Below are 143,721 nucleotides of genomic sequence, written 5' to 3'. Positions count from 1 at the left end.
AGTCTACGCAGCCTTCAATATAATCAAACACATGAGGGGATACATAATTAGCAAGCATTCGTAACTTATTAGAAACATTCTCACCACACTCCTCAAGGAAGTTGCTGAAGGTACGATACCAGTGTTTCCATACCTTAGCAGCTGTAAGTGAATTCGGGTCCAGGTCGAGACGGGCGGGTCTGAGTAGTTTCTCCATGATGGATCGAATACTTGTCTGAGTTCCCTTCTACGGTTCGAGTCGTAGCTGGCTGTTCCCGAAATCACCCAAAGCGTGGAGTCGATATCAAGTTGATTAAATTGAAGTAATAAAACTCACTACGCATTTGGTTTGAGTATAAAGCAAGGCTTTAATCAACTTGTTTTAGAACATGGAGGTCTAGTTGTACTTCACTAGTTCCTGTTTTACAAAGTGTCCCTGGGCAAGCTGGGCCCACGCCCAAGTATTTATACTCCTTGGACGGCGCCACCAGCTGGCCGTCCAGTGTTATTTCACGAGTAGTTTCTTTATGATGATGAGATTTATAACACTATCTCTGTAACATACTCCAGCCCTACAAACCTCCCTATCTATGTAATCTTCTCCAGCCCTACAATCACTCCCTATCTCTGTAATCTTCTCCAGCCCTACAACCCGCCCTATCTCTGTAATCTTCCCCAGCCCTATAACCCTCCCTATCTCTGTAACCTCCTCCAGCCCTACACCCCTCCCTATTTCTGTAATCTTCTCCAGCCCTACAACCCTCCCTATCTCTGTAACCTCCTCCAGCCCCTACAACCCTCCCTATCTCTGTAATCCTCTCCAGCCCTACAACCCTCCCTATTTCTGCAATCTTCTCCAGCCCTACAACCCTCCCTATCTCTGTCACCTCCTCCAGCCCTACAACCCTCCCTATCTCTGTAACCTTCTCCAGCCCTACACCCCTCCCTATCTCTGTAATCTTCTCCAGCCCTACAACCCTCCCTATCTCTGTCACCTCCTCCAGCCCTACAACCCTCCCTATCTCTGTAACCTTCTCCAGCCCTACACCCCTCCCTATCTCTGTAACCTTCTCCAGCCCTACACCCCTCCCTATCTCTGTAACCTTCTCCAGCCCTACACCCCTCCCTATGTCTGCAATCTTCTCCAGCCCTACAACCCTCCCTATCTCTGTAATCTTCTCCAGCCCTACAACCCTCCCTATCGCTGCAATCTTCTCCAGCCCTACAACCCTCCCTATCGCTGTAATCTTCTCCAGCCCTACAACCCTCCCTATCTCTGTAATCTTCTCCAGCCCTACAACCCTCCCTATCTCTGTAATCTTCTCCAGCCCTACAACCCTCCCTATCTCTGTAACCTTCTCCAGCCCTACAACCCTCCCTATCTCTGTAATCTTCTCCAGCCCTACAACCCTCCCTATCGCTGCAATCTTCTCCAGCCCTACAACCCTCCCTATCGCTGCAATCTTCTCCAGCTGTACAACCCTCCCTATCTCTGTAACCTACTCCAGCCCTACAAAGCCCAGAGTTCTCTGCACTCCTCCAATTCTGGCCTCTTGAGCATCCCCGATTTTCATCGCTCCACCATTGGCGTCCGTGCCTTCAGTTCACAAAAAAAATAGAGCATGTGGAATTGGAGGCAACTTATTGGATACTAAGGGAATCGAGGGATATGGGGATAGTGCGGGAAGGTGGAGTTGAGGTCGAAGATCAGCCCTGATCTTATTGAATGGCGGAGCAGGCTCAAAGAGCCAAATGGCTGACTCCTGCTCCTATTTCTTACGTTCTTATGTTTTATGCTCTTGTTGGCTTGATAGAGAATTGGTTATGAGGTAGGAGGCAGAGTAAGGATAATGGGAATGTACTCAAACTGGCAGGATGTGACCAGTGGTGTCCCCCAGGGATCTGTAAATGACTTGGATGAAGTAATAGAAAGCCGTATATCTAAGTTTGCTGACGACACTAAATGTAAACAGTGTAAACTGGAGCAGAAAGTTGCAGAGACATTGACAGATTAAGTGAGTGGGCCAAACTGGCAGATGGAGTTCAATGCAGGACAGTATGAGGCCATCCACTTTGGGCCAAAGAGAGACAGATCAGACTATTTTCTAAATGGCGAGAAGCTAGGAACTGTGGAGGAGCAGAGAGACTTAGGAGTCCAGTACAGAAATCACTAAAAGCTAGTGGGCAGGTACAAAAAATAGTTAAAAAGGCTGATGGAATGTTGTGCTTTATCTCAGGAGTTGGAATACAATGGGATGGGAGTTATGTTACAGCTGTAACAAGGTCACACAGTACTGCCCCCCGATTATCAAAATCCACGACAAGGCCCTGGGCAACGTGGACCACTTTCCATATCTCGGGAGCCTACTGTCAACAAGGGCAGACGTCGATGACAAAGTCCAACACCGCCTTCAGTGTGCTAGTGCAGCCTTCGGTCACCTGAGGAAGAGAGTGTTTGAAGACCAGGACCTCAAACCTGGCACTAAGCTCATGGTCTACAGGGCAGCAGTGATATCTGCCCTGCTGCATGCCTCAGAGACATGGACCATGTGCAGCAGGCATCTCAAAGAACTGGAGAGGTACCACCAACGCTGCCCCCGCAAGATCCTGCAAATCCACTGGCAGGATAGGCGCACCAACGTCAGTGTTCTTGCTCAGGCCAACATCCCCAGCATCGAAGCTTTGACCACGCTCGATCAGCTCCGATGGATGGGTCACATCATCCGCATGCCCGATGCGAGACTCCCAAAACAAGTGCTCTACTCGGAGCTCCGGCACGGCAAGAGAGCCCCAGGTGCGCAGAGGAAACGCTTCAAGGACACCCTCAAAGCCTCCTTGAAAAAGTGCAACATCCCCACCGACACCTGGGAATCCCTGGCCCAAGACCGTACAAAGTGGAGGAGAAGCATCCGGGAAGGCGCCGAACACCTCGAGTCTCTTCGCCGGGAGCAAGCGGAAGCCAAGCGCAGGCAGCGCAAGGAGCGCACGTCAACCCAAGCACCCCACCCACCCGCCCCTTCAACCACCGTCTGCCCCGCCTGTGACAGAGACTGTAGGTCCCGCATTGGACTCATCAGTCACCTGAGAACTCATTCTTAATGTGGAAGCAAGTCATCCTCGGTTCCGAGGGACTGCCTAAGAAGCACAGAGCCCTGGTTGGACCCCATCTGGACACTGCATTCAGTTCTGGGCATCACACCTCATCAAGGATAGGTTAGCCCTGGAGAGGGTACAGCACAGATTCACCAGAACGATGCCGAGTCTAAAAGGATTAAATTATGATATGTTGTATAGACTAGGCTTGTATTCCTTTGAATATAGATTAAGGGGTGATCCAATTTGAGGTGTTTAAGATGATTTGATCGGGTAGAGAGAGAGAAACTATTTCCTCTGGTGAGGGGAGTCCAGAACAAGGGGGCATAAACTTAAAATTAGAGCCAGGCCGCTCAGGGGTGATGTCAGGGAGCACTTCTTCACACCAAAGGGTAGTGGAAACCTGGAACTCTCTCCCCCAAAAAGCAAATGTAAGAAGTCACACAACACCAGGTTATAGTCCAACAGTTTTATTTGAAATCACAAGCTTTCGGAGCGCTGCTCCTTCGTCAGGTGAAGTGGAGAGATGCATAAAGACACAGATTATATAGTCAGAGAATAATGCCAGATGATTACAGGTAAAATTGAAGTTGAACTTGAAGTTCTCAGCCGAGGGCTCAATTTCTGCCCCACCACCAAAATGGACCCCATCGGTCTCGCGGCAGACACAGAGGAATTCATCAGGAGAATGAGGCTCCGGGAATTCTTCCACAAATCCCAAGATGTCAGCAGCGAACCCAATGAGACAACCAATGATCCGGTACAGCAGACAGAGGGATCCGCAGTGCAGCAACTGAAGAAGAAAGAGTCAAATTGGACCCCTCCGGAGGGTCGCTGCCCTAAGTATGCTCAAGCTGTCAGGAGATGCATCAACACCAGATTCATCAGCCGCACTCACAAGACAGTCCAGAATGTCACCCGAGCACAACGCAACACCATCCACGCTCTCAAGACCAACCGCAACATCGTCATCAAACCAGTAGACAAAGGAGGAGCCATCGTCATACAGAACAGAACAGACTATTGCAAAGAAGCATACCGACAACTGGACAACCAGGAACACTACAGACAGTTACCCGCAGATCCGACCAAAGAACACACCCGCCAACTAAACAGACTGATCAAGACCTTCGATCCAGACCTTCAGAGCATCCTACGCGCTCTCATCCCACGTACTCCCCGCGTGGGAGACTTCTACTGCCTCCCAAAGATACACAAAGCCAACACACCCGGACATCCTATCGTATCAGGCAACGGAACCCTGTGTGAGAACCTTTCTGGATACGTCGAGGGCATCCTGAAACCCATCGTACAGGGAACCCCCAGCTTCTGTCGCGACACTACAGACTTCTTACAGAAACTCAGCACCCATGGACCAGTTGAACCAGGAACACTCCTTGCCACGATGGACGTCTCAGCACTCTACACCAGTATCCCCCACGATGACGGCATCGCTGCGACAGCCTCAGTACTCAACACCAACAAGAGCCAATCTCCAGACGCCATCCTACAACTCATCCGCTTCATCCTTGACCACAATGTCTTCACCTTCGACAACCAGTTCTTTACCCAAACACACGGAACAGCCATGGGGACCAAATTCGCACCCCAATATACCAACATCTTCATGCACAAGTTCGAGCAAGACTTCTTCGCTGCACAGGACCTCCAACCAATGCTATACACCAGATACATCGACGACATTTTCTTCCTATGGACCCACAATGAAGAATCATTGAAAAGACTACACGATAACATCAACAAGTTCCATCCCACCATCAAACTCACCATGGACTACTCCTCAGAATCGGTTTCATTCTTGGACACATGAATCTCCATCAAAGACGGACACCTCAGCACTTCACTCTACCGCAAGCCCACGGACAACCTCAGGATGCTCCACTTCTCCAGCTTCCACCCTAACCACGTTAAAGAAGCCATCCCCTATGGACAAGCCCTGCGAATACACAGGACCTGCTCAGACGAGGAGGAACGCGATGGACACCTACAGACGCTGAAAGACGCCCTCGTAAGAACGGGATATGACGCTCGACTCGTCGATCGACAGTTCCGACGGGCCACAGCAAAAAATCGCATAGACCTCCTCAGAAAACAAACATGGGACACAACCAACAGAGTACCCTTCATCGTCCAGTACTTCCCCGGAGCAGAGAAACTACGCCATGTTCTTCGCAGCCTTCAACATGTCATTGATGACGATGAACACCTCGCTAAGGCCATCCCCACACCTCCACTACTCGCCTTCAAACAGCCGCCTAACCTCAAACAGACCATCGTTCGCAGCAAATTACCCAGCTTTCAGGAGAACAGCGACCACGACACCACACAACCCTGCCACGGCAACCTCCGCAAGACATGCCAGATAATCAACACAGATACCATCATCACACGTGAGGACACCACCCACCAGGTACATGATACATACTCATGTGACTCGGCCAACATTGTCTACCTCATACGTTGCAGGAAAGGATGCCCCGGAGCATGGTACATCGGCGAGACCATGCAGACACTGCGACAACGGATGAACGGGCACCGCACAACAATCGCCAGGCAGGAGTGTTCCCTCCCAGCCGGGGAACACTTCAGCAGTCAAGGACATTCAGCCTCCGATCTTCGGGTAAGCATTCTCCAATGCGGCCTTCGAGACACACGACAAAGCAAAATCGTAGAGCAGAAACTGATAGCCAAGTTCCACACTCATGAGGACGGCCTCAACCAGGATCTTGGGTTCATGTCACACTACATGTAACCCCACCTGACGTAGGGTCATCCAGACTCGAGTTGTCGTTGGCTTGTTCTCTCTACACAGATGCGGCCGGACTTGCTGTGATTTCCAGCAAAGAAAATGTTTTTTGTCTGTTTTTTGTTTTTCATACAGACCCCAGCATCTGCAACATTTGACCCCTTGTGACCCCACCTCATTGTTCTTTGATGTAATGTTTTCCTGACTGACCTGTTTGGACACCATTTACACCTTTGATTGCTGTGATTATCTCTCTGCCGAGGTGTGATAAATGGCAGTTAGAAAGATTACCTGTAATCATCTGGCATTATTCTCTGGCTATATAAGCTGTGTCTATATGCATCTCTCCACTTCACCTGATGAAGGAGCAGCGCTCCGAAAGCTTGTGATTTCAAATAGAACTGTTGGACTATAACCTGGTGTTGTGTGACTTCTTACATTTGTCCACCCCAGTCCAACACCGGCATCTCCACACCCCAAAAAGCAGTTGAGGCTGGAGGGTCAATTGAAAATGTCAAAACTGAGATTGTTAGGTTTTTGTTGGGTAAGGGTATTAAGGATATGGAACCAAGGCGGGTAGATGGAGTTAAGACACAGATCAGCCATGATCTCATTGAATAGCGGAACAGGCTCGAGGGGCTGAGTGGCCTCCTGTTCCTATGTTCCTGTGTCTAGGCCCCAGGCTCTGGAATTCCCTCCCTAAACCTTTCCGCCTCTCCACCTCCCTCGCCTCCTTTAAGTCGCTCCTTAAAATCTATCTCTCTGACCAATTTCTTGGTCACCTGTCCGAATATTTCTTTACCTGGCAAATTTTGCCTGATAAACGCCCCAGTGAAGTGCCTTGGGACATTTTTACTACGTTGAAGGCGCTATGTAAATGCAAGTTGTTGCTGCTGCTCCTCAAACATCCATTTTTTCGGGGTGGGGGGGGCGGGGGTGGAGCGCCCACGGGTTGTGAATCCCACTGCGCCAAAGCCACGGGTAGCCTTCTGCTCCTCAGCCTTGGCGAGGAAGGTGGCAGTTCCTCGCCCACTCCCCTCCCGGCTCCCTCCTGCTCCGTGAACCCTCCCCCCAGGGAGACGGTGGCCCTCGGCGGTCTATGGTAAAGTGGGGAAGGGGAGAGTTATGGGGGGGTGGGTGGGAGGAGGGGAACAGCGAGAGAAAAACAAAAACAAAACAGGAAATCCAAAGTTCTCTGAAGAAGTGCGCGGTTCTCCGAGGGCCCTGGCCCCTGGGGGCCTATTTCAACCTTTCACCCCCCCCCCCTCACACAGTTCCCATCCTGTATAAACAACACTCGGTGTTCCCACTGCTCTTTCCCAGGCCAGCTCCCAGCTGATAAGACGAGCTGTTTATGTATTTACAGGGAGACCTTGTACTTGTCTCGCGGGACAGCTAACTCGGAGCAATGTCACAGTGTACGTCCTGTGCCTGTACTGTACAAACTCGGCGCAGCACACACTCGCCCCGGGGGAGTCTAGCAGCATTGGCCTCCAAGAGCTGTAAACTCACTTTACTTTCCCATTGATGCACAGTGGAATCCGGTCCCTTTATTACTTTACAAAAAGAAAATACTGCAGATGCTGGAAATCTGAAATAAAAACAGACAATGCTGGAAATACTCAGCAGGTCAGGCAGCATCTGTGAAGAGAGAGAGAAACAGAGCTAATGTTTCAGGTCGATGACCTTTCGTCAGAACTGGAAAAAAGCAGGAAATGGAACAGATTTTTAAGCAAGTTTAGGGGCTGGGAAAGGGGGGAGGGGATGAAAAAACAAAATCTACACTTCATCTCGAGCCATCCTTTGTTTCTTAACCTGTCCCATTACCATCTCCTCTCGCCTTGAATATCTCTTAATGCCTCTTTACCTCTCCTGCCTTCTATCCTATCACAGACCTTCCCTTTTGTTCTTTCGTCCCCTCCCCCATTTCCCAGCCCCTGCACTTGCTTAAAAATCTGTTCCATTGCCTGCTTTTTTCCAGTTCTGACGAAGGGTCATCGACCTGAAACGTTAACTCTGTTTCTCTCTCCACGGACTCTGCCTGACCTGCTGAGTATCTCCAGCATTTTCTGCCCTTTATTCTTTACTTTTTTGGCCATGTTTCTCGGTCTGGGCGGGGGTTAGGGGTCACCTCCTCTTCAAGTAGCCGGTGTCAGCATCCCACCCTCAGGCCGGCTGCAGAGTACCCTCCTCCCTGCAACTGCCTTTCCAGGCCGCCTCCCGGACCGAGATCTCCATTCGGTGCAGGATTAAAATTACATCGAGCCTACAGCACAGAAACAGGCCACTGGGCCCAACAGGTCTATGCCGGTGTTTATGCTCCACATGAGCCTCCTCGCACCCCTCTTCATGTCACCCTCTCAACATAATCTTCTATTCCTTTCTCCCTCGTGTTTATCCAGCTTCCCCTTAAATGCATCTATGTTATTCGTCTCAACCACTCCCTGTGATAGCGAGCTCCACATTCTCACCACTCTCTGATGTTTCTCCGGAATTCCCTATTGGATTTATTAGTGACTATTATATATTGATGGCCCCTAGTTTTGGTCTCCCCCACAAGTGGAAACATCTTCTCTGCGTCTACTCTATCAAACACTTTCATAATCTTAAATACCTCTATCAGGTCACCCCTCGGCCTCCTCTTTTCCAGAGAATAGAGCCCCAGCCCATTCAGTATTTCCTGAAACGTATATCCTCTCAGTTCTGGTATCAACCTTGTGAATCTTGTTTGCATCTTCTCCAGTACCTCTATATTCTTTTTTGTAACATGGAGACCAGAACTGTGCACTGTGGTCTAACCAAGGTCAAACCCGAAACGTCAACTCAAATTTCTCTCCACGGATGTTGCCTGACTTGCTGAGTTTTTCCAGCATTTTCTGTTGTTATTAAGGTTTTATACAAGTTTAACATAACTTCAATGCTTTTCAAATCTATCCCTCTAGAAATGAACCCCAGAGCTTAGTTTGATTTATTTGTATGGCCTTATTAACCTGCATCGCTACCCCTAGATCTCTTTGCTCCTCTACCCCATTTAGACTCTTAGGGCAGGATTTTCATTGGGCTGTGGAGGCGGAATTGGAGGTGTGTGGGGGGTTAAAATCTCGAAATCGGGGGGCACGAACCCATCCCGCCCCCAACCCGCCTCCATGCCAGTTTCAAAGGAGGTGGGTACCCGACCTGCACTGGGACCCGCCTCCCCGAGGCGGGAAGGGGATTAGTGCCGATTAACTGCCTGTTAACCGGTAGTTAACAGGCAGTTTTTAGCCTAATCCCTATTTTTATTGCTGAAGTGTGGGATTCCCGACGGCTCCAAACCACGCCAAGTTAGCGGGGCGGACCGTCGGGCTGAAGGACTTGGAGGGTTCGAGATGTCCGGTGTTCAGGTGAGTGATGGGTGCATGAGTGCAGAGGTAAGTGTGTTTGATGTGTGTAAAGTGTTTAAAGAAGTTTTACTTACATTTACTTACCTTTACAGCCTTCCTTCCTTCAGGTCTCGGGAGTCCCTCATCTCACCGGCACAGAAAGCAGAATGGCCGCGAGCTGTCAAAAGTTGCAGCATTCAGCTTTCTGTTCTGGAGAGATCTCTAAATCAGCCTGAGAGGAAGGAATTAACTTGGAGTACAGATTGTCAGTGTTTGACAGCTTCAACGAGCTGTGAAACGTTGATATTTCATCTGTCAAAAGCTCTTGACAGATGAAATGTCAATCTGTGACGTCACCTGTTGCCGGGTGGCCCTTAATTGGCTGCTGAGCCCGCTGGGCGGGCTCAACAAGGTCAATCAAGTGAAAATCGTGTGGGTTGGCCACAACTCGATGGAGGCGGGACTACAACCCCGAAAGTTGTAGGCCCGCCTCCATCACGCCTCCAGTATCAAAATCCCACCCTTATTATCCAAGTAGTAGGCGGCCTCCAATGGGAATGGTAATGGGGATTTTGACCAGCCCAAGCAGAACCCTTACAGCCTCACACAGAAGAGACTTGCATCTCATCTGGATGGATTTTAACCCAGGTCGCAGAGGTGAAAGTCCATGGAATCTCTATAGACGAGTCTCATTGGGCTGTGACACTATCTCCCAACACAGGCTCATAACTATCTCACAGCCAGAAACCTAACTACAGGATTATTGCTGATGAGGAAGGTCATTCGGCCCATCTTAATGCATCCATCTAGCAAGGTCCTGAACTCCCCCACTGTAGCATCCAATTGTTTCTTAAATGATTCCAGGGTATTTGCCTTCACTATATCTGGAAGTTTATGCCACATGTTGATCGCTGGGTGAAGAAAAAAATCCTGATATCTGTCCTTAAGTTATCCACGGTGACAGCCAGTAGCACTCTGAATCAGAAGGTCGTGGGTTCAAGCCCCCACTCCGAGAGACTTTGAGCACAAAAATCTAGGCTGACACTCCCGGCGCAGTATTGAGGGAGTGCCGCGCTGTCAGAAGTTGCCATCTTTGGGACGAGACGTTAAAACCGAGAGCCCCATCTGCCCTCTCAGGTGGAGATAAGATGCATGGCACTATCTCGAAGAAGAACAGGGGAGTTCTCCCTGGCAAAGTTTATCCCTCAATCAGCATCATTAAAACAGGTGATCTGGCCATTGTCGCATTGCTGTTTGTGGGAGCTTGCTGTGCGCATATTGGCTGCTGCGTTTTCTAGAAATGGGCTGGAAAATAAAATAAAACCGGAAGATGCTGGAAACACTCGGCAGGTGCTGCAGCGAGGACGGGCAGGACCAACCGCTTCAGGCCAACGATCCTTTGAATCTGAGCAGAGTGTTATGCTCCAACTATCAACAATAACAACTTCTGTTTATACAGTCACAATAGTAACGGGCTGACACACCTTACAGGAGATCAATGCAGGAGGGAGGGGAAACAGCTATGTAGCCATCGAGGGAGATGTTGGGGATGCTCTTGAGGCAGAGGGGTTCGGGGAGGCTGCACGTAGGGGCACCACCATTCCCGGCCAGAATGGAGATGATTGGGTAACTCCCCCCCGTCAATCACGCCTGGAACCCGCGCTGCTGTAAGTGACTGGGACTGGTTTTACGCACGTCATTTGTGTGATACAACCGATACTGCACTTTACTGGAGAAATCACCCTGCTTTTACCGGGAGAAGTTGCTGTAGTTTCGGCCATGAGTACTGTTTGCTGTAGTTCATTGAGAGTCTTTTTTTAAATAGACTCTGTAGACTGTTTGCTGTAGTGCGCCGTTTAAAATATAACTCAGTTTGCTGAGTGAATAGACCTTGTTTGAGTCCTGCTGTAAGTCCCGCCCTGCCTCCCACTCATTGGCTGACACAGTAGTGTCAATAGACACTCTGGTTGTGGGAGAGAGTTCCAGAGGGAGGAGCTGTCGGCTAAAGGCTCCGCCTCCAGTGGTGAGGTGGGCGGAGGGAGGCGCCGCCCAGTTTGGTGAACCTCTCTGTTAAAAGGAGAGAAAACTGCCCTTCTACTGCATGGAATAATTCCAGTAATAATGGGCTCAGACTTCTTTATCTATTTCTCTGTTCCGTTGAGAAAGTTTTATTAGTTTAAGCTGTGAGTGTCGATGATGGGCATTCCGACACTGGAGGCAAAGCAGAGACATGAGGCTGATCTGATCCCCAGTGTTGGGGAAAGACTGGAGAGACTGGGGCTATTCAACCTTGGAAGGAGGTGACTGCAAGATGATCTTATAGCGGGTAGTAAACATCAAGATCGCCTTCTTCCATCTCTGTAACATCGCCCATCTCCGCCCCCCTGCCTCAGCCCATCAGCAGCTGAAACCCTTACCCATGCCTTTGTTACCTCCAGACCCGACTATTCCAAAGCTCTCCTGGCCGGCCCCCCATCTTCCACTCTACATAAACTCGAGCTCATCCAAAACTGCTGCCCCGTGTCCTAACTCGCACCAAGTCCCGTTCACCCATCACCCCTGTGCTGGCGGAACTACATTGGCTCCCGGTCCAGCAACGCCTCAATTTTAAAATTCTCATCCTTGTCTACAAATCCTTCCATGACATCACCTCGTCCCCAAATCCCCCATTTACTGGGCTCTCCCCCAATTCCCCCATTTACTGGGGCTCTCCCAATTCCCCCATTTACTGGGCTCCCTCCCAATTCCCCATTTACTGGGGCTCTCCCCCAATTCCCCCATTTACTGGGGCTCTCCCCCAATTCCCCCATTTACTGGGGCTCTCTCCCAATTCCCCCATTTACTGGGCCCTCGCCCAAATCCCCCATTTACTGGGGCTCTCTCCCAATTCCCCCATTTACTGGGCTCTCCCCCAATTCTCCCATTTACGGGGGCCCTCCCCCAATTCCCCCATTTACTGGGGCTCTCCCCCAATTCCCCCATTTACTGGGGCTCTCCCCCAATTCCCCCATTTACTGGGGCTCTCCCCCAATTCCCCCATTTACTGGGGCTCTCCTCCAATTCCCCATTTACTGGGCTCTCTCCAATTCCCCCATTTACTGAGCTCTCCCCCAATTCCCCCATTTACTGGGGCACCCCCCAATTCCCCCATTTACTGGGCTCTCCCCCAATTCCCCCATTTACTGGGGCTCTCTCTCCCAATTCCCCCATTTACTGGGGCCCTCCCCCAATTCCCCCATTTACTGGGGCCCTCCCCCAATTCCCCCATTTACTGGGGCTCTCCCTCAATTCCCCCATTTACTGGGGCTCTCCCCTAATTCCCCCATTTACTGGGGCTCTCCCCCAATTCCCCCATTTACTGGGGCCCTCCCCCAATTCCCCCATTTACTGGGGCTCTCCCTCAATTCCCCCATTTACTGGGGCTCTCTCCCAATTCCCCCATTTACTGGGCTCTCTCGCGATTCCCCCATTTACTGGGGCTCTCCCCCAGTTCCCCCATTTACTGGGCTCACTCCCGATTCCCCCATTTACTGGGCTCTCCCCCAATTCCCCCATTTACTGGGGCTCTCCCTCAATTCCCCCATTTACTGGGCTCTCCCCCAATTCCCCCATTTACTGGGGCTCTCCCTCAATTCCCCCATTTACTGGGGCTCTCCCTCAATTCCCCCATTTACTGGGGCTCTCTCCCAATTCCCCCATTTACTGGGCTCTCTCGCGATTCCCCCATTTACTGGGGCTCTCCCCCAGTTCCCCCATTTACTGGGCTCACTCCCGATTCCCCCATTTACTGGGCTCTCCCCCAATTCCCCCATTTACTGGGGCTCTCCCCCAATTCCCCCATTTACTGGGGCCCTCCCCCAATTCCCCCATTTACTGGGGCTCTCCCCCAATTCCCCCATTTACTGGGGCCCTCCCCCAATTCCCCCATTTACTGGGGCTCTCCCCCAATTCCCCCATTTACTGGGGCTCTCTCCCAATTCCCCCATTTACTGGGCTCGCTCCAGATTCCCCCATTTACTGGGGCTCTCCCCCAGTTCCCCCATTTACTGGGCTCTCCCCAATTCCCCCATTTACTGGTGCTCTCCCCCAATACCCCCATTTACTGGGCTCTCTCCCAATTCCCCCATTTACTGGGCTCTCCCCCAATTCCCCCATTTACTGGGCTCTCCCCCAATTCCCCAATTTACTGGGCTCTCCCCCAATTCCCCCATTTACTGGGCTCTCCCCCAATTCCCCCATTTACTGGGCTCTCCCCCAATTCCCCCATTTACTGGGGCTCTCCCCCAATTCCCCCATTTACTGGGGCTCTCCCCCAATTCCCCCATTTACTGGGCTCTCCCCCAAGTCCCCCATTTACTGGGGCTCTGCCCCAATTCCCCCATTTACTGGGGCTCTCTCCCAATTCCCCATTTACTGGGGCTCTGCCCCAATTCCCCCATTTACTGGGGCTCTCTGCCAATTCCCCCATTTACTGGGGCTCTCCCCCAATTCCCCCATTTACTGGGCTCTCCCCCAATTCTCCCATTTACTGGGCTCTCCCCCAATTCCCCCATTTACTGGGGCTCTCTCCCAATTCGCCCATTTACTGGGCTCTCCCCCAATTCCCCCATTTACTGGGGCTCTCCCCCAATTCCCTCATTTACTGGGCTCTTCCCCAATTCCCCCATTTACTGGGGCTCTCTCCCAATTCCCCCATTTACTGGGCTCTCCCCCAATTCCCCCATTTACTGGGGCTCTCCCCCAACTCCCCCATTTACTGGGCTCTCCCCCATTTCCCCCATTTACTAGGGCTCTCCCCCAATTCCCCATTTACTGGGGCTCTCCCCGAATTTCCCCATTTACTGGGGCTCTCCCCCAGTCCCCCATTTACTGGGCTCTCCCCCAATTCCCCCATTTACTGGGGCTCTCCCCCAGTTCCCCCATTTACTGGGCTCTCCCCCAATTCCCCCATTTACTGGGGCTCTCCCCCAATTCCCTCATTTACTGGGCTCTTCCCCAATTCCCCCATTTACTGGGCTCTCCACCAATTACCCCATTTACTGGGGCTCTCCCCCAATTCCCCCATTTACAGGGCTCTCCCCAAATTTCCCCATTTACTGGGCTCTCCCCCAATTCCCCCATTTACTGGGCTCTCCCCCAATTCCCCCATTTACTGGGGCTCTACCCCAATTCCCCCATTTACTGGGGCTCTCTCCCAATTCCCCCATTTACTGGGCTCTCCCCCAATTCCCCCATTTACTGGGTTCTCCCCCAATTCCCCCATTTACTGGGCTCTCCCCCAATACCCCCATTTACTGGGCTCTCCCCCAATTCCCCCATTTACTGGGGCTCTCCCCCAATTCCCCATTTACTGGGGCTCTCCCCCAATTTCCCCATTTACTGGAGCTCTCCCCCAGTTCCCCCATTTACTGGGCCCTCCCCCAATTCCCCCATTTACTGGGGCTCTCCCCCAGTTCCCCCCTTTACTGGGCTCTCCCCCAATTCCCCCATTTACTGGGGCTCTCCCCCAATTCCCTCATTTACTGGGCTCTCTCCCAATTCCCCCATTTACTGGGCTCTCTCCCAATTACCCCATTTACTGGGGCTCTCCCCCAATTCCCCCATTTACTGGGCTCTCCCCAAATTTCCCCATCTACTGTGCTCTCCCCCAATTCCCCCATTTACTGGGCTCTCCCCCAATTCCCCCATTTACTGGCGCTCTCTCCCAATTCCCCCATTTACTGGGCTCTCCCCCAATTCCCCCATTTACTTTGCTCTCCCCCAGTTCCCCCATTTACTGGGCTCTCTCGCGATTCCCCCATTTACTGGGGCTCTCCCCCAGTTCCCCCATTTACTGGGCTCACTCCCGATTCCCCCATTTACTGGGCTCACTCCCGATTCCCCCATTTACTGGGCTCTCCCCCAATTCCCCCATTTACTGGGGCTCTCCCCCAATTCCCCCATTTACTGGGGCCCTCCCCCAATTCCCCCATTTACTGGGGCTCTCCCCCAATTCCCCCATTTACTGGGGCCCTCCCCCAATTCCCCCATTTACTGGGGCTCTCCCCCAATTCCCCCATTTACTGGGGCTCTCTCCCAATTCCCCCATTTACTGGGCTCGCTCCAGATTCCCCCATTTACTGGGGCTCTCCCCCAGTTCCCCCATTTACTGGGGCTCTCCCCCAGTTCCCCCATTTACTGGGCTCTCTCCAATTCCCCCATTTACTGGTGCTCTCCCCCAATACCCCCATTTACTGGGCTCTCTCCCAATTCCCCCATTTACTGGGCTCTCCCCCAATTCCCCCATTTACTGGGCTCTCCCCCAATTCCCCAATTTACTGCGCTCTCCCCCAATTCCCCCATTTACTGGGCTCTCCCCCAATTCCCCCATTTACTGGGCTCTCCCCCAATTCCCCCATTTACTGGGGCTCTCCCCCAATTCCCCCATTTACTGGGGCTCTCCCCCAATTCCCCCATTTACTGGGCTCTCCCCCAAGTCCCCCATTTACTGGGGCTCTGCCCCAATTCCCCCATTTACTGGGGCTCTATCCCAATTCCCCATTTACTGGGGCTCTGCCCCAATTCCCCCATTTACTGGGGCTCTCTGCCAATTCCCCCATTTACTGGGGCTCTCCCCCAATTCCCCCATTTACTGGGCTCTCCCCCAATTCTCCCATTTACTGGGCTCTCCCCCAATTCCCCCATTTACTGGGGCTCTCTCCCAATTCACCCATTTACTGGGCTCTCCCCCAATTCCCCCATTTACTGGGGCTCTCCCCCAATTCCCTCATTTACTGGGCTCTTCCCCAATTCCCCCATTTACTGGGGCTCTCTCCCAATTCCCCCATTTACTGGGCTCTCCCCCAATTCCCCCATTTACTGGGGCTCTCCCCCAACTCCCCCATTTACTGGGCTCTCCCCCATTTCCCCCATTTACTAGGGCTCTCCCCCAATTCCCCATTTACTGGGGCTCTCCCCGAATTTCCCCATTTACTGGGGCTCTCCCCCAGTCCCCCATTTACTGGGCTCTCCCCCAATTCCCCCATTTACTGGGGCTCTCCCCCAGTTCCCCCATTTACTGGGCTCTCCCCCAATTCCCCCATTTACTGGGGCTCTCCCCCAATTCCCTCATTTACTGGGCTCTTCCCCAATTCCCCCATTTACTGGGCTCTCCGCCAATTACCCCATTTACTGGGGCTCTCCCCCAATTCCCCCATTTACTGGGCTCTCCCCAAATTTCCCCATTTACTGGGCTCTCCCCCAATTCCCCCATTTACTGGGCTCTCCCCAAATTCCCCCATTTACTGGGGCTCTACCCCAATTCCCCCATTTACTGGGGCTCTCTCCCAATTCCCCCATTTACTGGGCTCTCCCCCAATTCCCCCATTTACTGGGCTCTCCCCCAATACCCCCATTTACTGGGCTCTCCCCCAATTCCCCCATTTACTGGGGCTCTCCCCCAATTCCCCATTTACTGGGGCTCTCCCCCAATTTCCCCATTTACTGGAGCTCTCCCCCAGTTCCCCCATTTACTGGGCCCTCCCCCAATTCCCCCATTTACTGGGGCTCTCCCCCAGTTCCCCCCTTTACTGGGCTCTCCCCCAATTCCCCCATTTACTGGGGCTCTCCCCCAATTCCCTCATTTACTGGGCTCTCCCCCAATTCCCCCATTTACTGGGCTCTCTCCCAATTACCCCATTTACTGGGGCTCTCCCCCAATTCCCCCATTTACTGGGCTCTCCCCAAATTTCCCCATTTACTGTGCTCTCCCCCAATTCCCCCATTTACTGGGCTCTCCCCCAATTCCCCCATTTACTGGCGCTCTCTCCCAATTCCCCCATTTACTGGGCTCTCCCCCAATTCCCCCATTTACTGTGCTCTCCCCCAGTTCCCCCATTTACTTGGCTCTCCCCCAATTCCCCCATTTACTGGGTCTCTCCCCCAATTCCCCCATTTACTGGGGCTCTCCCCCAATTCCCCCATTTACTGGGCTCTCTCCCAATTCCCCCATTTACTGGGGCTCTCCCCCAATTCCCCCATTTACTGGGCTCTCCCCCAATTCCCCATTTACTGGGCTCTCCCCCAATTCTCCCATTTATTGGGCTCTCTCCCAATTACCCCATTTACTGGGCTCTCCCCCAATTCCCCCATTTACTGGGTCTCTCCCAATTCCCCCATTTACTGGAGCTCTCTCCCAATTCCCCCATTTACTGGGGCTCTCTCCCAATTCCCCCATTTACTGGGCTCTCTCCTAATTCCCCCATTTACTGGGGCTCTCCCCCAATTCCCCCATTTACTGGGGCTCTCTCCCAATTCCCCCATTTACTGGGGCTCTCTCCCAATTCCCCCATTTATTGGGCTCTCTCCTAATTCCCCCATTTACTGGGGCTCTCTCCCAATTCCCCCATTTACTGGGGCTCTCTCCCAATTCCCCCATTTACTGGTGCTCTCTCGCAATTCCCCCATTTACTGGGCTCTCCCCCAATTCCCCCATTTACTGGGGCTCTCCCCCAATTCCCCCATTTACTGGGGCTCTCCCCCAATTCCCCCATTTACTGGGGCTCTCCCCAAATTCCCCCACTTACTGGGGCTCTCCCCCAATTCCCCCATTTACTGGGCTCTCCCCCAATTCCCCCATTTACTGGGGCTCTCCCCCAATTCCCCCATTTACTGGGGCTCTCTCCCAATTCCCCCATTTACTGGGGCTCTCGCCCAATTCCCCCATTTACTGGGCTCTCCCCCAATTCCCCCATTTACAGGGGCTCTCCCCCAATTCCCCCATTTACTGGGACTCTCCCCCAATTCCCCCATTTACTGGGGCTCTCTCCCTATTCCCCCATTTACTGGGGCTCTCCCCCAATTCCCCCATTTACTGGGCTCTCCCCCAATTCCCCCATTTACTGGGGCTCTCCCCCAATTCCCCCATTTACTGGGCTCTCCCCCAATTCCCCCATTTACTGGGGCTCTCCCCCAATTCCCCCATTTGCTGGGGCTCTCTCCCAATTCCCCCATTTACTGGGGCTCTCCTCCAATTCCCCCATTTACTGGGGCTCTCCCCCAATTCCCCCATTTACTGGGACTCTCCCCCAATTCCCCCATTTACTGGGGCTCTCTCCCAATTCCCCCATTTACTGGGGCTCTCCCTCAATTCCTCCATTTACTGGGCTCTCCCCCAATTCCCCCATTTACTGGGGCTCTCCCCCAATTCCCCCATTTACTGGGGCTCTCCCCCAATTCCCCCATTTACTGGGGCTCTCTCCCAATTCCCCCATTTACTGGGGCTCTCCCCCAATTCCCCCATTTACTGGGGCTCTCCCTCAATTCCCCCATTTACTGGGACTCTCCCCCAATTCCCCCATTTACTGGGCTCTCCCCCAATTCCCCCATTTACTGGGGCTCTCCCCCAATTCCCCCATTTACTGGGGCTCTCACCCAATTCCCCCATTTACTGGGGCTCTCCCCCAATTCCCCCATTTACTGGGGCTCTCTCCCAATTCCCCCATTTACTGGGGCTCTCTCCCAATTCCCCCATTTACTGGGGCTCTCCCCCTATTCCCCCATTTACTGGGCTCTCTCCCAATTCCCCCATTTACTGGGGCTCTCCCCCAATTCCCCCATTTACTGGGCTCTCCCCCAATTCCCCCATTTACTGGTGCTCTCTCCCAATTCCCCCATTTACTGGGGCTCTCCCCCAATTCCCCCATTTACTGGGGCTCTCCCCCAATTCCCCCATTTACTGGGGCTCTCTCCCAATTCCCCCATTTACTGGGGCTCTCCCCCAATTCCCCCATTTACTGGGCTCTGTCCCAATTCCCCCATTTCCTGGGGCTCTCCCCCAGTTCCCCCATTTACTGGGGCTCTCCCCAATTCCCCCATTTACTGGGCTCTCTCCTAATTCTCCCATTTACTGGGGCTCTCTCCCAATTCCCCAATTGTTGATTTGGCCTTTGGAAGAACTCCCCCTGCAGCTGTCTCAGGTCACTGCAGCAGTTCCTTGTGGGGCGGCGAGCGTGTCACACGCACCTTTGTTCAGGTCAGCTGAATAATGTAGAGAATCGGGTTTCCATCGCATATCAGGTTGCAGGGGAAGCCCCAGACCTGGCGAAATAAAAAGCAAGCAGGGAAAAGATTTATCTTTGAAGGAGCCAGGACAGGTTGAGAAGGCATCGCTGGCAAGGACGGCATTTCCTGCCCATCGCTAGTTGCCCCGAGAAGGTGGCGGTGGGACACCTTCTCCTTGAACCGCTGGAAATGTTGATTTGAGAGAACTGTGGGCAGTTGTTGGTGTGGGACTGGAGTCACGCATAGGCCCAGTCCGGGTAAGGATGGCCGGGATCCATCCCTAAAGGACCAGTTGGGTTTTTATGACAATCCAACAGCTACATGGACACTTTTACTGCAACCACCTTTTTACTTCTCGGGGGAGAAATTGGGTGAGTAGCGCCACCTGTTAGCGCCTAAAGAGGCAGGCAGTGGCTGTAGCGCCACTGGCTGCGCCTCCCGCGATATTGAGTTGGGGCGATAATGGTGGCATTAGCCTTTTGCGCTGCGTCGCCACCGATGATGTCATCGGTGTTCGCAGCGCCCCATTCGCGCCCCGTTCACGATATTTGGTTGCGAACGCCGCAGTTGCGCCGTTCGCTACCCACGCCCGGTTCACGGGGCCTTGCTGTGCCGGCAGTGGCGCAAGTTAAGGTGGAGGGGCGGGGTGACCACCTTTTTCGGCAGCCGCTTGCCAGCACCTCCGTCCCCGGCCTCCTGATGCCCCCCCCCCCCCCCCGCGCGGCATTGCCGGCTGTTTCCCGAGTGCCCGGCACTTCTCCTCGGTGCCGGGCTCTTTTGCCGGCATTCGCGATCGGGGATTGCGCTGGTGCAGGCCCCTCCCCCTTAACAACGGGAGGAAGGCCTGCAGTACTGCAGCGCGCAGTGCCGCAGCGTGTGGCGCTGCGGCACGTTGCGCTGCGATATTCAATTTCAGCGCCCTAAGAGGGACTAGGAGCGCCTCGAGCCTCGCCCCGTCTCCCTCTAGGGGCAATGAAACTGAATATCGGACGATTGCTGAAGACTCGAACGCTGCGCTAAATCCTGCGCTCAGGCGAACTTGGCACCAGTTTGGCGCCTCAACCCAATTTCTAGGCCCTAGTGTTTTAAAAACTGAACTCGGATTCTCAAACTGCCATGGTGGGATTTGAACTTCCGTTCCTCTAGATTACTAGTCCAGCAACATAACCATACCCTGGCTACTATTCTATGATTTGAAACGGTTAATATTGAAGGGAATTTAAGCCTATTTTCTTGTCTGATGGTGTTCGAATGGCCGTTCATCCAGCCTCTGCTCTCGTTGTCACTTTTCAATAGGGTCCTTGTCCTCGCTCCAAGGCACAGTGTTGCTTTGTACTGTCTGCTGATAGACTGCTTGTAATTATTAAAGGTTCGTATCTGCATTACCACATCTCAGAGACACCCCAGAGCATTCCGCACGCACAGAATGAAAGGGGCTGTGTCTATCCAGCTAAAACCACGTTGCACACCAGCTCCTGACCAACGCAATAGGATATGTGTTAAATCTGTGAGTTGTTCAAGTAATTAATACTCCAGACTTAATCAGTAACAATAAAACAGGTCTTTACTGGTTGGAGGTAGGGACTATACGTAGGTCTTTACTTCATGCCCACAGGCGGGAACTGAGGGGAGATCAGTACCCACAGTACTATTTATACCCCTATGGCCAGGAGTGGTACTGCGTATCACTACGCCCAACAAGTAGTGCAGTCCTGTCCATAGGTTCAAAGTAGCACACATATTACATACACAACATTCCTCCCTTCCTAGCTTTACAGTCATCTCCCCATTTAACATAACGTAATAACATATATACATATATAACTTCAGGTTTACATAACAGAATAACATAGATACATAGATAACTTCATGTCAAAACAGATCACAGATTCAGTCTCTGCGGAAAACAGTTCACAGATTCAATCTCTGTGGTGGAGTCGGTTCACGTTGCTGGAGTGACTCATTCAATAGTCCTTCCATGGATTTAACAGTTTGAACTTCCGAACTGAATTGGCTCCGTTCGGAGGGACCACGTGTGTGATCTGGTAGAGGTGATAATGGTTCAGATGGGTCATCTTCTGTTTTTACTTTTCCTTTTCTGCTTCTTGGAGACTCTCTGGGCTCCATTGTCAGCTGCCACAGCTGCCAGCTGCATGCGCAGTTCCTCCTTCTCTTCCTCCTGTTTCCGTCGTAGAGCCAGCTTCTCCCGATGTTCCGTAGACTTTTGGTGCTCCTCCATGATTTCTGCACTTTGGGAGTCGAAGTTACAAGCTGGGCAGGACAGGACATCGTAATATTCGGTGTCGTCCACCAGGTCATAGTAATATTCGGTGTCGTCCTGAGCTAGACCAGTGAGAGGGTCGTCTATTTCCTCCATACCCAGCTGGACGTTAGCCAGCTCTTGTTCCAAATCCAGACATCTTTCCTGAAGAGACTTCTTCATGTGTACCTCTGCATCCAGCTTTTTCTGGGCTTTCAGCAAGTCGTTTACTAGTGACCTCATTTGTGATTTTAATACTTCAACTTCCTTTGGAGATTGATTGATCGGACTATGCAATCCCTCTACCGGAGCAGCTGTTTCAGCGGTCTGTTGTTCTACGTTGACGTGAGTCAGCGTACTTTTGGCATCCAAGGGCTGCTCTGTTGCAGTCATCTCAGTCTGTGTTGCCACCTCAGCTCTTCCAATAACCTTTGAGAGCTCCGAACCCCTTTCGTTTGAATATTGAAGTTCGTGTTCAAGTTTTTCCCATTTCAGAGTCCTGTCCTTCAGCATATGCAGGAGTTGGCTGACCGTTAACTCCTCTGACATCAGACGTTTTGTGTGCTCCTGTTCCATTTTCTCCATCAGCTGCTTCTGTTGTCTTTCCAGATTCTCCAACTCTATATCAAAGAACTCTTTCGTTGCATTCAACTCTTGCTCACAACGGCGAAGCATTTGTTCTAATTGCTGTTGTAGTTTGAAATGGAGTTGAGTTCGAGCCCGGTGTCCCTCAGAAATGGGCACATCAGTAGACTTGCCAGACTCAGAATCCACAGTTAAACTATGTTGTTGTTGCTCAGTGGAATTCTGTGCTGAAACTTTGTCTTTTGCACCTGAGTTGGGCTTACCATCATCCGTTCCAGAGTCTGGGCCGACTATCTTCACCGAGTTCTCACTCGTTATTGTTTGTAGGAAATGCCAGTCCATATTCATTTTCCTAATCCACTCCCGTCCTAGTAGTGGAGGACCTCCTTCAGATATCACATATAAGTCCATTATTTGACTGTCTTCGCCCTTGTGGACCACTGCAACCTCTATTTTCCCGATGGGGTACACTCTTTGCCCCGTGTATGTTTCCAATATAATCCCCGTATCCTGTAGGGGAATATGTTGGAATAACTTTCCGTAATCTTTCTTATTTATGACCGTCAATGCCGATCCAGTGTCCAATTCCAGTTTTACTTGGACTCCTTCTATCTGAAGAGTGACCCAAATTGTCTGGAGGTCTGCACCCTTACCAGCGTTGAGTACTCTTAAGCTAGCCAGTTCATTACTGCTAGCATCTGAATCGGACTCCTGTTCGGTCACCTTGTGTACCTTTGCGTATTTTCCTTGCGGTGACTTCTTGTTGCTGGTCTTCTTCGCTGACCTGCATACTCTAGCTATATGTCCAAGCCTACCACAAGTTCTACATTCTTGGTTTTTAAACCAACACTGGTTCTGATCATGCGTTGTCTTTCCACAACGATAACATTTGCCAGAACTCACACCCAATTTGTGTGCACTGAGCTCCGGTGACCGTAGCTGCATTACTGCCGTGCCTCTCGCTGCGGCTTCGTGTGCTGCTGCCATAGTGACCGCCTTCTCAAGTGTCAGCTCATTCTCCTCGAGCAGTCGCTTTTGTGTATCCTGTTTAAATAAACCACACACAAATTTGTCTCGAAGTGCCTCTGTCAGTCCCGTTCCAAACTGGCAATATTTCGCTAATTTACGCAATTCCAGCAAATAATCAGCATTGCTTTCATGCTGTAGCTGCCTTCTGTCGTAAAATTTAAATCGTTCCGCTAGCATCAGCGGCGTGGGGTTTAGATGATCTTTCAGGACAGTAACAATCTCATCGAACGTCTTATCCGCCAGTTCATCTGGTGATAACAGGTGTTTCAATTGCCCGTATGTCTTCGCACCCATTAAATTTAATAATGTTAGAGCTTTATCTTGGTCACGAATTTTATTGGCCTTACAATAATTTTTTACTCTTTCAACATATATGGCCCAATCTTCGAGGTCACTATCAAAGGTGCTAATATTCCCGTGTTTAGGCATTGTAGATTTGCAATTTCTCAGATTTTTTTTTTTTTTTTTACTGCTATCCAAGATGGCGGCTTCCCGCTCTTGCCGTCGTCCTCCGCCCACAAAATGGCGGTTTTCCCGCACTTGGCGGTCTTCACCCGTCCCCCAACGCCGTCTCCCTTCAGCCCCCGAGTGCGGCCCTTATCTTCGCCGCGATCGCCCGAGTGCGGCCCTTATCAGCGGATGCGATCGCTGGATCGCGAAGCGGCTCTCGGCTCTTATCAGGAGATGCGATCGCTCCGTTGAAACGCCTCCCGCTCGAAGCGGCTCTCGCGCCCTATTCCTCCAGCTCCCCCAGCCCCGTTCGTGCGGCCAACGCGGTCGACTGCCTGTCGCGTCGCTGCCCGGCTCAGACAACGGCTTACCCACCACCAAGCTGGAGAAGAAGCTGACGGTCGCCGATGGAGGCTCCGAGGTCAGGATGTCTTCCAGTGGGGTGGAGAGGGTGGAAACCTCTCTGCAACGTCCTGGCTGTGGACGAAGCTGCCGTGGAGTGACTGCCGTAGGGTCCGAATCATCCTCGTCGCCAGTGTTAAATCTGTGAGTTGTTCAAGTAATTAATACTCCAGACTTAATCAGTAACAATAAAACAGGTCTTTACTGGTTGGAGGTAGGGACTATACGTAGGTCTTTACTTCATGCCCACAGGCGGGAACTGAGGGGAGATCAGTACCCACAGTACTATTTATACCCCTATGGCCAGGAGTGGTACTGCGTATCACTACGCCCAACAAGTAGTGCAGTCCTGTCCATAGGTTCAAAGTAGCACACATATTACATACACAACAATATGAATGCCCAGTTAATCTGTTTTAGTGATGTTGGTTGAGGGCCAAGTATTGGCCCAGGACCCCGGGGCGAGAACTCCCCTGCTCTTTGAATAGTTGCCGTGGAGACAGTGGTGTTCCCCAAGGGTCAGTGCTGGGGCCACTGTGTTTTTTTGATATATATATAAATAACCTGGATATTGGAATACAGAGTAGAATTTCTAAATTTGCTGATGACGCCAAACTTGGGGGGGGTGGTGGCAAACAGTGAGGATGATACCAATTGACTGCAACAGGACATAGAAAGGCTAGCAGAATGGGCAGACAAGTGGCAGATGGAATTTAATACAGAGAAGTGTGAGGTGATGTATTTTGGCAGAAGGAACAGGGAGAGGCAATATACACTTAATGGCACAGTTTTAAAGAGTGTGCAGGGACAGAGGGACCTGGGAGTTAACATGCATAGGTCCCTGAAGGTGGCAGGACATATTGAGAGAGTGGTTAGCAAAGCATATGGGATCTTGGGCTTCATAAATAGAGGTATTGAGTACAAAAGTACAGAAGTTATGCTGAAACTTTATAAAGCGCTGGTGTAAGGGGTTTTCGATCACTGAGGTCTCTCTCTCTCTCGCTCTAGAGGCCTCTCTCTCTTGCACAGTAATTTACCGAGTGGTTCAACCCACTCGCCCCTTAGGTTCTATACACTGGACTTTGAGGCAGGAACTACAATGCAGAGAATACTCTATAGACCAGGTTTAATGAAACAAAATGAAATTTTATTGCATGAAGGAAAAATTGAATTTAAGCCAATAAGGTACATGGGAGGGAAAAACAAATCATAATACAGTACTAACCAACATATCTACAGGCATATTACGCTTTACAAGGTTCATCATGAAATAGGGAAGCACACGGAACATCGAGGGACAACAACTCATTGTTAATTATTCCCTAAAATGCCCACCCCCTAAACCTAGCTAGATTAGATTATGAGGGGCCAGAAACATGCTCACCAGTCCCAGTTAGAAAACAGAGGTTTTGAAGTCTGCGTTTTGGTCCTCTCAGGCGTCCTGTCTTCACGTGGTCAGCGGAACACAGCGGGCTGCGACACACTCTTCTCTCCCTCGAGGTGATGGACTCGGACAGGCTGGATGTTAGCGGGCCTGGACATCGGTGTGGAGAGAGGCCAACTGTTTGACCATTTTCATATAGGTTTCTTCTTGTCTCGTCAACGTCCCGGGGTTGGTCAATGATCTCCCGACAGTTACCCCGGGGCTGGATGCTGACTTGATCTCCCCTCTCGAACCTCTCCGAACTCAAATCTCGATCCTCCGTCGTCTCCACTCGAACTCTGCACCAATGAAGCTGATGCTCCTCAATGGCTACCGAAAACCCGATGGTCTCCGATCCCAATTCTCTCTCCGGACTCTCAACGCTACCCCAGGACTCCAATCCGAATTCCTTCTTCTACCTCCTCAACGCTACCCCAGGACTCCAGTTATACTTTTCCGTGACGGCCCTTATCTCCCGCCAAATCAAGGTTAGTCTTTGTTTAACTTTTGGCGGGCTTGTAGCACAGCGGGGTAGTCTTTGTTTTTAAAGTATCTTCGGGATGGCCGGTAACTGCCATCTCTGGTCTGGAATGACCTTGTATTGTCTTTAATGTCCCTCTTCGAACTTGAATCTGTTCCCCTTTGTCTGGGTAAACATTTAGATGACCTTTATCTACAGGCCGATCTGATCGGATCTGCATCCAATCTGTATGTATGGGGCTCTGTCTGGTTTCATTTTCTCTGAAACTGCCTTCCAGAACTTACTGTGGGCTGAATCCACAAAAGCTGTCTGGGGACTGCAGGAACCATTTTAAAATGTCCCAAAAGCTGGTCACGGGGTCTGGCGGCCATTTTATGTGTCCCTTTTTCTGGGCTTCTTTTAAAACAGTCTTTAAAATTAAGGCCTTTTCTGCCAATAGACCCTTATGGGACAATGTTCAATTTTGCGAATTCTACACTGGTTAGGCCACAACTGGAGTATTGCTTCCAGTTCTGGTCACCACACTTTAGGAAGGATGTGAAGGCCCTTGAGAGGGTGCAGAGGAGATTTACCAGAATGGTTCCGGGGATGGGGGATCTTAGTTACAAGGACAGGTTGGAGAAGCTGGATTTTTTTTCATTAGAACAAAGGAGGTTGAGGGGTGATTTGATTGAGGTGTACAAGATATGACAGGTTTGGATAGGCTAGATGGGGAAAGTCTGTTCCCACTAGTTGATGGTACAAGGACTAGGGGACACAGATTTAAGGTTTTGGGCAAGAGATACAGGGGAGATGTGAGGAAAACCTTTTTTACACAGTGAATGGTGATGACCTGGAACTCGCTGCCGACGGAAGTGGTGGAAGTGGAGACACTCAATGTTTTCAAGGGGAGACTGGATAGGCACTGGAGGGAAATAAACTTGAGGGCTACGGGGATAGAGCGGGGGAATGGGACTGACTGGATTGCTCCACAGAGAGCCGGCACGGACTCGATGGGCCGAATGGCCTCCTTCTGTGCCGTTATGACTCTATGAGTATGACCCACCCGGACAGGCAGAGGCAACAAGACCATTCCTGAGGAAATCCAACTTTGGTTTAAAGTCCTGTGGGTTCTGAAGCCCCCTCCCCCCCCCAGTCTGTTTTGGGGGCTTTCCCCCATTGCCCCAGGGATCCAGCACTCAGACGAGGGAGCTGGCAGGACCACTGTTGGCCAGCAGAAGGCGAGTGCATAGCTCGCTTGGATTCCCTGGTGGCAAATCTCGGGTTCTGCAGCAATAGGAGTGAACCTGAGGAAGAGGAGCGATAGGCTCCCGGGAGGAAGGGGGGCGGACCCTCTCGGGGAAGGGCGGGTACCCTAATGTTTGTGGATTCAAGAAACTCGCAGTGAAATATTAAATCCTAATCCCAGTGAGTATAAAGGTCTGCCAGCACTGGGAGTGCAGATATATATCCATGAAACAAAACGCTGGAAATACTCAGCAGGTCAGGCAGCATCTGTGGAGCGAGAAACAGAGTCAATGTTTCAGCTCGATGGCCCTTCGTCAGAACTGGAAAAAGTTGGAGATGTAAACAGGTTTTTAAACAAGTGTAACCAGGTAAAAGAGACAAATGGAAATCCCGTCAGAGAGAAGAGCAGAACTTCTTCCAGGTGAGCATTCCAGAGTATTTCCAGCATTTTCTGTTTTTATCTCAGGCTTCCAGCATCTGCAGTATTTTGCTTGAATATATCCATGAACCATCTGCGGAAGAGCTTGCAGTTGTTTGGCGCCTTGCAAGGCCTCAGGGCTTCCCAAAGTGCCTTGCAGCCAATGAATTACTTCGGAAGGGCAGTTGCCGTTGAGAGGTGGGCAACAGGGCAGCCAAATGGAGCACAGCAAGATCCCAAAAGCAGCAAATGAGGTGAATGCCCAGATAATCTGCTGCGGGTTGGGAGAGGAATGTTGACCAGGGCGCTGGGGAGAACTCTCCGGCTTTTTGGACAGCGCTGTGGGATCAGGAAGACGGAGCCTCAGCTTAACATCTCATCTGAAGGACGGCACCTCCGACACTGCAGCACTCCCTGGATACCCTTCGCCCCTGCAGCAACTTCCGGTTCAATGTCTCTTTAAATGGAGGGAGGGGAAATGCCTCCTTATCCTTCAGAATAAATTTATTGGAACAGAAAGCTACTATTGAATCTGCTTCCTTTCAGACAGCGCGTTCCAGATCACAACAACTCGCTGTGGAAAAAGATTTATCCTCATCTCCTGTCTAGTTACATCCTTCCTAAAGTGTGGTGCCCAGAATTGGAACCAATACTCCAGGGCATACTCCTGTAAAATATAAAATACATATGAAATATATAATAATGTAGAATACTCCTTCTTGTTTCTTGACTTCTGGCTGTCTTTGTCTCATTATGCGCACAGCAAGCTCCCACAAACAGCAATGAAATGAATGACCACGTCATCTGTTTTAATGATAGTAGAGGGATAAATATTGGCCAGAACATGGGGGGACAACTTACCTGGCTCTTCTTCGAAATAGTGCCGAGGGATCTTTTACATCCACTTTGGGGGGGGCGGCCTCAGTTTAACGTTGATGTAAGAAAACTCACTAAGCTCTTGGTTGAGTATAAAACAAGGCTCTAATCAACTGTTTCTCAACCATGAGATTCTAGTTACATCACTAGTTCCTGGTTACAAAAACGTCCTGAGCAAGCTGGGCCCACGCCCGAGTATTTATACTCCTTGGACGGCGCCTCCAGCTGGCCGCCCAGTGTTATTTCATGAGTCATTTCTTCATGAATGATAAGATTCACGACAAACGTCTCATCTAAAAGACGGCACCTCTGACAGTGCAGCACTCCCTCAGCGCTGCACTGGGAGTGTCAGCCTGGATTATGTGCTCAAGTCTCCAGAGTGGGGGACTTGAACCCACGACCTTCTGACTCAGAGGTGAGAGAGTGCTGCCCACTGAGCCATGGCAGCCTCAGGCAGGTGCTGATGGCGCCAACGCGAAGCACAAACTATTTTGACGGTCGGGTCCCCATTGAATCTCATGGGATGAGCTGCCCGTGTTCGCTGATTTGGAGGGCGGGAGATCCAGCCAGGCCCGATGCCCATTAAAAGTGTGCTTGGATCTTTTAAATGGAGAGATGTCTCTTAATTTGTCACTTACTTCTCTCGCAAATTTGCGAGCTTTGTAAGTGAGAGACGGCTCCTGCCATAACAGCATTATTTAGTGTTGCTGGAGGCCCTGGTGGAGTGGGTGAGGACCCAGGGACAAGTCCGCTACCCCCTCAGATAGCCAATGGGTGCCAAGGAAAGAGCTGCATGAGGCCCAGATGGAGATAGCTGACAATGTGAATGAAAAAATCACGGTCCCCAGGACAGGGATGCAGTGCCGGAAGAAGCTCAACGACCTTACCAGAACAGCAAAGGTAAGAATGATGTCTTGCTGTTTTCTCAGGATTATGTTTTGCCACAGTGCACTTCCCCCCCCCGCACCCCGCCCCCCAACTAGTAAAGAAGAAAGAAAGAACTTGCATTTATATAGTACCTTTCATGAAAGAATATTACTGCAACAATACTAAGTGTTAGCAAATAATAAAATTTTAAGAACATAAGAATAGGAACATAAGAATTAGGAACAGGAGTAGGTCATACGGCCTCTTGCGCCTGCTCCGCCATTCAATAAGATCATGGCTGATCATCGACCTCAACTTCACTTTCCCGCCCGATCTCCATATCCCTTGATTCCCCTAGAGTCCAAAAATCTATCTATCTCAGCCTTGAATATACTCAACAATTCAACTTCCTCAGCCCTCTGGGGCAGAGAATTCCAAAGATTCACAACCCTCTGAGTGAAGAAATTCCTCCTCCTCGCTGTCTTAAATGGCCGACCCCTTATCCTGGGACTATGCCCCCCTAGTTCTAGACTCTCCAGCCAGGGGAAACAACCTCTCAGCATCTACCCTGTCAATCCCACTCAGAATCTTGTATGTTACAATGAGATCACCTCTCATTCTTCGAAACTCCAGAGAGTATCGGCCCAATCTACACAATCTCTCATCATTGGACAGCCCTCTCATCCCAGGAATCAATCTAGTGAACCTTCGTTGCACCGCCTCCAAGGCAAGTATATCCTTCCTTAGATAAGGAGACCCAAACTGTGCCCAGTACTCCAGGTGCGGTCCCACCAAGGCCCTGTACAATTGTAGTAAGACTTCCTTACTCTTATACTCCAACCCCTTGCAATAAAGGCCAACATGCCATTTGCCTTCCTAATTGCTTGCTGTACCTGCATGCTAGCTTTCTGTGTTTCCTGTACGAGGATACCTAAATCTCTCTGAACACCAACATTTAATAGTTCCTCACCATTTAAAAAATATTCTGTTTTTCCATTCTTTTCTACCAAAGTGAATAACCTCACATTTCCCCACATTATACTCCATCTGCCACCTTACTGCCCACTCACTCAGTCTATCTATATCCCTTTGCAGGCTCTTTGCGTCCTCCTCACAGCTTACTGTCCCAACTAGCTTTGTATCGTCAGCAAACTTGGCTACATTACACTCGGTTCCTTCATCTAAGTCTTTAATATAGATTGTAAATAGCTGAGTCCCAAACACTGATCCCTGCGGCACCCCAGGGGACTTTGATTCAGAACCTGGCTCCAAATGGGAATAATGGTACAGTTTTTTCCAGTAGAAAGGTTAAATTGTAGTTCCTCAATGTTCATGTTCCTACAAACCTTAACCGTTGAGTGACAGAGCCTTTGCTGTGGTCGATAATCCCGAGGGTATTATGCTGATGAATAGGGCAGTGTTGTGGTTAATGTGGTCCCTAATCCCAGGGCAGTGTTGCTGTTAATGTGGTCCCTAATCCCAGGGCAGTGTTGCTGTTAATATGGTCCCTAATCCCAGGGCAGTGTTGCGGTTAATGTGGTCCCTATCCCGGGGCAGTTTTGCTGTTAATATGGTCCCTAATCCCAGGGCAGTGTTGCTGTTAATATGGTCCCTAATCCCAGGGCAGTGTTGCTGTTAATATGGTCCCTAATCCCAGGGCAGTGTTGCGGATAATGTGGTCCCTAATCCCAGGGCAGTGTTGCTGTTAATGTGGTCCCTAATCCCAGGGCAGTGTTGCAGATAATGTGGTCCCTAATCCCAGGGCAGTGTTGCTGTTAATATGGTCCCTAATCCCAGGGCAGTGTTGCTGTTAATATGGTCCCTAATCCCAGGGCAGTGTTGCTGTTAATATGGTCCCTAATCCCAGGGCAGTGTTGCTGTTAATATGGTCCCTAATCCCAGGGCAGTGTTGCTGTTAATGTGGTCCCTAATCCCAGGGCAGTGTTGCTGTTAATATGGTCCCTAATCCCAGGGCAGTGCTACAGCCCCTAACCTTGGGACGAGACGATGATTCTATACCATGCTGGTGCTGATAGTAAGGCTCCTGTTGAAATGACAGCCAGGACTGATCAATGAGCACATCCACATTGCTACAACAAATATTAGTTTCATTTTTTTTGACTTGATAAAGATCCACAGGAAACGTTTTCACTTCCTGTCCCTGTTGATTTGATCAACGTGAGGGAGTGATGATGTGGAGCGAGTAAAACGTTTGTGCATACATTGGGTGCCATCACAGTGCAGGAGTTGGAGCGTCCAGAGAAAGGTCGACATCATGAGAGCCAGCTGTGGCTTGACATATCTGGGTAAAAATTATTTTTGAAATATTTTTCCAATTATCTCTCCTCTCCTCCCCTCTCCTCCCCTCCTCTCCTCTCCTCCTCATCCTCTCCCCTCCATTTCCCTCCTCTCCTCTCACCTCGCCTCCCCTCTCCCCTCCTCTCCTCTCCACCCCGCCCTTCCCTTCACCTCCTCCCCTTCCCCCTCCCCTCCTCTCCACCCCTTCCATCCCTTCACCTCTTCTCCTCTCACCTCCCTCCTCTCCTCTCCACCCCTCCTCTCTTCCACTCCTCTCTTCTCACCTCCCCTCCTCCTCTCCTCCCCTCCCATTCCATCCCTTCACCTCCTCTCCTCTCCCCCTCCTCTCCTCTCCTCCTCATCCTCTCCTCTCCCCTCCATTTCCCTCCTCTCCTCTCACCTCCCCATCTCCTCTCCTCTCCTCCCCTCCCTTCCCTTCACCTCCTCTCCGCTCCCCTCATCTCTCCTGCCATCCTCTGGTGCTTTGCTCAACTGCCTATCAAGGAGGAGACTAGAAAGTGAATGTTGCAGGGTATTTAACCATGCAAATCCTCTCCTCATCCAGTGTTCACCTGGAATCACTGAATATTGATCTGGAACAGGAACCGTGGTTGATTTTTCTCCTCCCTGGCTCAGGGGCAATTGAAACCAAATGCTGTGCTCCATCATTATTCATTGGAGACTGCTTTGTGGGGCGAGTAGGACACAGGGCAGAGCCTTCACCCACTAGGACTCCGACACTGTCCCATCAAACACTCCCAGGGCAGGTACAGCACAGGTTAGATACAGAGTAAAGCTCCCTCTACACTGTCCCATCAAACACTCCCAGGGCAGGTACAGCACGGGTTAGATACAGAGTAAAGCTCCCTCTACACTGTCCCATCAAACACTCCCAGGGCAGGTACAGCATGGGTTAGATACAGAGTAAAGCTCCCTCTACACTGTCCAATCAAACACTCCCAGGGCAGGTACAGCACGGGTTAGATACAGAGTAAAGCTCCCTCTACACTGTCCCCATCAAACACTCCCAGGGCAGGTACAGCATGGGTTAGATACAGAGTAAAGCTCCCTCTACACTGTCCCATCAAACACTCCCAGGGCAGGTACAGCACGGGTTAGATACAGAGTAAAGCTCCCTCTACACTGTCCCCATCAAACACTCCCAGGGCAGATATAGCATGGGTTAGATACAGAGTAAAGCTCCCTCTACACTGTCCCATCAAACACTCCCAGGGCAGGTACAGCAGGGATTAGATACAGAGTAAAGCTCCTTCTACACTGACACATCCACCACTCCCAGACTAGTAAATGTTGGTATTCAGGGGGATTTGGGCGTGCTTGTACACGAATGACAGAAAGTTAACATGCGGGTACAGCAAGCAATTAGGAAAGCAAATGGCATGTTGACCTTTATTGCAAGGGGGTTGGAGTATAACAGTAAGGAAGTCTTGCTGTAATTATACAGGGCCTTGGTGAGACCACTCCTGGAGTACTGTGCACAATTTTGGTCTCCTTATCTAAGGAAGGATATACTTGCCTTGGAGACGGTGCAACGAAGGTTCACTAGATTGATTCCTGGGATGAGAGGGCTGTCCTATGATGAGAGATTGTGTAGAATGGGCCGATACTCTCTGGAGTTTAGAAGAATGAGAGGTGATCTCATTGAAACATATCAAATTCTTAGGGGGGAAAATTCGGTTGCTTTGTACCTTCCGTTAGTGCCCTAAGAGGGTGCTTATGGGGCGCAAGGCAACTAGCGCCCGGGCACAGCGCCGCGAACACCTCCCATGAAATTCAGCGGGAGGTTAGTGGCAGTGGTAACCGTTAGCGCCCCGCAGCGCCGCGCCGCCGGCAATGACATCATCACCATGCGCAGCGCCCCGCTCGCATCACGGCCGCGATCTTCGATAGCGCCCCCTGACTTACCGCTGGACGCTATGTTCGACGGGGTTGGGGGGCCTACCTGCGGCCGGGGCGGCGCTAATTAAAGGGAAGGTGCCGGGCGGCCATTTTTGTCGCTGGCCGCCTGCCAGCACCTGCCTCCTCTACCGCCCCCGGCCTCCTCTGATGTCCCCCCAGCGGGCTCTTTTGCCGGCACTCCGATCCCCGGTGGCCCAGCTGGGCCCCGGGTCACGCTGCGCAAGGCCCCTTCCCTTTAATAAGGGGAGGAAGGCCTGCAGTACCGCGGCATGTAGCACCGCAAAATTCCCTCGCAGCGCCCCAAGAGGGAGGCGGTGCGCTCCCAGTAGCACCCTGCTTCCGTCTTGGGGCGCTACCGATGGATTTCGGCCACGGGGGCGCTAAAAGTAGCGCCCCGGCGAAGTTAGCGCCCCAAAGGGGGCGCGACTCAATTTTGCCCCCTTAGAGTGCTTGACAGGGTAGTTGCGAAGAGACTGTTTCCCTGGGCTGGAGAGTCTAGAATTCGGGGTCACAGTCTCAGGATAAGGGGTTGACCATTTAGGACTGAGCAAGTGAAGAAATTTTTCCTTATACTAGTCCAAAGAGGAGAGATAAAAACACTTCGCGTTCCCACCACTCAACCCAAAGCAGCAGAGCCGGGTAAGTGAATTTTTATCAATCCATCAACTCGGTTGAGTGCTACATCCAATTACAAAATAAAGTAAAAATCTAAATACAGCAAAAAGCACAAACTACAGCAAATTGAATCCCTCAAAAATAAAGATATCTTTGTCCATTTAAGGAAGTAGAAAATGCAAACAATTACACAAGTAGAACGAATTTTTTTTATATGGGTAGAAATGAGAAATACCGAGAGGCAGAAAACGTTAGTGGGAGTGGTATATAGACCTCCAAACAGTAATGTGGAGGTTGGGGATGGCATTAAAAGGGAAATTAGAGAAGCGTGCAATAAGGGCACGGCAGTCATCATGGGTGACTTTAATCTACATATAGATTGGGCTAACCAAATTAGTAACAATACTGTGGAGGAGGAATTCCTGGAGTGTTTATGGGATGGTTTCCTGGACCAATATGCCGAGGAACCAACCAGAGATCAGGCCATCTTAGACTGGGTATTATGTAATGAGAAAGGATTAATTAGCAATCTTGTTGTACGAGGCCCCTTGGGTCGGAGTGATCATAATATGATCGAATTCTTCATTAAGATGGAGAATGAAGTCGTTGACTCAGAGACTACGGTCCTGAATTTAAATAAAGGAAACTACGATGGTCTGAGGTGCGAGTTGGGTAGGATTGATTGGGGAATGTCACTCAAAGGGTTAACGGTGGATAGGCAATGGCAAACATTCAAAGACCGCATGGATGAACTACAGAATTTGTTCATCCCAGTTTGGCATAAAAATAAAGCAAAAAAGGTGACTCAACTGTGGCTAACGAGGGAAATTAGGGATAGCATAAGATCCAAGGAGAGGACATATAAATTGGCCAGAAAAAGCAGTAATCCAGAGGATTGGGAGCAGTTTAGGATTCAACAAAGGAGGACAAAGGGATTAATTAAGAAAGGGAAAATAGAATATGAGAGTAAGCTAGCAGGGAACATAAAAACTGACTGTAAAAGCTTTTATAGATATGTGAAGAGAAAAAGATTGGTGAAGTCAAGCGTAGGTCCCTTGCAGTCAGAATCAGGGGAATTTATAATGGGGAACAAAGAAATGGTAGACCAATTAAATACATGTTTTGGTTCTGTCTTCACAAAGGAGGACACAAATAACCTCCCAGAGATGTCGGGGAACATAGGGTCTGATGAGATGGAGGAACTGAAAGAAATCAGTATTTGTAGGGAAATGGTGTTAGGGAAATTGATGGGATTGAAGGCCGATAAATCCCCAGGGCCTGATAATCTACATTCTAGGGTGCTTAAGGAAGTGGCCCTAGAAATAGTAGATGCATTGCTGATCATCTTCCACCATTCGATGGAATCTGGAACAGTACCCATGGATTGGAGGGTAGCTAATGTTACCCCACTATTCAAAAAAGGTGGTAGAGAGAAAACGGGGAACTACAGACCAGTAAGCCTGACATCGGTAGTGGGGAAAATGCTAGAGTCCATTATAAAAGATGTAATAGCTGAGCACTTGGAAAACAGTGACAGGATCGGACAAAGTCAACATGGATTTACAAAAGGTAAATCGTGCTTGACTAATCTACTGGAATTTTTTGAGGATGTAACTGGTAAAATAGATAAGGGAGAACCAGTGGATGTGGTGTATTTTGACTTTCAGAAGGCTTTCGATAAGGTCCCACATAAGAGATTAGCATGTAAAGTTAAGGCACATGGGATTGGGGGCAAGGTATTGACTTGGATAGAGAACTGGTTGGCAGATAGAAAGCAAAGAGTTGGAATAAACGGGTCTTTTTCTGAGTGGCAGGCAGTGACTAGTGGGGTACCGCAGGGATCGGTCCTTGGACCCCAGCTATTCACAATATATATTAATGATCTAGACAAGGGAACTAGATGTAATATCTCCAAATTTGCAGACGACACAAAGCTGGGTGGGCATGTGTGCTATGAGGAGGATGCTGAGAAACTACAGGATGATTTGGACAGGTTGGGTGATTGGGCAGAAGCATGGCAGATGCAATATAACGTGGATAAATGTGAGGTTATCCACTTTGGTGGCAAAATCAGGAAGGCAGATTATTATCTGAATGGCAATAGATTGGGAGAAGGGGAAGTGCAACGAAACCTGGGTATCCTTGTGCACCAGTCGCTGAAGGTAAGCATGCAGGTGCAGCAGGCGGTTACGAAGGCAAATGGTATGTTGGCCTTCATAGCGGGAGGGTTTGAGTACAGGAACAAGGATGACTTGCTGCAGTTGTACAGGGCCTTGGTGAGACCACATCTTGAGAATTGTGTGCAGTTTTGGTTACCTTATCTGAGGAAGGATATTCTTGCCATGGAAGGAGTTCAGCGAAGTTTCACCAGGCTGATACCTGGGATGGCAGGAATGACGTATGAGGAGAGATTGGGACGATTGGGCTTGTACTCGCTGGAGTTTAGAAGAATGAGAGGGGGTCTCATTGAAACTTATAAAATTCTGGCAGGACTGGACACACTAGATGCAGGGAGGATGTTCCCGATGGTCGGGGAGTCCAGAACCGGGGTCACAGTCTAAGGATAAGGGGTAGGCCTTTTAGGACAGAAATTAGGAGGAATTTCTTCACCCAGAGAGTGGTGAACCTGTGGAATTCTCTACCACAGAAGGCAGTAGAGGCCAATTCATTAAATATATTCAAGAAGGAGTTGGATATATTTCTTAAGGCTAAAGGGATCAAGGGGTATGGGGAGAAAGCAGGGACCGGGTACTGAATTTGGATGATCAGCCATGATCGCATTGAATGGCGGAGCAGGCTCGAGGGGCCGAATGACCTACTCCTGCTCCTACCTTCTATGTTTCTATATAAGTTAAGCTCCTTGGCTTCATTCTACAACCCTCTGAGTGAAGACATTTCTTCATTCAGAGAGTTGCCAATCTTTGGAATTCTCTGCCCCAGAGGGCTGTGGATGCTGAGTCTTTGAGTATATTCAAGGCTGAGATCGATAGATTTTTGGACTCTAGGGGAATCAAGGGATATGGAAATTGGGCGGGAAAGTGGAGTTGAGGTCGATGATCAGCCATGATCTTATTGAATGGCGGAGCGGGCTCGAGGGGCCGTATAGCCTACTCCTGCTCTTATTTCTTATGTTCTTATTTTCCTGTGATGTTTCCGTTTCTCACAACACTCACCTTTTGACCTCTCTGTGTGAGGCGGTCAAACCCTCCGCCCTGAATTAGGGCCAGTTTCTGTGCTGTGGGCCAGTGGTCTCTTGCATCGATGATGGGAGCAAAAGAGTTTTCTTTGCCGCTCCGGCGGTTCCGCGGCTACGTGAGCTCAGCGTTAAAAATAAAAGTTTGGAAATTTTAAGCAGTGAGGCTCAGCAGAATTAATTTGTCTTCCTCAATTTTGTGAAATTGTGTTGATTCCACTTAATCATCGAACACGCTTGATGTAGGCAAGGATAACAGACCACTTCTTATCACCACAAGCAAAGTCATAGTTGACTGGTGAGATCACTAAAACTGCCCTTAAAGGGGAACTACATATTATTGAATTGACCCATAAGGCTAAATGCAATAAGGACACCTTTAATGTACAGGAAACTCTCGATTTACCGGCACCTAAATAACCGGAAACCTCTGTTAACCGGCAAAATTCAGGAGTAGGTTCAGGTAAGTTTTACTTCATATTAGTGGCAGTTCCTGGATCTGTGGCTGTGTAACTGGGGTTCGTGCACTTGTTGCTAAGCAACAGGGACACTTGGTCTGTGGCCGGAGTTCCTGCACATGTTGCTAAGCAACAGGGAAGCCTGGATTTGTTGCTGTGTACGGAGCTCTCGTACCTTTTAAACTATACCTCTCTGCAATCGGGACTTTTTGATAAACCGGCACCACGCCGGTCCCGTCGGTGCCGGATAAAAAAGAGTCTCCTGTAGTAAAGGGCGATCCCTGTATACTTATTGGTGTTTCTCAGAACCCCTCCTTTTCCTGTTTTATGGTTAGAACTGCAGGTTAGGGAAGTAGGGCAGCCTGCGGGCGGACATTGTTGGGTTAAAATTGGGTTATTAGGAATGACCACTTCCCGATGAAATTCCTCTTGACTATTATTTGGACGATCTTTTGAAATAAGCTGGTTAACACATTTGCTAAGCAGAGGTAGCAGGCAAAGTAAATCCATAAAGGCACATTGACGTACTATTATTGTGAAGCATGATTTTATCTCATTTATGTTATTTTTTTTGTTTGTTTTCTCTCGCGGGTGAGTCCTCGCACCTTATGTCCCAGCCTTGTGTCTGCCGTGGATCAGTGGGTAGCACCCTTGCCTCTGAGTCATTAGGTTGTGGGTTCAAGTCCCCACTCCAGAGACTTGAGCACATAAAGCTAGGCTGACGCTCCCAGTGCAGTGCTGAGAGAGTGTCGCACTGTCGGAGGTGCCGTCTTTCGGATGAGGCGTTAAACCGAGGTCCCGCCTGCTCTCTCAGGTGGATGTAAAAGATCCCATAGCACTATTTCGAAGAAGAGCAGGGACATTATCCCCGGTGTCCTGGCCAATATTTATCCCTCAATCAACATAAGGAAAAACAGATTATCTGGTCATTATCACATTGATGTTTGTGGGAGCTTGCTGTGCACAAATTGGCTGCCGTGTTTCCCACATTACAACAGTGACTACATTTCAAAAAAGTACTTCAATGGCTGTAAAGCGCTTTGAGACGTCTGGTGGTTGATATAATAAAACTCACTACGCACTTGGTTCGAGTATAAAGCAAGGCTTTAATCAACTTGTTTCAGAACATGGAGGTCTAGTTGTACTTCAGTAGTTCCTGTCTTACAAAATGTCCCTGGAAAAGCTGGTCCCACGCCCGAGTATTTATACTCCTTGGACAGCGCCACCAGCTGGCCGTCCAGTGTTATTTCATGAGTCGTTTCTTCATGATGATGAGATTTATAACAGTGATCGTGAAAGGCGCGATAGAAATTCAAGTCTTTCTTTCCTTCTGCTTGTCCGACATACAGCTCTAGCTGAGCAGAAATTTTCTCCAATTAAATATTGGGAAGACTGAAGCCATTGTTTTCGGTCCCCGCCACAAACTCCATTCCCTAGCCACTGACTCCATTCCTCTCTCTAACATCTGTCTAAGGCTGAACCACAGCGTTCACAACCTTGGTGTCACATTTGACCCTGAAATGGGGGAAGGCTGGGACTGGGGAAGGTCCAAGGACTTCTTGAGGGGCCTGGGGAGCGGGGACAGGCGGTGGGACCACGAGGAGTCCAAAGAGAAGGAAGCTTATAAAAACTTACCTTGACCTCTTGGGGCCAGCCATCTCCCTAGTCCACTGGATTACTAGTCCAGTAACATAAGCACCATGCTACCATGCCTGTGTAAAATGGGCCATGTCAGAACAGCAACCCATTGCCTTCCATGGGACTGAAAATTGGGAGAAATGCGTAACTGCCATCTGAATCTTTTTTTTATATTCGTTCACGGGATGTGGGCGTCGCCGGCAAGTTCAGTGTTTATTGCCCATCCCTAATTGCCCTTGAGAAGGTGGTGGTGAGCCGCCTTCTTGAACCGCTGCAGTCCGTGTGGTGAAGGTACTCCCACAGTGCTGTTAGGGAGGGAGTTCCAGGATTTTGACCCAGTGACGATGAAGGAACGGCGATATACTTCCAAGTTAGGATGGTGTGTGTGACTTGGAGGGGAACTTGGAGGTGGTGGTGTTCCCATGCGCCTGCTGCCCTTGTCCTTCTAGGTGGTGAGTAGGTGCCGCTTGATGGCACTGTCGACGACACCTTCCATCATTTTGCTGATGATTTGAGAGTAGACTGATGGGGCGGTAATTGGCCGGATTGGATTTGTACTGTTATTTGTGGACAGGACGTACCTGGGCAGTTTTCCACATTGTTGGGTAGATGCCAGTGTTGTAGCTGTACTGGAACAGCTTGGCTAGAGGCGCGGCTAGTTCTGGAGCACAAGTCTTCAGCATGACAGCCGGGGGGGTTGTCGGGGCCCACAGCCTTTGCGCTCAGCCGTTTCTTGCTATCATGTAGAGTGAATAGAATTGGCTGAAGACTGGCTTCTGTGGTGGTGGGGACCTCAGGAGCAGGCCGAGATGGATCATCCACTCGGCACTTCTGGCTAAGGATGGTTGCAAACGCTTCAGCCTTGTCTTTTGCACTCACTTGAATCGATATTCACCCATGTTACACTATCAGCCAGAGTCAAAAATACTATTGCGTTTAATCAGGTTTAATGTTAAGACCAGAAGCCTTAACAATAAGGGTCCCAGGTTCCATCCCCAGTCCCTGCTGATCTCATGAAAGGTGGCAAGGGGAGTGACATAAGAAAACTACTAGGCACTTGGTCAGAGTATTACGCAAGGCTTTAATCGACTGTTTCACAACATGGAAGTCTAGTTATCCTTCACTAGTTCCTGTTTACAAAATGTCCCTGAGCAAGCTGGGCCCGTGCCCGAGTATTTATACTCTCCCTGGACAGCGCCACCAGCAGGCCGCCCAGTATATTTCATAAGTTATTTCTACATGAATGGCATGATTTATGACAGGGTGCGACTACAATTAGACTCAGCATACCTGGGAGATGTCGGAGAAAACCAATCCTGCTCCTGATCATTATTCAGCGACCCCCCCTCGCTACAACCTCTTGTCTCTGTACATCGGGGGGTGGGGGGGAAAGCTGTCGGCCTTAGCAGTTCTGCCTCCCACGGTTGAACAGGTGACACTCGGCGATGGGCTTCAACGTGAAGGACAGGTGAAGTACTGGAGGGTCGTTTGTACTCCAGCATGAGTCAGCGCTTTCGGGAGAGGAAGAGAGACAATTGGGGAACGAAGGTCTAACTGTTTCATTTTGTTTCTCCTAGTGGTCTTCTGCTGCAGTATTTTGAGGCCGAGTTCAGCCAAAGCTGCGACCTGTAGGTCAGGTTACTACTATGACGTTAAATGGTTCTGCTTGGGTAAGTGTTAACAGAAAGGCAGAGTATTATTTAAATGGTGATAGATTGGGAAATGCTGATGTACAGAGGGACCTGGGTGTCCTTGTACACCAGTCACTGAAAGCAAACATGCAGGTGCAGCAAGCAGTTTGGAAGGCAAATGGTATGTTGGCCTTCATTGCAAGAGGATTTGAGTACAGGAGCAAGGATGTCCTACTACAGTTGTACAGGGCCTTGGTGAGACCACACCTGGAGTACTGTGTGCAGTTTTGGTCTCCTTACCTAAGAAAGGATATACTTGCCATAGAGGGAGTGCAATGAAGGTTCACCAGACTGATTCCTGGGATGGCAGGACTGTCATATGAGGAGAGATTGGGTCGACTAGGCCTGTATTCACTAGAGTTTAGAAGAATGAGAGGGGATCTCATTGAAAGGTATAAAATTCTGACAGGACTAGACAGACTGGATGCAGAGAGGATGTTTCCCCTGGCTGGGGGGTCTAGAACGAGGGGTCACAGTCTCAGGATATGGGGTAGGATATTTAGGACTGAGATGAGGAGAAATTTCTTCACTTAGAGGGTGGTGAACCTGTGGAATTCACTACCACAGAAGATTTCTAGTCACAAAAGGCATCACGGGGTATGGGGAGAGAGTGGGAATATGGTATTGAGATAGAGGATCAGCCATGATCATATTGAATGGCAGAGCAGACTCGAGGGGCCGAATGGCCTACTCCTGCACCTATTTTTCTATGTTTCTATGATACCAATCGATTGCAGCAGGACATAGAAAGGCTAGCAGAATGGGCAGACAAGCGGCAGATGGAATTTAATACAGAGAAGTGTGAGGTGATGCATTTTGGCAGAAGGGATAGGCAATATACACTTAATGGCACAGTTTTAAAGAGAGTGCAGGGACAAAGGGACCTGGGAGTTAATGTGCATAGGTCCCTGAAGGTGGCAGGACATATTGAGAGAGTGGTTAGCAAAGCATATGGGATCTTGGGCTTCATAAATACAGGTATTGAGTACAAAAGTAGAGAATTTATGCTGAACCTTTAAAAAGCGCTGGTTCGGCCACAACTGGAGTATTGCGCCCAGTTCAGGTCACCACACTTTAGGAAAGATGTGAAGGCCCTTGAGAGGGTGCAGAGGAGATTTACCAGAATGGTTCCGGGGATGGGGGATCTTAGCTACAAGGACAGGTTGGAGAAGCTGGATTTGTTTTCATTAGAGCAAAGGAGGTTGCGAGGTGATTTGATAGAGGTGTACAAGGTTATGACGGGTTTGGATAGGCTAGACGGGGAAAGGCTGTTCCCACTAGTTGATGGTACAAGGACTAGGGGACACAGATTTAAGGTTTTGGGCAAGAGATACAGGGGGGATGTGAGGAAAAACTTTTTTACGCAGCGAGTGGTGAGGACCTGGAACTCGCTGCCGACAGGAATGGCAGAAGCGGAGACACTCAATGTTTTCAAGGGGAGACTGGATAGGCACTTGAGGGAAATAAACTTGCAGGGCTACGGGGATAGAGCGGGGGAATGGGACTGACTGGATTGCTCTACAGAGAGCCTGCACGGCCTCGATGGGCCGAATGGCCTCCTTCTGTGCCGTTACGACTCTATGCTGTGTGATTGAAGTCAAAGTGAGTGAAGATGAGGATTCAGCAAGAAAAAAGCAACACTCTAAAAGGATAGTTTTCCTAAGTGTGTGTATGTGTGTGTAAATGTATGTGTGTAAATGTGTTTGTAAATGTGTAACATTTATCCAAAGGCCATGAGTTTGTACAGTGAATGTTATTTGTTCAGTGGCAGTACTTGCCTCCAGGAGGATCCGCTCTCTCAGCTTCCCCATGGCACAGTGGGAACATGCACTACAAAGTGAGGTGCGGATCGACACATAGAAGATAGGAGCAGGAGTAGGCCATTCGGCCCCTCGAGCCTGCTCCACCATTCAATGAGATCATGGCTGATCATCCAAACTCAGTACCCTGTCCCTGCTTTCTCCCCATATCCCTTGATCCCTTTAGCCTTAAGAAATATATCTAACTCCTTCTTGAATTAATTGGCCTCTACTGCCTTCTGTGGTAGAGAATTCCACAGGTTCACCACTCTCTGGGTGAAGAAATTCCTCCTCATCTCTGTCCTAAATGGCTTACCCCTTATCCTTAGCCTGTGACCCCTGGTTCTGGACTCCCCGCCATCGGGAACATCCTTCCTGCATCTAGTCTGTCTAGTCCTGTTAGAATTTTATAAGTTTCAATGAGACACAGTGTGGGAAGTCACTGACTCAGTTGCCCTTAGTTGTGCTGGCAGTGAGGACACTCCCATTGACTTCAGTGTCGCTAGGCAACTGTGATATCCGAGTGGTAAGGTCAGAAACTGAGAGAAGCGAGATATTAGGAACAAAACCCAACTGTTTATTACACGGTGTAGCAGAGAAACATATCTCTTACAGCTGGAGGCAAAGCACCATTTCTTACTGCACGATGGCAAGATGGAGGATTCACCTCTGAGTCATACCGATAATGCAATGCCACATTACCTAAATAACTGGTGTACCAGGACATTGAGCATGACCCATTACCTTAAACACTGGTGAATGTGATCCCTTACTATTTGGCTCCATCTGGTGGATAACTTAACCATTACATCCCAGATTACTATAGCAACTGAGGACATCAATCTGCTAATCGGGGAATATGGACCAGGATGTCCCGGAGTGGGAAGGGCTTCCCACCTGACAGGATTTGTGGGGGGGGGGGAGGGGAGAGGGCGACAGAGCGATGTTATTCCTCCTTGGTCAGAGGTGACTTTCTTCGCACTCCAAACTAGTTTTAATTCACAGTTTTCCAGTGCATCATGGCCGAGTCTGAAATAAAAACAGAAAACGCTGGAAACACTCAGCAGGTCAGGCAGCATTGGCGGAGAGAGAAACAGAGTTAACGTTTCAGGTCGAAGACCCTTTGTCAGAACTGGAAAAAGCTGGAGATGGAACAGGTTTTTAAGCAAGTGTAGGGGCAGGGAAAGGGGGGAGGGGAGGAAAGAACGAAAGGGAAGGTCTGTGATAGGGTGGAAGGCAGGAGAGATTAAGAGGCAAAAGGGTTGATGGTGCGAGGCAAAAGGAGATGGTAATGGGACAAGTAAAGAAACAAAAGACGGCTCTAGATGAAGTGTAAATGGCACTGGCAGAATGAAAGACAGCTGCCATGTGGGAGAGAGAAAGAAAAATGGAAAAAAAAGATAGGGGCAGAGATTATAGTCTGAAATTGTTGAACTCTGTGTTGAGTCCGGCAGGCTGTAAAGTGCCTAAACGAAAGATGAGGTGCTGTTCCTCGAGCTTACGCTGAGCTTCATTGGAACAATGCAAGAGGCCGAGGACGGAGAGGTCAGAGTGGGAGTGGAGCGGAGAATTAAAGTGACAGGCGACCAGAAGCTCGGGGTCCCCCCTTACGGACTGAACGGAGGTGTTCCGCAAAGCGGTCACCCAGCCTGCGTTTGGTCTGCACACTGCAATGGCCGAGTCTGACCCTGGCCTGAGCGAGCGTCCATACAGGCACATGTTCTAGCAAGGGTCACTTCAGGACAAGGAGCAGGAATCCCAGCTGCTTCTTGTAATGATATCAGCAAATAGTGATGGTATTTGCCTGTTTGATTATGATGCCTTACCAGCATATTTGCCTGATTGATTATTTATGCCTGACCAGCAGAGGGCATGTGAGAGACAAGCAGTTTAGTTTTAGTTTCATTTTAGATGGATCTCAAAGATGGTGTCTCCTGTAATGCTGTTAACTGAGTTGAACATACTTTAGATAAAAAGACATCTCTTTCATGAATGTGTCGTCATTGAACCCACATACAAATCAATACATGGTGTCAGAAGTGATTGAAAGAGATGAAGAGGAAAAATCTGAAGTTAAATCAGCTCTCCACATATTAGCAAGCCAAAAGAGAACATCGTTACTTACCATTGGAGAATAGCTAATGAAGTGAAAAATGGAAGGTTTACACCCACCGGCGAAGCTTCAGTTGACAGGTAATGTGGCTGAAAATTGGAGGAGATTCAAATAACGTTTGGAGTTGTATTTAGCGGCAATCGGAGCTGACGAGAAAAGTGATAAAATGAAAGCGTCAGTGTTCTTACATGTTGTGGGTGATGAAGCGCTGGAGGTGTATAATAACTTCACATTCGCTGCTGATGGAGACAAAATGAAGTTGGATAAAATAATGGAACAGTTTGAGGCCTACTGCATACCTAAACGTAACGTGACGTTTGAGAGGCACAGATTTTTCACATGTGTACAGAAAACGGGAGAGACTATTGATCAGTATGTGACTGAACTGAGAAACAGAAGCAAAACGTGTGAATTTGGGGGACTGACAGACTCGCTGATAAAAGACAGACTGGTGTGTGGTATTCCAGATAATGGTCTAAGGGAAAGACTGCTAAGAGAGCAAAATCTAGACCTGGGAAAAGCCATAGCACTGTGTAAGGCTACAGAGACTGTGAAGTTGCAGGCAAAGGAGCTGTTCAGTGACAATAGCTGCAACGTGGATGCAGTGAGAAAGAACGGACACAAACCGTTTAACAAAAAGAGCGCCAATGGGAAAAAAGAGGCGTGGCCAGCGAACAAAAATGAAAGGGACAATCGAAAGTCATGTAGTCGATGCGGTACACAGCATCCACCAAAAAAGTGTCCAGCATATGGTAAAAAATGCAATAGTTGCAACAAAAACAACCATTATGCCCGTTGCTGCAAGAACCAAGCGCAACAAAGCAAGCTCCATGCAGTAGATGAAAGCGAGATAGAGGAGTTCTATGTAGATGTTGTGTCTGAAAACAAAAAAGAAAAAAGAGACTGGATGTTGACACTAAAAGTGAATGACACACACATTCCATTTAAATTGGATACTGGAGCACAAGTTAATGTGATATCAGAGACTGATTTTAAGAAAATTAGACCCAGACCAAAGATACATGGAATAAAAGTGAAAGTGACAGGAGACTCAGGTACTGATATACCAGTGAAAGGAAGATGCATTGTCAAAGTGACACACAAGGACAGAGAGAACATGCTAGCATTAATCGTTGTGCCAAAGGATGTGCAAGCCATACTAGGTTTAATAGCCTGTGAGAGACTGAACCTGGTAAAGAGAGTCCTCGTTGTGGAAAGCGAAGGAGAGACAGTCTATGATGAACTCATGAAAGAGTACAACGACCTATTTAAGGGTCTAGGCTGCCTTCCAGGAGAACACACGATCAGAGTAGATAAAAGTATGCCAACGGTCATACATCCATGCAGAAAAGTTCCGTTTGCTCTTCAAAAGCAACTGAAGGCAGAGTTGGACAGGATGGAAAGCCTGAACGTGATTCAGAAGATAGATGAGCCAACTGAGTGGGTGAGTTCCCTCGTCGTTGTGGACAAAAAGAATGGAAAGCTCAGAATTTGCCTGGATCCAAGAGATCTAAACAGAGCAATAAAGAGAGAGCACTTCAAGCTTCCTACACGTGAGGAAATCATTTCACAGTTTGCAAATGCAAAGTATTTCAGCAAGTTAGATGCATCATCAGGATTTTGGCAGATGAAATTGGACGAGGCAAGTTCAAGACTGTGCACGTTCAACAGTCCATTTGGCAGATACAGATTCCTAAGGTTACCATTTGGCATTGCCTCAGCTCCTGAAGTGTATCACAAAACTATCCATATGATCTATGAGCACCTGGAGGGAGTTGATACATCAATGGATGACATCATAATATGGGGAACCACGAGAACTGAGCATGACGAGAGACTGAAAAAAGTGCTGGAAGCAACAAGGAAAACAAACCTGAAGCTGAATAGAGAGAAATGCCAGCTCGGGGTGACAGAACTGACATTCGTGGGAGATATCCTTAGCGGTGAGGGCATCAGACCAGATCCCAGAAAGGTGTCCGCCATTGAGAATATGCCAAAGCCACAATGCAAAAAGGACGTGCAGAGGTTTAATGGAATGATCAACTACATGGGTAAATTCATATCCAACCTCTCAGAAAAGATGGCGCCACTGAGAAGACTAACTGAAAAGAACATAGAATGGGAATGGAATCATGAGCATGAGAAGTCATGGAGCGATCTAAAGAAACTGCTCACAGAGGAACCAGTTCTGAGGTTTTATGACCCAGCGAGACCCATCAAGATATCATCAGATGCATCACAGAGTGGGCTCGGTGCCGTTCTTCTGCAAAAATATGACTACTGGCAACCTATTGCATATGCATTGCGCTCAATGACAGATGCGGAGACGCGATATGCTCAAATAGAAAAGGAGCTGCTCAGCATCACATACGCCTGTGAAAGATTTCACCAGTTTGTGGCAGGACAAGCAATCAGTGTAGAGACTGACCATAAGCCCTTGATTGCATTGTTCCAAAAGCTACTAAATAGCTGTCCGCTTAGAATACAAAGAATGATGATCAGGCTGCAACGCTATACACTGAATGTTGCGTACACACCGGGTAAGCTGATGTATACAGCAGACACGTTGTCCAGAGCTGTTGACCCAAGTGAGCCCGCAAACACCAAAATGGATGAAAAAGTGAACGCCTACGTGGACATGATCACAAGTGCACTGCCCATAGCAGATGCAAAAATGGAGCTCATAAAGACTGAGACAAACAAAGATGAAACAATGAGACGACTGAGGAAAAGCATCTTGGATGGATGGCCCAACATGAAGCAAGACTGCTCACCTGACATGGCAGAGTACTGGAACTGCAGGGCAGAACTATCAGTGGTCGAAGACATCATCTACAAAGGAAGTAAAATAGTTATCCCAAAGAGTCTGAGAAAAGAGATGCTAAAAAGGATCCATGGAGGACATCTGGGAATCGAAAAGTGTAAGAAAAGAGCACGAGAGGTGATGTACTGGCCACGAATCAACCAAGATGTGACGAATGAGGTGTCAAACTGCACAATATGCCTGAAATATCGAGCAAGCAATCCGGTAGAACCACTAAAGCCACACCCAGTGCCAGACAGACCTTACCAGAAGGTAGGCGCTGACCTATTCGTGTGTCAAGGGAAGGACTATCTTGTAGTCACAGACTATTACTCCCTGTATCCAGAGGTTTGTAGACTGTACACCACCACTGCAGATGCTGTGATAACATGTATGAAAGCCATATTCTCCAGACATGGCGTGGCAAGCGAGGTCTTCACAGACAACGGACCCCAGTTTTACAATGCAAGTTTCCGACACTTTGCCAAAGAGTGGGACTTTGTCCACACAACATCAAGTCCTCACTTTCCACAGTCCAATGGACTAGTGGAAAAATCGGTCCAGACAGTGAAAAGACTGATGTACAAGGCAAAAGACAGTGGAACTGACTTCTACCAGAGCATGCTTGTATACCGCACAATGCCGCTCGAGTGTGGTATGTCATCAGCCCAACTCCTTATGGGACGTCTGCTAAGGTCAAACCTACCCATCCCGGAGAACCTCCTGAAAACAAAAGAGGGGGAGAAAGTGAGGAAGTTCAAAGAACAACAGAAAGAAAAGCAAAAGTACTACTATGACAGAGGAACACAAAACCTACCTGAACTCCACACTGGTGACCAAGTAAGGTTCAAAGACAAAACAAACATGTGGACTCAGAAGGGAACTGTCCTGAGTGAAGTTCAACCAAGATCATACACCATTCAGACAGATGAGGGTGCTGTTCTGCAAAGAAATCGTCGAGATCTTCTCATGGGACCAGCCACAGCAAGTCAAAAGACTGATACTGTTGAACAACCTGATCACACAGCAGGTCAAAAGACTGATACTGTTGAACAACCTGATCACACAGCTGAGAAATCATCATCTGAGGCAACAACTCAGATTCAAAGACAATCAATCAGAAAATCCTCAAGACACGTGAAGCCTCCTGAGAGACTCATTGAGCAAATTTAAGGACTCTTGTTATAGAAGGAAGTAATGTTATCTTATTCTTTCTTCAAGTTCTAGGTATTTACATATTTCATGTGAACACACAAAACAAGGTTAAAAAACCTTGATAATGATAATGATAATGTAAGTTCATTAAGTGTTACAGTTAAAATGCAGAGTAATACAAAGAAAACATGTTGTTAGATAAAAGTAAAATACTTTTGTTTTAAGAAAGGGAGATGTAATGATATCAGCAAATAGTGATGGTATTTGCCTGATTGATTATTTATGCCTGGCCAGCAGAGGGCATGTGAGAGACAAGCAGTTTAGTTTTAGTTTCATTTTAGATGGATCTCAAAGATGGTGTCTCCTGTAATGCTGTTAACTGAGTTGAACATACTTTAGATAAAAAGACATCTCTTTCATGAATGTGTCGTCATTGAACCCACATACAAATCAATACACTTCTCTCCCCCTCCCCTACCGCAGGGCTCAAATGTAACCCTTCTACTTCCGACAACATAGCACAGACCAGGGATTGAACCGACAGACGCTCCGCAGTGACACTCCTTCACACGGCCCACTTGTTGCATAGAGGCAAGAAGGAAAGCAAAGATGTGAAGGACTTCCAGTAGTTTCATAGAAACATATAAGATAGGAGCAGGAGTAGGCCATTCGGCCCCTCGAGCCTGCTCCACCATTCAATGAGGTCATGGCTGATCATCCAAATTCAGTACCCTGTCCCTGATTTCTCCCCATATCCCTCGATCCCATTAACCTTAAAAAATATATCTAACTCCTTCTTGAATATATTTAATGAATTGGCCTCCACTGCCTTGTGTAGTAGAGAATTCCACAGGTTCACCACTCTCTGGGTGAAGAAATTCCTCCTCATCTCAGTCCTAAATGGCTTACCCCTTATCCTTAGACTGTGACCCCTGGTTCTGGACTCCCCCGCCATCGGAAATAGCCTTCCTGCATCTAGTCTGTCTAGTCCTGTTAGAATTTTATAAGTTTCAATGAGATCCTCTCTCATTCTTCTAAACTCCAGCGAGTACAAGCCCAATCGACCCAATCTCTCCTCATACGTCATTCCTGCCATCCCAGGTATCAGTCTGGTGAATCTTTGCTGCACTCCCTCCATGGCAAGAACATCCTTCCTCAGATAAGGCGACCAAAACTGCACACAATACTCAAGATGTGGCCTCACCTTGATAAAGAGAGACTTGCATTTATATAGCACCTTTCATGACCTCAGGACATCCCAAAGTGCTTTACAGCCTATGAAGTACTTTTTGAAGTGTAGTCACTGTAGGAAACACAGCAACCAATTTGTGCACAGCAAGCTCCCACAAACAGCAATGTGATAATGACCCAGATAATCTGTTTTAGTGATGTTGATTGAGGGATAAATATTGGCCAGGACACTGGGGATAACTCCCCTGCTCTTTTTTTGAAATCTTTTGCGCCCACCTGAGAGAGTAGAAAGGGCCTCAGTTTAACATTTCATCTGAAATACAGCACCTCTGACAGTGCAGCACTCCCTCAGTACTGCACAGGACCGTCGGCCTACATTCTTGTGCTTGAGTGTCGGCAGTGGGACCATGAACCCACGAGCTTCGGATTCAGAGGCAGGGGAACTGCTCACTGAGCCACAGCGAACATATAATCACAAGGGCTATAATCACACCGTTAGTAGTGTGATAGGATGTTCAAACAATCATGTCAGCCGGCCAGCGTGATGCCCTTAGTCACTTACACGTTGTGAGGTGGGTCTACTCTTGGCCTAAGCAGAGCAGCACACCTGTACATTGTATCCTCCAAACATGATACAGAGCAAGTGTAAGAGAGAGCAAAGCGGCGATTACGATTGTGAAGGGTTTTCACTGTTTCCGCAGATATCGATGAGTGTAAATCCTCGCCGTGCCCTCCTCCCACAACATGTCGCAACACAGACGGCTCCTACGAGTGTGACTGCAGCAGAGGGTATAACACATCTTCTGGGAGCACCGGCTTTACCAATAGGACAACTTGTGAAGGTAAAGAGTTTAATCTCCGAAGCAATTGAACGGAGAAAAAAAAACACCTCTTGTTGGCGTCAGGGTCGCCAACCCGCCAGGAATTGAAGGTTAATCTCCCGGACACTGCTGCCATCAAACCCTGGAGAAAGGTCACGGGGCACTCCAACAAAATGGTGTGTTTTTTTTAAATTTCTTTGGACACTTTCGTTTATTACTTCTAAAAATATTGGCGACGGGGGAATAAAGCTGTTTGACCGGGCGGGGCGGTTGGAAGCAGGAGACTGTGTGATGACACCTCCAGGAATAAGCCCAGCCAGAGTTGGCAACCCTAGTTGGTGTGGTCATTATTATTGGATTGACCTGGTCCCAAATTTCCACACGGCCCAGCGTCACACTCCCAGTGTACCTGCCCCAGGACCCAAGTGGAGGGGCTGGAGAACGGACCCAGGTCCACGAGTGTCAGTTCCCCGGCCTAGGCTCAGAGCCTCATTAAGATCTGGTGGAGCCCTGGGCACCCCGGCAAGACCATCAACAACCTGCTCCAATGGAGAAGGCCGTTCTCCTCCTGCCCTCCGGCACTGGGGTCTGCAGATGTTGACGGAGGACTTCAGGGCCCAATGTGATCGGGGGCCAGGGCGCCGAGCTCCTCGGATTCTAACAGGCGGGCTGCCTGTAGGAACAGGAGGAGGCCATTCAGGCCCTCGAGCCTGTTCCACCATTCAATTAGATCACGGCTGATCTGCATCTTAACACCATCTACCCGCCTTGGTTCTGTAACCCTTAATACCCTTACCTCACAAACATCTCACAATCTCAGTTTTGACATTTTCAATTGACGCCCCAGTCTCAACAGCTTTTGTGGGCAGAGAGTTCCAGATTTCCACTACCCTTTGTGTGAAGAAGTGCTTCCTGACATCACCCCTGAACGGCCTGGCTCTAATTTTAAGATTATGCCCCCTTGTTCTAGCCTCCCCCCCACCAGAGGAAATAGTTTCTCTCTCTCTACCCTATCCAATCCTTTGATCATCTTAAACATCTCTGTAAGATCGCCCCTTAATCTTCTACACACAAGGGAATATAAACCTAGTCTAAACAACAGGTCCTCATAATTTAACCCTTTAAGCCCCGGTATCATTCTGGTGATTCTGGGCTGCTCCCCCTCCAAGGCCAATATATCCTTCCTGTGATGTTGTACCCAGAACTGAACTCAATTCTCCAGATGAGGTCTGACCAGAGCTTTATATTACTGTAACTATTGGACACAGCTCACTACCCCTAGTGGGGAGGGGGGGGAGCGCACCATAATATTTTATATTCATTCTTGGGACATGGGCATCACTGACAATGTAAGATCATAATAATTAGCAGCAGGAGTAGGAGCATACGGCCCCTCGAGCCTGCTCCGCCATTCAATAAGCTCATGGCTGATTTTTGACCTCAACTCCACTTTCCCGCCCGATCTCCATATCCCTTGATTCCCCTAGAGTCCAAAAATCTGCCGACATTTATTGCCCATCCTTAGTTTCTCCAAGAAGGTGGGGCTGATGGGCAGTTTACATAGAAACATAGAAGATAGGAGCAGGAGTAGGCCATTCGGCCCCTCGAGCCTGCTCCGCCATTCAATGAGATCATGGCTGATCATCCAAACTCAGTACAGGAAACTTTCGATTTAACGGCACCTAAATAACCGGAAATCTCGGTTAACCGGCAAAATTCAGGAGTAGGTTCAGGTAACTTTTATTACTTGACTTCCTCCATTTGTTGATGTGCAAGGGTGTGGCTGCAGCTGTTGCTAAGCTACAGAGACGCTTGCAACTTGTGGCCATTATTCTGAAGCTGTTGCTAAGCAACAGGATTTGTTGCTTTATACGGCGCTCTCAGCTCCGTATCTTTTACTATAGCGTTCGGTCATCCGGAATTTTTGATGAACCGGCACCACGTCGGTCCCGTCCGTGCCGGATAAAAAAAAGTTTCCTGTACCCTGTCCCTGCCTTCTCTCCATATCCCTTGATCCCTTTAGCCTTAAGAAATATATCCAACTCCTTCTTGAATATATTTAATGAATTGGCCTCCACTGCCTTCTGTGGTAGAGAATTCCACAGGTTCACCACTCTCTGGGTGAAGAAATTCCTCCTCATTTCAGTCCTAAATGGAGTGAGTTGCTGGGCAACTTCAGAGGGCAGTGACGAGTCAACCACATTGGTGCGGGACCGGAGTCCCAACTAGCCCCAGACCGGGTACGGGCGGCAGGTTTCCTTCCCTAAAGGACATGAGAGAACCAGTTGGGTTTTTTACGACAATCCGACGGCTTCAGGGTCACTTTTACTGACACCAACATTATACTTCTGAATTTCTTGACCTGAACTGGGGGGCTTGACCCCACTCGGTCAGGTCTCTTCCTCTTCTAGAGCCCTAATGCAGAATTCTGATGGAGGTGAGTTCTTCTTCTGACCTGCCCTCTTGCCGCCATTGTAAGAGGCAGGACCGGCGGGCGACAGCACACGGCAGATAACGTTGGTGAAGGACTATGCACACGCTGCTCTAACTTCAGACATGAGGGCGACACTTGAAGAAACGAGACACATTGAGGCCCATTTTGTACTGTGGGCCCATTCTTACCGGAATAGGAAGTCACGACTGTTTCAGGTAGAACCCCTACAGCTTATGAATATCTTTCTTTGGTTCTAAAGTGTCAGGTGAGTACTGTCCCACTCCAGAGAGAGTATGGGCTGAAAATTCGGTGCCTTAGCGCCTCCCGTAAGCGCCTCCGGGGGTGCGATAACGGGTCGCTAAGGACTTTCTGCCCGGGTGTGCCGATGTTATCGCCATCCATGAAACTCACCTGGCGGTTTGCGGCAGCGGTAACCCCTAGCGCCACGATCTCCTGCGCAGTTAAAGTTTATCACAATCCACTTAGCCCCGGTAACGCCCCGGACCCGAAATTCATCTCCGCCCCCTGCAGCGTCGTGGGGCGAAAACACCGACAGCCGCAGGAGGCGTCGATCGGGAGGCCGGGCACTTCGGGGAGCGATAATTAAAGGCGAGGTGGCCGAGGTAGGCGGAAAAAAATCTGAAACGCTCTTTCCGGTTTTTTGGGTCTGTCGCCAGCGCTCAGTCGGACCTGCACTCTGCTGCAGTGCATCGGGCTGATCAGGCCGGATTGTGGCTGCCGTCGGGGACCAGGTAAGTTTTGCCCCTCGCACAGCCTGCAGCGATGGCCCTTCCCTTTAAGGTTGGGGAAAGAGTCTTTCAACACGGCAGCGCTGCCCGGCCCATTGTACAGCGCTGCTCACCTACCGCCCCCGCCTGCTGCCTCTTGCGCTCCAGGAGTGAAGTGGATGCTTGAGTTAGCGCTCCGCTTCCTTCCTGGAGCGCAAAAGCGAATTTTCCAAAAGCTGGGACCCATTAGCCACTGGCGCTAAGTTTCCCAGCTTTGGACAGCTACCGCCCCACAAACGGGGCCATACCGACTTTCCCCCCCAAAAACTCCGTACCTTCACACTTTGGTTCTAAAGTGTCCGTTCTCGGGAGCATCCAGGCAGCGCAAGTGTAGAAGGAAAGAAGGGTTCATTAACAGCCGCAATGACCTCCGCTATTTCCCTTTCACAGATATCGATGAGTGTAAATCCTCTCCGTGCCCTCCTCCCACAACATGTCGCAATACAGACGGCTCCTACAAGTGTGACTGCAGCAGAGGGTTTATCTCGTCTTCTGGGAGCATCGGCTTTACCAATAGGACAACTTGTGAAGGTAAAGAGTTTTTAATCTCCCAAGCAATTGAATGGAGAAAAAAACCCTTGTTGGCGTCAGGGTTGCCAACCCTCCAGGGCTGTCCTGGAGTCTCCAGGGATTGAAGGTTAATCTCCCGGACGCTGCTGCCAGCAAACCCTGGAGAAAGGTCACAGGGGCACTCAAACAAAATGGTGGCCGCGATGTTGCTGACCTTGGTGGGTCCGTGGCGGATGACGTCGGTGGCGTGTCCCGACCCCGCTGTTGTCTCCATCCCGGCCTCTGAAATGGATTTTCGTTGATTGGGCTCGTTAAACCAGCCCAGCTCGTTTGCCGGCCTATTAGAGAAAGCGGGTCTGATGACGTCATTTGATGACGCATCAGCCGGTTTCCTTAAAGGGACCATGGCCAAATTTATTTTGACATCTGTGCTGTCAGTGTTCTACAGCATTGAGGTGCGGCACTGCACTGCACAGAGGCGCAGGGCTGCACCCAGGCTCTCCCATGACTCCCTCCATATGGAGGGAGTCACAGCACGCAGGGAGATCCTCTTCCCTTCCCATGGATGGAAGAGACCTCCCCAGGAGATCAATGCAGCCTGGTTGCACATTGCAGAGGAGGACACAAGCGGGGATGTGGTCAGGAGGACCAGGCTGCAGTGGCGCAAACCTTTCAATGACCTCAGTTGATCACAAAATGTTAGTACAAAGCCACACTCAACCTCATCCTGCTGTGCCTCTCATCACATCCCCATCACTCTGCCTTCCCTACCCTACTCCTGCACATCGTTACTCACACCAACTTACCTTGCACCTGCACCCATCCCTCTCTGTCTACATTATCACTTCCCCATCTCACTAGCCACCCCTCACACTCACCCTCATCCTAGTGCAATCATACCAACTAACAACACACAAAGGTAGGCACTTGGGTGTTTTATGCAATGTTCATGTAAAGTTTCTGTTAATGTGGTATCAAACATTGAAACCTTTATTTTCAACACTTTGCGTTCTTGGACCGATTTGTGTGCACCTTTGGAAGTGACTTAGCGAGTTGCAGTGAATGGTGAGACATAACGCTACCCCCGCAATGGTGATGAGTGTGAAAGGAATAGCTTGTACATTGTAGGGATGCTTTATGGTGTTGGTGTGGGGTGGTGCCAACTTGGCGCATTATGTGGCAGCCAGGGTGTACAGCATCAAGTGAAGTAAATCTCGCCATGGTGAGGCCATCCCTGGCCTCCCAGGCAGCAATGTGGTTGGGTACTGATGCCCTCTGTCCTGTGCAGCATCAGTTGATTGCAGAGGGTTGGTGTTGTTGTTGGTGCTGCTGGTGTGCCTGGTGCTGCTGGTGTTGGGGCTGATCGTGGTGGGATTCTGAGGACCAAGGTGAGAGAGTATAAAGGGCACCCATGCTGATGGAATAGATGGCAGGTGAAGTAGAGATGACAGAAGCGATCTGCCAATGGTGAGAGAGGTAATGAGGCCAGACCGGATGGAGACTTGTGTAAAGACTTGCAGCATGGTGAATCTGTTGTGGAAATGCAGTGAGGAAGAGCTTGTGGCTGAGGGAAGATATCTCTGTAAGGTGGGAGCTTTTACTGTACATTTGAAGCTGTCAACTCAACAGCTGATTCAATGGCCACTGACCTCCTGCCTCAGCTTGACAGACGTGATCCCCGAGCAGCGAGGAGCCAGTGGGCAAGCACATAAAGTCAAGAGGTGAGCTCAAATGTGCTCTTGATCATCACTAAACAAGTTCATAATGACCTGAATTGGGTCCCCCGCCACTGTGTGTTGGGTCTGCTCAGCACTGACAGACCCAACATCGGGGAAAGGCATGTGGTGACGGGTTCACAGCAAGGTCCCAACCCGCTGGGGAAAAGAATCTCTTTCCCACCCGACCCCCCACAAAATTTCTTTGGACACTTTCATTTATTACTTCTAAAAATATTGGCAACGGGGGAATAAAGCTGTTTGACCGGGCGGAGCGGTTGGAAGCAGGAGACCGTGTGATGAGACCTCCGGGAATAAGCCCAGCCAGAGTTGGCAACCCTAGTTGGTGTGGTCACTATTATTGGATTGACCTGGTCCCAAATTTCCACACGGCCCAGCGTCGCACTCCCAGTGTGCCTGCCCCAGGACCCAAGTGGAGGGGCTGGAGAACGGACCCAGGTCCACATGTGTCAGGTCCCCGGCCTAGGCTCAGAGCCTCATTAAGATCTGCTTGAGCCCTGGGCAGTCCGGCAAGTCCATCAACAACCTGCTCCAATGGAGAAGGCCGTTATCCTCCTGCCCTCCGGCACTGGGATCTGCAGGTGTTGACGGAGGACTTCAGGGCCCAATGTGATCGAGGGCCAGGGCGCCGAGCTCCTCGGATTCTAACAGGCCAGGTAGGAACAGGAGGAGGCCATTCATGCCCTTGAGCCTGTTCCACCATTCAATTAGATCACGGCTGATCTGCATCTTAACACCATCTACCCGCCTTGGTTCCGTAGCCCTTAATAACCTTACCTCACAAACATCTCACAATAACAACAGAAAATGCTGGAAACACTCAGCAGGCCAAACAGCATCTGTGGAGATAGAAACAGAGTTAACGTTTCAGGTCTGTGACCTTTCGTCAGAACTGGAAAAAGTTAGAGATGTGACAGGTTTTAAGCAGGCGCAGGGAAAGGTGGGAGAGGGGAGGAAGGAATTAAAGGGACGGTCTGTGCTAGATTTGAAGGCAGGAGAGATTAAATGTTGCAAATGGGGATGGCAGAATCATCAACAGCTGCCGCCTGAAAAAATAGAGGCAGGGGTTATAGTCTGAAATTGTTGAACTCAGTGTTGAGTCCAGAAGGCTGTGAAGTGCCTCATCAAAAGATGAGGTGCTGTTCCTCGAGCTTACGTTGAGCTTCATTGGAACAAGTTAAGAGGCTGAGGACAGAGAGATCAGAGTGGGAGTGGAGCGGATCTTACAATCTCAGTTTTGGCATTTACAATTTACCCCCCCCAGCCTCAACAGCTTTTTGGGGGAGAGAGTTCCAGATTTGGGGGAGAGTGTTCCAGATTTCCACTACCCTTTTGTGTGAGGAAGTGCTTCTTGACATCACTCCTGAACGGCCTGGCTCTAATTTTAAGGTTCTGCCCCCTTGTTCTGGACTCTCCCGCCTGGGGAAATAGTCTCTCTCTCTGGCCTATCAAATCCTTTGATCATCTTAAACATCTTAATCAGATCACCCCTTAACGTTCTATATTTAAGGGCATGCAAGCCTAGTCTATACAACCTGTCCTCATAATTGAACCCTTTTAGCCCTGGTATACCAACTCAGAGGCGAGAGGTCTCCTCACTGAGCCAAAGCTAAAACAGCCCAATAATGAATATAAAAAGTCATGGACCCTCCGCCACCTCCCCGCTCTGACATGAGGGAGACACTTGATGAAGCGAGACAAATTGAGGCACATTTTGTACTAAGGGCCTATTCCTACCGAGATACGAGTTCAAGACTGTTTCACGTAGAACGCCTACAGCTTAGGATTATCTTTTGTTTGGTTCTAAAGTGTCAGGTAAGTACTATACCACTCCAGAGAGTGTATATAGGGTTAGAAATTCGGTGCCTTAACGCCTCCCGTTAGCGCCTCCGGGGGCGATAACGGAGCGCTAAGGACTTTCTGCCCGGGTGCGCCAATGTTACCGCCGCCCGCGAAATTCACCTGCCGGTTTGCTAAACGCCGCACCTTCACAGTTTGGTTCTAAAGTGTCAGGTCTCGGGAGCATTCATGCAGCGCAAGTGTAGAAGGAAACAAAAGGGTTCATTAACAGCCGTGAGGACTTCCACTATTTTCCTTTCACAGATTTCGATGAGTGTGAATCTTCCCCCTGTGGCCCTCGCGCAGCGTGTCACAATACGCCTGGATCGTTCCACTGCACCTGCAGCAGCGGATTTAACTCACCCTCTGGGGGTTCCAGCGGTTCTGATGGAGCGAGGTGTGAAGGTAAGGAGTTCACTCTCTCGGAAGCTGTATAGTGTCAGCAGTGGTTCAGTGGGTAGCAGTCTTGCCTCAGAGTCAGAAGGTTGTGGGTTGATAATCCCACTCCAGAGACTTGAGCACATAATCCAGGCCAACGCCTCAGTGCAGTACTGAGGGAATGCTGCGCTGTTGAAAGTGCTGCCTTTTAAAAAAAAGACTTGCATTTATATAGCGCCTTTCACAACCACCGGACGTCTTTTTACATAGAAACATAGAAGATAGGAGCAGGAGTAGGCCATTCGGCCCCTCGAGCCCACTCCGCCATTCAATGAGATCATGGCTGATCATCCAAACTCAGTACCCTGTCCCTGCTTTCTCCCCATATCCCTTGATCCCTTTAGCCTTTACAGCCAATGAAGTACTTTTTGAAGTGGAGTTGCTGTTGTAATGTGGGAAACATGGCAGCCAATTTGCGCACAGCAAGCTCCCACAAGCAGCAATGTGATAATGACCAGATAATCTGTTTTTGGTATGTTGGTTGAGGGATAAATATTGGCCCAGGACACCAGGGATAACTCCCCCTGCTCTTCTTTGAAATAGTGCCTGGGGATCTTTTACGTCCACCTGAGAGAGCAGATGGGGGACTCGGTTTAACGTCTCATCCTAAAGACGGCACCTCTGACAGTGCAGCACTGCCCTCAGCACTGCACTGGAGTGGCAGCCTAGCTGGAGTGGGACCTGAACTTCACAACCTTCTGACTCAGAGGCAAGGGTGCTACCAACTGAGCCACAGCTGTGAATGAGACGTTAAACGTCTGCCCTCTGAGGTGGACGTAAACGGGGGCACTAGTTGAAGAGGAGCAGGGGGAGTTCTCCCCCACGGTGTCCTGGCCAATATTTATCCCTCAACCAACACCACTAAAAAAATCTGGTCATTATTTCATTGCTGTATGTGGGAGCTTGCTGTGCACAAATTGGCTGTCGCATTTCCTACATTATAACAGTGACTACACTTCAAAAGTACGGGGCCTCGGCTTAGCGCCTCATCCGAGCGACGGCGCCTCCGACACTGCCTCAGTACCCTCAGTCCCTCAGCCTGGCATCCAACTGTGTTTTCAATGTCTCGACTGCCTTTGTCTCGGCCCCCAAGACCGGCAGATTATTCCAACCATTGATCACCCGTTGTTGTTCTCCGCACCTTCTCCAATTCAAATCGCACAGTAACCAGGACAGAACGCACTACCCCAGATGTAATCTGATCCTTGCATTAGCGTGCCACAGATTTGCTCTCTGCTCTTCTGGTTATATCTATTTTCGATCTATCAGTTCCTTTAATCGCCCCTCCGTGTTTTCCTTAGAGCAGAGCAGGCTGAGGGGGGACCTGATTGAGGTGTACAAAATTATGAGGGGCATAGATAGGGTAGATAGAAAGGAACTTTTCCCCTTAGTAGAGGGATCAATAACCAGGAGGCATCGTTTTAAGGTAAGGGGCAGGAGGTTTAGAGAGGATTTGAGGAAAAACATTTTCACCCAGCGGGTGGTTGGAATCTGGAACTCACTGCCTGAAAGGGTGGTAGAGGCAGGAACCCTCACAACATTCAAGAAGCATTTAGATGAGCACTTGAAACGCCATAGCATACAAGGCTACGGACCAAGTGCTGGAAAATGGGGTTAGAATAGACAGGGCTTGATGGCCGGCGCGGACACGATGGGCCGAATGGCCTTTTTCTGTGCTGTATAACTCTATGACTCTATGTTGTCTGGACATTGAAAGAGACAAATGTAGTGACAAGTCCCTTTCTTAGCCTCCATTGATTGCTGAATCTTTACAGTATTATTCCATTCACGCTACAGATTTTTTCTCAGCTCTGCAACACCTTACATTTGTCGTTATTCTATTCTTTTTCTTGCCGTGTGTCTGTCCAGTTGTGTAACCAATAGGAAATCATTTTACCGCATCCCCCGTCTCTGCCGCTCTCCCTACTTTAATGCTGTCTGCAAATCTGACAAAGCAAACCAAGGGTTTTGCTGTCTCTTAGGTGACCTGGACTGAGAGGCTATGACTATCAGGAAAGATTGAACAGGCTGGGGCTCTTTGCTCTAGAAAAGAGAAGGCTGAGGGGTGACCCGATAGAGGTCTTTAAGATTATGAGAGTTTGATAGGGTAGACGTAGAAAGAAAGACTTGCATTTCTATAGCGCCTTTCACGACCACTGGACGTCTCAAAGCGCTTTACAGCCAATGAAGTACTTTTTTGAAATGTAGTCACTGTTGTAATGTGGGAAACACAGCAGCCAATTTGCGCACAGCAAGCTCCCACAAACAGCAATGTGATAATGATCACATAATCTGTTTTTGTCATGTTGATTGAGGGATAACTATTGGCCAGGATACCGGGGAGAACTCCCCCTGCTCTTCTTCGAAATAGTGCCGTGGGATCTTTTATGTCCACCTGAGAGAGCAGACGGGGCCTCGGTTTAACGTCTCATCCGAAAGACGGCACCTCCGACAGTGCGGCACTCCCTCAGCACTGCACTGGGAGTGTCAGCCTAGCTTTCTGTGCTCATATCCTTGGAGTGGGACTTTGAACCCACAGCCTTCTGACTCAGAGGCACGTGTGCTGCCAACTGAGCCATGGCTGACACAGAGGAGATGTTTCCACTTGTGAGGGAGACCAAAACTAGGGGTCATAAATATAAGATAGTCACTAATAAATCCAATAAGGAACTTAGGAGAAACTTCTTTACCCAGAGGGTGGTTAGAATGTGAAACTCGCTACCACAGGGAGTAGTTGAGCATAAGAGGAAGCTAGATAAGTACATGAGGGAGAAAGGAATAGAAGGTTATGCTGATAGGGTGAGATGAAGTAAGGAGGGAGGAGGCTCGTGTGGAGCATGAACACCGGCATGGACCAGTTGGGCCGAATGGCCTGTTTCTGTGCATAATCAATGCTGTAAATGTAACGCTTGATGTGGTTTTTGCTCCTCTTCGCTGCAGATGTGGATGAGTGTGAGGACGAAGATGTGTGCAGCAAGAACACAACCTGTCACAATTCCGCTGGGAGTTACTACTGTATCTGTAACGCAGGATTTCGCCCAGAGCCTGGAAAAACACTCCGGACCTGCATAGGTGACTGAATGATTGATTCCGAGAGAGCTGCGTGTAAGGGGAATCACTGGGAAGGAGGCTGCACTCATGGCGGGGGTAGAAATGAGTTATGGCCCGTTATTGGGCCGAGACTCGTGTTGCGTGAGTAACTCCGTGCCCGAATATAGAGGCCCGAAACCTAGAAAATTGGGCCTCACGCCTCATTTGCATCTTTGGGGCATCTGCGCAGGCAACTCCAGGAGGGGGAGGGGTGGGGAGGGTCAGATTGGGCAATGGGAGATTGGGGGGGCGATCGGCAGGATTGCAGAGTCGGGGGGTGGGGGCGCACTCCAGCTCCCGAGGGGCCATATGGCCTACTCCTGCTCTGAATTCTTATGTTTTTCCTGACTCCACAGGGAACCTAATTTATTTTTTAAAAATGAGAATTAAACTCACTGACATGAATCTTGTCATTCATGAGGAAATGACTTATGAAGTGATACTGGGCGGCCTGCTGGTGGCGCTGTCCAGGGAGAGTATAAATACTCGGGCACGGGCCCAGCTTGCTCAGGACATTCTTTAACAGGAACTAGTGAAGGACACAACTAGACCTCCATGTTGTAAAACAGTTGATTAAAGCTTTGTTTAACGCTTAGACCAAGTGCCTAGTAATTTTCTTATGTCACTCACCTCTAGTTGGCTGCTGCTAAAGGATCCTGTGTTGGGCCCTTTGGATCAAATTTTATACAACGGTCCTCCTACAGGCACTAGGTCCCTCATTCACATATTTAAGGGGCTGTGGGGACAGCTAAACATTGGTCCTCACAAATTTAGCAGTGGGACCAACGCCTAAGCTGGTTCGTTGGTGTGGTTTGCGCCCGTTTTATGCCTGAATGCCAATTACTACCCCCATGGTGTCAACACCTTCAGACACTAGAGTACGTCAGCTTGGCTCAGTTATTCCCACATACTTCTGGGTCAGAAGGTCGTGGCATCGGGCGGGGGGTGGGGTGGGGGACGCCTGGTCAGGACTGGAGTGCAGTCTAGGCTGGTGCTCCAGTGTAGTGCTGAGGGAGTGCTGCACTGTTGGAGGAGCGTCCTCGGGGATCGGAGGTTAAACCGAGGTCCGGCCTGCCTGTTCAGGCGGACATGAGAAATTCTGTCGTCGGAAGACAAATCTCTTAACTACTGTCATTTCTACCCCAGAGCAACCTCTTAACTGCCCGAACTCTGAAAAGGAGAAGAATTCCGCTCTTGCACAGTGTGGTCCGAAGCATTCACAGACCTTAGATCAGGTACGTGACTCGTATTGTCCTATCTCCGACATTCCCCTGCAATGTTTTTCCAGTTCGCAATCCAATTTCCCTTTTACATAGAATTAGCAACACAGAAATAGGCCATTGGACCCAACAAGTCCATGCCGGTGTTTATGCTCCACACGAGCCTCCTCCCACCTTACCTCATCTCAACCCCATCACCATATCCCTCTATTCCTTTCTCCCTCATGTGTTTACCTAGCTTCCCCTTGAATGCATCTATGCTGTTCACCTCAACCTCTCCCTGTGGTAGCGAGTTCCACATGTCTTTTACTTGAACCTTCCTCTCACTTCACTTGCAGACTTTTCCAGGTTTTGGAAATAAACTAAGGGTTGAAGTGATGTTGAGTTCTATATTGAGATGTCCAAATATAACGCTGTGATGCAGAGCATTGGCCTGTTTGCAACACCCGGTGATGTTCTGTCATTTTTCAGGCAATTTTCAGTCTGTTTCCTCCAGCCCTACAACCCTCTGAGATCTCTGCGTTCCTCCAATTCTGGCCTCTTGCACATCCCCGATTTTCATCGCTCCTCCATTGGTGGCTGTGCCTTCAGCTGCCTCAGCCTTAACCACTGGAATTCCCTCCCTAAACCTCTCCGCCTCTCCACCTCTCTCTCCTCCTTTAAGACGCTCCATAAAACCGACCTCTTTGATCAAGCTTTTGGTCACCTGCCCGAATATCTCATGTGACTCGGTGTCAAAGTTTGTTTGATACTCGCTCCTGTGAAGTGCCTTGGGACGTTTTACTACGTTAAAGGTGCTATATAAATACAAGTTGTTGTTGTTATTTACATACAAGATAATTACTGATGAGGAAGGCCATTCGGCCCATCTTAATTCATTGATCCAAAGACAACCTAACGTCCCCCCCCAATCGTAGCATAGAATTGATCCTTCAGTGATTCCAGGGTTTTGCCTCGACTACTCTACTAGAAGTTTGATCCACATGTTGATCACTCTTGGTGCGAAGAATGTCCTAATATCAGTCGTCAAGCGACCTTTTACTAGTTTGAACCCGTGACCCCGAGCTCCAATCCTCCAATTTAATCCAGGTTACTATTACACGCTCACCTTTTCTATACCCCTAACAATCTTAACATACGGCTGCACAATCACCTCTCAGATGTTTAAGGTGGAGGTACTTTTTGGTTCTGTACATGAGAGAAGGAAAGACTTGCATTTCTATAGCGCCTTTCGCGACCACCAGACGTCTCAAAGCGCTTTACAGCCAATGAAGTACTTTTTGAAGTGGAGTCGCTGTTGTAATGGGGGAAATGAGGCAGCCAATTTGCGCACAGCAAGTCTCCCACAAACAGCAATGTGATAATGACCAGATCATCTGTTTTGGTGATGTTGGTTGAGGGATAAATATTGGCCAGGACACCGGGGAGAACTCGCCCTGCTCCTCTTCGAAATAGTGCCGTGGGATCTTTTATGTCCACCTGAGACAGCAGACGGGGCCTCGGTTTAACATCTCATCCAAAAGACGGCACCTCCGACAGTGCGGCACTCCCTCAGTACCGCACTGAGCGACCAACCTGCACGGCAAATGTGAGCACTGACATTATTATTAATAAGAGTATAGGAGACTGCGCACCCGACTTGAGGCAGTCGATTTGAGAGCACAAGATCAGCCCCCGAGCCTTCAAATTATGTTTTTGAGCAACTTTGCTTTCGTTAACAATTGCCGTGAGCGCTGATTTTTATTTCCGCTACCAGAAAATAAACCTTCTTGAAAGGGTCAAAAGCCTAGAAATCACGATTGGCGGCAGGAATGCCCCAATGTTGTTAACACGAGAACATAAAAACATAAGAATTAGGAGCAGGAGTCGGCCATAAGGTCCCTCGAGCCTGCTCCGCCATTCAATAAGATCATGGCTGATCTTCGACCTCAACTCCACCTTCCCGCCTGATCCCTGTATCCCTTGATTCCCCGAGAGTCCAAAAATCTATCGTTCTCAGCCTTGAATATACTCAATGACTGAGCCTCCACAGCCCTCTGGGGTAGAGAATTCCAAAGATTCACCACCCTCTGAGTGAAGAAATTTCTCCTCATCTCAGTTCTAAATGGCCGACCCCTTGTCCTGAGACTGTGACCCTAGTTCTATAGGTTGCTGTGTGACAAGCCTTAGATTCCCAGTGAAAAGGAGCTGATCTTGAAATCCTTATGACTACTTTTATTTTTATACTTTGAAAATCAATGTCAGCCTTCAACGTCACTAAAACAGATTACCTAGTCATTTATTTCATTGCTGTTTGTGGGAGCTTGCTGTGTGTATATTTGGCTGCTGCATTTCCTACATTACAACAGTGACTACACTTTAAAAGTACTTCATTGGTTGTAAAGTGCTTTGGGATATCCTGAGGGCATGGAAGGCGCTATAGAAATGCAAGCAAATGGTATGTTAGCTTTTGTTACAAAGGGATTAGAGTATATAAGAGTAAAGAAGTCTTACTACAATTATACTGGTGAGGCCACACTTGGAGTACTGTGTACTGTTCTGGTCTCCTTACCTAAGGAAAGACACACTTGCCTTAGAGGGAGTGCAACAAAGGTTCACCAGACTGGTTCCTGGGATGGGGGGATTGTCCTATGAGGAGAGATTGAGTAGGCTAGATCTATATTCCTTAGAGTTTAGAAGAATGAGAGGTGATCTCATTGAAACATACAAAATTATTAAAGGGCTTGACAGGGTTAATGCTGGGAAAACGTTTCCCCTGGCTGGGGAGCCTAGAACCAGGGGTTACAGTCTCACAGAATAAGGGGTCGGCCATTTAGGACTGAGATGAGGAGAAATTTCTTCACTCAGAGGGTGGTGAATCTTTGGAATTCTCTACCCCAGAGGGCTGTGGATGCTCAGTCATTGAGTATATTCAAGACAGAGGTCGATAAATCTTTGGGAACTAAGTGAATGAAGGGATATGGGGATAGTGCGGGAAGGTAGAGTTGAGGTAGAAGATCAACCAATGATCTTGTTGAATGGCGGAGCGGGCTCGAAGGGCCCGAATGGCCGACTCCTGCTCCTATTTCTTATGTTCTTATAAGTCTTTCTGAAGGAGGTGATTTCCCGCCTGTCCCATGCCAATGAGGTGCCTGCTCACTGACCCCGTGAACTCCGATGGGGTCAGTGCCAGAGATCATCGTTCGGCGCAATCCTTGTGCAACCACTGGAATGGTGACCCTTGGTTTTCAGACGATATAAAGCCTATTCTCAAGGCTATTTTACTTTGGGACTGTTGGTCAGCTTTGGCTAGTTTTCTAGGTTGGCTTGTCCAGTAGCGGTTAGCAATGGAAAGAGTTGCTGGCTCACTGTCGCCCTGTTCCGTTGTCCAGTCAAACTCCGTGGATGATGAGTTTTGCCGCGTGATGCAGTCAGCTCGTGCGTTCCTTGATGACGTCTGTCGGAACTTCAGTGTCACAAACGTTACCCAGGTAAGGAATTATAGGCCCGGCACTTTTATTTGGTGCAAAGGCGGTGGGGTTCTGGCGTAGAGGACCAGAATTTGGGGCGTTGATCAGATACACTGGAGTTACACGTGCTCTAAAGTAGACACTGACGTAATAAAGACTCACTACGCACTTGGTTGTACATAAAGCAAGGCTTTAATCGACTTGTAACAAAACATGGAGGTCTAGTTAGTAGTCACTAGCTTCCTGTTTCCAGACTGTCTCTGGCCAAGCTGGGCCCACGCCCTAGTATTTATACTCCTCGGGCGGCGCCCTCAGCTGGCCGTTCAGTAGTACTTCCTGAGTTACTTCTTGTAGAAGTTGCGATTTATGACAGACACTAAATTCGAGTGGAGTTGGCTGCCAGCAGAAGGTGCGCCCACCCCCCAAAGTGGCGCAGGTTTGGAAATGAGAGGATAATGTGGGCTAAAGCCCCTGTCCTGGGATTGCAGCTGGCTTGAGCTAAGCCTGTAGAAAAGCTGGGCAGGTTAACTTGGCAGACTAGGAAGTGGCTGCATTCCCTCGGGATTGTGCAAGCTTCCTTTCGGCAGTTTCGGCGAAGTCTTTTGCTTCCCACCGTCCTGCCATGGACATTCCCATATTTATAATGGAGGCAGAACAGGAGCAGGAGGAAGAGGAAATGAGAGAGGCATGCAGGAGAAGGCTGCATCAAAGTGGAAGAAGACTGACCGGGAGCTACCTTCCCAGCAGTGTCTGCAGAGCGCTGATGTCTCAGGCGAGCTCTGCTTCAGGGGAACGATGGTTCAGAAGGAAGTCCACCCCTCCTGCTCCGTGTCTCTGCTCATTTAGTGTTTTATACAGATTGACTGCATTCAGCAAAGTTCCAAAACTTTACAGCTCTCAAACCAAAATACTGCCATTCTTAAAGAATTGTCCAGAGTGAATATTGTTGAATAGATTGCAAAACTTGGGCAAATCTGAGCTCCTTGAAATCTGCATCCCGTTATAAAGTGACCACTGAGCGCGCTCCCAGTCACACTAAAAAAAACACCAGACACTGGGCTTTGCATCGCAAAGTGCTTTTGCTTGCACGTATAATTGACGACGTGCTTCTTAAAGCCACCAGCCCAGAGCGAGCCTTTGGCGCAGTGGTAGCATTTCCCACTTCTGAGCCAGAAGGTCCAGGGTTCTGAACCCCACTCCCGGAGCTCCCACTAAGTGGAGAGTGGATCTCCAGTTCTGAATGTTGGGTTGACATCCAATGGGATGCTCGCGTCCGGAGGGTGGTGTCCCCCCATTGTATAAATTGTAGGAGCTCATAAACCTCCCCCCCCCCCCCCCACAGTATTAGACTAACCACCGTGTAACCACGGTGTAAAGGTGGTTACGGCCGTGGAAGGAACGTTCAAGTTGCGGCCCATTAGCCTGTGAATCCTTCCACTACTTCACACTGTTGCCCACGGGAAAAGTGTGAAGATATGACAACAGCATCCACCATGCTTGCTCCTGGTGCTTCAGTGAAGTGCTAGCTATTGGCTACACTGCGATATCACGAGCTTCTTGAGACCGAAGTGGCCCTTGTCTCAAGTCTTTTGAGTCCCCGGTAGGTTTCTTCACCACAGGTGCAGGTGCGTGGGAAGCCTGCTCCTGTATCCTGACGCGTGCGTGAGTGGGCATCTGAGGGGCTGGCTAGGAAGGTCAGGAGAGAAGATGCCAGCATTTGGGAGACCCTAGTCGCGTCACTCGTGCTGGGTGCTGGATCTGAGTGGCTGCTGATCAGCGAGAGGGCAGACCTAATGGTATCAGTCAGATCCTGCAGACCCCGAGAGGTGTGCCCCCACCTCACCACCCCCACCCCACCACCCCCAAAACCACTGCTTGCCAAAGGGGCAATGGCAGCACTGGAGGGAGCAGGCAGTCTGGGCAATAAAGATGGCAGCCTGGTCGAAGACACAAGTGGCAAGCTTCAAGGAGGTAGACTTCAATGCCCTTGTAACAGAGATATGGAGCAGGAGGGAGGAGCTGTCTGGGGCTGGGTTTTGGAGACTCAGTGAGCATGTTGTGCCATGTTACGCTATTCTGTGCCATGTTTGCCATGCGGTGCTCCATCACAAAGAACAGAAAAGAACGGGGCAAATTTCTGCCTCATTTTTTCCTGTAAATGGGGGGGGGGGGTTTTGCGGGATTAAAAAATTGTAAAAAAAAACACAAGTCCCGCTGACTCACTGTTTGAGGTTTGCGATTTACGAGCAACCCCTGACTTAGGGCAGTACTCTGGCCACAGGAAAACGGGGGCTAATTAACAGGTAAATAGGCCTTAATTGGTGCATTTTACGTTAATCAGCGCTGCCACTGCTACTATCTCTGTGGGGCGGGGCAGGGGGGCCTCGAGGGCCAGGGGGAGCTCGGGGGTCAGGGGTCTCGAGGGCCGAGGGGTCGGGGGTCGGCTCAGAGGTCAGGGGGTCTCAGGGATCAGGGGGGTTTGGAGGTCAGGGGGTCTCGAGGGTTGGGGGGGTCGGGCGGGAGCTGGGGGTCGGGAGAGCTCGGGAGTAGTCAGAGAGGAAAGTTAATCTCAGTTAATGAGGCAGAAATGCAGGATTATTGGCTGTCACTGGAGGAAGGTATGGGGGTGGGGGGTGGGGGGTCGGGGGGAAAGGGGACAGGGAGAGGTGGGTGGGAGTGCAAAAGAGAAGAGACGAGAAAGAGTGCAAGAGTGGGAGGGGAAGACTGCAGGAGAATCAGAGGAAAGGGAGCGTGAGAAGAGGAGGTGAGAGAGAAAGGGAGTGTGGGAAGAGGAGGTGAGAGAGGAAGGGAGTGTGGGAAGAGGAGGTGAGAGAGAAAGGGAGTGTGGGAAGAGGAGGTGAGAGAGGAAGGGAGTGTGGGAAGAGGTGAGAGAGGAAGGGATTGCGGGAAGAGGAGGTGAGAGAGGAAGGGAGTGTGGGAAGGGGAGAAAAGAGGGAAGGGAGGGAGAAAAGGAATGGGAGAAGAGAGGAGAGAAAACAGGTCCAATAACTTATGAAGCAGTTCTTTTGTCCTTAGGTCATCACTGAATTCGCAAATGGCCTTCTTAATAGGGGTTCACAGTTGGAGAACATGGCGACAGGTCAACGGCTCGAAGGAGCAGCGGCCATCTTAGACCTCTTGGAGAACATGGCAATGGCTATTGCTCTGACTCTACCCAATCCGGGAGCAAAGTCGATAGTAGAAGAATCTTTCGGTAAAATATTACTCGGTAAAAATGTTAACCATCGGCGCAATGGATTTGGTCACTAGTTGCCGAGTTGACACAGAGGCAGTCGGCGAAATTGGCTTTTCATTAAGGGAAGGGTTAAAGGGCAGTTTATTTTCCAAAAATAAACTCTGTTCCCTCCATGGCCTCGCCCCACCCCCCACCCTATCTCTGTAATCTCCTCCAGCCCCACAACCCCCCCGAGATATCTACACTCCTCTAATTCTGCCCTCTTGAACATCCCTGATTATAATCGCTCAACCATTGGTGGCCGTGCCTTCTGCCTGGGCCCTAAGCTCTGGAATTCCCTCCCTAAACCTCTCCGCCTCTCTACCTCTCTTTCCTCCTTTAAGACGCTCCTTAAAACTGACCTTTTTGACCAAGCTTTTGGTCACCTGCCCTAATTTCTCCTTATGTGGCTCGGCGTCAAATTTTTTGTCTTATAATACTCCTGTGAAGCTCCTTGGGACGTTTTACTACGTTAAATACAAGGTGTTGTTGAAATCAGTTTTATGAGACTAAAGTTCCCGAGCGTCAATTGGAACTTTTATTAAAGAAATGTAAGCAAAATAAACGATTGAAATGTTGACACCTGATATAAATTTTAGAAACTATTGCCTAAAATTGTGTTTGAGAAGCAAGCAGGAACATTAAATGGTGTTGTGTTGAGTCATGCAGATGAGGCAGTCCCCCGGTTCACACGTGGTCAGTGCAGAGTTACCTCTTCTCAGCAGCAACGTGGCGAAGGAGATCGCTGTCAGCCAGGGTTCATAGAAACATACATGGAAACATAGAAGATAGGAGCAGGAGTAGGCCATTCGGCCCCTCGAGCCTGCTCCGCCATTCAATGCGATCATGGCTGATCAACCAAACTCAGTACCCTGTCCCTGCTTTCTCCCCATATCCCTTGATCCCTTTAGCCTTAAGAAATATATCCAACTCCTTCTTGAATATATTTAATGAATTGGCCTCTACTGCCTTCTGTGGTAGAGAATTCCATAGGTTCACCACTCTCTGGGTGAAGAAATTCCTCCTCATTTCTGTCCTAAAAGGCCTACCCCTTATCCTTAGACTGTGACCCCTGGTTCTGGACTCCCCGACCATCGGGAACATCCTTCCTGCATCTAGTCTGTCCGGTCCTGTCAGAATTTTATAAGTTTCAATGAGATCCCCTCTCATTCTTCTAAACTCCAGCGAGTACAAGCCCAATCGACCCAATCTCTCCTCATACGTCATTCCTGCCATCCCAGGTATCAGCCTGGTGAATTTTCGCTGAACTCCTTCCATGGCAAGAACATCCTTCCTCAGATAAGGCGACCAAAACTGCACACAATACTCAAGATGTGGTCTCACCAAGGCCTTTATAACTGCAGCAAGTCATCCTTGTTCCTGTACTCAAACCCTCTCGCTACGAAGGCCAACATACCATTTGCCTTCTTAACCGCCTGCTGCACCTGCATGCTTACCTTCAGCGACTGGTGCACAAGGACACCCAGGTCTCGTTGCACTTCCCCTTCTCCCAATCTATTGCCATTCAGATAATAATCTGCCTTCCTGTTTTTACCACCAAAGTGGATAACCTCGCATTTATCCACGTTATACTGCATCTGCCATGCTTTTGCCCTGTATGTGACTATACAGTAGCGGTTGTTGGGAGGGGGCTCGTGCGTGAATATTGGTCGAGAACGGGCTTCTGCTCGCTGTGCTGCACCCCTCACCCCCAAAGTCAAATCGTTTTTCTCACGGTCACTGTTCACACTGTCAGCCAGCGGCTCAGTGGGCAGCGCTCTCTCGCCTCCGAGTCATGAAGGTCGTGGGTTCAAGTCCCACCCCAGAGACTTGAGCACAAAAATCTAGGCTGATGAATCCAGCGCAGCACTGAGGGAGTGACACACTGTCGGAGGGGCCGTCTTTCGGACGAGAAGTTAAACCGAGGTCGCGTCTGCCCTCTCAGATCCCCTGGCACTATTTCGAAGAAGAGCAGGGGAGTTCTCCCCGGTCTCCTGGCCAATATTTATCCCTCAATCAACATCACTAAAACAGATTATCTGGTCATTTATTTCATTGCTGTTTGTGGGATCTTGCTGTGCACAAATTAGCTGCTGCGTTTCCTACGTTGCAACAGTGACTACACTTCAAAAGTACTTCATTGGCTGTGAAGTGCTTTGGGATGTTCTGAGGCTGTGAAAGGCATGAATATTATGAAGTGTCAGCCTAGATCTTGTGCTAAAGTCTCTGGAGTGGGACTTGAACCCACAACCTTCTGATTCAGAGGCGAGAGAGTGCTGCCCACTGAGCCACGGCTAACATGTATTATTGGCAAGCTATTAGACCTGGGGGACTACCACAGTTGAGTCCTGTCTTGTTCACACCCAATAAGAACATAAAAACATAAGAAATAGGAGCAGGAGTCGGCCATTCGGCCCCTCGAGCCTGCTCCGCCATTCAATAAGATCATGGCTGATCTGATCTTGGCCTCAACTCCACTTCCCTGCCCGCTCCCCATAACCCTTAACTCCCCTTTGGCTCAAAAATCTGTCTATCTCCACCTTAAATATATTCAATGACTCCGCCCCCACAGCTCTCTGGGGAAGAGAATTCCAAAGACTCACGACCCTCTGAGAGAAGAAATTCCTCCTCATCTCCATCTTAAATGGGTGACCTCTTATCCTGAAACTACGCCTCCTAGTTCTATATTCTCCCACGAGGGGAAACATCCTCCCTGCATCTACCCTGTCGAGCCCCCTCAGAATCTTATATGTTTCAATAACATCACCTCTCGTTCTTCTAAACTCCAATGAGTATTGGCCCAACATGCTCAACCTTTCTTCATAAGACAACCCCTTCACCTCAGGAATTTACCTCGTGAACCTTCTCTGAACTGCCTCCAATGCAAGTATATCCCTCCTTAAATAAGGAGACCAAAACTGTATGCAAACTTCCCTACTTTTATACTCCATCCCCCTAGCAATAAAGGCCAACATTCCATTTGCCTTCCTAATTAATTGCTGTACCTGCGTGCTAACTTTCTGTGTTTCATGTACGAGGACACCCAGATCCCTCTGTACCGCCGCATTTTGTAGACTCCATTTAAATAAACATTTGCTTCTTTATTCTTCCAAGTGGATAACCTCACATTTTCCCAACATCCACCCGCTTGCATACTTCTCACGTGGGCCACCAGATAGTGAGGAGGAACAGGAAGCCTCTTCACTATCTGGTGGCCCACATGAGAAGTATGCAAGCGGGTGGATGTTGGGAAAATGTGAGGTTATCCACTTGGGTGCTGAGATCATTTGTAGCCCTATTGCTGTCTGGCTGAGATAAGCTACCTCAACCCAGGGTGGGGCTTGAACCTAGGACCTTGAGAACTAGATGGCACAGCCACAAATTACATACCAAGGGATATGGGGATAGTGCAGAAAGGTGGAGTTGAGGTAAAAGATGAGCCATGATCTTATTAAAATGGCGGAGCAGGCTCGAGGGGTCGAATGGCCGACTCCTGCTCCTATTTCTTATCTTCTTGTCTACACTGATCAGATGTAGCTCCCAGGGAACTTGAGCAAGACATTTCAGAGGAGCAATGACCATAGCGTTATTGAAAGAGGCAAGAAAGCTTGTGACAGAGAGGTAGGACAATTCCTTTTGACACTGCATACTTCACAGGATCTTACCTTTTCCCTTAGCTCTTGAGATCCGGGTGTCCGGTGGGCAAAATACGAACGCAGACGACTTGGTGAAAATACATGCCTGGAATAACACCATGGAGATGTACTGGCGAACAGTCACTGGAGCAAAGTACTCTGGTAAAATTTGTGGCTCTTTTCCATCACAGCGTGTATTTTGCAGTCATCGCGGGTTTAGAAGTGCTTCACACATTTGTAAAGATGCCCTCTGCTGTAAGAAAACTCACTGAGCACTTGGTTGAGTATAAAACAAGGCTTTAATCAACTGTTTCACAACCATGAGATTCTAGTTACATCACTAGTTCCTGGTTACAAAAACGTCCTGAGCCAGCTGGGCCCACGCCCGAGTATTTATACTCCTTGGACGGCGCCACCAGCTGGCCGCCCAGTGTTATTTCATGAGTCATTTCTTCATGAACGGTAAGATTCATGACACCCTCTGTTTCACTATTGTTCGTGGGATGTGGGTGGCTCCGGCAAGGCAGCATTGATTGTCCATCCCTAGTAGCCCTGAAGGCATGAAGAGCAAACCATATAGCCCCTAAACCTCTCTGCCTCTCTCTCTCTCTTCCCTAGCCACTGACTCCATCCCTCTCCCTAACATCTGTCTGCGGCTGAACCGCATTGTTCGCAACCGTGGTGTCATATTTGACTCTGAAATGAGCTTCCGACCACATATCCGCAGCATAACAAAGGCCGCCTACTTCCACCTCCGTAACATCGCCGGCCTCCGCCCCCTGCCTCAGCTCATCTGCTGCTGAAACCTTCATCCTTGCTTTTGTTACCTCTAGACTTGACTATTCCAACGCACTCCTGGTTGGCCTCCCACATTGCACCCTACGTAAACTTGAGGTCATCCAAAACTTGGCTGCCCGTGTCCTAACTCGCACCAAGTCCCGTTCGCCCATCACCCCCTGTGCTCGCTGACCTACATTGGCTCCCGGTTAAGCAGCACCTCGATTTCAAAATTCTCATCCTTGTTTTCAAATCCCGCCATGGCCCTCGCCCCCTCCCTATCTCTGTAATCTCCTTCAGCCCCACAACCCCCCCGAGATATCTGCGCTCCTCTAATTCTGCCCTCTTGAGGATCCCTGATTATAATCGCTCAACCTTTGGTGGCCGTGCCTTCTATTGCCTCGGCCCCAAGCTTTGGAATTCCCTGCCTAAACCTCTCTGCCTCGCTACCTCTCTTTGCTCCTTTGAGACGCTCCTTAAAACCTACCTCTTTGACCAAGCTTTTGGGCACCTGCCCTAATTTCTCCTGATGTGGCTCGATGTCAATTTTTTTTGTCTTAAAATACTCCTGTGCAGCGCCTTGGGACGTTTTACTACGTTAAAGGCGCTATATAAATACAAGTTGTTGTTGTTGTTAAGACACTCCTAGCTCTTTAACCAAGCTTTTGGTCACCTGTCCGATTATATCTTTATGTTGCTTGGTGTCAAACGTTCTCTGATTATGCTCCTGTGAAGCGCGTTGGGACGTTCTACTCCGCTAAAGGCGCTGTATAAATGCAAGTTGTTGTTGTGGGACTGGAGTCTCTTGCAGGCTCGACCAGGTAAGGGTGGCAGGTTCCATTCCCTGTAAGGTATCTGTGAGCCAGTTGGGTTTTTACAACAATCCGCCAGAATTCGTGGCCACTTTTATCCAGGTGCCAACCGACACACTGACCAGCTTTCACATCTTGTCATGACGGAAGTGGCCCCGGTGCAGTGCCATAGCCACGACACTGCTGGTACTTGCTGGTTGGTGCGTAGAGTAAGTCAGCAGGAGTGGGGAAGCCGCACTTCCTGGTCTCTTCGCATCTCCAGGACACGGCCTTTCACAGATCGGGCTCTCGTGCGCATTTTCAGACGTGTATCCCACAACCCTCTACTTCACGTGGAAACAGGAACCAGTCCAACCGGAGGCTGGACAAGGATGTTGCCGGGAATAGGGAATCTTAGCTATGAGGAAAGACTGGATCGGCTGGGCCTGTTTTCCTTGGAACAGAGGAGGCTGAGGGGAGACCTTATTTGAGGTGAATAAAATTATGAGGGGCCTAGGTAAAGTGAATAGAAAGGACCTATTTCCCTTAGAAGAGGGGTCAAAAACCAGGAGGCACAGATTTAAAGTAATTGGGGGAAGGTTTAGAGGGGATTTGAGGGGAAATTTCTTCACCCAGAGGGTTGTGGGGGTCTGGAACTCACTGCCTGAAAGGCTGGTAGAGGCAGGAACCCTAACCACATTTAAAAAGTACTTGGATGTGCACTTGGGATGCTCTAACCTGCAGGGCTACGGACCAAGAGCTGGGAAGTGGGATTAGGCTGGATAGCTCTTTGTTGGCCGGTGCGGACACGATGGGCCGAATGGCCTCCTTCCGTGTTGTAACTTTCTAAGATTCTATGAACTCCTCTTTCAACAGATCATCATTTACTTCGCCAAGTGATAGGCCATTCCTTCAGTCCACGGCTGTTTGTATGAAGAAATTACTCCTCAAAGTAACATTAATTTTGTCACCTTATGGAGACCCGCCATTTTTTACCTTCGCCCCTCCCGGTTCCCTCCCTTCCCTTTGCTGTCATGGGGAGCCGCATCCCAGGACAAGTGCTTCCATTTCAATAGAGGCTGGTACTTCAGACCAGACCCACAGCCCCAGCGAGGACTCACACTGCTGTTTGTGGGAGCTTGCTGTGCGCAAGTTGACAGCCGCGTTTCCTACACTACAACAGTGACTACGCTTCAAAAGTATTTCATTGGCTGTAAAGCGCTTTGGGACGTCCTGAGGTCATGAAAGGCGCTATAGAAATGCAAATATTTATTTTTCTTTCTCTACCAAATGGGTGCCCAGGAGTCAGTTTTTTCCAAGGCCATGCTTTTTTATATTCATTCACGGGATGTGGGCGTCGCTGGCAAGGCCAGCATTTATTGCCCATCGCTAATTGCCCTTGAGAAGGTGGTGGTGAGCCGCCTTCTTGAACCGCTGCAGTCCGTGTGGTGAAGGTGCTTCCCCAGTGCTGTTAGGGAGGGAGTTCCAGGATTTTGACCCAGCAACGATGAAGGATCAGCAATATATTTCCAAGTCAGGATGGCGTATGACTTCGAGGGGAACTTGGGGGTGGTGGTGTTCCCATGCGCCTGCTGCTCTTGTCCTTCTAGGTGGTGGAGGTCGCGTGTTTGGGAGGTGCTGTCGAAGAAGCCTTGGCAAGTTGCTGCAGTGCATCTTGTGGATGGTACACACTGCTTTGCTAGCGACACCTAGTTGGAGTACGTTGTACCAGCCTTTATTTTTACTGTGTATATTGACCATGTGCAGCAGGCACCTCAAAGCACTGGAGAGGTACCACCAACGCTGCCTCCGCAAGATCCTGCAAATCCATTGGCAGGATAGGCGCAACAACATCGGTGTTCTTGCTCAGGCCAACATCCCCAGCATCGAAGCTGTGACCACGCTCGATCAGCTCCGATGGGCGGGTCACATTGTCCGCATGCCCGATACGAGACTCCCAAAACAGGCGCTCTACTCGGAGCTCCGGCACGGCAAGAGAGCCCCAGGTGGGCAGAGGAAACGCTTCAAGGACACCCTCAAAGCCTCCTTGAAAAAGTGTAGCATCCCCACTGACACCTGGGAATCCCTGGCCCAAGACCGCACAAAGTGGAGGAGAAGCATCCAGGAAGGCGCCGTACACCTCGAGTCTCTTCACCGGGAGCAAGCGGAAGTCAAGCGCAGGCAGCGCAAGGAGCGCACGTCAACCCAAGCACCCCACCCACCCGCCCCTTCAACCACCATCTGCCCCACCTGCGACAGAGACTGTAGGTCCCACATTGGGCTCATCAGTCACCTGAGAACTCATTTTTAATGTGGAAGCAAGTCATCCTCGGTTCCGAAAGACTGCCTAAGAAGAAGAGAAGGGAAATATATTGACTGACTATAATGAGAAACTATTTCATCTGGTGGGTGATTCAAGAATCTTAAAATTAGAGTTGGGCCGTTCAGGAGTGAAATCAGGAAGCACTTTTTCAGGGTAATGGAAATTTAGAATTCTCTCCACCTAAAGGCTGTGGATGCTGGGGGACAATGGCAGCTTTCAAGACTGAGATCGATAGATTTGTGTTAGGTAAGGGTATCAAGGGAGCATTAGCACAGTAGTGCTGACGTAATAAAACTCACTACACACTTGGTTTGAGTATAAAGCAAGGCTTTAATCAACTTGTTTCAGAACATGGAGGTCTAGTTGTACTTCACTAGTTCCTTGTCTTACAAAATGTCCCTGGAAAGCTGGGGCCGACGCCCGAGTATTTATACTCCTTGGATGGCGCCACCAGCTGGCCGTCCAGCGTTATTTCACGAGTAGTTTCTTGATGAATGATGAGATTTATGACAAGTTGTAGCGGTTCGTGTAGATCGCCACTAAATAAGAGAGTTTGACTTCGACGAACTATAAATAAGTTGTTTATTTACAGGAACAGGCTAATTACAGCAGGTAAGATGGCTGACTGTAGGAGCACCGTGGTGTAGGTCTGGTCCCAGCGGGGATTCCACGAGGACTGAGTTCGCAGTCCTGTGGGGAGCGTGGTGACATCATTGCGTTTGTGTTGTGACGTCATCACGTTGCTCGCGTTTCCCGCGCTTAGGGCGTCACGTGATGCGCGTCGTTGCGTCGCTGGCCGTTGAGGCCGAGGTCGCGAGGCCGGGCTGTGCCGGTGCTTGCTGCAAGAGCAGAAGATTGCGTCGCTCCTGTCGGCTGGCCGTTGAGGCCGAAGACACTAGGCCGGGCTGTGCCGGCGCACGCACATCACGTTGTACGTGACGGGACGTCAGCGCGCTAGGGCGCGTCTTAAAGGGGCAATGGCCCCAACAGGTAAGTTAAAAGGGCAACGGCCCCAAAAGGTAAGTTAAAGGGAATTATGTGTCTCAATGTAAGGGACAACCAGTGGTACCGCCACAAAGTGCTATGTACCTAAGAGTGTATTGTGGGCAGGGACCAGGGGTTGGGGTGTACAGACACGCTAAGGGAGCTAATTTACCTTGCCTGGGCTCTTGTTCGGTTGCACCAGTACTCCTGTGGCTCCAGCAGTGGATGACCATCATCTCTCTTGCATCAGCCTCTGCCTCCCTCAGTGGGACTGTGCTGAGAGAGGTCTTATTGCATGAGGCTTTAAGAAGGCAGGTCCGACCTTGAGTAGAAGCCAAACATCATTCACTGCGAATGACACATGCCCTATAGTTGTTTAATCTAGGTGTTTGTGGTGGGTGGGTAGTGCTTAAAACTAGTAGGCCATTCCAACACCCAAGTCCAATTTGTAGCATTCTACTAATTCACAGTGAATAGTAAGTCAGTGCAACAATATAATTGTATACTGAGAAGTGTATAAGCAGAGTTTATAGCTATCATACTGATTGATATTTACTAAATTCAGATTATCTGGGTCATTATCACATTGCTGTTTGTGGGAGCTTGCTGTGCGCAAATTGGCTGCCGCGTTTCCTACATTACAACAGTGACTACACTTCATTGGCTGTAAAGCGCTTTGGGGCATCCTGAGGTCGTGAAAGGCGCTATAGAAATGCAAGTGTATATATGTGTTTGTGAGCTCCAGTGGCAGTATATCGCTGGAACAACTTTTATTTTATATTAAATTTAAGGGCTGCCTAGTTTTAACCATTCTACAGCATATCATTGGAATGGGTGCCATGTGTTGTAGAATTGGACGTATATCCAGATCCACCGTTGTTGCCAGTGTATGTCAGATGACTTCTCTTATCGTTCACTAATGTCCGAACCATTATGCACCGGCAGAGTTTGCTGCTGTCTCCTTGATCGTATTCAGCAACATGGAATCCATTTTGAATGGTGAGCTATGTGGAGAAGGAATTGAACAAGCCCACACAGCCGAGAGGACCATCCTGTTAAACTCCAAGGTGATAACAGCAACAATCAGCAATGAAGCAACCAGGCACGACCTGAAGGAAATGGTCAATTTTACACTGAAACTCAACCAGGTTTGGAACTAAGACTTCTTTGGGGGGGGGGGGGTTGCCAATGTTAATTGGTTTTATTCCGTAGTGCAAATGGAAAATGACAGTTAGAGCACGGAACTGTGACCTAAAACTCTGATGCGGGCACGTAAAAATCCTAGCCCGAAACTGGGTCATGGAGACCGGGAAAGTCCCAGGTCTGTGCTGTGTTAGCTGGGACAGTTGGGTGTTAGGATTGGCCTTATTGTGCCCTTGACTAAAGAGGGGGAAGATCAGTAAGGGTTTCTGCTCCCAGCCACTATCCAGTGATTTTTATGCCGGAAAGTGCACTTGTGCGAGATGACTATGGACGACGATATGATCTTGTTTGACTATGGTGCCTCACACAGTCGAATAGCCTCCGAGACTCAATGTGAAGGATGGGATGTTGAGCGAGGTACTGAGTCTGGGTTCAATTCTAACCGGTTGTGAGGGTCCGACATGAATTGAGTTTGGACAGTTTCAAGTCAGTTCATGGCAGACATGGCTCACAAAATTGCCAGGAATTCAGCTGAAATTGCCTCTCCATTCACAGAGAGGGCACAAGTGTGCCTGGTGGGGGAAATGGAAATGCCACACAATAGGGAGTTGGGGTAATTACTGGAGATAAGTATTGAGGCACATCAGAGGAAGAGTTATTATATTGCTTTTTCTTGTGTGAAGTTGTGTACCCATTCTTTTCGAATACGATCATCATTTTACTAGAAATAGTGATCAGAGGAAATTCCACGTATTGCAACAGTGTAGAGGGAGACTAACTCTGTGTCTAACCCATGCTGTACCTGCCCTGGGATGTGTTTGATGGGACAGTGTGGAGGGAGCGTTACTCTGTATCTAACCCTTGCTGTACCTGCCCTGGGAGTGTTTGATGGGACAGTGTAGAGGGAGCTTTACTCTGTATCTAACCCATACTGTACCTGCCCTGGGAGTGTTTGATAGGACAGTGTGGAGAGAGCTTTACTCTGTATCTAACCCGTGCTGTACCTGCCCTGGGAGTGTTTGATGGGACAGTGTAGAGGGAGCGTTACTCTGTATCTAACCCTTGCTGTACCTGCCCTGGGAGTGTTTGATGGGACAGTGTAGAGGGAGCTTTACTCTGTATCTAACCCATACTGTACCTGCCCTGGGAGTGTTTGATAGGACAGTGTGGAGAGAGCTTTACTCTGTATCTAACCCGTGCTGTACCTGCCCTGGGATTTGTTTGATGGGACAGTGTAGAGGGAGCTTTACTCTGTATCTAACCCGTGCTGTACCTGCGCTGGGAGTGTTTGATGGGACAGTGTAGAGGGAGCTTTACTCTGTATCTAACCCGTGCTGTACCTGCCCTGGGAGTGTTTGATGGGACAGTGTAGAGGGAGCTTTACTCTGTATCTAACCCGTGCTGTACCTGCCCTGGGAGTGTTTGATGGGACAGTGTAGAGGGAGCTTTACTCTGTATCTAACCCGTGCTGTACCTGCGCTGGGAGTGTTTGATGGGACAATGTAGAGGGAGCTTTACTCTGTATCTAACCCGTGCTGTACCTGCCCTGGGAGTGTTTGATGGGATAGTGTAGAGGGAGCTTTACTCTGTATCTAACCCGTGCTGTACCTGCCCTGGGAGTGTTTGATGGGACAGTGTAGAGGGAGCTTTACTCTGTATCTAACCCGTGCTGTACCTGCGCTGGGAGTGTTTGATGGGACAGTGTAGAGGGAGCTTTACTCTGTATCTAACCCATGCTGTACCTGCCCTGGGAGTGTTTGATGGGACAGTGTAGAGGGAGATTTACTCTGTATCTAACCCGTGCTGTACCTGCGCTGGGAGTGTTTGATGGGACAATGTAGAGGGAGCTTTACTCTGTATCTAACCCATGCTGTACCTGCCCTGGGAGTGTTTGATGGGACAGTGTAGAGGGAGCTTTACTCTGTATCTAACCCATGCTGTACCTGCCCTGGGAGTGTTTGATGGGACAGTGTAGAGGGAGATTTACTCTGTATCTAACCCGTGCTGTACCTGCCCTGGGAGTGTTTGATGGGACAGTGTAGAGGGAGCTTTACTCTGTATCTAACCCGTGCTGTACCTGCGCTGGGAGTGTTTGATGGGACAATGTAGAGGGAGCTTTACTCTGTATCTAACCCGTGCTGTACCTGCCCTGGGAGTGTTTGATGGGACAGTGTAGAGGGAGCTTTACTCTGTCTCTAACCCGTGCTGTACCTGCCCTGGGAGTGTTTGATGGGACAGTGTAGAGGGAGCTTTACTCTGTATCTAACCTGTGCTGTACCTGCCCTGGGAGTGTTTGATGGGACAGTGTAGAGGGAGCTTTACTCTGTCTCTAACCCGTGCTGTACCTGCCCTGGGAGTGTTTGATGGGACAGTGTAGAGGGAGCTTTACTCTGTATCTAACCCGTGCTGTACCTGCGCTGGGAGTGTTTGATGGGACAGTGTAGAGGGAGTTTTTGGTGATGGTGCTCCCACAATGGTGTTGGGTGTGATTTTGTGTCTAATTTCTTACCTACAGGAGCTTACTTCAAATTCCAGTGACCATAAGGACTGGGACTAGCCCAATGTTTTCTGTAATGGTATTGTTCAGAGAAGCGGCAATATTTAAACTTGTGGGAGGAGAACGTTTTTGACGATAGTTAAAAGAGTTTGCTCTTCTTCAATGCAGGAAAAAAAAGCCAATGAGAAGGCAGAGTGCGTCTACTGGAAGAAAACGGCAGCAGAAAGCTTCTGGTCCTCTGAGGGCTGCGCAGTGACTGGTTCCAATCAAACCCATGTAAAGTGCCAGTGTGATCATCTGACGAGCTTTGCTGTTTTAATGGCGCCGATTGAGATAGAGGTAAAGATTCGTTCAACAGTAAATCTATGGTCAGACAAATAGGGAGGTAAAGTCAGGGAGTTAGGGATTGAGAGACAGAAACCAGACATTCAAAGCAGTCAGAACCCGGAGATCTAGAACATCAGACAATTGGGATCCAGAGATCTAGAACATCAGAGAGTCACAATCCAGAGATCTAGAATATCAGAGAGTCATGACCTAGAGATCTAGAACATCAGAGTCAGAATGCAAAGATCTAGAACATCAGAGAGTCATGACCTAGAGATCTAGAACATCAGAGCCAGAATGCAAAGATCTAGAACATCAGAGAGTCATGACCTAGAGATCTAGAATGTCAGACAGTGAGGACCCAGAGATCTGGAACATCAGACAGTGAGGACCCAGAGATCTAGAACATCACACAGTGAGGGCCCAGACATCTAGAACATCAAACAGTGAGGACCCAGAGATCTAGAACATCAGACTGTGAAGACCCAGAGATCTAGAACATCAGAAAGTCAGGACCCAGAGATTTGGAACATCAGACAATCGGGACCCAGAGATCTAGAACATCAGGCAGTGAAGATCCAGAGATCTAGAATATCAGAGAGCCATGATCCAGAAATCTAGAGCATCAGACAGCCAGGACCCCCAAGATCTAGAACATCAGACAGCCAGGACCCCCAAGATCTAGAACATCAAACAGTCACAGCCCAGAGATCTAGAACATCAGACAGTAAGGACCAAGACACAGGAGATCCAGGCTAGAGAAGCAGAATCTAGAGAGTCTGAAAAAACCCCAGAGTGATGGCAAGCAAGAGAGTGACCCCAGAGAATGACCCCAGAGAGTGACCCCAGAGAATGACCCCTGAGAGTGAACCCAGGGACACTGAGAGTGACCCCGAGAGTGACCCCAGAGATTGACCCAGAGTGACCCAGAGTGACCCTAAAGATTGACCCCAGAGAGTGAACCTCAGAGAACCCAAGAGAGCAATAGGAAGAATTAAGCAAAACAGAAAGCAGAGAGAAAGATGGAGACGGAGGGCTATTGAACCTACACAATGCGATTATTGTCCCCGGTATTATTACAGTGGTACTGATGCCTAGTATCACCCTGTCAGTGATCACACTGCAGCGTCTCTGCCACTCGCAGGATATATTCACTGTTGGCTACTCCTGAGTCGGGGAACTCTGCTGCAACAATCTCAACAAAGTCGCTCGGTAAATATTTATCCTGTGGTGCAAAGTGGAAAGGGGGTTGCTATTCGGTGAAATATTGTGACATTTTCAGGGGCACAATGGATGAAAATACACAGTGCGTTGCCAGTAGCAACCACACACAGTTTGTTCTGCAGAACTATGCAGCAACTCTGAAATAAATAGCCGGAAAGTGAAATCTTTAAAATACGAAGCTCGCTGATGGTCCAATCAATGGGTTCAGGTGATGCCAAAAAGCAGGAGAGCAGAGAAACGGGGAGTGGAGGAGGTGTGGGCTGGTGCTTGGGGTGGAGAGACCCCCATATCGTTACACGGGCCCCCAGGCTGCTCCGTACCCCTGGGGGGTCCACCCGCCTTTCTCCCACCACATTCCCGGGCCACGGTTACCTTCTCTTGGCCAGATTTTCCATGTAATCACTCCTGCCCTCCACCCCATCTCAGACCTCCCCTCTTCTGCTCTTTCCCGGAACATTTCGAGGATGGACGTTGTTGGGCGACCAATGGCGGAAATGTGGAGGCAGAAGGCAGAAGGATGAAAACTCCAGGAGTCATAGAGTCATAGAACGGTTACAGCACAGAAGGAGGCCATTCAGCCCGTCGAGTCTGTGCCGGCTCTCTGCAAGACTTCAGCTAGTCCCACTCCCCCACCCTTTCCCCATAGCCCTGCAAATTTTTTTCCTTCAGATACTTATCCAATTCCCTTTTGAAAGCCGCGATTGAATCTGCCTCCACCACCCTTTCAGGCAGTGCATTCCAGATCCTAACCACTCACTGAGTGAAAAAGTTTTCCCTCATGTCGCCTTTGGTTCTTTTGCCAATCACCTTAAATCTGTGTCCTCTGGTTCTCGACCCTTCCGCCAACGGGAACAGTTTCTCTCTATCTACTCTGTCCCGACCCCTCATGATTTTGAACACCTCTATCAAATCTCCTCTCAATCTTCTCTGCTCTAAGGAGAACAACCCCAGCTTCTCCAGTCTATCCAAGTAACTGAAGTCCCTCATCCCTGGAACTATTCTTGTAAATCTTTTCTGCACCCTCTCTCAGGCCTTCACATCCTCCCTAAAGTGCGGTGCCCAGAATTGGACACAATACTCCATAAAGGCTCATCATAACTTCCCTGCTTTTGTACTCTATGCCTCTATTTATGAAGCCCAGGATCCCGTATGCATTTTAACTGCTTTCTCAATCTGCCCTGCCACCTTCAATGATTTGTGCACATATACCCCCAGGTCTCTTTGTTCATGCACCCCATTTAGGATTGTACCGTTTAGTTTATATTGCCAGGAATGTGTCCAATCAGAGTTGGCATCCTAACTCCAGTGCTTCGTTCAAATGACTATCCTTCATTTGTGAGCCTGGATACTTGGGAAGAGATAAAAATTCCCCTTTTGACGAACTATAGGAAAATGCCTTTATTTTCCTGTCTGTAAATACCGACCTGCTAAAGAAATGGCGTTCTGCGATATCCCGTTTCAAAGCTGTGTCATCTCCCAATTCCATTGGGAGCTCTTCAGCTTTGCAGAAAAGCTGGCAATCTGCTGCTCCTCATACAACATCCCAGGAACGAGTCTGGTGAACCTTCGCTGCACTCCCTCTGTGGCAAGTATATCCTTTCTTAGGTAAGGAGACCAAAACTGCACACAGTACTCCAGGTGTGGTCTCAACAAGGCCCTGTACAACTGCAGTAAGACATCCTTGCTCCTGTACTCAAATCCTCTTGCAATGAAGGCCAACATACCATTTGCCTTCCTAACTGCTTGCTGCACCTGCATGTTTGCTTTCAGTGACTGGTGTACAAGAACACCCAGGTCCCTTTGTACATCAGCATTTCCCAATCTATCTCCATTTAAATAATACTCTACCTTTCTGTTTTTCCTACTGAAGTGGATAACTTCACATTTATCCACGTTAAACTGCATCTGCCGTGTATTTGCCAACTCAATCAACTTGTCTAAATTGCCTTGAAACCTCTTTGCATCCTCCTCACAACTCACAATCCCACCTAGTTTCGTGTCGTCAGCAAACTTGGAAATATTACATTTGGTTCCCTCATCCAAATCATTGATATATATTGTGAATAGCTGGGGCCCAAGCACTGATCCCTGCGGTACCCCACTAGTCACCACCTGCCACCCCGAAAAAGACCCATTTATTCCTACTCTCTGTTTCCTGTCTGTTAACCAATTTTCAATCCATGCCAGTATATTACCCCCAATCCCATGTGCTTTAACTTTGCACACTAACCTCTTATGTGGGACTTTATCAAAGGCCTTCTGAAAATCCAAATACACCACATCCACTGGTTCTCCATTATCTATTCTACCAGTTACATCCTCAAAAAATTCCATTAGGTTTGTCAAACACGATTTCCCTTTCATAAATCCATGTTGACTTTGTCTAATCCCATTGATATTTTCTAAGTGTCCTGTTATCACATCCTTTATAATAGACTCTAGCATTTTCCCTACTACTGATGTTAGGCTAACCGGTCTGTAGTTCCCTGTTTTCTCTCTCCCTCCTTTTTTAAAGAGTGGGGTTACATTTGCCACCCTCCAATCTGCAGGAACTGTTCCAGAATCTATAGAATTTGGGAAGATGACAACCAGATAAACACATGAGAGAGAGAAAGGAATAGAAGGATATGTTGGTAGAGTGAGATGATGAGGGGTGGGAGGAGGCTCGTGTGGAGCATAAACTAGCATGGACCACTTGGGCCGAATGGCCTGTTTCTGTGCTGTAAATTCGATGTAATTGTATGTAATCCCGTCCCTGCCAACCACCTCACAGCTGTCACCGGGAACGGTTTTGCTGGATGTGACTCCCTCTTTGTACTTGCTGCAGGATGGCTTGTCCATGCTGGTAATCACCTGCGGCGGCCTCATCATATCTCTGCTGTGCCTCGCCGCGTCGATCTTTGTGTTCGTCAACTGTCGCTCGATCCAAAATGCCAACACCACCGTCCACAAGCACCTGAGTGTGAACCTCTTCCTGGCCCAGCTCCTCTTCCTGACAGGAATAAATGTGAAAAACCAGGTAAGAGATTCAATCTGTCGGCTATAATCCTAAAACCGCTGCTGAATCTACCGGCAGTCAATTAAGCGGCAGAACCAGGCTTCCCATAGGACCTCACTGTCAGACTCTAAACTCTACTATCTCCTGGAGCTGCCCTCTCATTCCATTCAGGCCATCATACACACCGTGCCTCCATCTTAGATTTGACCTTCCACAAGGTCATTTCCCATCCCTTTTTTAAAATTAATTCCTGGGTTGTGGGCGTCGCTGGCAAGGTTAGCATTTATTGTCCATCCCTAATTGCCCTTGAGAAAGTGGTGGTGAGCCGCCTTCTTGAACCGCTGCAGTCCGTGTGGTGAAGGTGCTCCCACAGTGCTGTTAGGGAGGGAGTTCCAGGATTTTGACCCAGCGACGGTGAAGGAACGGCCGATATACTTCCAAGTCAGGATGGTGTGAGACTTGGAGGTGGTGGTGTTCCCCATGCGCCTGCTGCCCTTGTCCTTCTAGGTGGTAGAGATCGCGGGTTTGGGAGGGGCTGCCGAAGAAGCCTTGGCGAGTTGCTGCAGTGCATCTTGTAGATGGTACACACTGCAGATGGTACACACCGTTGCTGTAGTGATGGATTACATAGGATATATGGCACAGAAACAGGCCATTCGGCCCAACCAGTCCATGCCGGCGTTTATGCTCCACTCAAGCCTCCTCCCGTCTTTCCTCATCTAAATCTATCAGTGTAACCCTCTATTCCCTTCTCCCTCATATGCTTATCTAGCCTCCCCTTAAATGCATCTATACTATTCGCTTCAACCACTCCCTGTGGTAGCGAGTTCCACATTCTCACCACTCTCTGGGTAAAGAAGTTTCTTCTGAATTCCCTATTGGATTTCTTGATGACTATCTTATATTGACGGCCTCTAGTTTTGCTCTTCCCCACAAGTGGAAACATTCTCTCTGTATCCACTCTATCAAAATATTTCATAATTTTAAAGACTTCTATTAGGTCACCCCTCAGCCTACTTTTTTCAAAAGAAAAGAGACCCAGCCTGTTCATCCTTTCCTAACATGTATACCCTTGGCATTTTAAATATGATAATAAGGCCCTGAAGCCTCTGCTTGAACCTGCTGTGCAGGTTTAACTGCGGTCAGCCGGGGATCCCGGGCCTCGGAATTCCCAGTAGCTGCAGCGAGACGAGGACAGCCTCGGGGGGCAATCATTGTGGGCCGGGAGGAGCAGGAGTGCATCCTCCCGGCCCCCCCAAGCTCCCCCACCATCAGCCTCCCCACCCCGGGGTCGTGAATGGTACACCTCGGTCGGGGATCGGAGCCCCCCCGGGGTCGAGGATCGGTGCCCCCCCCCCAGGTCAGGGATCGGAGTCCCGCGGGGGTCAGGGATCGGAGCCCCCCCTGGGGTCAGGGATCGGAGCCCCCCCTGGGGTCAGGGATCGGAGCCCCCCGGGGGTCAGGGATCGGAGCCCCCCCTGGGGTCAGGGATCGGAGCCCCCCCTGGGGTCAGGGATCGGAGCCCCCCGGGGGTCAGGGATCGGAGCCCCCCCTGGGGTCAGGGATCGGAGCCCCCCCTGGGGTCAGGGATTGGAGCCCCCCCTGGGGTCAGGGATCGGAGCCCCCCCTGGGGTCAGGGATCGGCGCCCCCCTGGGGTCAGGGATCGGCGCCCCCCCTGGGGTCAGGGATCGGAGCCCCCCCTGGGGTCAGGGATCGGAGCCCCCCCTGGGGTCAGGGATCGGAGCCCCCTAGGGTCGGCGCTCGCACCTAACTATGGTTGTGGCGTCTTCTCCAGCATTCCCCGCCTGACTGGAAGCCAGCCTTAAAACTCCACCGCGTGCGGGGAAACCCGGCCTTGCGGGTCTACCGAGGACCCCCCACCCAACCCCCACCTCCCCACCCATTCCCCCACCTCCCCACCCATTCCCCCACCTCCCTCACCATTCCCCCACCCCGTCATCCAACACCCACCCCCCCTCGCCCCCTCCCCCGCTCCCGGCGGGTCCAAATGTAAAAGATCCAGCCAGTGTGTCTCTGCCTGTCTCTGTATGTGTATCTGTATGTTTCTGCTTGTCTGTGTGTCTCTGCCTGTACGCCTGTGCCTGTGTGTCTCTGCCTGTGTGTATCTGCCTGTGTGTCTCTGCCTGTGTGTCTCTGCCTGTGTGTCACTGGCTGTGTTTATCTGTCTGTGTGTCTCTGCCTGTGTGTCTCTGCCTGTGTGTCTCTGCCTGTGTGTCTCTGCCTGTGTGTATCTGCCTGTGTGTCTCTGTCTGTGTGTCTCTGCCTGTATGTCTCTGGTTGTGTGTCTCTGCCTGCGTGTCTCTGTCTGTGTGTATCTGTCTGTGTGTCTCTGGTTGTGTGTCTCTGCCTGTGTGTCTCTGCCTGTGTGTCTCAATGTGTGTCTCTGCCTGTATGTCTCTGGTTGTGTGTCTCTGCCTGTGTGTCTCTGCCTGTGTGTCTCTGCCTGTGTGTCTCTATCTGTGTGTCTCTATCTGTGTGTCTCTGTCTGTGTGTCTCTGGTTGTGTGTCTCTGCCTGTGTGTCTCTGCCTGTGTGTCTCTGTCTGTGTGTATCTGCCTGTGTGTCTCTGCCTGTGTGTCTCTGCCTGTATGTCTCTGGTTGCGTGTCTCTGCCTGTGTGTCTCTGTCTGTGTGTATCTGTCCGTGTGTCTCTGGTTGTGTGTCTCTGCCTGTGTGTCTCTGCCTGTGTGTATCTGCCTGTGTGTCTCTGCCTGTGTGTCTCTGTCTGTGTGTCTCTGTCTGTGTGTCTCTGTCTGTGTGTCTCTGCCTGTGTGTCTCTGCCTGTGTGTATCTGCCTGTGTGTCTCTGCCTATGTATCTCTGCCTGTGCGTCTCTGCCTGTGTGTGTCTGCCTGTGTGTCTCTGTCTGTGTGTCTCTGCCTGTGTGTCTCTGCCTGTGTATATCTGTCTGTGTGCCTCTGGCTGTGTGTATCTGCCTGTGTGTATCTGTCTGTGTGTCTCTGCCTGTGTGCATCTGCCTGTGTGTCTCTGCCTGTGTGCATCTGCCTGTGTGTATCTGTCTGTGTGCATCTGTCTGTGTGTCTCTCTCTGTGTGTCTCTGCCTATGTGTATCTGTCTGTGTGTCTCTGTCTGTGTGCATCTGCCTGTGTGTCTCCGTCTGTGTGTCTCTGCCTGTGTGTCTCTGTCTGTGTGTCTCTGTCTGTGTGTCTCTGTCTGTGTGTCTCTGTCTGTGTGTATCTGTCTGTGTGTCCCTGCCTGTGTGTATCTGTCTGTGTGTCTCTGCCTGTGTGTATCTGTCTGTGTGTATCTGTCTGTGTGTCTCTGCCTGTGTGTCTCTGCCTGTGTGTCTCTGCCGGTCTCCATGTGGCCTGTCTATGTATTTATGGCTGTGTCCGTGTTTCTGACTGTGTGTCTCTGCCTGTGTCTGTCTGGGTGTTTCTGTCTGGGTGTTTCTGTCTGGGTGTCTCTGCCTATGTCTGTTTGTGTGTCTCTGTCTGTGTCTGTCTGGGTGTCTCTGTCTGTGTCTGTCTGTGTGTCTCAGTCTGTGTCTGTGTGTCTCTCTCTGTGTTTCTGTCGGTGTCTGTTTGTGTGTTTCTGTCTGTGTCTGTCTGTGTTTTTCTGTCTGTGTGTCTCTGCCTGTGTCTGTTTGTGTGTCTCTGTCTGTGTCTACCTGTGGGTCTCTGTCTGTGTCTGCCTGTGTGTTTCTGCCTGTGTCTGTTTTTGTGTCTCTGTCTGTGTTTTTCTGTCTGTGGGTCTCTGTCTGTGTCTGCCTGTGGGTCTCTGTCTGTGTCTGCCTGTGGGTCTCTGCCTGTGTCTGTTTGTGGGTCTCTGTCTGTGTCTGTCTGTGTGTTTTTGTCTGTGTGTCTCTGTCTGTGTCTGCCTGTATGTCTCTGTCTGTGTCTGTCCGCTCTGTGTTTCTTGCTCAGAGCCGAGGACTCACCATTGCCCTGATATTTTCAGACGGTCTGTGCCCTGGTTGCGGGATGTTTACATTACCTCTTTCTAACGGTCTTCGCCTGGATGTTCCTGGATGCCTTGCAGCTTTTCATTACGTCCAGACACCTGACAGTCGCAAAGTTCACTCACACACGCATCATCAGACGGAGATACCTGTACCCGTCCGGCTACGCTGTTTCTGCACTGATAGTAATTATATCGGCAGCGATACATCCCAGTGGCTACGGATCAGAAAAAGAGTGAGTAATTTTATATTTCGTCACTGTCATAGAATCTTACAGCACAGAAGGAGGCCATTCGGCCCATCGTTCCTGTGCCAGCTCTTTGAAAGAACCAATTAGTCCCACTCCCCCGCTCCTTCCCCCATAGCCCTGCAAATTTTTCACCTTCAAGTATTTATCCAATTCCCTTTTGAAAGTTACTATTGAATCTGCTTCCACCGCCCTTTCAGGCAGCGCATTCCAGATCACAACAACTCGCTGCGTAAAGAAAATTCTCCTCATCTCCCCCTCTGGTTCTTTTGCCAATTATTTTTAATCTGTGTCCTCTGGTTAGCGGAAACACTTTCTCCTATTTCCTCTATTGATACCCTTGATCATTTTGAACACCTCTATCAAATCTCCCCAAAACCTTCTCTGCTCTAAGGAGAACAATCCCAGCTACTCCAGTCTCTCCGCGTAACTGAAGTCCCTCATCCCCGGCACCATTCTGATAAATTCATTCCCTCATGCTAGCACCAGACCCCGGCACCATTCTGCTGTAAGTATGTATCTGTGTTGGGCCTCACAGATTGATGGGATTCTCCAGTGGCTCGGTCAGTGAGGGATCCCTGTGCGACATAACTTGGCCACAGGGACCTGGAAGGTCTTGGCTTCCACTGATCGTTCCTGATCTCAGCTGCGGCAACAGTAGGGAGGCTGCAATAAGCCTCAGTGCCTTAGGCCAGTGAGGAGAAAGTCATGGGAAGGAACATAGATACAGGACGAGGCCATTGAGCCCCTCGAGCCTGTTCTGTCATTCAATGAGATCATGGCTGATCTGCGACCTAACTCCATGTACCGGCCCTTGCTTCCTATCCCTTAATACCTTTAGTGAATAAAAATCTATCAATCTCAGATTTAAAATTAACAATTGATCTAGCATCAATTGCCGTTTGCGGAAGAGAGTTCCAAAGTTCTACCACCCTTTGTGTGTAGAAGTGTTTCCTAACTTCACTCCTGAAAGGTCTGGCTCTAATTTTTAGACAATGCCCCCTAGTCCTAGAATCCCCAACCAGCAGAAATAGTTTCACTCTATCTACCCTATATGTTCCCCTTAATATCTTGAAAACTTAATATCTTGGAACATTAGGAAAGTAGGTTAGTTATACAGCCCCTTGAGCCTGCTCCGCCATTCAATGAGATCATGGCTGGCCCACAGCTCAATGCCATGTACCCGCCTTGGTTCCATAGCTCTTTAATGCTCTTACCTTTTCGGGGGAGAGTGTTCTAGTTGCCCAAATTCCCACTGCTGCTGACTGTCCACCGACCCTGCTGAAAGGTGACTGGGGTAGACCTTGACTTTGTGCGATAGCGTAGAATGGATGATAGCGAGTCGACAGCCCATTTCACGTCTCTCCCGATTTTTACTTCCATTGACTTCAACGAGAGATGTAAACACAGGCTTCCGACTCACTATCGCCCGATTTACACTAAGTCAAGATCTACCTAGTGTGTGTGGGCGTCGTGATTGTGCCCATCTAGATGCCCCCCCATAGAACACCCTTATTGGGCCAGAAATTCGGGTCGGAGGCTTCCCGCGGGTGCAAGCCCCCGACCTGCACTTACCTAGCGCGCCGGCCATTGTGCTGTGGGGCTCGCGTGGGATTCCGATCCTGGGCCTCCTCCAACTGCCGGCGCGCAGTGCTTGCGTATCCCAGGGGCGCAGTTAGTTCGAAGCGTCCCCTGGGATCACGTGGGCCATGGGGAGCCAATCGGAGCAGGGAATCTCCATTCATAGATTTGACAGGAAGACCTGTCAAATCTATGAATAGAAATCGGCCCCAAAACCTAAGTAAAACTTCACATAATTTTTTTTTTAAAACATCACATTTTTAAAATAAGTATAAATTACATAAATTAACTATTTTAAACAAAAATCTTAATTTTTGAAAAAATTAATTAAAGTTTTTAACGGGACTAAAAATAAACTTACCTTTCTTTAAAGTATTTAAAAATGATAAACCTGTGGGAAAAATGTTTTAATTTTACTTAATTCACCACTTACCTTGTTAAAACCAAGCCTTGCGCCTCCTTTTTTCATGCGCAGCTTACCCTCCCGGAGAAACCTGTGAAAAAAGCGAAAGTTCAAGGTCTACGCGCTCCCTCTCCGGCACACGCGTTTGACCCTCGAACCCCTTCCTTCAAGGGAACGGAAGTTCTGGTTTCCAGCGCATGCGCAGTGCATGCACGAAACCGGCACTTTCGTTGGCCAGACGGGTGAGTACACAGCGCGTATTTCTGGCCCATTGTGTCAGCACCCTCGCCTCTGAGTCAGAAGGTTGTGGGTTCAGGTCCCACTCCAGAGATTTGAGCACAAAAATCTAGGCTTGACACACCCTGTGTAGTACTGAGGGAGTGCCGCACTGTCGGAGGTGCCGTCTTTCAGATGAGACGTTAAACCGAGGCCCCGTCTGCTCTCTCAGTTGGATGTAAAAGATCCCATGGCATTAGTTCAAAGAAGAGCAGGGGCGTTCTCCCCGGTGTCTTGGGCCAATATTTATCACTCAACCAATGTCATTAAAACAGATGATCTGGTCATTATCACATTGCTGTTTGTGGGATCTTGCTGTGCGCAAATTGGCTGCCGCGTTTGCTGCATTACAACAGTGACTACACTCCAAAAAAGTACTTCGTTGGCTGTAAATTGCTTTGGGATGGCCTGTGGTTGTGCAACATAGAAACAGAGAAGATAGGAGCAGGAGTAGGCCATTCGGCCCCTCGAGGCTGCTCCGCCATTCAATGAGATCATGGCTGATCATCCAAATTCAGTACCCTGTCCTTGCCTTCTCCCCATATCCCTTGATCCCTTTAGCCTTAAGAAATATATCCAACTCCTTCTTGAATATATTTAATGAACTGGCCTCCACCGCCCTCTGTGGCAGAGAATTCCACAGGTTCACCACTCTCTGGGTGAAGAAATTCCTCCTCATTTCAGTCCTAAATGGCTTACCCCTTATCCTTAGACTATGACCCCTGGTTCTAAACTCCCTGACCATCGGGAACATCCTTCCTGCATCTAGTCTGTCCAGGCCTGACAGAATTTTATAGGTTTCGATGAGATCCCCTCGCAATCTTCTAAACTCCAGTGAGTACAAGCCCAATCAACACAATCTCTCCTCATACGTCATTTCTGCCATCCCAGGTATCAGCCTGGTGAATCTTCGCTGCACTCCCTCCATGGCAAGAACGTCCTTCCTCAGATAAGGCGACCAAAACTGCACACAATACTCAAGGTGCGGTCTCACCAAGGCCCTGTACAACTGCAGCAAGACATCCTTGTTCCTGTACTCGAACCCTCTTGCTACGAAGGCCAACATACCATTTGCCTTCTTAACCGCCTGCTGCACCTGTATGCTTACCTTCAGCGACTGGTGCACAAGAACACCCAGGTCTCTTTGCACTTCCCCTTCTCCCAATCTATTGCCATTCAAATAATAGTCTTTCTTCCTGTTTTTGCCACCAAAGTGGATAACCTCACATTTATCCACATTATAGTGCATTTGCCATGTTTCTGCCCAATCACCCAACCTGTCCAAATCGTACTGGAGTTTCACGACATCCTCCTCACAGCATACCCTCCCACCCAGCTTTATGTCGTCTGCAAATTTGGAGATATTACATCCAATTCCCTCGTCCAGATCATTAATATATATTGTGAACAGCTGGGATCCTAGGACCGATCCTTGCAGTACCCCACTAGTCACTGCCTGCCACTCGGAAAACAACCCGTTTATTCCAACTCTTTGCTTTCTATCCGCCAACCAGTTCTCTATCCAAGTCAATACCTTGCCCCCAATCCCATGTGCCTTAATTTTGCACGCTAATCTCTTATGCGGGACCTTATCGAAAGCCTTCTGAAAGTCCAAATATACCACATCCACTGGTTCTCCCTTATCTATTTTACCAGTTACATCCTCAAAAAATTCCAGTAGGTTAGTCAAGCACGATTTACCTTTTGTAAATCCATGTTGACTTTGTCCGATCCCGTCACTGCTTTCCAAGTGCTCTGCTATTACATCTTTTAAAATGGACTCTAGCATTTTCCCCACTACCGATGTCAGGCTTACCGGTCTATAATTCCCCGCTTTTTCTCTACCACCTTTTTTGAATAGTGGGGTAACATTAGCTACCCTCCAATCCATGGGTACTGTTCCAGAGTCTATCGAGTTCTGGAAGATGACCAGCAATGCATCTACTATTTCTAGGGCCACTTCCTTAAGTACCCTAGGATGTAGATTATCAGGCCCTGGGGATTTATCGGCCTTCAGTCCCATCAATTTTCCTAACACCATTTCCCTACAAATACTGATTTCTTTCAGTTCCACCCTTTCATCAGACCCTATGTTCCCCGGCATCTCTGGGAGGTTATTTGTGTCCCCCTTTGTGAAGACAGAACCAAAATATGTATTTAGTTGGTCTGCCATTTCTTTGTTCCCCATTATAAATTCCCCTGATTCTGACTGTAAGGGACCTACGCTTGACTTCACCAATCTTTTTCTCTTCACACATCTATAAAAGCTTTTACAGTCAGTTTTTATGTTCCCTGCTAGCTTACTCTCATATTCTATTTTCCCCTTCTTAATTAATCCCTTTGTCCTCCTTTGTTGAATCCTAAACTGCTCCCAATCCTCAGGATTATTGCTTTTTCTGGCCAATTTATATGTCCTCTCCTTGGATCTTATGCTATCCCTAATTTCCCTTGTTAGCCACGGTTGAGTCACCTTTTTTGTTTTATTTTTATGCCAAACTGGGATGAACAAATTCTGTAGTTCATCCATTCGATCTTTGAATGTTTGCCATTGCCTATCCACTGTCAACCCTTTGAATGACATTCCCCAATCAATCCTACCCAACTCGCTCCTCAGACCATCGTAGTTTACTTTATTTAAATTTAGGACCCTAGTCTCTGAGTCAACTACTTCATTCTCCATCTTAATGAAGAATTCGATCATATTATGATCACTCCGACCCAAGGGGCCTCGTACAACAAGATTGCTTATTAATCCTTTCTCGTTACATAATACCCAGTCTAAGATGGCCTGATCTCTGGTTGGTTCCTCGACATATTGGTCCAGGAAACCATCCCGTAAACACTCCAGGAATTCCTCCTCCACAGTATTGTTACTAATTTGGTTAGCCGAATCTATATGTAGATTAAAGTCACCCATGATGACTACTGTGCCCTTATTGCACGCTTCTTTAATTTCCCTTTTAATGCCATCCCCAACCTCCGCCTTACTGTTTGGAGGTCTATATACCACTCCCACTAACGTTTTCTGCCCCTTAGTATTTCTCAATTCTACCCATACAGATTCGACATCATCAGAGCTAATATCCTTCCTTACAATTGTGTTAATCCCTTCTTTAACCAGTAATGCTACCCCACCTCCCTTTCCTTTTTGCCTATCTTTCCTGAATATCAAATACCCCTGGATGTTGAGTTCCCAGCCTTGGCCATCCTTGAGCCACGTTTCCGTACTCCCAACCAAATCATATTCGTTTACCTCTATTTGCGCAGCCAATTCATCCACCTTATTACGAATGCTCCTCGCATTAAGACACAAAGCCTTCAGGCTTGTTTTTTTAACACTTTTAGACCTATTAGAATTATTATTTACTGTGGCCACGTTTAATTTAAACCTGAGTCACAAGCCTGTTGCTTAGGCCCGAGTCACAAGCCTGTTGCTTAGGCCCTGAGGCACAGCCTGTTACTTAGGCCCTGAGTCAGAAGCCTGTGAAAGGCACTATAGAAATGCAAGACTTTCCTTTTATTCCCTTTAAAATTTAATTTTTGAAATAAATTGATGACTGACACTCAGTAATAAAATCTTTGGGCCTCACAGCTGCTGGCTGAATCTAGAGTCGGGGTTTCGGTGGAGTTTCCAGGGACCTGCCTGCTTTGTGATCGCGGTAAGTTTCTCATTTCTTTACGCTCCATATTCACGGAGTTAACCGTGAGTGAGTGCTCCAGGCAGGGGGCCTCACTCGATGGGAGAGGTAGATCAGGCCATCGGGCACCCACATTACAGGCCCCTCCCAATTTTCGGACCTCCTCATCTGATTGTCCAACCTATCCTTCTGCTAACTCCGTCTCGGTACTGCAAGGGTTAACTCGTAAACCTTACCGGAAAACTATTTGAAGAGGCACAGTCTTTGTGTAAAGGAGAAAAGGCAATCAGCCACCGGGCGCTCGGCCCTCAGGTGTGCTGTGAGCCCCTTTAGCATCGAGCAGTTGGCTTTCATCTCAGGGCCTGACCAACAGGCTTGTGACTCAGAGCCTAAGCAATGGGATTGTGACTCGGGCCTAAGCAACAGGCTTCTGACTCAGGGCCTAAGCAACAGGCTTGTGACTCAGGGCCTAAGCAACAGGCTGTGCCTCAGGGCCTAAGCAACAGGCTTGTGACTCGGGCCTAAGCAACAGGCTTGTGACTCAGGCCTAAGCAACAGGCTTGTGATTCGGGGCCTAAGCAACAGGCTTGTGACTCGGGGCCTAAGCAACAGGCTTGTGACTCAGGGCCTAAGCAACAGGCTTGTGACGCGGGCCTAAGCAACAGGCTTCTGACTCAGGGCCTAAGCAACAGGCTGTGTCTCAGGGCCTAAGCAACAAGCTTGTGACTCAGGCCTAAGCAACAGGCTTGTGACTCGGGGCCTAAGCAACAGGTTTGTGACTCGGGGCCTAAGCAACAGGCTTCTGACTCAGGGCCTAAGCAACAGGCCTGTACCTCAGGGCCTAAGCAACAGGCTTCTGACTCAGGGCCTAAGCAACAGGCTGTGCCTCAGGGCCTAAGCAACAGGCTTGTGACTCGGGCCTAAGCAGCAGGCTTGTGACTCAGGCCTAAACAACAGGCTTGTGATTCGGGGCCTAAGCAACAGGCTTGTGACTCAGGGCCTAAGCAACAGGCTTGTGACTCAGGGCCTAAGCAACAGGCCTGTACCTCAGGGCCTAAGCAACAGCCTTATGACTCAGAGCCAAAGCAACAGGCTTGTGACTCAGGGCCTAAGCAACAGGCTTGTGACTCGGGCCTAAGCAACGGGCAAGTGACTCAGAGCCCAAGCAACAGGCCTGTACCTCAGGGCCTAAGCAACAGGCTTGTGCTTGGCTCATTAAGTATGAAAATGAACTCATGGCCCTACAACATATCCAGAGTGCCTGAACAGCACCCAGGTAAAAACGGCACTGGCTAGTTGGCCTGTTCAGCCATATTAGGTCCTCTTCTTAAAGGAGATTGGCAGTCGCTACAAGTTAATAAAGCAAATTGTTGGTTTCTGTGCTGCTCTGCTTTTCTTTTTGTTGGTTCCCTACTGAAACAATTCATATTGTGGCACCACAACACTATGGACCTGCAGTGCAGGCCCTGAGCAGCTCTTCTGGAGGCTAGCACTGCTTAGATACTACACAGATAAGCTGACCTCAATCCTGGCCTGGACCCCCACATAGGTTAGCCAGCATGCCTGGTTGCACCCTTCACTTGGCTTTCAACAGGCATGCCTGCATCAACCCTTTGAGGGCTGAGATCCTGATGTAGACAGCACCCAGCCCCAGCCCCCTCCTCCATCGATTGCCATGTTTGGGGCAGGCAGAGTCTCTGCTCCCACCAGGCCATCACAGATACTTCGGCACTGGGCCAGGAGCCGACATACCTGGATCCCGCTGGAGTACATTGGAAGGGCCGTGGATTTTCAGGCCCACAATATGTCGGAGGTGTAGTGTATGTAACCGTTCTACCTTTAAGAGAACTATTGTATGTAACCGTCCACCTTTAAGAGAACTATTTTAGGTGTTGCACTACTTTATCTTGGCTGCGGTATACTGTAATACCGGTGGTGACCACACCGGTATATAAGTGCTGTGTAATGAGTGATTGGGCAGATTCGCCCTGACCTTCGAATAGTAAAGTCCTGTTAAAGTTTACTCTTGTAGTCTGTGTAATAATTTGCAATATAACACACAGATTTTACAGTGGCGACGAGTTCGATCTTACCCTGCGGCAGCGATACATCCGAAGCAGTTAACGAGCGTCGAGAAGAGGCATCCGCCCTCGTCGTTCTGCTGAGAGAAGACTCGAGTCTGCAGAGCAAGGAAGAAGGAAGAATTCAGACATGAAGCCTTCCATCAGCAACAGGCAGTGATCGTCCCTTCTGTCATGGTGGTGAGTGAGCCGATCAGCCACGAGAAGCAAGTCGGCCATGTTGACTGTGAGTAGGGGGGAAATAAAAAGAAACGGAGGATAAGGGCGGTGAACTCGACCACGGTCAGGGGAAAGGAGCCGGACAGAAGTCGGGGCCAGAGACGCTGAGACTGGGGCAGCGTAGGGCACGGAAGCCGCGGTACAAGCGGAAACGCAGCCGGTGTGAGAGACCGGGCTACAAGCGGGAACGCAGCCGGTGTGAGAGACCGGGCTACAAGCGGGCTGGGAGACGCAACAGCGTCGTGAGACAGCTCGACCGCGACCGGCGAAAAAGGCCGGGCAGCTACCGAGGCCGTGAGGCGCTGCGACCGGGATCATAAGGCGCGGGAAGAAATAAAAAAATAATAAATAAATAAAACCGCGGAGAACTCAGCCGCAGCCAGGGGAGGAAAGGACCGGACTGCGAGAGGGCTGGGAGGCGCGATTGGAAGCCGCTGAGGGAGAGACAGAGCCCGAGCGAGCGGGAGAGACAGAGCCCGAGCGAGGGGGAACGGGACCGAGCGAGGGAGACCGAGCGAGATTCCGCCCAGCGGCTGGAACTGTTCGCCACCAACGGGTTGTCCACAGCGCCGGTTGCCCTGCTGAGAAAAGGGAACAAGGAACGCACTGAAGCCGGCGCGCAGGCTGCGAACCCCAAAAGCCAGCGGTCGTCGCCCGAGAGCAAAGCTTACCCCTCCCGCCAGGGGAAGAAACGCGGGAAGCCGCCAGTAGGTGGGGAAGAAGACAGGAGCGGGAAACCGCCATTTTTGGAAAAAAAAAGTAACGAACAAATTCGTTGTTGTTTCTCAGAAAGATAGTGAAGATGCCTAAGCATGGTAACATCAACGACTTCGATTCCGAGGTGGAAGATTGGGCCACGTATGTAGAACGCATCGAGATATATTGTGAGGCCAATAAAATAGCAGATGATGATAAAGCTCTAACCTTACTAAACTCAATGGGGGCGAAGACATACGGGCTATTGAAGCATCTTCTATCACCAGCTAAACCGGCGGATCAGACTTTCGCTAATATTGTTGTTGTCCTGAAGGATCATTTGAACACCACACCGCTGATATTGGCGGAACGATTCAAATTTTATGCGAGAACGCAACGGAAAGAGGAAAGCAACGCGGAATACTTGGTTGAACTGCGTAGATTAGCGAAATACTGTCAGTTTGGGGAAAATCTGATAGAGGCATTGAGAGACAAATTCATGTGCGGGTTGTCGAAGGAAGGAACACAAAAGCAACTGCTAGAAGAGAACGATCTTACACTTGATAAGGCTGTCCTTATTGCAGCATCGCACGAAGCCGCAGCGAGAGGCACTGCAGAAATGCAGCTGAAGGCAGCGGTACTCAGCGTGGATCAAATGACTTCGGGTACAATGAAATGTTATCGTTGTGGGAAGACAACACACAACCAGAACCAATGCTGGTTTAAAAACCAGGAATGTAGAAAATGTAGCAAGCTTGGTCACATAGCTAAAGTATGCCGGTCAGGAAAGAAGACCAGCAACAAAAAAAAGTCACCGCAGGAAAAGTACAGCAAGGTACACAAGGTGGCTGAGAAGAGTTCGGATGAACAGAATTCGGATTCAGACCCAAACGGCCAGGAACTGGGTAGTCTGAGAATTCACAATGTGAGTAAGGAAGCTGACCTACAAACTATCTGGGTCATGCTAAAAATAGCCGGAGTCCAAGTAAAAATGGAATTGGACACAGGATCAGCCCTATCAGTCATAAATCGAAGGGATTACAACCGGCTATTCTCACATATACCCTTGAGAGATACCAAGATTGTATTGCAGACATACACGGGGCATAAAGTATACCCCATCGGAAAGATAAAAGTCAAGGTGAGAGACAAGGGCAAAGAACACCAAGGAATGGACTTATATGTACTACCTGAGGGAGGTCCACCACTTCTGGGACGGGAGTGGATCAGGGAAATAAACATGGAATGGCACTACCTAAAAGCAATAACGAGTGAGAACTCAGTGAAGACAATCAGCTCAGACTCTGAAACTGATGACGATAAGACCAGCCCAGGTGCGAAAGACAAGTCTAAAATGGACTTGCTGACTAAGGTTGGAAAAACGAAGGAGTGCATAAATGCTTATGCTTCAGAGGAGAACAAAGTTTCAGAACAGAATTCCACTGAACAACAACAACATAGTTTGACAGAGAATTCTGAGTCTGTCCAGTTTACAGACATACACAATTCTGAGGAACACCGGGCTCGAACTCAACTCCATTTCAAATTATAACAGCAATTAGAACAATTGAGTTGCCGTCTTGAGCAAGAGATGAAAGCAATGAAAAAGTTCTTTGACACAGAGTGGGAGAATCTGGAAAGACAACAGAAGCAGCTGATGGAGAAAAGGGAGCAGGAGCACACAAACCGTCTGCGCGAGGAGGCCAAACGAATCAAAGCTGATTCGGTTTCTGAAGGTGCGTGCTCTAATCTGGTGGAGCAAGATGTTCAGCAACTGAAGCCGCTTGTTAGCAAGTTGCAGGCAGAAAAGGCTGATTTGGTCGCCATGAATTCCGAGCTCCTACTGAAGTTGGGTGCAGCATCACCGGACGATTCATTTGTGGAAATTCGAATGGTGGAGGCTGCGGATGATGGCGAAGTGGAAACAGCAAAGGAGCCCCAGGGCAAGGGGATAAACATCCCTGCAGCTACTGGGAAACGGATGATGTCTCGCTGGCCTAGCTCAGGACGACACCGATTATTACCACGTCCTGTTGAACGACACCGAATATAACGATGACCTGTTCTGCCCAGCTTGTGGGGAAATCTTCCGAAGTGCAAAAACCCTGAAGAATCACAAAAAGTCTAAGAAACACCGGGAGATGGTGGCGCTGCTAAGGCAACAGGAGAAAGAGGAGGAGGAACTGTGCATGCGGCTGGCAGCGGAGCACAGAGAGTCTCCAAGAAGCAGGAAAGGAAAAGACGAAACAGAAGAAGATGACCCATCTGAACCATTATCACCCCTACCAGACCACGCACGTGGTCCCTCCGAACGGAACCAAATCAGTTTGGAAGTAGAAAAACTTCCCAAGGTACTCAAGCTTTTAGAAGTCAGCAATGCTGGTTCAGAAGTGACGGAAGTTCAAGCTGTTAAGTCCAGTGAAGGACTATTGGATGAGTCACCCCAGCAAAGTGAACCGACTACACCACAGGGAACTGCTACACCACCGAGGCGTTGTCCAGACCGAGTCAAGAAGCACAGGAGGCGCCTCCACAGAGACTGAATCTGTGAACTGTTTTCCGCAGAGACTGAATCTGTGAACTGTTTTCCGCAGAGACTACATCTGTGAACTGTTTTTACATGAAGTTGGATATATGTTATGATGTTATGTTTAATGGGGAATAAGTATGTTGTAAGCTAAAAAGGGAGGATTGTAGTGTATGTAACCGTTCTACCTTTAAGAGAACTATTGTATGTAACCGTCCACCTTTAAGAGAACTATTTTAGGTGTTGCACTACTTTACCTTGGCTGCGGTATACTGTAATACCAGTGGTGACCATACCGGTATATAAGTGCTGTGTAATGAGTGATTGGGCAGATTCGCCCTGACCTTCGAATAGTAAAGTCCTGTTAAAGTTTACTCTTGTAGTCTGTGTAATAATTTGCAATATAACACACAGATTTTACAGGAGGCAAGCGGAGAGAGTTGCAGGGTGAAGAAACAGAGATGGGGAGAATTTTAGACAAAGGAAGAGAGAAAAAGAGTCGTGGACAAAGTTATAGAGCGGCGAAGAGAAAGTGTGAGAAGCATAGAGAGAAGGAGACTGAAAGAATGGAATACAAACGAGAGTGTGAGACAGAGAGAATTCCGTGCGCTGTGCACTGTTAGTTTAGAAGGCGCCAGTCTGCCTTCGCTCAGTAGACACTTTTTGTTTCTCTGCCTCTCCAGGTGAATGTGGTGTTGTTTGTCTGGACGCTCTGCTTACTGAGACAACATTTCTCCACACGCAACATGGATGTGTCGAAGATCAAAGACACCAGGTAAATGTCTGCCACAGACACCACGGCCCGATACCTTCAGGTCACGGCGCGCGCGGTTCATTGCCGTTCAGAAGCAGTGGCTTTACCGCGATCTCACCGTGACGCTCCGCTGTACCTTCACATTGACAGCAGCAGTTAGACACCAGTGCAGTGCTGAGGCAGTGCTGCACTGTCGGAGGTGCCGTCTTTCGGATGAGACGTTAAACCGAGGCCCCGTCTGCTCTCTCAGGTTGACGTAAAAGATCCCACGGCACCATTTTGAAGAAGAGCAGGGGGAGTTATCCCCCGGTGTCCCGGGGCCAATATTTGTCCCTCAACCAACATCACTAAAAAAGAGATTCTCTGGTCATTATCTCATTGCTGTTTGTGGGAGCTTGCTGTGCGCAAATTGGCTGCCTCGTTTCCCAGCATTACAAACGTGACTCCACTTCAAAAAGGACTAAATTGACTGTAACACACCTAGGGATGTCCTGAGGTTGTGAAAGGTGCTATATAAATGCAAGTTTTTCTTTAAAACGCACCTTTTGCATTGGATATGATTGACATTGTTTTTTAAAACTGAGCAGCCTGGGTGAAGGGCCGAAGCCCAGTTGTGGGCGCCAAATTAGAGAGGGGTTGGAAAGAAGATGAGGCAAATCGAGATGTAGTGGTTACTTGATGCCAGACTGGTGATTCAAGGGCCTGTAGATTACATGAGAAAAGAGGGCGTGAAGCAGGTGAAGAGATCCACAGATTGAAGACTGATGGTGGCAGAATGGTGCAGGAGATAAATTGTGTGCAACCTAGCAGAGCCCAGAGGCGTTCTGACTGATGGGCTGATTTATAGCATCCTCCGCCCATCTTTTAAACAGAAGCATTCATTTATAACTGACGACTCAGTGGGGCGAAAGAGATCAGCAAGGTCCCACCATCATTCTCTGGTCTGTGCTGCTGATCTCAGCCAGGGTGACGATGGGCGGAGGCGAGGGAGGAATCAGCCAGACTTCTGATCATTGTTCAGGGACCCCCCCTGTTGGAAAGTACACATGTGCGAATGTGGCGTAGGACAGAATCAGGCTCGGAGCTGCGATGCTGCCACTCACCTTCAAGGCTCACATCAAAGAATGGGCACTTGGACAAGGTATGGGAGGGTGACTGATGTCTGTGGAACTTCAGCAAGAGACAAAGCCTTCGGGAAAGAAGGGAAGGGGTCAAAGATGACTATCTGAGTCAGCTGTATCTCAGTGGGCAGCACTCACGCCTCTGAGTCAGAAGGTTGTGTGTTCGAGTCCCACTCCAGAGAGATGAGAACAGAATCCAGGCTGACGCTCCCAGTGCAGTGCTGAGGGAGTGCCACACTGTCGGAGGTGCCGTCTTTTGACTGAGACATTAAACCGGGGACCCGTCTGCTCTCTCAGATGGATGTAAAGGATCCTATGGCACTATTTCAAAGAAAATTCTCCCTGGTGTCCCGGCCAATATTTATCCCTCAACCAACATCACTAAAAACAGATGATCTGGTCATTATCTCATTGCTGTTTGTGGGAGCTTGCTGTGCACAAATTGGCTGCCACGTTTCCTACATTACAACAGTGACTACACTTCAAATAGTACTTCATTGGCTGTAAAGCGCTTTGGGACGTCCTGAGGTCGTGAAAGGCGCTATGTAAATGCAAATTTTCTTTATTACGATGGGGCACATTAACATGAATGCTCTGGTTTTTTTTTCCCTTTTGAACAGAACCTTGACCCTTAAGGCAGCTGCACGGATATTTGTTCTGGGAGGCACCTGGATCTTTGGGATCTTTAATGTCAATGAGAGCACCATGTGGCTCTCCTACATATTCACTGTTTTCAGCACTCTCCAGGGCCTGTTTATTTTCCTTGTTTACTGTGTTTTCAATCACCAGGTAAGGCTAGCTTCACTACAGGTATAAATGCAGGAGATTTGCCTACTTCAGATACATTTGTAAAGCATAAAAGGGTAAATTTACCAATGGAAATGCATGCAGGCCAGAGATTGATGGGATGTGGGCGTCGCTGGCAAGGCCAGCATTTATTGCCCATCCCTCGTTGCCCTTGAGACGGTGGTGGTGAGCCGCCTTCTTGAACTGCTGCAGTCCATGTGGTGAAGGTGCTCCCACAGTGCTGTTAGGGAGGGAGTTCCAGGACTTTGACCCAGCGACGATAAAGGATCGGCGATATACATCCAAGTCAGGATGGTGTGTGACTTGGAGGGGAACTTGGAGGTGGTGGTGTTCCCATGCGCCTGCTGCCCTTGTCCTTCTAGGTGGTAGAGGTAGCGGGTTTGGGAAGTGCAGTCGAAGAAGCCTTGGCGAGTTGCTGCAGTGCATCGTGTAGATGGTACACACTGCAGCCACGGTACGCCGGTGGTGGAGGGAGTGAATGTTTAAGGTGGTGGATGGGGTGCCAATCAAGCGGGCTGCTTTGTCCCGGATGTTGTCGAGCTTTTTGAGTGTTGTTGGAGCTGCACTCATCCAGGCAAGTGGAGAGTATTCCATCACACTCCTTACTTGTGCCTTGTAGATGGTGGAAAGGCTTTGGGGAGTCAGGAGGTGAGACACTCGCCTCAGAATACCCAGCCTCTGACCTGCTCTTGTTGCCACAGTATTTATGTGGCTGGTCCAGTTAAATTGTCTGGCAGCAACTCACCGTCCGGTGGGATGAACGTGTGAGGTATCTTTAAATGAGCTGCTCTCCCTTATCGAGGCACTGGAGAGGGCGCAGAGAAGATTTACAAGGGTGATACCAGAAATGTGAGGTTATACATATCAGGAAAGGAGGAACAGGCTGGGTCTCTTTTCTCTTGAAGAAAGAAGGCTGAGGGGTGACCTAATAGAGGTCTATAAAATTATGAAAGGTTTTGATAGAGTGGATACAGAGAGAATGTTTCCACTTGTGGGGAAGAGCATAACTAGAGGCCATCAATATAAGATAGTCACATTCTCCCCGTGTTTGCGTGGGTTTACTCCGGGTGCTCCGGTTTCCTCCCACAGTCCAAAGATGTGCGGGTTAGGTTGATTGGCTATGATAAATTGACCCTTAGTGTTAGGGGGATTAAATACGTGGGGTTACGGGGATAGGGTGGGATATGTGTTGGTGTAGGGGTTACGGGGATCGGGTGGGATATGTGTCGGTGCAGGCTCGATGGGCCGAAATGGCCTCTATCTGCACTGTGTGGTTTCTGTGATTTCTGTGATTTCTGTGAAATCCAATAGGGAATTCAGAAGAAACTTCTTTACCCAGAGAGTGGTGAGAATGTGGAACTCGCTACCACAGGGAGTGGTTGAAGCGAATACTATAGATGCATTTAAGGGGAGGCTGGACGAGCAGATGAGGGAGAAGGGAATAGAGGGTTATGCTGATAGATTTAGATGAGGAAAGACGGGAGGAGGCTCGAGTGGAGCATAAATGCCGGCATGGACTGGTTGGGCCGAATGGCCTGTTTCTGTGCCGTATATTCTATGTAATCCTTTCAATGTTCTGGCTGCACTTCCTGTAAGGGAACCTGACCATTCTTGGTGCCTCCGCTCTCTCGTGTTGCAGTTCCTCGAGTCTCATTTGCCACAGCTTCAAACCTCTCATATGCTTTGGCTCTTGCTGGAGTTTGCCGCAAGTCTCGGCTTGACATGAAGTGATTAAAGTATTGAGGGAAATGGCTGAACGGTTCCCATTGTAGATACATTCCCAGGATCAATGAGGCACCGAAAAGTGTTGTTCTCATCAACTAAACCATGTCTTCCTGGTTTAATTAACACATTCAGAAGGCTGGTCACGAACAGACATCTCCCAAAAGCTAGACACCCCGGAATTGGCCAGCCATTTTAACTCCACCCTGCATAAGTTTATTAATTCACACAGAACACAAATTATCAATAGATAATGCTAATCCTGCTCATATCTCCCTTTATTACAGGATCATAGGAGCAGGAGGAGGCCGTTCAGCCCCACGAGCCTGTTCCGCCATTCAATTAGAGCACGGCTGATCTGCACCTCAAATCCTTTGCTTTATGTCCCTTGCCACCCTTTCCTAACAGAAATCTATCGCTCTCAATCTTGAACGTTTCTATTGAGCCAGCCTCCGCAGCCTTTAGAGGGAGAGGTAGTTCCAGATTTAAGTGAAAAGACCATGGATTTTGCCACAGGACTGAGGCACGGATTGGAGTGTGGCTCCCTGTGGGGGGTGGGGGGGGGGGGGTGCGGGGCCAGTGAGTTTACAACCTACGTCTTGGCTACTTAGCGTTTCTAGCATTCTTTGCAACTATTTTGGTGAATTTTGCACTCGAGGTGAGAGATGTTATCTCCAAGGAATGAATCCTTTCTCATTCTGGGCACCCAGTCCTAGTCTTTCCAAACAGTTACACCCGATAAGTGGGCACAACCGATGGGGATAAAGGCGCAGAGATCCATCATGTTACCAGCGTTACATCGAATTTACGGCCCAGAAACAGGCCATTCGACCCAACTGGTCCATGCCAGTGTTTATGCTCCACACGAGCCTCCTCATCTCACCCTATCAGCATATCCTTCTATTCCTTTCTCCCTCGTGTACTTATCTAACTTCCCCTTAAATGCAACTGTGCGGTTCGCCTCAATTATTCCCTGTGGTAGTGCGGTCCACATTCTCACCACTCTCTGGGTAAAGAAGTTTCTCCTGAATTCCCTATTGGATTTATTAGTGGCTAACTTATATTTATGGCCCCTAGTTCTGGTCTCGCCCACAAGTAGAAGTATCTTCTCCACGTCTACCCTATCAAAACCCCTTCATAAGCTTAAAGACCTCTATCAGGTCAGCCCTCATGTACTTATCTAACTTCCCCTTAAATGCAACTGTGCGATTCGCCTCAACTACACCCTGTGGTAGCGAGTTCCACATTCTCACCGCTCTCTGGGTAAAGAAGAGCCTGTCCAATCGTTCCTGACAGGCAGAACCTTCTCAGTTCTGGTATCATTCTAGTAAATCTTTGTTCCACCTTCACCGGTGCTTCTATGTCCTTTTTATAATATGGAGACCAGAACTGTTCACAGTGCTCCGAGTGTGGTCTAACCAAGGTTCTATACAAATTGAACAAAACTTCTTTTGAACACAGTGATGGACTGAATTATTCTCATTTCATTGAAGGTGAGGGATGAATATCGGAAATGGTTCACCAGGGCACACAGGAGCTCAATCCCCGACTCCTCAAATGTTCACATGAACACCCACAAGGTAAGAGATATTACAGAAAGTCAATCGATAAACAATAATATAAGAACATAAGAAATAGGAGCGGGAGTCGGCCATTTGGCCCCTCGAGCCTGCTCCGCCATTCAATAAGATCATGGCTGATCTTCTACCTCATCTCCACTTTCCCGCACTATCCCCATATCCCTTGATTCCCTTAATATCCAAAAATGTATCGATCTCTGTCTTGAATATACTCAACGACTGAGTCTCCACAGCCCTCTGGGGTAGAGAATTCCAAAGGTTCACCACCCTCTGTGTGAAGAAATTTCTCCTCATCTCAGTCCTAAATGACCAATGCCTTATTCTGAGACTGTGACCCCTGGTTCTAGACTCCCCAGCCCAGAGAAAACATCCTCCCTGCATCTACCCTGTCAAGCCCTGTAAGAATTTTGTATGTTTCAGTGAGATCACCTCTCATTCTTCTAAACTCTAGAGAATATAGGCCTAGTCTACTCAATCTGTCCTCATAGGACAATCCCCGCCCGATCCCAGGAACCAGTCTGGTGAACCTTCCTTGCACTCCCTCTATGGGAAGTATATTTTTCCTTAAGTAAGGAGACCAAAACTGTACACAATACTCCAGGTGTGGTCTCACCAGGGCCCTATATAATTGCAGTAAGACGTCTTTACTCTTATACTCAAATCCTCTTGTAATAAAGGCCAACATACCATTTGCTTTCCTAATTGCTTGCTGTACCTGCATGTTAACTTTCAGTGATTCGTGTACAAGGACACCCAGGTCCCTCTGAACACCAACATTCCCCAATCTCTCACTGTTTAAAAAATGCTCTGCTTTTCTATTTTTCCTACCAAATTGGATAACTTCACATTTCTCCACATTATATTCCATTTGCCCACTCACTTAGCTTAATATTGCGTCTGTAGTATTATAAAGACTTTGTAGTGTATGTAACGTTCCACCTTTAAGAGAACTATTTTAAGGGTTGCACTACTTTATCTTGGCTGCTGTATACTGTAATACCGGTGGTGACCACACCGGTATATAAGTGCTGTGTAAGGATTTATTGGGCAGTTCCGCCCTGACCTTCGACTAGTAAAGACCTGTTAAATTTTACTGTTAAGTCTGTGTGTTATATTGAGAATTAATACACAGACCACAAGAGTAAAATTTAACAGGTCTTTACTAGTCGAAGGTCAGGGCGGAACTGCCCAATAAATCCTTACACAGCACTTATATACCGGTGTGGTCACCACCGGTATTACAGTATACAGCAGCCAAGATAAAGTAGTGCAACCCTTAAAATAGTTCTCTTAAAGGTGGAACGTTACATACACTACAGACTTTACCTATGCACGCACCCCCTGTCCATCACACTCCAGATACCACACACTGTCTAATGCAAATTCCCATGCCTCTAATTGAGCTCAGGATGTGTCTGTTCACAGAGACATGTGCAGGTGGAGTAGAACCTGGGCCCCCGGCCCTGCTCTATGAGGTGAATGTTCTCTACCTTCTGTTGAGAGGTGGGGAATGCAGCCAGTGACAGTCGGAGCACTCCCAGCACAAGTATAGTGTGGCTCCTCGCAGAATAAAGGTCCCTCCCTTCTGCCCCGGCCTCACAACAGCCCCCTCAGCTGCACAAGGTTGGCATTCTGTGATCGGCCATTTCCCTCACTGCGTTTCCCAAGTTTGTGTCAATCCAGTCCCATAATTAGGGGTGAATTTGAGCTGTGGGGCCCCCTCCCAGTAGGAACTGGATTCATATACGAGCCTCACAGAGGGCAGAGGGTCTGTTTCCCGTTAGGTGAGGCTGGATTTAAGCCAAGGTGGAGAGAGAGAGAGAGAGAGAAAGCACTGGCCAAAGCCTGCTTACCCACAGTTACATCTTGTCGAGTAGGGGCCGAGATTCCACTGGAGTTCCGCCGATCTCCTGCCATAATCCCAGCCGGAGACCAGCAGAACCCCGTAGGGAAACAGCGGAGATCCAGTCCTGCTGGGACCCCGCTGTGTCTCGGAGTTTCTTGCTTACCCTGTAAAGGGGCAAGTGATGGGCAATGAGCAAAGATTGGAGAGGCTGGGGGTGTTTTCTTTGGAACAGAGGAGGCTGAGGGGAGATTTAATTGAGGTGTATGAAATTCTGAGGGGCCTAGATATAGGAAGGATCTATTTCCCTTAGCAGAGAAGTCAATAACCAGGGGGCATAGATTTAAAGCAATTGGTAGGAGGATTGGAGGGGAGTTGAGGAGAGCTTTATTCACCCAGAGGGTGGTGGGGGTCTGGAACTCACTGCCTGAAAGGGCGGTAGAGGCAGAAACCCTCATCACATTTAGAAAGTACTTGGATACGCACTTGAAGTGCCGTAACCTACAGGGCTACGGGCCAAGAGCTGGAAAGTGGGATTAGGCTGGAGAGCTCTTTTTTGGCCGATACAGACACGATGGGCCGAATGGCTTCTTTCTGTGCCATAAATTTCTATGAAAGTGGATGAAGCCTGGGGGGAGCTGGAGAGGGGTGAGGGGGCTTCCCTAAACCTGGATTTGACTAACCCTCCCCTTCCCCAATTCTTCCCTTGCTCTGTTTGGCTTGACTCCTCTCCTCAGCAGCATGGCAGAGACGTCGTTCTCCTACATTGCAGCGCCCCAGGGGATTTCCAAAGCCCAGATTTCCTGCCCCTAGACCTGGTCGGGGGTCCCAGCTTAGCAGAGGCGACTGGTAGACCGAGTGAGTGGGAGTGTAGCTGCCTCCACGAGGGCACTCGTGGCCCCCACCTGTGCCCGGGACCAATGAAAATGTAAGTGTTGATGCAGATCGGCGCTCTTGCTCAGCAGGGCAGAGAGGACCACCAGCAGGGTCAGGGTCAGGGGACTTGGGAACCCCCCTCCCCTCCCCCAACAGCCAAGTGGGCGCCAGAGTTTCCAACAGGCTTGGGCAGACGGCCGCTGGCGCTTGTGTCCACCTGGCCCGTTCTGCTGAGATGCCCTCCTGCTGACCCTCCGAACCCCAACGGACACCGCCCGTCCGGGCATTACTGCTGGCATCGCAGCCCGAGGAGTTCCAGGCCCATCATGTTTCTCTTAACTACCTGCCGATTGAAAAGGGACAAATAATAAACAACCTTCATTTTTTTTTGTCTAGACTAACGCACCGTAAGAATTCGTCCCCAGACTGAGGGCTCAAGAGGCGATGGACAACTGTGTCTCAGTGGTTTGTGTGTGAGTGAATGTGTGAGTGTGTGTAAGTGTGTGTGAGTGTTTGAGTGAGTAAGTGTGTGTGTGTGTGTGCGTATGAGTGAGTGTGTGTGTGTCTCAATGGTTTGTGTGGATGTGTGTGTAAGTGTGTGTGACTGAGTGTGTGTAAGTGTGTCTGAGTGTGTGAGTGAGTGTGTGTAAGTGTGTGTGAATGTGTGTGAGTGTGTGAGTATGATTGTCGGTATGAGTGTATGCTTGCGTGTGTGAACGAGTGTGTGAATTGTAAATAATACTATTGTATTTTGTACTTTGCCCGGCTATCTTCCATTATTTTGCTCAAGTTGTTGCTTGCGTGATATCCAACTGTGAAGGCATCACAATTGGGGTCTCATCTGAGGTCAGTGGAGGTCATCAAAGCTGAACATGGCGCATGCACACACATGTACTCATACAGGTGCAACACCAGACACACATAAACATTACACATGCACACACACCAGACACACATACACCAGACACACATACACCAGACACACACACACCAGACACACACACACCAGACACACATGCACCAGACACACATACACCAGACACACACACACCAGACACACATACACCAGACACACATACACCAGACACACACACACCAGACAACACTGAGGTACTTAAGGCTAATTTTAGCATACCTACTACCAACCTGGCTGTGATTGGCTAACTCACCACTGATGGGAACCAAAATCAGGGCCTTCTGGTTTATTTGGCTTAGCTACTGTGACCCTTTACAAACTGAACCATTATGGGCTGTATTGTAGATTGTGGTCACAGATCGCGCTTTGCTATATTTGTTTAAACACCAAATATGTAAAAAAAAAAAAATTCTTCATGATTTATGTACAAGCATTTATTAGTAAGATTTCATATTATAGTAAAACTATGTTTGTTGGCAAAGTAAGGCATTCTTGAAAATTGCTGGGCTGTTTATGAGTTCATTAAAATTCATATAATCAAATTGTATCTTAATAAAATAAAGCTTTTTTGCACTGACACTTTTAATAACGTGTATTACTTAAGAGTAAATGAGATCTTATTTTAGACTGCATCTGGTGAGACCACAAGTCCCGGCCACAATGGAGATGATTGAGGAATTCCACATCAAACACGCCTGGAGAACGCACTGCTGTAAGTGACTGGGATCGATTTTACGTAACTATCTCCCACTGCTGCATTTAGTGACACCGCAAGTCCAGGCCAGAATGGAGATAATAGACTCTGTAAATAAACTCTGAGTAAATAAACCCTCATCCATGCCTTTCTTACCTCTAGACTTGACTATTCCAACGCACTCCTGGCCGGCCTCCCATGTTCCACCCTACGTAAACTTGAGCTCATCCAAGACTCAGCTGCCCGTCTCCTAACTCGCACCGAGTCCCGTTCACCCATCACCCCCTGTGCTCGCTGACCTATATTGGCTCCCGGTTAAGCAACGCCTCAAATTTAAAATTCTCATCCTTGTTCTCAAATCCCTCCGTGACCTCGCCCCCTCCCTATCTCTGTAACCTCCTCCAGCCCTATAATCCCCCTAGATCTCTGCGCTCCACCTATTCTGGGCTTTTGAACATCCCCGATTTTAATCGCTCCACCATTGGCGGTCGTGCCTTCAGCTGCCGAGGCCCTCAGCTAAACCTCTCCGCCTCTCCACTTCACTCTCCTCCTTTAAGACGCTCTTTAAAACCTACTTCTTTAACCAAGCTTTTGGCCGCCTGCCCTAATATCTCCTTATGTGGCTCGGTGTCAATTTTTTTTTGATAACACTCCTGTGACGCGCCTTGGGACATTTTACTACGTTAAAGGCACTATATAAGTTGTTGTTGTGTTCTGTTAAATAGACTCTGTTTAAAAAGATTATGTTTGCTGTCAGTCCCGCCCTGCCCTCATTGGCTGACACAATGGTGTTGTAGGGGGGCATCTTTTTCGGGGTTTACGGTAATTTACCTTCCTTTACCTGGTTTACGGTAATTCACCTGGTCAGGCAGCCTTTTGCTACTACACTCTGACCAATCCCAAACAGCGGTTTCGAATCGCTAAACCCACCCTTCCAGTTCTGACTGGAGGACTTATAATTAATGATATATATTAAAACGGACAACTGGTCTGGGTGTGAGAAAGTCAAACTTTATTAAACTAAAGAAAACTACATCATACGATTTTAGTAATCACTGTACAATTGCTTAAATGGGGGAAAACAGATGGGAAAATGAGGGATAAATGGCTACAATGTTAATTAAACAATCTTAGCAATTTCCCTTAAATTACCACCCCCCTTTAACTCCTTACTAGATTGCCTTGCTGAGGAATCAGAAACCTGCTCACCTGTGGTCCAAGGAAATAAGAGAGAGAGATAGCTTCTCAGGAGCTATCTTTATATCCTGCCAGCTCCTGCTGTTTGGCGCTGAAAGGGTCTGTGTGCAAATTGGCGCCCAAAAGTTCGAATACACAAGAGAAAGGCTATGATTGGCTGATTCAGAGTGGTTTGAATGTGTCTACGTTCTGGGGCCGAAATGTGTCCGCCCACATCTGGAGTTTAATGGGTGATTCAAAAACCCATTCATTCCTTATCAAAGTCCTTTCCGCAGTTTCGATGTGTCCCATTATGTGTAAGTGGTGTTGAATGGGGTTGGATTTCTGTGTAAACAGAAGCCCTTTGTTCTGCGGTTCCCTGAAACCACAGCCTGAGTGCTATGTCAACAAGACAGCAGTTTCAATAAATAAACATCGATTGTCAGCGGGGAAGGGAAATCCCCTTTGATTGACGAATCTAACTGCCACTGTTTGATCCTCCCACTTACACAGACACTTTGAGCTGCTTCTTTTGTCCTTTTGGCCATGCTTTTCTGACGGCCATTTTCAAACCCCTCTGCAATTTACACAGTTCGAAGCTCAGAGGTACCATTGTAATCTTAAAGTCCTGATGTTGTCCAAGAGTTCTGGGTATGCTTTTAAAACATTGTCCAACCCAGAGACAATTCAAATCACACAATTCTTCGTCCACGATGTGGACCAATATTTTCCGATCTTCAGGGATTTAGGGGATTTTTGCGAACCCCTACAGTGTCAATATTCACTCTGTTTATTTTATGCGGCTTTGAAACGTGGCTTTGAAAAGTGGGATGGGAATGGCACTGATGGTTAAAGGGCAACCCCTCGTCTGTCTTCTCTCACTCCACCCACTTCCAAACCACTCTGCTAACTTAGCTCCCTCTTCCATGCTCTGGTGGGAGCGGCTGGTCTCAAACCTATTGGCACTTACGGGAGGTAAGGGAACATCGAGAAGTGCTCACGCTATATTGTTGTATTTAGCTCATTCGTCGCAGACCAGGGATTCAATCTGGCATCTTGGTGCTCTCCATCACTTAGTTACCGCAAAGGGCCGTGCACTTACTTAACTGAACCGCACGTTAACCAAGGCGTGTGTTGTGCTGGCATCTCATGTTGCTTGATTCTGTTTCAGTCAAGAACCTGCAACTTAGCGGTATTCATTTCTCACAAATTCAGAATGACATATGGGTGAGATTTCCCCTTTGCGCAGTCCAATGTTCTAGTTGTGCTGTCAACCCTAGCTGTTTTATAAACTGTAGTGTTGTCACGAGGTGTGTTTACTTGTTTAGTGCAACACGCTTTAATGTGTGACACTAGCACAAGTGTTTTTTCTATTTATCCGTTCATGGGATGTGGCCGTCGCCAGCAAGGCCAGCATTTCTTGCCCATCCCTAATTGCCCGTGAGAAGGAGAGCCACTATTTCAGAGGGCGGTTAAGAGTCAACAACATTGTTGTAGCTCTGGAGTCACATATAGGCCAGACCAGGTAAGGACAGCAGATTTCCTTCCCTGAAGGACATTAGTGAACCAGATGGGTTTTTACGACAATCAGGTAGTTTCAAGGTCACCATTACTGACACGAGCTTTTATTAAATTCCAGATTTATTTAATTAACTGAATTTAAATTCCCCAGCTGCCATGGTGGGATTATGAACTCATGTCATAGAGTCATAACGGCACAGAAGGAGACCATTCGGCCCATCGAGTCCATGCCGGCTCTCTGCAGAACAATCCAGTCAGTCCCATTCCCCTGCTCTATCCCCGTAGCCCTGCAAGTTTATTTCCCTCAAGCGCCTACCCAGTCTCCCCTTGAAAACATTGAGTGTCTCCGCTTCCACCACTTCCGTCGGTAGCGAGTTCCAGGTCCTCACCACTCGCCGCGTAAAAAAGTTTTCCCTCACATCCCCCCGTCTCTATTGCCCAAAACCTTAAATCTGTGTCCCCTACTCCTTGTACCATTAACTAGTGGGAACAGCCTTTCCCCGTCTAGCCTATCCAAACCCATCATAATCTTGTACACCTCTATCAAATCACCCCGCCACCTCCTTTGCTCTAATGAAAACAAATCCAGCTTCTCCAACCTGTCCTTGTAGCTAAGATCCCCCATCCCCGGTACCATTCTGGTAAATCTCCTCTGCACCCTCTTAAGGGCCTTCACATCCTTCCTAAAGTGTGGTGACCAGAACTGGACGAAATACTCCAGTTGTGGCCTAACCAGCGCTTCATTAGTCCAGGCCTCTAGGATTACTAGTCCAGTAACATTACCACTATGTTACCGTTCCTAAAGTTGCTCCCACTGCCGGTGCCATGCTGGTAACCACTGGTACTTTACTGTGGTATTAACATAGAAACATAGAAGATAGGAGCAGGAGTAGGCCATTCGGCCCCTCGAGCCCGCTCCACCATTTAATGAGATCATGGCTGATCATCCAAATTCAGTACCCGGTCCCTGCTTTCTCCCCATATCCCTTGATCCCTTTAGCCTCAAGAAATATATCCAACTCCTTCTTGAATATATTTAATGAATTGGCCTCAACTGCCCTGTGTGGCAGAGAATTCCACAGGTTCACCACTCTCTGGGTGAAGAAATTCCTCCTCATCTCTGTCCTAAATGGCTTACCCCTCCCTTATCCTTAGACTGTGACCCCTGGTTCCGGACTCCCCCGCCATCGGGAACATCCTTCCTAATCGACCCAATCTCTCTTCATACGTCATTCCTGCCATCCCAGGTATCAGCCTGGTGAATATTCACTGCACTCCCTCCATGGCACGGACATCCTTCCTCAGATAAGGCGACCAAAACTGCACACAATACTCAAGGTGTGGTCTCACCAAGGCTCTGTACAACTGCAGCAAGACATCCTTGCTCCTGTACTCGAATCCTCTCGCAGATCAAAGTGCAAGAGACAGGCCAAGAGAAGGACCAGAGAAAATCCAGAGGTGCTTTTGCATTCCTGGGCTGGTCTCCAAATCCAGACTTTACAACCACCTGTTCCAGCCCCAAAACACAACCAGTAAATCCAAAAGCACTTCACAAGGGCCCGTGGCAGCACGCGCCTCTGCTGCGGAACAAGGTGAGTGGGGTTGGTAAATTTCTAAGCGCACAGTCAACAGTGCTTCTTCTTCTTCTTCGGCAGTCCCTCGGAACCGAGGATGACTTGCTTCCACATTAAAAATGAGTTCTCAGGTGACTGATGAGTCCAATGCGGGACCTACAGTCTCTGTCACAGGTGGGGCAGACGGTGGTTGAAGGGGTGGGTGGGTGGGGTGCTTGGGTTGACGTGCGCTCCTTGCGCTGCCTGCGCTTGGCTTCTGCTTGCTCCCGGCGAAGAGACTCGAGGTGTTCAGTGCCTTCCCGGATGCTTCTCCTCCACTATGTGCGGTCTTGGGCCAGGGATTCCCAGGTGTCGGTGGGAATGTTACACTTTTTCAAGGAGGCTTTGAGGGTGTCCTTGAAGCGTTTCCTCTGCCCACCTGGGGTTCTCTTGCCATGCCTGGGCTCCGAGTAGAGCGCTTGTTTTGGGAGTCTCGTATCGGGCATGCAGACAATGTGACCCGTCCATTGGAGCTGATCGAGCGTGGTCAAAGCTTCGATGCTGGGGATGTTGGCCTGAGCAAGAACACTGACGTTGGTGCGCCTATCCTGCCAATGGATTTGCAGGATCTTGCGGAGGCAGCGTTGGTGGTACCTCTCCAGTGCTTTGAGGTGCCTGCTGTACATGGTCCATGTCTCTGAGGCATACAGCAGGGCGGGTATCACTGCTGCCCTGTAGACCATGAGCTTAGTGCCGGGTTTGAGGTCCTGGTCTTCAAACACTCTCTTCCTCAGGCGACCGAAGGCTGCACTGGCACACTGAAGGCGGTGTTCGTCCAACAGTGCACAGGTTCTGGTCTCCATGTTACAAAAAGGATACGGAGGCGCTGAGGAAGGTGCAGAAAAGATTTACAAGGATGAGACCAGATCTGAGAGGCTGTGACTATCGGGAAAGGTTGAACAGGCTCTTTGCTCTCAAAGAGAAGGCTAAGGGGTGGCCTGATCGAGGTCACCCAGATTATGACAGGGTTTCGATAGGGTAGACGTAGAGAAGATGTTTCCGCTTGTGGGGGAGACCAAAACTAGGGGCCATAAATATAAGAGTCACTAAGAAATCCAATGGGGAATTCAGGAGAAACTGCTTTACCCAGAGAGTGGTGAGAATGTGGAACTCGCTACCACAGGGAGTGGTTGAGGCGACTAGCATTTAAAGGGAAACTAGATAAATACATGAGGGAGAAAGGAATAGAAGGATACAGAGATAGGGTGAGATGAAGAGGTGGTGGGAGGAGGTTCGTGTGGAGAATAACAGAGGCATGGGCCAGTTGGGCCGAATGGCCTGTTTCTGTGCTGTATGTTCTGTGTAATTCTATCTCAGGGTCCCTAGGCTAAAGAGACCAGCCTGGGGTCTGTTGTACTGGGCGGGGTGGGGGGAGAGCGGGAGGACGTGTCCCCCAGCAGGGGGCAGCGCTGGGAGCAGGGCAAACTTTAAAAATTAAAAGTGTATCTTTAATCATTGTTAAACCCTATTCTCCGAATGGCACAGAAAACATCGGCAACACAGACAAATACATATTAATATTTTTAGCATGTTAATGTAATGTACAATTTCTAATACAAGAGGGAAGTGATACGTGGTTTAAGGAGCTGACACGGGGTCTGGTTAATGGGGACTGGACAGGTCCGCAGTGTGGGAGGACTCCCTCTATCAAAGGGCAGCGATCCCTGATCATAGAAACTTATGGCACAGAAGGAGGCCATTCGGCCCATCGTGTCTGTGCCGGCCGACAAAGAGCGATCCCGCCTAATCCCACTTTCCAGCTCTTGGCCCGTAGCCCTGTAGGTTGCGGCACCTCAAGTAATGGAGGCTGCCTCACATTGAAGACAGGCTCAGATAGATCCAGTTGCCTGCTGGTGAATAGGGAGCTTCAGCCCACATCTAATCACGGCCCATTCACGGTAATAATACCCGCGTCGATTCAGCACCTTAACCCCCTCAAAAATTTCAGAAAGCAGTTCACGCGATGAATTAGTTTGAAGCATCGCGACTCACTCATGGCCGCTGTTAGCAGGCGGGGCTATTCACCGGGCAAGTGGAAGGGCTGTATTTAAACCGGCTGCCCCGGCGGTTCAATGGAGGGATGTCTGGACTCCACTCAGCACCAGCCAGGGCCCGCACATTTGAACTCAGGGCTCGCTCAGGGGGAACTGCAGGCGCAGACCTGTATCCCGTCACCTGGTGGAGACCGTGGCGTTTAACAAACATCAGTGGAAAAGACAACTGCAGGGGGAACGGCTTCGCAAAGTATCTGCTGTCAGGCTGGTTCGAACTTGCAATTAAAAGGCATAAATCAGTGTAATAAGGTAGCAGTGAGGCACCGATACATTTACAGCAAGCTCCTTTGCAACAACTAGGACGAGTACACAAGAAAGGAACTTGCATTGATAGAGAACCTGTCACATCCTTGAGAATGAGGATTTGAGTACAGGAGCAAGGATGTCTTACTACGGTTATACAGGGCCTTGTTGAGACCACACCTGGAGTACTGTGTGCAGTTTTGGTCTCCTTACCTAAGAAAGGATATACTTGCCATGGAGGGAGTGCAGCGAAGGTTCACCAGACTGGTTCCTGATGATGGCAGGACTGTCGTACGAGGAGAGATTGGGTCGACTAGGCCTGTATTCACGAGAGTTTAGAAGAATGAGAGGGGATCTCATTGAAACGTATAAAATTCTGACAGGGCTCGACACACTGGATGCAGAGAGGATGTTTCCCCTGGCTGGGGGGGTCTAGAACGAGAGGTCACAGTCTCAGGGTACGGGGTAGGACATTTAGGTCTGAGACGAGGAGAAATTTCTTCACTCAGAGGGTGGTGAACCTGTGGAATTCTCTACCACAGAAGGCTGTGGAGGTCAAGTCACTGAATATATTTAAGAAGCAGATAGATAGATTTCTAGACACAAAAGGCATCAAGGGGTATGGGGAGAGAGTGGGAATATGGTATTGAGGTAGAGGATCAGCCATGATCATACTGAACGGCGGAGCAGGCTCGAAGGGCCGAATGGCCTACTTCTGCTCCTATTTTTTCGATAAAGACCAGATAATCCATTTTGGTGATGTTGGCCGAGCGTTAAATATTGGCCAGGACACCGGGAAGAAGTCCCCTGCTCTTCTTCGAAATAGTGCCGCGGGATCTTTTACATCCACACAAGAGGGCAGACGGGGGCCTCGGTTAAACGTCTCGTCCGAAAGACGGCACCTCCAACAGTGCGGCACTCCCTCAGCACCGCACTGGGAAGCGTCAGCCTGGATTATTGTGCTCAATTCTCAGGAGTGGGCCCTGAGATTGTGACCTGGCGCTCGGCTAAAACTGAGACTTTAAACACAATCCAATGGACAGAGTAATCCAACAGAATGCACTCCAATGCTTGAGCAGCAGGCCCTTATCGCTATCTTCTATTTAAAATAGTCTTGTGCCGCTGTCCCGTTATCATGCGTTGTTGCAGGTGCTAACAAATCTTGAGATAGAGATTTGGGAAAGAGAGAGAGAGACACTGAACCAGAGCCTGACCTGATTGGCCCATTTAGAGTGAGGGGTCTCGGCCATTGCTATTTACCATGAGAAAACCTTGAGGGGCTGAACGGCCAACTCCTCTTCCTATGAGACCTGACACTGAAAGTATCCCCCCGACACCCCCAGGTCTGGCCTTTAAGTTGTGGTTAGAGAAACGCAACTGTCCCCAGAATAAGGAACGGGATGGATGGCAGCAATTACAAGAGGCTCCTCACCAAAGTTCCCTGTACAAGAAACTCTCGTTTAAACGTCACCTAAATATCCGGAATTCTCTATTAACCGGCAAAAATCTCACTCCGAAAACAACACCTCAACAACTGGAAATGTTGCCGAGTCCGAGTCCGAGTTTCCCACGGTGGCCGAGTTAGTCAGTGGGGGTAGTTCTCCAAATTGGCTTCTTGGCGCTGTCGGAAGTCCGAACACCTCAATAACAGGAGTCCGACTCTCCCGCGCTGCCGGGAGTCTCTTCCGATCCGCCATTTTTCTGTTTACTGTATAAGTTTTGTTTTACTATTAAGTAATTAAAGAGTTATGGATTACCCTCAACTGGCAGTACTGTACTTAATCAAGCATCTTCCACCATCCATTTAACACAACATTCTGTAGGTGAGTACCCAATTACTGTATACTGCACATTTCTTGATTTTTTAAATTTTTGTTTGTTAAAAATAGCCTCGGTAGATAACCCTCTCCGTCATCCGGACTTATGAATGAAACAGCACCATTCCGGTCCCATCGGTGCCGGATACCAAAGAGTTTCCTGTAATTTGTTTTGGAGCCTCTTCAACGGGCCGGGCGGCCCATTCAATGTACCGCGCATGTGCGGTGACGTAATAAAGACTCACTACGCACTTGGTTGTACATAAAGCAAGGCTTTAATCGACTTGTAACAAAACATGGAGGTCTAGTTAGTAGTCACTAGCTTCCTGTTTCCAGACTGTCTCTGGCCAAGCTGGGCCCGCGCCCTAGTATTTATACTCCTCGGGCGGCGCCCTCAGCTGGCCGTTCAGTAGTACTTCCTTGTAGAAGTTGCGATTTATGACATGCGGTTTTCAATTTAAAAGCCGGTTGCGCGGGACATTTAGAGACTGTGCAGCTTAAAGGAAACGTTGTTCCTCACCCAAGGACCACGAGTCTTTAATATCTATTCCCCTCTGCCCCACCCCCCAGACTATCTCCCCACCTGCCTTGAAGACTGTAACTGTCGCTGGGCTATATCTCCAGGACATTGTCCTGTTGTCGCAGCTGTAATCTTCACTGCTCACTAATACCAGATAAAAATGAGTTCAAACAAAGTCACTCATCAGCCCATTGACTCTTCTTAGTCAGTTGACCAGCTGAGGGCCCGAGCCTGAGGAATCAAAGCTCCAATCCCCAGGTAACCAGAAGCTGGGCCGGTGATACTCTGTGCGACGGTCTCAAGAACGCTTTGTGATTCCTCTTCTTTTCTCGGTCCTGTATCTTCCTCCCTCTAACTCTGCTTGAACAAGCCTAGGTAGAACTGGGGCTTCAGGAAGCGAGGGAAGGAGTCGTTCTCCATCAGGCCGTGGACCCTTTTTAGGGCCGGGTCGAAGCAGGAGTGGCTCGGGTTGGTCATGTTCTTGTGGACGCTCACTCTGCTGTGGGAGTCGAGATTCACCTGAAAAGAATGAAAGTAAACAATCAGTGTTTCGCTCACCAGTTTTTTCCCCCGCACCACCCTCCCATCGAAGCTGTTGGCTCCTTGTTGAGGTACAATGTCTCCAGCCCCTGTCTAGAGAAGATGTTGACTCATTTAGCTGAGGTACAGGTCACCCTGTGCAACCCTTCCCTGCCCCCCACCCCAATCTCCTCTGAGCGACCTCCCCCTCACCCTCCGACCCCTCACCCCATCCGACCCCTTCAACCCCCTCCGACCCTCCCCCTCACCCTCCGACCCCTCACCCCATCCGATCCCTTCAACCCCCTCCGACCCTCCCCCTCACCCTCCGACCCCTCACCCCATCCGACCCCTTCAACCCCCTCCGACCCTCCCCCTCCCCCTCTGACCCCTCACCCCATCCGATCCCTTCAACCCCCTCCGACCCTCCCTCTCAACTTCCGACCCCTCACCCCATCTGACCCCTTCAACCCCCTCCGACCCTCCCCCTCACCCTCGGACCCCCTCACCCCCTCCGACCCTTCCCAGCCCCCGCCGAACCCTCAAACCCTCCGATACCCCCTCCAACACTCCTCCTCCTCCTCCGGCCCTCCCCAGCCCCTTCCGACACCCACAGGTCCCTCCAGCGCCCCCTCCCCCTCCAACCGCCCGCCCCTTGACCCCCTCCGAGCACCCGGTTCCTCGACTCTCGGCGGAGCGAGAAAAGAAAGCCTCGACAACAGTCGGAAGCGGGAAAGGAAAACCTGCCTCCTTCGGGGCCTGGGCATTGACGAATTCATCGTAGATCTTCTGGGCCTTGAGCGTGAGCTTGGGGCCGGTCTTCGTGTTCTTGTACTCCTCACAGGCGAGCCAGAAGTCGATGTTCTCCTCGCTGAACTCGGAGCGCAGGAACGCGCAGAACGCAGCCACACCCCCTGAAAGTGCACAAAGGCAATTGGTCTTTGCTTCTCTGTGGTAAACCACGTTCACTATCGTTAGCACTGTTCACCACTGTTCGTTATAACTGTATCACTGACCACTATTGTATCACGGTACGAGGTCGCCTCTTGCCACACTGCTATACCTGGGATGACCACTGCCGACTCCGCCTTGGCTCCACCCACCAGGCCAGGTATAAAGGTGAGCGACTGGCTGGTATTCCTCCTGCTTGGATCGGATCACCCACGAGAGTGGGCTGTTATTTAGTCAATAAAAACCTTCAGTCACCTTCGTAACTCTTCGCCTTTTATTGGAGGAATTGATAGGTATATCAATTTTATTGACTAAATTTAATGATGTCCGACAACGAGTCACAACCGGCGGAGGAGCCACCAGCGCAGCTCCCAGGAGCACAGCCACACCAGCCAGCTTGGCTGCGAGCCCTCAGACCGCCGTACCTGGACCTGAACCCACGAGCAGCAAACTCAGCCGCAGACTTTAAACACTGGCTGGTCTGCTTCGAATCATACCTGAGAGAATCCAGCGTCCCTCAGGCATCCAAACTAAGTGTCCTGCAGGCACAACTGAGCCCGAGAGTATACACTCTCATCGAGGACATGACTACCTACGAGACCGCCATCAACCTGCTGAAACAGAAGTACCGGACCCCGGTAAACTACATGTACGCTAGGCACCTCCTAAGATCACGGCCGCAACAGCCAGGAGAATCAGTAGCCGAATTCTCACAGGCGCTATATGCACTCGCCAGGAACTGTGACTTTAAATCGGTGTCGGCAGCCGAAAATACTGAAGATAATATCCGCGACGCATTCCTGAAAGGCCTACGGTCCGAGTACTCACGGCAAAGACTGCTGGAAGCTAAAGACCTCAGCATGGAAAAAGCTGAAGCCCTCGCTATCTCCCTGGAAGTGGCCCACCAAGATCAGGAAGCATTCACCAGGTACTGCTCGCGACCCTGGGACTCGGGCCCGACCCCTACCACAGCACCCTTCCCAGCGCCGCCCCCGGGACCTACCTCTGCGTCGGCGTCCCGGACCCGACCGGCCCCGCCACCCCCGGCACCGGCCCCGACATCGGGCATCCGCGATCGGGCCGCCGGCTGTTTTTTTTGTGGCCAGGAGAAGCACCCGAGGTCGCGCTGCCCAGCCAAGAACTCCATATGTAGAACCTGCCTGAAGAAAGGCCACTTCTCCAAGGCCTGCAGGAGCGGATCCTCAGAGGCCAGCAGTGCCGCATGCGAACTATGGGGGCGGCCATCTTCGTTTAGGGCAACTGAGGCCAGCATCCCCACACATGAGTCATGGGGGCGGCCATCTTTGTTTAGGGCAACTGAGGCCAGCATCCCCACACATGAGTCATGGGGGCGGCCATCTTTGATTAAGGCAACCGACCCCAATAGTGCCTCATGGGGCCCTACCTCGTGGGAGACGCCATTTTACTCACCACGCCCGACCGCCTCGCCCGCAGATGACAACGACTCGCTCAGCTACACACTAGCTTCCGTCACCCTGGACCAAGCCCGCCCGCACCATCTGTCCAAGTCAATGATGGACATCAAAGTGAACGGCCACGCCACGACCTGCCTGTTCGACAGCGGAAGCACGGAGAGCTTCATCCACCCAGACACGGTGAGCCACTACTCCCTCTCTGTCCTACCAACGCGCAGCCGAATCTCGATGGCATCGAGGTCCCACGCCACGGACATCAGCGGCTACTGTGTCGTGACCCTGTCGGTTAAGGGCACGGAGTATAAAAACTTTAAACTCCTCGTCCTCCCCCATCTCTGCGCTGCCGTCCTACTAGGGCTGGACTTCCAATCCCACCTCCAAAGCGTAACCCTAGCATACGGTGGACCCCTCCCCCCACTCACAGTCAACAACCAGCAAACGTTAAACCGCCCACCGCGTAACACCTGCAGCCTCTCCACCCTCAAGGTCCCGCCACCCTCTCTGTTTGCTAACCTTACCCCTGACTGCAAACCCGTCGCTACCAAAAGCAGGCGGTATAGCGCCGGGGACAGAGCCTTCATTAGCTCTGAGGTGCGGCGCCTCCTGAAAGAGGGCATTATCGAGGGGAGCAGCAGCCCCTGGCGTGCCCAGGTCGTAGTCGTAAAGACCGGCGATAAAAACCGCCTGGTCATCGACTACAGCCAGACCATAAACAGATATACCCAGCTGGACGCATACCCCCTCCCCCGCATATCTGACATGGTCAATCAGATTGCACAGTATAAAGTATTCTCGACCATCGACCTGAAGTCGGCCTACCACCAACTCCCTATCCACCCTGAGGACCGCCAGTATACCGCCTTCGAGGCGAATGGGCGCCTATACCACTTCCTTAGGGTCCCCTTCGGTGTCACTAATGGGGTCTCGGTCTTCCAAAGGGAGATGGACCAGATGGTTGACCAGAACGAACTGCAGGCTACATTCCCCTACCTAGATAACGTCACTATCTGCGGCCGCGACCAGCAGGAACATGACGCGAATCTGGAGAAATTCCTCCGTACGGCCCAACGGCTGAACCTCACCTACAATAAGGAGAAATGCGTGTTTAACACCACGCGCCTTGCCATCCTCGGCTGCGTAGTGGAGAACGGAATCATCGGCCCCGACCCAGAAAGAATGCGCCCCCTCATGGAGCTACCCCTCCCCCACTGCCCTAAAGCACTTAGGAGAACCCTGGGGCTTTTCGCCTACTATGCCCAATGGGTACCCAATTACGCGGACAAAGCCAGACCCCTCCTGAAAGCCACTTCCTTCCCCCTCACGGAGGAGGCGTGCGCGGCCTTCTCCCTCATTAAGGGAGACATAGCCAAGGCCACGATGCACGCAGTGGACGAGTCCATCCCCTTTCAGGTGGAGAGCGACGCCTCCGACTTCGCCTTAGCCGCCACCCTAAACCAGGAGGGGAGGCCAGTGGCCTTCTTCTCAAGGACCCTACAGGGCCCCGAGATCCGACATTCGTCGGTCGAGAAAGAGGCCCAGGCGATCGTGGAGGCAGTACGGCGCTGGAGGCACTACCTGGCAGGCAAACGATTTACCCTCCTCACCGACCAGCGTTCGGTGGCTTTCATGTTTAATAACAAGCTGAAGGGCAAAATCAAGAATGACAAGATTTTGAGATGGAGAATCGAGCTCTCCACCTACGATTATGAGATCTTGTACCGGCCAGGCAAGCTGAACGAATCCCCTGATGCCCTTTCACGAATGACATGCGCCAGCGCGCATATCGATAGGCTTCAGACCCTCCACGACCAGCTCTGCCACCCCGGAGTCACCAGACTCTACCATTTCATTAAGGCCCGCAACCTGACCTACTCCATCGAGGAGGTCAGGACCATGACCAGGAACTGCCAGACCTGTGCGGAGTGCAAACCGCACTTCTATAGGCCGGACCGAGCAAGCCTGATCAAGGCCACCCGCCCCTTCGAGCGCCTGAGCATCGACTTTAAGGGGCCCCTCCCGTCCTCTGACCGTAATGTGTACTTCCTCAACATCGTTGATGAGTACTCCCGTTTCCCCTTTGCCTTCCCCTGCCCCGACATGACCAGTAGCACGGTCATTAAGTGCCTGAATGCCCTCTTCGCCTTGTTCGGGTTCCCGAACTATATACACAGCGACCGGGGCTCCTCCTTCATGAGCGAGGAACTCCGGCAATTCCTCCTAGAGAGAGGTATTGCAGCAAGCAGGACCACCAGCTACAACCCCAGAGGTAACGGTCAGGTGGAAAGAGAGAACGCGACGGTATGGAAGGCCGTCCTCTTAGCCTTAAAGTCTAAGGGCCTCCCAACCTCCCGCTGGCAAGAAGTCCTCCCGACAGCGCTGCACTCCATCCGGTCATTACTTTGCACGGCCACTAACACCACCCCCCATGAACGAATGTTCGTTTTCCCCAGGAAGTCGACTACGGGAACCACTCTACCAACCTGGCTGACCGCCCCGGGGCCGGTCTGGCTGCGGAAACACGTGAGGACCCATAAAACGGACCCCCTGGTCGAGAGGGTGAACCTCCTGCACGCCAACCCCCAGTACGCCTACGTGGCGTACCCAGACGGGCGGGAGGACACTGTCTCCCTACGAGACCTCGCACCCTCAGCCGATCCGGAAACACCGCCACCACCCCCCCCAACCTCAGTCCAGGTAGACGGCATGCCGGAACCCCACGAGCCCTCGCCGACCACGCAAACACCAGCATCAACACCGGATAAGGCACCAGCACCGGATAAGGCAACACCACCGCTGCGGCGATCGGAGAGGCTTACGAAGCCTCCGGACAGACTGACCTACCAGAATTGGTAGTACACTTCACCCCGCCGGACTTAATTCTAAACAAGGGGTGAATGTGGTAAACCACGTTCACTATCGTTAGCACTGTTCACCACTGTTCGTTATAACTGTATCACTGACCACTATTGTATCACGGTACGAGGTCGCCTCTTGCCACACTGCTATACCTGGGATGACCACTGCCGACTCCGCCTTGGCTCCACCCACCAGGCCAGGTATAAAGGTGAGCGACTGGCTGGTATTCCTCCTGCTTGGATCGGATCACCCACGAGAGTGGGCTGTTATTTAGTCAATAAAAACCTTCAGTCACCTTCGTAACTCTTCGCCTTTTATTGGAGGAATTGATAGGTATATCATTCTCCATGAAGGGTTCGTCCATTCCGACCCTCGAGGACTGCAGGCCTGCTACGCACCATGGTGCACGCGCCCTCATTGCAGTGTTACTGCGGTACACACCCCTACGGTCCCAGTACAGTCCCTCGTTACAATCTACACACACCCCCACCCCAGGCACTGCACACATTCCCTTGTGTTGTGTGTACTTTTGATTTTGGGTCCCTTCAATCTCCTCCCATCATCTCCTCTAATTCAACCACATCTCACATCTACACAGCGCTAGGGTCGCCAGCCCTCCAGGACTGCCCTGGAGCCTCCAGGAATTGACGACTATTCTCCAGGACACGGCCGCGAGCAAACCCTGGAGACCCTGGTAACCCTACAGCGAGGGGAAGGGCCTCTGGGAAAGTAGGCCCAAGGTGGCTGAAGACTCTCCAGCAGCAGCAGCCGAAGGCAAAGGGAGAGGTTCACAGGAGCCCCGAGGATGGACACTGGCCGTGATGTCGGGCTGGAGCAGGGAATGGTGGCACCAAGCGATCGAAGGGCATCCCATAATAAAACTCACTACTCACTTGGTTTGAGTATAAAGCAAGGCTTTAATCAACTTGTTTCAGAACATGGAGGTCTAGTTGTACTTCACTAGTTCCCTGTCTTACAAAATGTCCCTGGCAAGCTGGGCCCACGCCCGAGCATTTATACTCCTTGGACGGCGCCACCAGCTGGTCGTCCAGTGTTATTTCATAGGTAGTTTCTCGATGATGAGATTTATGACAGGGTTTGTACCCGGATTTTGAATTCTAGGTGCTGGGCAGCTGGAAGCAAGTGTTGGTTGGTGAGCAGGGGGAGGGGATGGGATGGTTTCCAGTGTACCGAGGGTGGGGCTCGGGGGGCTGGTGAGGAGAGGCCATAACTGGCTGTAACAGGAGCCTGGGTACGGGTCTCGGGGTGGGTGGGGTGAGGTGAGATGGCGGAATGTGACTGGTGCACGGTCCCACCGACGCTGCCAGCTCTCCCGTGTCTCATCCGCGTTCTCAGTCTCCATTACTAGACCCAGAGTGCTGGCGGGCTATTCCACTGCAGGAACTTTCACAGCTGAGTCTAGTCCTTTTGCTGTTTGACACTGACTCACAATACTCCCTGACTACTGGTCAGTGATTGGAAACCCCTTTCCCCCTCTGAGCCCTGAGATCAGCCAACTCAATACAGACCAGGAGCCTCTGTGACAAAGGTCGTCCCACAGTATGGGATGAGGAGGAGAGCCCAGCAACAGTCCTTTTGGTAACAAGAAAGATTTGCCTTTATATAGCCCCTTGCACGACCTCAGGATGTCCAAAGCACTTGATGGCCAATGAAGTACTCGTTGGAGTGTAGTCGCTGTTGTAATGTAGGAAACGCGGCAGCCAGTTTGTGCACAGCAAGCTCCCACAAACAGCAATGTGATAATGACCAGATCATATGTTTTAGTGATGTTGGTTGAGGGACAAATATTGGCCCCAGGACACCCGGGAGAACTCCTCTGCTCTTCTTCAAATAGTGCAATGGGATCTTTTACGTCCACCTGTTTTTAAACGGGGCCTCGGTTTATCATCTCATTCTAAAGACGGCACCTCCGACAGTGCAGCACTCCCTCAGTCTCTTAGGCAGTCCCTCGGAACCGAGGATGACTTGCTTCCACATTAAAAATGAGTTCTCAGGTGACTGATGAGTCCAATGCGAGACCTACAGCCTCTGTCACAGGTGGGGCAGACGGTGGTTGAAGGGGCAGGTGGGTGGGGTGCTTGGGTTGACGTGCGCTCCTTCTGCTGCTTGCGCTTGCTCCCGGCGAAGAGACTCGAGATGTTTGGCGCCTTCCCGGATGCTTCTCCTCCACTTTGTGCGGTCTTGGGCCAGGGATTCCCAGGTGTCGGTGGGGATGTTGCACTTTTTCAAGGAGGCTTTGAGGGTGTCCTTGAAGCGTTTCCTCTGCCCACCTGGGGCTCTCTTGCCGTGTCGGAGCTCCGAGTAGAATGCTTGTTTTGGGAGTCTCGTATCGGGCATGCGGACGATGTGACCCATCCATTGGAGCTGATCGAGCGTGGTCAAAGCTTCGATGCTGGGGATGTTGGTCTGAGCGAGAACACTGACATTGGTGCGTCTATTCTGCCAATGGATTTGCAGGATCTTGCGGAGGCAGCGTTGGTGGTACCTCTCCGGTGCTTTGAGGTGCTGCACTGAAGTGTCAGCCTGGATTTTGTGCTTAAGTCTCTGGAGTGGGACCTGAACCCACAACGTTCTTCACTCAGTGGCGAGAGTGCTACCCACTGAGCTATGGCAGACAGCTAAGAAGGCAGTGATTCAATACACGGTTGCCAGAAATGATTTTTTGGGTGGTGGGGGGAGGTGGTGAAAGTTTAACAGTCCAGCGATTCTTGGAAAGAAAATAAGTTGGACTTGCGGTGAGATTTATGACCTGGGGACATGCTGGTAATGAGTGCCACATGCAGACTTTCTGCACAGTCTCAAGGTCGGGGGGGGTTGGGTGGAGTTCTGTAAACAAACTGAAGCAGAGACGTGTTTGGAGGCACGGACTGGAGAGAGGGGGGATCCGAGCCCACCCTTGGAACACCACCATCTACAGCTGTGAGCCTTGCCTCCTGCCTGTTAACCCTTAGGAGCACGCTGTCTGCACCCAGTCTGGGACTATAGCTCCCCTCCCCCGTGTCTGTCTGGGTCCAGTCTGGGACTATAGCTCCCCTCCCCCGTGTCTGTCTGGGTCCAGTCTGGGACTATAGCTCCCCTCCCCCGTGTCTGTCTGGGTCCAGTCTGGGACTATAGCTCCCCTCCCCCGTGTCTGTCTGCACCCAGTCTGGGATTATAGCTCCCCTCCCCCGTGTCTGTCTGGGTCCAGTCTGGGACTATAGCTCCCCTCCCCCATGTCTGTCTGCACCCAGTCTGGGCCTACAGCTCCCCTCCCCCGTGTCTGTCTGGGTCCAGTCTGGGACTATAGCTCCCCTCCCCCGTGTCTGTCTGCACCCAGTCTGGGATTATAGCTCCCCTCCCCCGTGTCTGTCTGGGTCCAGTCTGGGACTATAGCTCCCCTCCCCCATGTCTGTCTGCACCCAGTCTGGGCCTACAGCTCCCCTCCCCCATGCCTGTCTGCACCCAGTCTGGGTCTACAGCTCCCCTCCCCCGTGTCTGACTGCACTCAGTCTGGGACTGAGCAACAGTCAGCGCGCTGCAGTGTACTTCACCGCGTGTGAGGATGTTTCTGGGAGACACTATCAGGCGCTATATGACAGCCAGCCTGTCGTCCTCTCACACTTACGTTTATGCTCCAGCAGTTTGTCCAGCGATTCTCCCCATTTAACAGCTTCGTCTGAGTGGGTTCTAGAACAGAAATGAGCCCAGATTCACTTATCTAAAATACCAACAACCCCGACTCGCTTTAATATTGCGACTTTAAAATAGTAAAACTTCCCGCGGCGTTTCACAGGAACGTAAACAGACAACAATTGACACCGATCCAAAGGAGGAGACATTCGGACAGGTGACCAACAACTTGTCGGGGCTGCAGATCGTTGGGGGCATGGCTACAGTCGATGGGGGCGTGGCTGCAGTCGGTGGGGGCGAGGCTGCAGTCAGTGGGGGCGTGGCTACAGTTAGTTGGGGGCATGGCTACAGTCGGTTGGGGCGTGGCTACAGTCAGTTGCAGCGTGGCTACAGTCAGTTGCGGCGTGGCTAAAGTCGGTGGGGGTGTGGCTACAGTTGGTTGGGGGCGTGGCTACAGTTGGTTGGGGGCATGGCTACAGCCAGTTGGGGGCATAGCTCTCATCAGTTGGGGCGTGGCTACAGTCAGTGGGGGTGTGGCTACAGTCAGTTGGGGGCGTAGCTCTCGTCAGTTGGGGTGTGGCTACAGTCGGTGGGGGTGTGGCTACAGTCAGTTGGGGCGTGTCTACAGTTGGTTGGAGGCATGGCTACAGTCATTTGGGGCGTGGCTACAGTCATTTGAGGGTGTGGCTACAATCAGTTGGAGGTGTGGCTATAGCCAGTTGTGGGTGTGGCTACAGTCGGTTGGGGGGCATGGCTATAGCCGGTTGTGGGCATGGCTACAGTCGGGGCGTGGCTACAGTCAGTTGGGGGCGTGGCAACAGTCAGTTGGGGGCGTGGCTACAGTTGGTTGAGGGTGTGGCTGTAGTTGGTGGGGGCGTGGCCACAGTCAGTTGGGGGCGTGGCTACAGTAGGTTGGGGGCGTGGCTACAGTCGGTTGGGGCGGGGCTACAGTCAGCTGGAGGCATGGCTATAGTCGGTTGGGGCATGGCTACAGTCGCTCTGCTCTATTGCTCCTGGTCTCTGACAGTTATCTGAGTTTACATCATGATCCAGAGGGAAAGTACAGATCGATTCTTCTCGGTTTTGTACATTGGACTTTCACTGTCGGCTAGGCCAAGGCAGCAGCAGGGCACTCAGTCGGCCTCAGTGCCTCTGAGTCAGAAGGTTGTGGGTTCAGCTCCCCACTCCAGAGACTTGAGCCCATAATCTAGGCTGACATTCCCAGTACAGTGCTGAGGGAGTGCCGCACTGTCGAAGGTGCCGTCTTTCAGATGAGACGTTAAACCAACGACCCAACTCCCCTCTCAGGTGGACATAAAAGGTCCCATGACACTATTTCGAAGAAGAGCAGGGGAGTTATCCCCAGTGCCCTGGCCCAATATTTATTCCACAATCAACATCTAAAACAGATTATCTAGTCATCATCACATTGTTGTTTGTGGGAGCTTGCTGTGCGCAAATTGTCTGCCATGTTTCCTACATTGCAACAGTGACTACACTTCAAAAAAGTACTTCATTTGTGATGTCCTGAGGTCATGAAAGGCGCTATAGAAATGCAAGTCTTTCTTTCTTTCTTTCCACTGGGCTAAGAAGGGGTTAATTCAGTGAGAGTTCCCACTCTCGCTCACTGTCCTGGTCCACCCTTGCTCTGGAAGCCCCTCCAATTATCTGCCCGAACTTGCACCCTTTACTGTGTCTTTCCCTCACTCGCCCATTTCGCCTTCAGTCATTACGATCTTTCACTCGGGAACTCTTTCCCTAAACCCATTCCTCTTGCTGTCTCTCTCCCCGCCTTCAGAAATCTCCACCAAACCAACCTGTTTGACCTCAGCTTTGGCCAACTCTCCTCATCCTGCTCAGTGTCAGTTCCCTCCCTCTTGCCCTTTGCAAATCTCCTTAGGACATTCCGCTATACGTGCAAGTTGTTGTTGTGCGTGAGTGAGTGTGGGCCTGTGCATGTGCGCATGTGTGTGTGAGTGTGGGCCTGTGTATGCGTGTGTGCATGTGTGTGTGCGTGTGCGTGTGCATGTGCATGTGTGTGTGTGCATGTGCGTGCGTGTGTGTGTGCGTGCGCGTGTGTGTGCAAGTGCATTTGTGTGCATGTGTGTGTGCATGTGCATTTGTGTGTGTGTGCATGTGTGCATGTGTGCATGTGTGTGTGCATGTGTGTGAATGTGTGTGTGCATGTGCGTGTGTGTGTGTGTGCGTGTGCGTGTGTGTGTGCGCGTGTGCGTGTGTGTGCATGTGTGTGTGTGCATGTGTGTGTGCGCGTGTGCATGTGCGTTTGTGTGCGTGTGTGTGTGTGTGTGCGTGTGTGTGTGCGCGTGTGCATGTGCGTTTGTGTGCGTGTGTGTGTGCGTTTGTGTGCACATGTGTGTGTGCGCATGTGCGTGTGCACGTGTGTGCGTGTGAGATGCCTGTGTGTGTGTGTGTGTGCGTGCGTGTGTGCGCGTGTGTGTGTGTGTGTGCATGTGTGTGTGTGCATGTGTGTGTGCGCGCGCGTGTGTGCGTGTGTGTGTGTGCGCGTGTGTGCGTGTGTGTGCGTGTGTGTGTGCGTGTGTGCGTATGTATGGTGTGTGTGTGTACGTGTGTGTGCGAGTGTGCGTGTGTATGTTGCGTGAGTGCTTGGGTGTGGGTGTGCACATTATATGTGAGTGTGTACGCGCGAGTGTGTGCATTTGTCTGTGTGAACAGGATCAAGCTCAGTTGTGATGCCCTCCACGGTTGAATGCCATGCTAACACTGTCCAGCCTGATACGAATGAAGAATGGCCGCCCGCTTGCGTTACTGGAGAGAGTGACTCCAGTGGGAACACGTGCCTGCAGGAGAGGAAATCTGGACTGAATAAAGGGCCCCCTGCCGCTCAGTCAGTCCTCTCCGCACTAGCGAGGTGCTCCCTACCTGCCCAGACATGTGGCCGGCAGTGCAGCAAGCCCTTTGCACATCTCCGATCTGTTGCTCGATCAAATCCCAAAGCCTTCATCAGGTTCCTGTTCCTGTTGCTGCCGCTCCCGCTCGCTCCCTCTGTCCCGAGCTGGGCCCCTGTGATTCTCCTCTCAGCTACTTCCTGCACAGAAGCCCGTTTAAACAAATGTCCTTCACTCGTGAGAGAGCTGAGCTAGCGCACTGCCCAATCGCTGGGCCCCAGATAATGAACGCAGCTTCGGGACTGATGTCATTCTCAGGCCGTCAGTCGGGAAACGCATTTGTTTTCAGTCAAGGCCAATCCCATGTGCGTATGTGCCGTCATTCCAAGACCTTTTTTTTTTTGCCTGATTATTACTAATTGTTTACAGCTACGAATGGTTTTAGTGCCTGAAGCACATTTAACTGTTTCAGCCGAACCCAAAGCTGCCGAATGCAGCGATCAGCACGGAGCGGGAATGGGAGCAGGAACTCAGGCCCACGATCGACTCCTGCCCGTCCTGCAACATTTCAGCCACGGGAACACTCAGAAATCACAGTTAAAACAGCGAGAACTTGCATTCATCACAGCGAATTACATCGAATGTATGGCACAGAGAGAGGCCGTTCGGCCCAACTGGTCCATGCCGGTGTTTATGCTCCACACCAGCCTCCTCCCACTGGATTTAATTCATCCCACCCCATCAGCATGTCCTACTATTCCTTTCTCCCTCATGTACTTTGTTGTGGGGTATTTTAAACCAACACTCGACACCAGGTTTTAGATCGATCGTCAAGTTGTCTTTATTGCACCGGTGGGGAAACAGTCTGCACTGTCTTAGCCAGACTTTTCCAAATTGGTACAGCAAACACTACATTCTTATACATTACGACACATATGTCCAGCTCATTCAAAATTCATTCCTGCCACCTGATTGGACCTTGGCCCGCATGCATCTTCACCGATTGGTTGCCTATGCCGCGTTACATTAAAGTACCGCCTTTATTATCGGAAAAGTATATGTCCGTTATCCCTCAAGCTGTTGTTGCACCTATGACCTTTGTTTATGCCAGATGGGGTCTCATCAACATTGTACTTCTGACTCATTGTCCTCCTTTCCTGCCTCTCTAGGCCTCTTTTACTTCCAACTCATTGTTTTACTTTCCTGTCAGAACAGAACTTATATCCTCTAGGCCTCTTATGGTTCTACGTCCGGCTAGGTTATCTCAACTGCCAGTTCAGCAACTTAGAAAAAGCTTACTACTGCAAAGGCCTATTTGATTATTGTCTTTATTACACCATTCAGTGTGCAGGGGGGCATCTTTTCTGTGGTTTACGGTATTTTACCTTCCTTTACCTGGTTTACGGTAATTTACCTGGTCAAGCAGCTTTTTGCTGCTACACTCTGACCAATCCCAAACAGCGGTTTCAAATCGCTAAACCCACCCTTCCAGTTCTGACTGGAGGAACTTATAATTAATGATATATTAAAATGGACAAAATGGTCTGGATGCGAGAAAATCAAACTTTATTAACTAAATAAACTACACCACACGATCAATGTAAAATTGCTTAACAGGGGAAGGCAGATGGCAAAAATGAGGGATAAATGGCTACAATGTAAGTCTTACAATCTTAGCAATTTCCCTTAAATTACCACCCCTCTAACTCCTTACTAGATTGCCTTGCTGACGAGTCAGAAACCTGCTCACCTGTGGTCCAAAGAGAGAGAAGAGCTCACCTGCTGTCCAAGGGAAATAAGAGAGAGAGTTTCTGAGAAGCTATCTTTATATCCTGTGAGCTCCTGCTGTTTTGGCGCTGAAAAGGTCTGTGTGCAAATTCGCGCCGAAAAGTTCGAATACACAAGAGAAAGGCCCTGATTGGCTGATTCAAACGGGCTATTTCCCAGTGGCCAAACTGCTTCCTTTGTCTGGAATGGGTTTCGAATAAAGCTTGGGGTGGTTTGAATGTGTCTTCATTCTGGGGCCGAAATGTTCCCGCCCACATCCGGAGTTCATTTGGCTAAAACAAAAGGGACCCAACTGCCCTATTGTCTGAGTAATGGGTGATTCAAACCCATTCATTCCTTTTCTTAGTAAATCTCTTCCGTAGTTTAGGTGTGTCTCAATTGTGTGCTGGGCTTTGAATGGAGTTGGATTACTATGTAAACAGAAGCCCCTTTGTCCTGCGGTCACTGAAACTGCAGTCAAGTGGTTTTAATCCCTTATGCAAACATCCTTGTAGTTTCTGTAAACAAACATTGCCTCTGTAGGGAAGGGAAACTCCCTGTTTTTGATTGGCAGAATCTGACTGCCACTGCTTGACCCTCCCACTTTTCACAGACATCAACTAGCTGCTTTCTAAGCCCCATTGTCTCTGCCATGCTTTTCTGACGGCCATTTTTTAAACCCCTTTACAATTTACCAAACTCAAGGGAATAATTTTATTAATAAAAATGTACTGTCTTAAAGTGTGCGAATTTTTCCACAAAGTTCCTCGATTCCGGTGTTGTCCACGTGCTGCTCTGCCAACGAGCTTTTCAATGCAGCCTTTTTCAGTTCTGGGTATGTTTTAAAACATTGTCCAACCCAGAGACAATTTAAATTCCACGCACAGTCTCCGTCCACGATGTGGATTAATATCTCCAGTATCTTCGGGGCTGGGGGATTTTGCAAACCCCTACACGTGAAACGGCCAGCGATGTCAGTTTAACTCTTTCCCCACTGCATACTTATACAGAGACTGCCGGAAACACTCAGCGGCATCTGTGGAGAAAGAGAAACAGAGTTAACATTTCAGGTCAATGACTTGTCAGAACTGGAAACGGTTAGAGATGTAACAGGTTTTAAGCGAGTTCAGAAGCAGGGACAGAGGGGAGAAAGAACAAAAGGGAAGGTCTGTGATAGGATGGCAGGCAGGAGAGATTAAATAAGAACATAAGAACATAAGAAATAGGAGCAGGAGTAGGCCAATCGGCCCCTCGAGCCTGCTCCGCCATTCAATAAGACCATGGCTGATCTGATCCTAACCGCCAATCCACTATCACTGAACCATCTCCTGAATCTAACAGAATTAGACACACGAAATAGGAGCAGGATCAGGCTACACGGCCCCTGGGCCCGCTCCGCTACCCACAGGGCCATGACCGATCCGAACCTAGACTCATGTCCAAATTCCTGCCCGCTCCCCGTAACCCTTAATTCCCTTTACTTCTAGGAAACTGTCTATTTCTGTTTTAAATTTATGTAATGATGTAGCTTCTACAGCTTTCTGGGGCAGCATATTCCATGGACCTACCACCCTCTGAGTGAGGTAGTTCCTCCTCATCTCAGTTTTGAAAGAGCAGCCCCTTATTCTAAGACTATGCCCCCTAGTTCTAGTTTCACCCATCACCGGGAACATCTTCCCCGCATCCACCCGATCCAACCCCTTCACAATCTTATATGTTTCAATAAGATCGCCTCTCATTCTTCTGAACTCCAATGAGTAGAGTCCCAATCTACTCAACCTCTCCTCATATGTCCATCCCCTCATCCCCGGGATTAACCGAGTGAACCTTCTTTGTACTGACTCGAGAGCAAGTATGTCTTTTCTTAAGTATGGACACCAAAACTGTATGCAGTATTCCAGGTGCGGTCTCACCAATACCTTGTACAACTGAAGCAATACCTCCCTATTTTTATATTCTATCCCCCTAGCAATGAAAGCCAACATTCCATTGGCCTTCTTAATCACTTGCTGCACCTGCATACTAACCTTTTGAGTTTCGTGCACCAGGACCCCCAGATCCCTTTGTACTTCAGTACTTTCCAGTTTCTTGCCATTAATTTCTTGCCATGATAAAACGGGTGATAGCACAAAGCAAAAGGGAGATGGTAATGGGACAAGTAAAGAAACAAAAGATGAGTCTAGAAGAGGTGTAAATGGGGATGGCAGAATCATCAACAGCTGCCGTCTGAAAAAATGGGGGCAGAGGTCATGGTCTGAAATTGTTGAACTCGATGTTGAGTCCGGAAGTGTGACCGCTTTGCGGAACACCTCCGCTCAGTCCGTAAGCGTGACCCCGAGCTTCCGCTCCACTCCCACTCTGACCCCTCCGTCCTCGGCCTCTTGCACTGTTCCAACGAAGCTCAACGTAAGCTCGAAGGAACAGCACCTCGCCTTTCGATTAGGCACTTTACAGCCTTCTGGACTCAACATCGAGTTCCAACACCGAGTCCCAAAGCGCTGCCCAGCCAATGAGGTACTTTTTAAGTGTAGTTACGGTTGTAATGTAGGGAAACGTGGTGTCCCATTTGCGCACAGCAAGATCCCCCATAACGGAAATGAGATGTTTCAGTGATGTTGGCTGAGGGAAAAATATAGGCCAGGACATCGGGAGAACTCCCCTTATATAGCGTCTTTAACATATAAAACATCCCTCGGTGCTTCACAGGAGGCGCAATCAGACAAAGTTGGACACGAAGACAAAGAAGGAGATATTAGGACAGGCGACCGATCAGAGAGGTAGTTTTAAAGGAGTATCTTAATGGAAGAGAGCGAGGTAGAGAGGTTTAGGGAGGGAATTCCAGAGCTTAGGGCCCAGGCGGCTGAAGGCACGGCCGCCAATGGTGGGGCGAAGGGAGGGGGGAATGTGCAAGAGGCCAGAATCAGAGAAACTGAGATTTCTGGGAGGGTTGTAGGGCTGGAGGGGGTTAAAGGAAGAGGAAGGGGTGAGGACTTAAAGAGATTTAAACACAAGGAGGAGAAATTGAAATTAGAATCGGTGGCCGGCCACATACCAATGCAGGTCAATGAAGAGCGGGTGATGGGTGAGTGGTGTAATGTATATACCTTTAAGGGAGGAACTACTTTTTACAGCTCATGTATACTGTAGTACCAGCAGTGACCACACCTGTATATAGCACTGAGTAGTAATCTGTACAGGCAGTTCCACTGTGAGCCACGTTGAGTAAACACCTGTTGTACCGTTTCTCCTGCAGTCTGTGTCTTATTATACACAGACACAACAAGTGGGACTTGGTGTGAGTCAGGAAGCGGGTAGCAGAGCTTTGGGTGAAGTGAAGCCTATGGCAGGTGAAGAGCTGAAGATCGGCCAGAGGAGGACAGGGTCAAGTTTAATGGTGATGCCCTCCAGCCATCAGTTCACACATGAAGACTGGACACTTGGATGAAGTAGTGACGGGTGGACAAGTGCATGTGGAGCAGCATCCCAGCAAAAGTCATCACTTTCAGGGGAGTCATCACCAGTCCTAACAGAGTCCACAGAGACTAGAAACACTGAGAAGCAATTTATCAATAATAAGTAAGGCTTGTGTGGAGATTGTGCCTGTCCCACTGCTTCCGACGGTGAATTATTTTTGAAGGGCATTGAGTGTCGTTATGTCGGAGACAGGGCGGGCCATCCTGCCCCCGACCAGCCCCACACACAGCAGCGAGATCAATGCCCAGTTAGAGTGGATTCGGTGAAGGGGGGGGGGGGCGGACATTGGCCGGGGCACCGGGAGACCGTCCTCGCTGGGAATCTCCTCGCGGCCTCTCCCGCCCCGTCGCTGCAACTTCGGAAAAGGCCTGAGAGAAACCCGTTTCCGTGTCAACAAGGATTGCGCCCAACTTCTGCAAAGTTAAGGCATCGGAGCGGGAGAGGCCGCGGACAAATTCCCGGAGCCTGTTTGTTCCCAAACAACAACAACACCACCCTGTATTTATATAGCGCTTGAACGTCCTAAAGCATCCCAGGGTGCTTCACAGGAGCGTTTTCACATAAAATGTGACACCGAGCCACATAAGGAGATAAATGGGCCAGAAATTCGGGTCGGGGGCTTCCCGCGGGTGCAAGCCCCTGACCTGCACTTACCTAGCGCGCCTGCCGTTGTGCTGTGGGCCCGCGTGGGATTCCGATCCTGGGCCTCCTCCAGCTGTCGGCGCGCAGTGCTTGTGTATCCCAGGGGCGCAGTTAGTTCGAAGCGTCCCCTGGGATCACGTGGGCCATGGAGAGCCAATGGGAGCAGGGAATCTGTATTCCTAGATTTGACAGGAAGAGCTGTATAGAGATCGGCCCCAAAACATCACTAAAACTTCAAATAATTTTATTTTTAAACATCACATTTTTAAAATAACTATAAATTACATAAAATAACTATTTTAAACAATAATTTAAATTTTTGAAAAAATTAATTACAGTTTTTAACGGGGCTAAAAATAAACTTACCTTCCTTTAAAGTATTTAAAAATAATAAACCTGTGGAAAAAATGTTTTAATTTTACTTAATTCACCACTTACCTTGTTAAAAGCAGGCCTTGCAACTGCTTTTTAAAAGCGTATCTGCTGGAGACTTCCCCTCCCGGAAAATCCTGGAAAAAAACAGAAGTTCCAGGCGTACGCGCTGCCTCTCCGGCGCACGCATTCGACCTGTGAACCCCTTCCTTCAAGGGAACGAAAGTTCCGGTTTCCAGCGCAGGTGCAGTGCATGCACGAAACCGGCACTTTCATTGGCCCTACGTGTGAATACCCAGCGCATACTCACCCATGGGGACCCGAATTTCTGGATTAGGACAGGTGCCCTAAAGCTTGGTCAAGGAGGTCGGTTTTAAGGAGCGTCTTAAAGGCAAGGAATTCCAGAGCTTGGGGCCCAGGCAACAGAAGGCACGGCTGTCAATGGTTGAGCGATTATAATCAGGGATGCTCAAGAGGGCAGAATTAGAGGAGCGCAGATACCTCGGGAGGGTTGTGGGGCTGAAGGAGATTACAGAGATAGGGAGGGGCGAGGCCATGGAGGGATTTGAAAGCAAGGATGAGAATTTTGAAATTGAGGCGCTGCTTAACCGGGAGCCAATGTAGGTCAGTGAGCACAGGGGTGATGGGCGAACGGGATTTGGTGCGAGTTAGGACACGGGCAGCTGAGTTTTGGATGACCTCAAGTTTATGGAGGGTAGGACATGGGAGGCCAGCCAGGAGTGAGTTGGAATAATCAGGTCAAACAGCGCGACAGGATCTTTAATATCTACCGGATCCTCCGAACAACCAGATCAGGGCTCAGTTTAATGTCTCAGCCAAAGACGGCACTGCCGACAGTGCAGCACTCCCTCAGTACTGCCCCACTGACAGTGCGATGCTCCCTCAGTATTGTCCCTCCGACAGTGCGGCGCTCCCTCAGTACTGCCCCTTTGACAGTGCGGCGCACCCTCAGTACTGCCCCTCTGACAGTACAGCGCTCCCTCAGTACTGACCCCTCCCACAGTGCAGCGCTCCCTCAGTACTGTCCCTCCGACAGTACGGCGCTCCCTCAGTATTGCCCCTCCGACAGTGTGGCGCTCCCTCAATACTGCCCCTCCGACAGTGCGGCACTCCCTCAGTACTGCCCCTCCGACTGTGCAGCGCTCCCTCAGTACTGCCCCTCCGACAGTGCGGCGCTCCCTCAGTACTGCCCCTCCGACAGTGCGGAACTCCCTCAGCACTACCCCTTTGACAGTGCGGTGCTCCCTCAGTACTGCCCCTCCGACAGTGCGGAACTCCCTCAGTACTGCCCCTCTGACAGTGCGGCGCTCCCTCAGTACTGCCCCTCCGACAGTGCGGAACTCCCTCAGTACTACCCCTTTGACAGTGCGGCGCTCCCTCAGTACTGCCCCCCCGACAGTGCGGCGCTCCCTCAGCACTGCCCCTTCGACAGTGCAGCGCTCCCTCAGCACTGCCCCTTTGACAGTGCAGCGCTCCCTCAGTACTGCCCCTTTGACAGTGCGGCACTCCCTCAGTACTGCCCCTCCGATAGTGCAACGCTCCCTCAGCACTGGTGTGTCAGCCTAAATTTTGTGCTCAAGGGTGAGTGAGACAGAGGGAGGGAGGGCGGGAGTGAGAGAGAGGAGGTGAAGATGACAAAGTGAGTGTGAGAGAGTAGGGGAGGGAGAGAATGAGAGAGAGAGGATTAGAGTGAGAGGGGGAGCGAGAGAATGACAGGGAGAGAGAGAGAGTGACAGAGTGAGTGAGAGCGGGTGAAGAGTGGAGGTAAGTGGAGTGCCAGTCAGATGATGAAGAGTCTCATTTCTCACCCAGAGGTGCTGGAAGAGACTCTCCAATTTGGGAGCTGGATTGAGAGCAAACTGCAGCAATCTCAGGGTCTAAGGTCACATGTATTCTGTAGAATTTCGTGGCTAATAGTTTGGAATGTCTGAATGTAATGTCATTTGCGCATTTTGCATCCAACAGCTGTATTTAATAAACATCTGCAGCTGTGTGTGATGAGCCCCACTGATAGGAGTCGACACGAATGGGTTTGGCTGCTGGTGAGCGAAACCCATTCACTCCTAATGCAACGCACTCAGTGTTTGTACCTCCACAGACGGTGGGCACCAGACATCTTTAGTGTATCTCTCTGATTGTTCTTGTTTGTAATACCTCAGAGTTTTGGGTTTAAATCGCGTTATGAAACCTTCTCCAGTCTCGAGTCCTGTTGGATTGTGTTTCCACGTTGCAATGTATTTTTTGTCATAGAGTTTGCCTTGTGTATCAAACTTCAGAATGATACAGCATAGAAGGAGGCCATTCAGCCCATCATGCCCGTGCTAGCTCTTTCAAAGAGCTATCCAATTAGTCCCATTCCCCCTGCTCTTTTCCCCATAGCCCTGCAAATTTTTCCTTTTCAAATATTTATCCAATTCCCTCTTGAATGTTACGATTGAATCTGTGCTAGTGAATGCCTCCTGATCCTTCAGAGCTTCACATTTACTAATTGCCAGCTCTGGGACAGCTGTTTCCCAGGGTCGAGGGTCACCTCAGGCCTCTCAGGCTCCAGAGGGCCCATCCCAGGCCCCACAGCTCAACCTCAGAGGAGTGGTTGATCAGGAGCATGAGCAAGTTAGGTAGTCACTTCGACTGGCGGAAGGTGGGACGTGGTGTTCCTCAGGGACCGGTGCTGGGACCACTGTTGTCCGGCATTTACATAAACAATTCAGACTCGGGAATCGGAAGTATGATTTCAAAATTTGTGCATGACACCAAATTGGAGGATGTCGTTAATACCGAGGAGGACTGCGACAAAATGATCAAACGTTATAACCTCTGGATTATGAGCAATGCCATGAGAGGTCAGCTAATATAGAAGGGAAACGGAGGGAGGAGCCGAGGGGTTTGAGGGAGGAGCCGAGGGGAACTGAAGGAGGATCGAGGGGGGTCAGAGGAAGGGTCTGAGGGGGACAGAAGGAGGGTGTGAGGGGGAGGACGGAGGGTGCGAGGGGGAGGAGGGAGGAGCCGAGGGGGATGGAGGGAAGGTGCGAGGGGGACGGAGCGAGGGCCAGAGTGCTGTATTTGGAGACAAGGGGGGGAAAATTCAGTTGCTTTGCACCTCCTGTTAGCGCCCTATAATGGGACGCAAAGCAACTAGCGCCCGGGCACGGCGATGTTAGCGCTGCTCGCGAAATTAACTGGACATTTTGCGGCGGCGCTAAACACGATCTCCTGCGCCTGTAGATCGTGACGTCAGTCGAGCGCGCAACGCCCTGGTTGCATCCCGGACTGGATATTGAGTAGCGCCCCCTGCCTTACCGCCTGCTGCTAACAACGACAGGTAGAGGGGAAAGTTTTGCAGTCAGGAAGGGGCTGGGGGGGCGCTATTTAAAGGCAGCCTCTTCCTGCCTTTTTTTGGCGGAGACATTTTTGCACCACGTATTCTGAGAGAGAGAGAGAGACTTCTGGAGAGATTCAACGCTGTGTGAAGGAGTTTTGGGTACTGAGCAGCACTTTGCAGGTTCTTTTTGATTTGACCTTCCTTGCATCGATTTAGAAGAGACTCTGGGGGCTGCACTGATTCGGGGCGTCGTCCTGCACCTGCAGAATCGGAGGCATCAGAGACGCAGAGAGAGAGTGGCAATCATGGCCAGAGGGAGGAGGGCCAACAGGCCTCTGCACAGGAGACCTTACCCTCCCAGAGTATTCCGGGAACAATTCTCCTACATTCATTTGTCTGAGGAGCAGTGTTTGTGCAGGCTGCGCTTCAGCAAGGAGGTGGTCACTGAACTCTGCCACCTGCTGCAACCAGATCTGCAGCCTCTACTGAGGATCAGGACGTCTCTGTCGGTGGCAGTGGCTCTGAATTTTTATGCCAGCGGCTCCTTTCAAGCAGCTACTGGGGACATCGCCAATATTTCCCAGTTCGCGGTCCATTGCTGGATC

General features: G+C 49.8%; 2 protein-coding genes across 2 annotated transcripts; one reads left to right on the top strand and one right to left on the bottom strand.

The window, feature by feature from the left end:
* The first annotated feature begins 40,827 nt into the window (after positions 1-40,827).
* On the top strand, positions 40,828-117,951 carry LOC147097637 (adhesion G protein-coupled receptor E3-like). Its single transcript, XM_085971424.1, has 20 exons — positions 40,828-40,850; positions 40,976-41,052; positions 50,836-50,976; positions 54,568-54,708; positions 58,527-58,667; positions 61,641-61,772; positions 62,937-63,025; positions 66,382-66,480; positions 69,496-69,673; positions 73,372-73,491; positions 79,150-79,352; positions 82,013-82,183; positions 86,223-86,414; positions 90,334-90,569; positions 96,434-96,500; positions 102,686-102,777; positions 104,498-104,666; positions 107,900-107,986; positions 116,422-116,604; positions 117,943-117,951. Exons 1-20 carry the CDS (start codon positions 40,828-40,830, stop codon positions 117,949-117,951), a joined length of 2,550 nt encoding a protein of 849 aa, XP_085827550.1.
* Positions 117,952-121,003: 3,052 nt separating this feature from the next.
* Positions 121,004-133,808, bottom strand: LOC147097636 (regulator of G protein signaling 8-like). The gene is made up of 4 exons (XM_085971622.1): positions 133,553-133,808; positions 130,647-130,708; positions 122,526-122,692; positions 121,004-121,778 (listed from the first exon to the last, which is right to left on the bottom strand). Exons 1-4 carry the CDS (start codon positions 133,594-133,596, stop codon positions 121,611-121,613), a joined length of 441 nt encoding a protein of 146 aa, XP_085827748.1. The 5' UTR covers positions 133,597-133,808; the 3' UTR covers positions 121,004-121,610.
* Positions 133,809-143,721: the final 9,913 nt, after the last annotated feature.

The sequence above is a fragment of the Somniosus microcephalus genome, chromosome 31, assembly GCF_052327205.1.
Source record: "Somniosus microcephalus isolate GS21.2 chromosome 31, FLI_Smic_1.0, whole genome shotgun sequence".
NCBI classification, from domain to species: Eukaryota; Metazoa; Chordata; class Chondrichthyes; order Squaliformes; family Somniosidae; genus Somniosus; species Somniosus microcephalus.
Note: the sequence above shows the minus strand (reverse complement) of the source record. Positions and strands in the feature narration are given on the sequence as shown.

What these genes read in the sequence shown, in the direction of transcription:
- LOC147097637 (XM_085971424.1), top strand. Translation starts at nt 40,828, where the DNA reads ATGGGCTTCAACGTGAAGGACAG. An exon ending in CAATAGGACAACTTGTGAAG is followed by an intron (nt 54,709 to 58,526) that starts GTAAAGAGTTTT and finishes TTCCTTTCACAG; the next exon opens with ATTTCGATGAGTGTGAATCT. An exon ending in TGATGGAGCGAGGTGTGAAG is followed by an intron (nt 58,668 to 61,640) that starts GTAAGGAGTTCA and finishes TCTTCGCTGCAG; the next exon opens with ATGTGGATGAGTGTGAGGAC.
- LOC147097636 (XM_085971622.1), bottom strand. Translation starts at nt 133,596, where the DNA reads ATGTGCAAAGGGCTTGCTGCACTGCCGGCCACATGTCTGGGCAG. An exon ending in CAAACTGCTGGAGCATAAAC is followed by an intron (nt 122,693 to 130,646) that starts GTAAGTGTGAGA and finishes GTGCACTTTCAG; the next exon opens with GGGGTGTGGCTGCGTTCTGC. An exon ending in ATGCCCAGGCCCCGAAGGAG is followed by an intron (nt 121,779 to 122,525) that starts GCAGGTTTTCCT and finishes CATTCTTTTCAG; the next exon opens with GTGAATCTCGACTCCCACAG.